Here is a 144,179-nt window from a genome sequence, read left to right on the forward strand (position 1 = left end):
AGAATGACCCTCACAAACAATGGACTTAGAGACCCTAGGAATGCTATGCTACATGATTCTGCTTTTTGTTTTGCCTGAAAACCTTAGGTAACAAGACTTGGCTGAAAAAATGCAGTTACTAACACACCTGTGCTGAGACTCCTGCCCCGCCTCCTCGGGCACCAGGTGCGGGTTTTGGAGTAACACCCCTACCCACCGCGGAGCCAAAGGGCTCCTCTCTCGGCCACCAGCCCCTTCGCCAGCTTCCTCCTCCTCACAAGCTCTTCTCAGCCACGACACCCTACAAACGGGAAAGGCAGACCAGCCCTGCTTCCACAAGAAGGGCGTCAAAGGGGAGAGCCGCATTGCACGAACCACCGTCTCTACCTTGCCGACCGCAGCATCAGCTGGGAGAGCAGGGGTTTTTTAGGGCAGGAGGTCTGGTGCGGAGGCAGCCATGGGCTGAGACTCCCCACGATGCCTGGTAGGTCTTTCATCACCTTTCATTTCTGCAGCAGCATTGCAGAACAAGAAGGCAGAGGAATGACTGTATGTGTTTGTCTTGGTCCATCTACAAGAAGCCCTCTAAGCCAGATTAAAACAGGCTGGGTTATAGAATAGAATGTCTCCCCTGCCAGGTAAGTATCACACGGGTCCCAGACCAAAAGCAGAATCAGACCACATAGGCACTTCAGACTCTACAGCCAAGAATGCGAAGCGGTAGCAGCCGCCCTTCCACAAACAAACCGCGTTGGGGCTCACAGCAGCCAAGACACAAATAAAATTCCATGTCCCTGCCAGCCCTTTCTCCTGGTCTTGCTCAAACTGCAAATTCTCAGACTCCTGAACAAGTATGGTAGGCTAGACCAGCATGCCTTCGGATTCGGTAACTGCAGGTGGTAGAGTATCAGATAAAAATAATGACCATACGTACTCCTACTCTAGGTCATAAGCACCATAAATGCCAAGAAGTGGACGTGACATGCTTTCTAGCTCTTAATAATGTGCTCCATAAGAAGATATGGCATAACTGTATTGCATTAAGTGTCTTGCTGTAGCATTTTATGTCAGAAATAATTTATTTTCAGTGTTCTAAACTAAGACACATATTGGAAAACAGAGCCTCGTATCCATCCAATTCCTACTCTATCACCTCTGTGTTTTATTCCATAATGACTCAATGTAACACAGTGTATTGGGTTTGCATGGCAAGGTTTTGGGAGCCGGGCGTCTACAGGGGTGCTTTCTGTGAAAAGCTGCTGGAAGCTTCCCCTACGTCCGACAGAGCCGATGCCAGCCGGCTCCAAGAGGAACCCACCGCTGGCCAAGGCCGGGCCCATCAGCGACGGTGGCAGCGCCTCTGGGATAACGTATTTAAGAAGGGGGAAGAAGCACCAAAGGGCCCAACTGCAGCCAGAACGAGGAACGAGAATGTGTGAGAGAAAGGACTCTGCAGATGCCAAGGTCAGTGCAGGAGGGCAGGAGGTGCTCCAGGCGCCGGAGCAGAGATTCCGCTGCAGCCGGGGTGTAGCCCATGGTGAGGCAGCTGTGCCCCTGCACCCATGGGGGCCCCCGGGGAGCAGAGATCCCCCTGCACCCGGGGAGGAGCCCACGCCGGAGCAGGGGATGTGCCCGAAGGAGGCGGTGACCCGCTGGGAAGCCCGCGCTGGAGCAGGCTCCTGGCAGGAGCTGTGGACCCACGGGGACCCACGCCGGAGCAGTTTGTGAAGAGCTGCAGCCCGTGGGAAGGACTCATGTTGGAGCAGTTTGTGAAGAGCTGTCTGCCGCGGGAGGGACCCAGGCTGGAGCAGGGGAAGAGCGCCGGGAGCCCTCCCCTGAGGAGGAAGGAGCGGCAGAGACGAACGTGCCATGAACCGACCGCCACCCCCACTCCCTGGTCCCCCTGCGCCGCTCGGCGGGAGCGGGTAGAGAAATTGGGAGTGAAGTTGAGCCCGGGAAGAAGGGAGGGGGTGGGGAGAAGGTGTTTTGAGATTTAGTTTTTATTTCTCATTATCCTGCTCTGATTTGACTGTGTTATTAAATTAAACTGTGTTTTGCCTGTGACGGTAATTGCTGAGCAATCTCTCCCTGTCCTTATCTCGACCCACGAGCCTTTCGTTATATTTTTTCTCCCCGCTGTCCAGCTGAAGAGGGGAGCGACAGAGCACCTTTGGTGGGCACCTGGCATCCAGCCAGGGTCAACCCACCACACACAGGGTGCCAAATACTTAGTTACACTTCTGTCCCCTCTACCAATACACGCTATGAACTGAATGATAAGCAACTTGAACAAAACAAATGGTTTAACTGGCAACACTTGACTCTGCTTAGCATTCTCCACAAGGAACTCTTAAGGAATTGCAGACTGTTTTTGAGACACATCTTGATAAACCTCCAGTTGCAGATTAGAAGTATGCAAACCTTTTTTTTTTTTTTTAATATCTGTATGGTATGCCAAGTATTTAGAGCCACAGGCAAGCCCTGCACAACCATGGAGCCTGCGATACACATGACCACAGAACCAGGTTTCCGTGTGTTGCTCCACGCTGTGCTTGGGGTCACTACATCTGGAAGGTAAGACCACAGTTTTGCTGTTGAGCCCCTTTCAGCCCCTGATCCAGAGCCCCTCAGTGATCCTACAGGGCTAATAAGCCGTGACTGTAGTTTGGTAATGTGTGTTAAGAAAAGGACTGAGACCGTATCTGCTTCATATAGTAGCCTATCAATTTTCTCCTGCTCATGGGAGAGGAATTACATTACTTATTGCAATGATGTGACAGCTACATTATTCTAGTAGATAACAGAAGCTCTCTAACTGCTATATTGACAGCACTGTTCGGCTTTTTTTTTTTTTTTTTTAAAAGCTGTAGCTCCCTTGTGAAAAATTCAGTCACCATACTATTTGGTCAGTGCCTCAGTAACTACTATGATCTATCTTTAGAAACAATCCAAAAATGCCCCCGAGCCTAAAGTAAAAGAGCGAGCTAGTCATCTTCTACATCAGACACACTTGAGAGCAGCAGGAGCCAACGTTCCTGGTCCTGTTAGCAACACAGCAAAACCCTCACGCAGCTGATCACACACTGCACACTTCGGCGAGCTAGGGAGGGGGACACTGGGGCAGAGTCTCACACCGAGCCCGCGACCACCCCTCCCAGCGGGGCCTCACAGCTGGAGCAAGGGACACCCAGTTGGCTGGGAGTGCAACAGGGCGATAGAGCAATCTGCCAAAATCAGCCACAAGAGCCTCCCGACACACCTTACCCAGCCGTGCCGGGAGCACGGGCTGCCAGCAGACCCCTGGCCGGCACAGCCTCATACAGCTCACACGGCACAGCCCTGACACAGGAGAGTTTGAACTTCTGGGTGGTGGTGGGGGCAGAAACCAACCCCAAAAAACCCAAACATCCACAGCTGGGCCACCTGTGCTGCCAATAGCCACAATTATGCATTCCTGGGTTTGCACCTTGTTCAGCACAAAAGTTTCTCAAGCCAACAGAAGTTTTTCAAGCAACCTCGAAATCCTGAGGCTTAACAGGATCAATTCCTCAGCACAGACTAATATTTACACTAGCTGTCCTTGTAAAGCCTTAGCCATTACAGCTGCGGCACAAACCAGTCTTCGCTGACCTACCAGGGATACCTTACCCTAGAAGCCCATTTCCAACAGTATTCTGATCCCAAACCTGGTGAGGGGCAAAACCAAACAAAAATTCCAAACATATACAAGTTTACCAAATATAAACAGACTGAAACCTACAGAAATCCCTTGAAGAGAAAGTGTCAGCCCCAAAATCCATTTGGTGAGTGCACTCCTAGCAACACACAGGAATCCTGTTCCATCAGCATTTTCAGAAGAGTCAGTATTGCTGATATTCTTGGTAATTATTACTTAGTTTATGTTTTTAATTAACACAAAGAATGAGGCAGTGGATTGAATACAAATCCTCTCAATGAAATTAAATGCCTCCTAGGATTACATATGGTAAAACACAGGTGACTCTCCCACATAAACGTCTTCAGAATCACAGCACAGTTTTCTCGCGTAGCTGCATGGTTACCACACAACTCTACTTACCATAGTCTTCCTGCTCATCTAATTAAATAGCCAGGTCCCAAGCAAGCTATCAACAATCAAATATTTTTAGAACTAAACAGATCTAAAACTAATGAAACATCGATCTGGCCTGAGGAAAGGCAAGATCGTAGTTCCATGGCTATACTAGTGTATTTTATTCCAGCAAAACACAGAATTACTCACAGAGTCAGCGCAGACATAGCTGAATTGAAGGTGGAGTTGGTGCAGGGTGGTAGAGTCTCCAGCTCCGAGGACCTGCCCTTTTAAGCACTGCCTCACCAGCCTTACAGCCCACACCTGGGCAAACACGCACTTCTGCAAATGCGGCTCACTCCAGCCATGGGACAAGGCCCTCAGCTGCTCCCCACCAAGCTACGCTCTGGGAGAAAGGGCACTCGCTCCCGCAAGCGCTGTCCTGCACAGAAAGACCAGGTGGAAATCATGTTTTGCTCAACCCTCATCAACACAGCTGTGCTGGCAAAGGCACATAAAGATGTTCCTTACTTAAAAGGGCTTAAGAGTTACACTTTAGGAAATAAGCAAATAAAGCAAATGAGAGCTGAGTAGCTTGGAAGGATGAGAAGACAAAGGAATCAAGCTAACAGAGGAATGTACACCTTCTGCTTTTCTGCATCTATCAAATCAGACCTGTGTGATTTAAAATAAAATTTTAATACAATATTTATAAAGAAACATTTAAGAGGAGGAGCTAGCAAGACATACATCGTATCCCTGTCTTTTGGGCCCCAGGAACCCCTATCCCATTCCGAAAAAGGATGCAGATGCCCAGACTGAGAACTCTTCCTTACGCCTGGCAAAACTACCGCTTACGGCGTGCGCTGCTGTAGTGCCTGCAGGCCCTGAGCTGGGCAGCACCGCACTGCAAAGGCGCACGAAGCTTCTCCTTCCAAGTCGCTATGACCTAGTTACACGGGAGGGAAGAGCAGCAGGAGGGAGGCTGGCTGGGCAGTGCAGCTGCTCCCCGGGCAGCCGGGCAGCGGGGTCCCCGGGCAGGCGGGTCCCCAGCCCAGCAGGCAGCAGGGTCCCCGGGCAGCCCACTGGGCAGGCAGGCGGCGGGCAGCGGGGTCCCCGGGCGGGCAGCGGGGTCCCCGGGCGGGTGGGAGGGCAGGCAGGTGGGCGGGCAGCGGGGTCCCCGGGCGGGCAGCGGGGTCCCCGGGCGGGCGGGAGGGCAGGCAGGTGGGCGGGCAGCGGGGTCCCCCGGGCGGGCGGGAGGGCAGGCAGGTGGGCGGGCAGCGGGGTCCCCGGGCGGGCGGGCAGCCCCGAGGCCCTGCGCAGAGGCCTGGCGCCGAGCAGCGGAGCCCCAGCCCGGGGTGCGCGGAGCCTGGAGCGGGTCCCCCGGGAACTGCCGGGGGCAGACGGGCCCGACCCGGCCTCCCCTTGGCCGCGGCCACCGCGGGAGGAGGCGGCGGCCCAGCTGGGGAAGGGGGCGCGGAGGAGAGCACCGGCTGCAGCCCGGCTCCTCACCTGGCCCGGCGGGGCTGACGGCGATGCCTCCCCGCGGCCCCGGCCCGCGGCCCTCCTTTCCCGCGGCCGGTTTTCGGGGAGGCGGTCTCTGAACGGCCGCCGCGGCCCCGGCCCCGCGGGCCCCCTCCGCCCGGGCGCTCCCCCGCTCGCTCCGTTCCGTTCCGCGCCCCCCGCCCCCGCCGGCCGCGACCCCCGCCGCCGCCCGCCCCTTACCTCGCACCGCCGGCCAGCAACGGGCAGCGCTGGCGGGGGCCGCCCCCGGCCGGCCGGGCCGGGCCGAAAGGCGGGGAGGGGCCGCGGCTTTGTGCCCGCCGCTCCGCTCCGCGCCGCTCCGCGCCGTTCGGGCCGCCCCTCCCCTCGCCCCGCAGCCGGCTCCCCCCTGGGGCCCGGCGCCTGCGCCATGCGCCCGCCGCCCGCTCCGCTCCGGCCCGGCCCTCCCCCTGCAGCCGGCGGGCCCGGGGCGCTCGGCAGGGCCGGGCTGGCGGCGCGATCCTCGCCCGGGCCGGGCCGCGGGGGGCCGGGGCTGCGGCGGGAGCTTCCCGGCGCCGCCCGCCCGCCGGCCCCGGCTCCCTCCTGGCCGCCCGCCCGGGAGGCACCGGCAGCGGCGCCGGGGCCGAGAGCCCGGGGGGGGGCTCCGGGGGCGCTCCCGGAGCCCGGCGGCCGCGCCCCGGCCGCTCTTGGGGCCGAGCGGGCCGCGCTGCCCCCGCCGCCCCCGCCCCGGGCAGCTCCTGCCCTCGCCGGGCCCCGCTGCCCTCTCGGGGCGCAGGGGTGTCCCCCTGTCCCTTCGCACGCTGCCAGCGGTAGCACTCGTCCCGCGCACCCCTTTCACTGACTTCAGCTGCGGAACCGGGCACAACATTGCAGCACGGATGCCATCAGGATGCGCGCGTTCTGCGGTTCGTTCCAGGATCCTAACGCGCAGTGTTTCACAAGTTTATTAGATTTATTTCAGTACAAGTTATTTCAATAACAAAACAACGAGAGCAAGATTTTCCTTCCAGTCTGTCAGCTGCTTGCTCCATAAATAGAGTAGCCATTAAAATGCTAGCAACCACGCTGAAGACAGCAGCTGACATGTCAAGCGTGATTAGGAACGTATTCAAAGACACACAGCAGTGGAAAAATCTGCTTAAAGGGGGTAGAGCAATGCCAAAATTCAGACCATTAAAACGAAAGGCGGATGCCTACTAGCTTTGAGGAAGTCGGACAAAGCAATGCTGTCTTATTTACAAGGTGGTGACATTTACATTAATGCACGGTTTCCGTGAAAGTGGCCGTTAATCTTCAGGCATAAGAGACCTGGCTGGCTCATGGATGCAACCGCTTAATGCGTCTGAGCCGCTTCTGTTGCTGCAGCTTTCATGTAATCTATAGCTGTCTTTTGATAGAGAGGTGTGAAACTCTTCTGGCGTGAGCTGGAGGCAGCTGAAGTAATCCTGCTTGCCGGTTGTGAAAGCGGTGAGTTCTGCAAGCTGCCTCAAGGGCCCCTGAAACCCCCGAAACCCTTCTGCTCCACCTGCCATGCACACCACACAGAACTTCGACATTAAACAGCATTTCTCACAAGGGATGCTGTGACTGACTTTTCAGTTCTGCTACCTCTGGGAGCTGCTGGCGTTTATTCAGGTAGCCTAGTAGATGATACTAAAGTCCAGTTCTGCAGTGTCTGGCTTGGCATAGCTGTCAGAGCCCTTGGCTACCCTTTTACAGAGAGGGGGGAGACACCACTGCCCCCCCCCCCCCAAAAAAAAGCATCTGGGAGCAGTTCAGTAAGGTGCCTGCCAGCCACAGAGGAAAACAAGAACAAACAAGAGGCAATAAATGAGAAGCAGGTTAGGACATAGCCAGCCCTGCCAAACTAGAGCAGAACTGGGCTCTGAGGACTGGACAAAATTTACTGGAAAAGACTTTGACGCATGCAGCCTTTCAAGTACCCGAGTTGTCGGGTGAAGTTTCATGGCTTGTGTTTCTCCTTTATCCCTGATTGACACTCCCCCTCAATCTGGCTGTGGGCATGGGTTTGGCGTGATTTTCTATACATACAGTAAGCCTGCAGAAAAGCAGATTTTTCCAAGCCCTGAAAGGCTGGGCTATATTTGTCATCCTGTGGGTGTGGGGCAGGGACCAGTGTGTAGGCAGAAGGCTTTAAGCATCGATGGGATGCCCTACGGGACTTGGCTAGTCTGGACAAGAAACAGCACTTTGCCTTCCCAAGCTGCTGCATCACGGCATTATGCACCCCGGTGAGGTGAGGGAGGGAGGCTTTCCCATGTAATTTGGTTTTTGACTGGGCCTGGGCAGTAGGTACTTCAGCTCTAAAAATCAAAACACCTGTTTCTTATTTCCATTGCAAGTACAGAGGAAAACAGTGTTACCAGGATCGCCGGTGTCTTGAGTAGATGCTGAGGGGATAGGAAACAGACTTGCTTATCTGTTGTCACACCCTGGCAACTGCAGCAAGGGGCAGCAACTATTAATTCCTTTGGGTAGCTTCTCTCAGGGTAGCCAAGATTCCTACGTCAAAGAGACTTTTCCACCGGCTCCTATCCTAGAAGCCTGCCACAGGGCCGTGAGCTCTGCAGGAGGGAGAAGAGAAACTGCGGCGCTTTTTTACAGGGAAGGCTGATGAGTCGCTGGGATCTGTCTCCTGTGTGCCGAGCACGTTGCTGCTGCACCACAGGAAGACCCGTGTGGTCTCCCAGCCGTGGAGGTGCATCCACTCCAGTCCTCCAGAGCCTGGTCATGTTCACTGATGACTTCAGAGTGATCTTTTCTCACCCTAAAACATGATGTGTGTTTCGGTTTATAGCACGTGACAGCGATTACTTCAGTACATTCAAAATCTTACCCCTCGGCAGGATTGTGCATATTCCACTTTGGGTTTTAAGTCAGATTTCCTGTTCTGATTTGCAAAACAACATTGGCACTCAGCTGTGCTTTATAACAAAGGAGGAGGGAGATGAGAATCAAACTGCACGAAGGAGGCACAAGCAAAAACTGCTCAAGAGCAAAAGACACCTAGTTGTTTTGTTTAGTTTTCCTAATGACTTTTTCATACAGCGAGCAGAGGGGACATATATACTTACACACATGGAAAGAAAAAAAAAAAAAAACCCCACCAAACAAACCCACAAACCAACAAGTGAATAAACCCCATAGAACTGAGCCAACTAGTTTTTCTGCAAGCTGTAGCAAGGCTGGTATTGGGATCCCGAGATGTTCTGGGCTCAGGCATGACCTGCCGTGAACGGTGAGGCAGAATCTCTCCTCGTTCCACCTCTTCATTTTCCAGATCCAGAGGATGTTCCATCTTCATCGAAATTTTGGTGTCACAGAGAGTATTTCCTCGTTCAGGATTCACTAGCGCCGAGGTAGACAGCTATGCTGACCCTGTAAGCCATATACTCCAAAACTTCATACAGTCAAAAGCTGCAAGAGAGACACCATGAACCTCAAAAAGCTGAGTGGAAGGAGGGTGCCAAGAGAAGTCCCAGGCAGCTGGGAGCTCCGGCTCCCCAGGGCTGCGAGGCAGAGCTGGTGCAGATGTGCAGCTGGATGCCAGGCCAGGGCAATCCACGCTTGCTCATTCCCACCTCTGGGGATTCCCCAAAAGCAGCCTCTCCGACGTAGCCTTGCTGGTGCTGTTCAGGCTGGCTATCTGTGAGCATCGCTTGCTCTACTGCTAACCCATGCCTGCCTGGTGCATGTGGCAGAGCCGTCTTGCTTCCTTTCTGTAAAAAAGTAACTTCCCCTTTGAGAGCAACCTCCTGGCCGCGTTACACTGCTCAGCGTGAATGAGGCAAACACCTAGTATCACTGTAGGCGAGGGTGTTCCCTGCACCTGGATAGGACAATGGTCCTGGTCCTTTCAGACAGCCTGGGCTGAGCGATCCTGCCAATATGAGAATAAAACAGGAGCTGATCGTTAATTTGCTGGGCCTGAAATTGGTGAGACAAGATGCTGACATCCTGCAAATGAGAAAGCGGTCAGTCTTGTTGCTGCCTGGCACTGTTTGAATTGTCGCACAGACAGAGCCACCCTTTGAACGAATGCAGCAGGCAAAGGGATGTGACTTAATCCCTGAGGGTGGGTTCTGAGAAGGCTGAACACTTTGTCTTCTGGCTGATGGCTGCCTCTTGCCATTTCCACGAGCCCAGACACCGATGTCAGGCAAAGACATAGCTTCAAAACTGGGACTTACGTCTTACTTGTCAGTTCTTCCTCCTGAGGCAATACAGTAGTTCCCCAGTACTGCACTTTGCTTCACATCCTCATGACCGTATTTTGATAAAGTTCTTACTGCATAAAAACTTGCCTTGGTACTCAGATGAGCTTAGCATGTTCACCCATGTCATGTTTGATTGCTACCTGCTTGCTCTCAGTGAAAAGCTTGACAGTGATATTGGAAATGTTTCTTGAAAGAGATGGTGTCTTGTGGATTAACCTGGTATTCAAGAGATTTTGGTTCCCTTCCCAGCTCTGCCTGCATGATTCTGAACAAGTAACTCTTTTTACTGGCCATCCCATTACCTGCAGGGCGTTAGCATGCATTTATTGAAGTATACAGTGCTCTTGTATTTAATGAACTACAAAGGCTACACAAAGGGATAAAAATCAGGCTAGACAAACGTTATGAAAAAAGCCCCAGGTAACTTCTGCTTCTTCATATGACCTTGCCAATATAGAAGGGGAAAATGTGCGTCTTCTGTTTCCTGTACTCATTGCAGAGCCACTCTTTTTGCTTCTTCAAATATTTTTTCCTTCTTTAAGGTTGAGAGCAAAGGACTGGAATCAAGTTGTTTATGATTGTTAGTCTCTACATCCATGGGAAGAAATTACTCTTTTATTATTTCATGGTGCTGTGCTCTTAAGTTCAACTCTCTCAGCCTTGTCCCATGAAGGGAGATCTGGCCAACAGCTTTTCAGCACTCTCCCACACCGAGACAGATTTCCATCGTGGGGTTCCGGTGAGAGATCCGACAGCGGCTAGGCTTCATGCGTCTTCCTGACAGCCAGGAAATTAGTAAGTGGAAATGCTGCATAACTGCATTTCCAGCTCGGTGGCACTTACTTTTTACCTTCCCTCTCTTTAATTTGAAGTATCTTTTTGAAAACAGTATTCAGATAAAATGTATATCCGTACAGGGATGTGGGAGTACTTTGATATCCCAGCTCTCAAACAGCACATGGACCAGAACCCCAAGTTTCTCAGAAAGCCCCTGCAGAGCCAGGCCAAGAGCAACCCAGGGGCACCACGCACGTCCTGCCCTCTCTGAGCACCGTGTAAGGAAGATGCGAGGGCCATGGCATCTGATCCCATCTCCTGACCAGCAGCCTCATTAGAGCAGGGAGCAAGAAGGGGAGGCGCAGTAACGAGCCTCCGGCTGCCAATGACAGCTCATTCCAGCTGTGTATGTGCCAAAAGCTATTCCTTTCTCTACAGCCTGATCCAAAGTGACATGAGAGTAGCGACGAGATCTCTGTCCAGAGAGACGATGACTGCCAGACACTGGCTGTGAGTAAACCTCAGGAACTTGGGAAGAATCAGAGCCATATTCTGATCTCACCGCTGAACGCGTATCTTTTTTACGTGACGCCGTGTGGGGAGGAGGGAAAGGGTGGTAGGACCTGTATTTGGGTAAGCACTTCCTCGCTCCGCCTGGATTCTGAATCACTGATGCTGTCTCAGAGCCACTGCTGAAGCACAGCGACTTGAGTTGATTCAAGTTTGGACATCTGTTTTAAAGCGCTCAGAAGTGCCAGCTACCAAGTAAACTAACCTCTGCCTTCATTACGGCGGTTGTGGTACTGGCAAACGAGAACACGCTCTCACTGTCTTCCAAAAAACACAGGCTGGCATTTCCAGTCCTTCTCTCGCAACTGTCTTAACTTGCAGGGAAGTAATGACTGTGAGTCATCCTTTGATCTTTACAACACTACTGAAGAAGAAAGACAGCGTTTGTAGCCTGGCCATAAAATTGTTTGCTAAATAAAGTCAACTGTGCTTCAAATCTCCAGTTAAAATGAGAAGCGACATACACCATACCAATTTATGAGAAAACAGATCACTAGAGAGAACTGTGACCAACTAATTATTTGTCACTTCAGCATGATGTTTAACAGTGGACTGTTTAACTAGACCCAACAAGAATGTAATTACTAATGTAATTTCTGCTTCTTAATTAATACTGTTAACATCTGCCCATCGATTCCCAAGACTTCCACTGCTTCACTACGCCTGCGTGTATGTGGATTTTCGTGCCCACAGGCAATGCCGTTCTAAGGCAGCAGCAGGCATTTGCTTTATTATCTCTTGGCAGCCAAACCAGACCACTACAAACCTGGAGGAGAACCAGGCCCTCTCTTTGCTGGGATAGCAGCAAGACTGCCGTTATTCAAGGGGAGGGGAAAAAATGCCTGTAGCTACGTTAAAAGCTCTTGTCTTTATTACTGGAAGTATTAACGTTTCCCAATGTGCTTTCAGGTGATAGTCAAGTGTTTTGCCTTCAGTTTGGAGCTGCTTGTAAAAACAGCTAAGTCATACCAGGCCAATAACCTGAGGACGATCCGCTCCGAGCGTACCTCCTACAGAAGCGGGCAGAAGCTGGCTGGTCCAGAAGCCGCTGCGTGGCCTCCTGAGGCTGATTTGAGAGTTAAAGGCCTTGTTCGTCTCCAGTGGGGAGCAAATTTCCGCGTGTAGAACAAGAAAACCCATTACAGAGATAAACAATATGGGTCTAAAGTGCCACTAAATATTGTTACCATTCCTTAGAAAGGCGAAGCATTATGAAGCCAAATGGTAGGAACCAAGAGGACAAGGTAGTATCTAGAATGTAATATACGTGAGCCCAGGTTCCTAAGTTGTTATTGCCATAGACCTCCACTGAACCTAGTAGATCGCTAGCTACTTATATTTGGCGCTTGATCTTCAGCCTGGAGAGAGCTGCAACAGCCAGGAGCGAGGACAGAGCTGCAGCTGGGCCAGGTTTTCAAGACATTTTCAGTTAACGCAGACCCATATTCTACAGGCAGCTTGGTTTGAACGGGAGGATCTCGGTAACAGAGTTAAGTAGCTTTTTGAATAAGGATGCCAAGATCCGGCCCGTTACGTTTAATATTTTAATCTGTTAAGTGTATCGCTGCTCTAATCACAGCCACAGTGGAGTCCTTGAGTAGCTGAAGATTAGAGAGACCATCGATAATCCCCGCTGTGCTGCACAGATGAAAGCTATCAAGTGTATTTATGGAGGAAATAAGGTATATACAGATACTAATTATTTTCCAGTTGAGACAAAACTATCGATTAATATCTGACACAGAGCATACTCTGGAAAACTGGAAGCAGATACTGACAATGAGAAAAATGCCAACAGACCTAATGCATATATGATGAACCGGTTATTAATATTCAATCCAGCAAGCTCTGTCACTAAGGGTGGATAGCATTCCTGTTGGCATTTGCAAGTCTATATGCCCTAGATGGCATTGCTCTGCAACATTAGAAAATACACTTCTAAAATCCAAGCTCTCACTGCAGTCAGCACAAAAGAATTTTAGGCAGGACAAGTGTTGATTTAAGTTCACACACACAAAGATAATAGCAGAGTTCTCTTTTTAATGTTACTTGTTTGAGACATTTCCACTGCAGCTGATACATTAATTATGCCACTTTTTTTTTTTAATTCATTCTTTAAAGGCTCACTTGTAAAATCTTCTTGTGCGAGCAGTTGCAGTAAGCAACTGCTCTGGTTTGAAGTGGTTTCATTGCACCTGCTCTCTCCAGGCTGTGGTATTTAATTGTTTTTGTTTATTTTGTGCTGCTCTTCTCCAGCGATTTGCTTGGCACTGTGAAGACGGCTCACACAAAGTACAGAGTGCCATTTGTTCCCGACAGTCAGAGGCTGAAGATGAGGCTCCTTCTCTCGGAATGCTAGCTGCAGCCCACTTGAAGCAGCTGGGGAGGAAGTGGGCAGATGCTCAGCTGTGCTAAGAGGGCTGATTACCACTGCAGCTATGAGGAAAAACACACACAAAATCAACATACCTGCAGTTTGTCCCAAGTCCTGTGTCTGCATACTTCCCTTTCAGAGGCACAGCCATACGTTGCCTCTGCTTCAGGAGCTTCCTAAAAAGCACGATGTGCTGGTAGTACCCGTGTGCGTCCACCTTCCAGCACCAAGGGTTAGGAGTTGCAGTTTCAAGGAGCTGTGCACCCCGCCAGCAACCTGAACGCTGCCTAATAAAGGATTTTGGCGCTGAAAGCCCTAACCATTAAGCTCTCATTCTCCAGGGTGTGGTTAACATGTCTAGGCACCCCATACAAAGACGGGGAGAAGCCTCAGGTGGGAAGTCTCACTAGCCAGCCCACTGAGCTGGGAGGCAACCGAGCCCCCGGGGCTGTGACAGAGTTGCATAGAAATGCCTCTGCCTTTCTGGGACGCATAACCTCATCGCTTCTCTTAAGAGCTGGCTCTGTCCATGGCTCTTTGCAACGGAATGGGCGCTGCACTTCTTTCGGGATGCCAAGCAGTGGCGGCGGTATGTCCTGCTCTGCAAGCACACGCTATTTCCCTCGCCTGTGTCCTGGGAGGCTGCAGCACCAAGAGGCTAAAAACCATTTTGGGTGGAGGCTTGTCTCCAAGCTCTCCCTCGTTCAGTAGGTTAACAGAAAGGAAGGCAAGTGCTTGGATTCCTCAGGCATGAGATGAAAGTCCGGGTTCCTCAGACGCCACCGTCCGCAGCGCTGATGCGGGCAGTTGTGCAGCGGGACCCTCAGCTGTGCCGTGGCAGGTAAAGATAGGCTTAGGGAGCAGGGCGTGGTGTCGGATTTTCCTTGGCTTTAAGAATGACATTTTGGAAGGAAGATTATTCTGATGCTCCAGTACAGGTTAGGGTATGTATTGTGGATGTACATATAGTATAATTTGTCTTGTGGTATAAAGGGAAGTAAAGACCAGCCACAAAACCCGCATCTTGGGTTTTTTGGGGTTTTTTTTGTTTGTTTGCTTTTTTAAGATGTTATTCCAAAGATTAAACCAAAGAAGAAAATAAATTTCTCTCAGCAGCAGAGACATTCATTAATCAGTCCTCTTGCAAACATGAAATTGCTACTCTGCCCTTAATTGGTTTAGCGGTGGACTTGGTAATGTTAGGTTAATGGTTGGACTGGATGATCTTAAAGGTCTTCCAGCCTAAATGATTCTATGATTCTATGATTTTGGGACGACTGAAGACTTCAGAGTTATCCATCAGAGCACATCATGCTGAGAACACAGGCAGATGCAGTTTTGTTCAAGCAGCAAAGGGTGTAATAAACAGGTCAAAATCAATTGGGCAGAGCCTGGAGAGAGATTGTTATCTGCAACTTACAGAGAAAAGACCTCTCATCTCTGGAAGTGGTATTTGAAAGCAAATAGCTTTTGGGGTGGCAAATATGCAAGCTGGGCGTCTTTTAAAGCAAGCTAGAAGTGACCTCCAAAGGGAAAATAAATAGGATTTGTGCCCTAGTTTTGCATCTTTATGATGGATAAAGGCTAGGTGTGAGAGGAGGGTTAGTTTTCCTTTCACCACTTTGTACTTCTGCTCTGATGTTTCATTTTTTGTTCTGCACTAAAAATTCACATCTTTGCTTAGGCAGGGTTTATGATGGCTGAAGAGTAACTGCAAAGACGACACAGCAACAGCTTCTAAAAAAGCAAAAGTGAATACATGAATATGAAATACACACTCTTCAATAAGTCCTCCAGCAAAAAGCAATGATGGCTTGCCTTCACACTCTGATTTTCCTAACTTTAATGAAAGCGGCTAGAAATTAAATTACTCCCTCTGACCTCTGAAAACCAATTTCTAACTTTCCAGGCTGTAAGTTACACAAAATTTTTCTAAAATGAAGTAATCACAAGGCTGAATCAAAAAAGATGCATATTTGGCATATCATCTTGGCAGGGGGTAGGGAGTGAAAGTCCAACAGCCAACTGGAACAGCTCCAAATTGTGACGAAAAGCAAGATTATCTTTGAACCAGAAAACTAGTCACGGGGAAGTCTCTACAGAGACGCAGCATCTGTATGGATTCCAACATACCTTTTGGGTTGCCAGCACACAGAGCTGGAAAGCAAACAATTGAGCCAATGGAAAATATTTTCAAGACAACTGCTGGGCTTGCACTGATGAAAGGCATTTTCTGCATTAACATCAAAGGCTGCACCTCATCTCTGTACTCACGGACAGAGACATGGGACCAGCATGTGTGCCTTTTCTGCACCGCACGACTCTTCTGCACCTGGGAACAGCTGCAGATGTGTAAATAAATAACCTCTTCTAAGACATACCACTGCTTCTTGTGGACACGGTGGGTACTTCAAAAGAAAGAGAATTTTGGCAGCGGCTGTTACAAAGACATAAGCAAAGGTATTTTAGGTGAGGTAGCCAGTCCCAGTTACATGCCTTTTCATTCAAGGATTTCAAGCCCCTCTTTCAGAGAAGGTATTATGGGAGGAGAGTTCAGCTGAAGTGTCCCAGCCTTCTCATGTGATGAGGTAGAAGCAAGGAGAGTCCTGTCACCAAGGCAGGCTCAGATTTAGTAGGGAAACTGCAGTCTCTGCTCAGCTGGTGCAGAGCATAAAAGCAGCGCAAGTATTTTACTACCCTAGAGTATGCCTTCTAACAAGCCCTTCCCACAGGTTGTCTGCAGCTTTCTGTGATGGAAACTGTCTGCATCAGAACCGTGACAACACCACCTCCTCCTCATTATTGTTCCAAGCATTACTGAAAATATTACTCCAGAAATAACTTCAGAGGGAGGAGTGGATCTCATAACCACGGCTGTCAATGGCTGAGTGGTCACAGGCACAGAATCTTTCCAGCTGGGAGAGTAACAGTCAACTCCCACTACCCCATGCCTGGAAGAGAATAACTAACTTCAGCGCAGTAATTTCAGATCTGTATTGTTGTAACAGAGCAGAATTTGTCTCATTACATAATAGCAAGTAAAATTCCCTCAGTGTTTTGTTTCTGTGTGGACCCCGACAGGTACAGGTCACCCGAGCCAGCCGACTTCTCCGTGAACTGCTGGGGTGCACACATCTTTACAGCAAATGCACATGAAGCGGTGGAGGAAATACAAAGTATAGAAACTCTCTTTTCTTCTTCCTCCCCTCCCTAATCCAATGCTCAGGTCAAATGAGTGGTACAAAGTGTTCTCAGAATTGTGCCAAAAATGAGTAAATCGTTGGGATTGTGACCCACAGGGGTGCCCCACTCCTATGTCCAAGCACACCCTGGAGTGTTAAGTTAGTACAAAGAGAGGATATTTTTATTGATAAACATTATATTGTCTTAGTGTAGATGCCTGACACATTATTAAATCAAATGACAAAACATTTAAAGTAATTCATTCTAATAAAACTTTCTGATATTCCATAGACAATAGTGCTGTGAATTTTGTTTATAGTATAACACATTAAAAACACAGAAATACAAGTTTCTATTTTCATAGGTTACCAGCAAACAGAGAAAAATGCATGCTTTCATTTCTGTTAAATTTGTAACTTACACAGGCAAGTGGAACAGCTATGCATAGAAGACTACTCTACAACAAGTTGTAAAGCAAACATACAGAAAGACTGACCTTATAGTACTTGTACAAGTATGACAAAACCATTGTAACTCATTTCAAAAGGTAACAAATGTTTTGTCTGTGGCTCCACCATTTTAACACTTCTAAGCTGACTTAATGAAAAGCTATTTTGAGTAGAATCGTATTACTAGAAACAACTGATTATTTTGTTTTCTGGCTGGCTGTAAATGAACATACATTATATGTGCATTTGCACTCAGTTCCACCTACATTTTCTTCCTTACGGTTAGAAGCATCACAGAATCTTCCCACTCGGTGAAAAGGAACCCAGACAGCGTCATTTGATCCCAAATCAAACAAAAGGTGCTCGTATCAGTCACTTTTATTGCTGTGCTTCCTGCAGCTTTGATGCCGTGACCGCACCACAAAGTAGAAAACACATCACGCACACAGTTCAAAGAAATCTGTATGGTTTCATCACAGTCTGTTTTAGAACAAGCCATTGTAGGGATTGCATTCAGCGGTCTAAGACTTTAGTAATGGTACAAAACCAAGGTTTCCATAATAGCTCCACAAAATATCAGATCTTGACTGGCTAACTGCTGGGCCATGAGATGATTTAAACACACACACCCCCTGCCCAGTTGCTGGCACTGGGGCTCTCTCCCTGCGTGCCTCGGTGCTGCAAAGCTGACTACAGGGCGCAGACCTAGGCTGGCTCTGGCGGGGCTTATCAGGTCAGGGACAGCGCCACGAGAATACGACAGTTTGGGCTTGGCTCTGGAAAAGGTTGGAAGGGGCCAAAAGCGGCCCCCACGTGCAAAGAAACCGGCTGTCCTTGCACCAGCTGACTGGCTCTCGCACAGGTACACACCTGCAAACTCGCCGCAACCGCAGGCGCACCGGTGGGCAAAGCCCTTGCAAAGAAAAGAAAGCAAAGGGAAATTTCTCAAGAGAGCCTGCACCCATCGGCACCCGTTGCCCTTTAGTGGCGAGCAGGGGCCCAACACCTCTGAGAATTCAGCCATGTTTTTTAGTGCATAAACGGGAGCTATCAAAAAGTGCTGAGCTAATGAAAGCCTGGTCCAAAAAACCGCTAGATGAGCCAGGGGAGGAGGAGGAGGCGTGGGGAAGTGCAGGGGCCCCTGAAACTTGTGCAACATACCTGAGGATTAACGGGTCTGTCTGCTCACCTTTTCGTTCTAGTGAAATCCTGATTTACCAGTGTAGGAATTCCCACTGCCACGCTTGTGCCAGGGTCGCAGGCAGAAGTCAGCTTCACCCTGCGGGGCTGCTCGCCGCACCCCCACGTCTGCGAGCAGGTGAAGCACGGACGGAAGAGAAGCACCAGCCCTGCCCTCCCGCGCGTCCCCGTCGGCTGAAGCTCTGACAAATGCACCAGCGACAGGAACACCTGAACCATTGCCAAACCTTACCGAGGGATTTCAGATTGCACAGGAGTCCGACAAACAGCAAAAACCCCTCCAAAATCCCCCAAACATCTTCCTAGTTTGGTTTCAGTCTTGAGAACAAGCACTCAATGTGAGGATGAACATAACCTATCATTCCTCTAGACATCTCTTACAAATACTGCCTGCACTAAGCGCCTAGTAATGATTTCAGCTTTATAAGGACAGACAGTGAAGTCAATCAAGCTGTTCCTCAGGGGAACATTAAGCAAAGTTTGTCCCTAAATCTTCAATGCATGGCAAAGTGCACTGCATACCAGCTCATCTCTTAGGTATGCAGATTGCTACTAGCATGTTTACGCAACCATTTATGTACCAGATAAAACACATACTTGCGAAGCTGGGATAAGAACCAAGTCAGAGACATTGTTTTTGGCATATCTCTCCCCCTCTCCCTGATAAAGGGATGCAGTACGTCTCACCAGGAAGAAATACCTTTCATCAGGAGGGCGAGAGCTGTAAAGATCAAATGAGTATTCAGGCAAACCTCCGCCTAAATGCAACCCCTGCAAAACTTGCAAGTATCCTAATTACACCATAACCAGCTTTTTGTGATGCCATATTACTCTCATTTGCACATGCTCTCCACGGGTGCTGAATAATTACAGAATCATACTTTGTGTCCTTCGCTCCTGTCATCCCTTTTAAAAAAAAATCCTTAAGAACAAAGTTATTCCGCAAACATCTTGCTTTGGCTTCTTTCAAGAACTTCTTGTAGTTCAAGTTCTGCGCTTGCTCATTTGACCTAAGTATTGTGCAATTTCACAATACAATTTTGAGATACAGAAATGTATGTTACACTCAGGGTTTGCCTCACCAGTGAGAATTACTGAAAGAGAAGGATTGTTTCTCAGAATCAAGGACAAGCAACTCGGCTGAGCTCTGTGCTTGACAGAATGTGGAAGCTCACTTTAAGCAAATCTTGAACATCATGCAAACCTTTTTGAAAGACTGATGCAGCACTTTATGCAATCAGCCTTTATCTTCCAATTTTTTCTTTTCTAATCTGAAAAATCCCCAAGTCTTTAACAGCTGATGAAATACAGGCTTCCAGCTTTTTTCCCCGCCAATACGTTGTCTGTAAAAATGACTCCATCGTTGCTGTTGTATTTCCCAACAACAAGCCCTACTGTAATTCACGCTGATAGCAATGATGTGACATATTCTCCTACAAGGGAGATCTACTGACCCACCTGAAACCAGAACAACGCAGTGGAAATAGGGAAGCATCGCATTTGCGAGTGGTGTGACCGTTTTTACTGCAGGATTTCAAGGTGGAGAACCTTGCCTGCTGTAAGCGGTAACCACCCTGTCGTAAAGCTGGGACAATAAATGTCAGCTTCACCCAAGCATCTGCTAGCACATGACATGCGTTTTAAAGAGAGATCTTCACATTTAACCAGAGCCATTTACTGTTAAAGGGAGCTGGGGAAAACTAGGCAAAGGAAGATGACTTCCTTCATAAAAGAAGATTACTAAAAAATAATAATAATAATAAAATCTACTTGTTGGTATCTTATGAAATGTGAATTTTAATTATTGCAAATGGTACCTTGCGACAGTGATATTACAAACATTAGAGTGCAACAAGTATTTGCTATTTATATATTCCTACTCTTATAGATTCAAGAGGTGAGCATTGCAGAAACATCTTTGGGTCTCTCAGCATTCCTCAGCTTCTCTACTAATGTAAGTTACGAGAAGCATCCAAGAAGGTCTCACCACTTCTTGTGACCACTCAAAAGGATGGTACAATGCTTTTAATGGCTTAGTCTGCTTGGTCCCTGATTCAGGAAAACCTGGCCTTAGCTTTAGGTGGGGACTGAAATTATGTTCCTAAATCTTCTGCCAGCATGGGAAAATGTTTTCTTGAACCAGGGGCTGAGCTCTTAGTGTACGATAAATAAATAAATAAAATGTATAAATACTTCAGTGCAGAATTTCCTCACCTCCTCAATGTCTCGTGCATGCTTTTTTTCCTTTTTCAAAGCTGTCTTTATGTTCAGAAAATGCAACTGGAATTTCAAATGACTAACAATAATTACAATTAGAAATATTACTGAATGCACAAAGATTAGCTGTTTAAGCTTTTGACCTGCTATATTATAGATATGCAACTGCCATGCACCACTCACAATACCTTGCTAATACAACATGGAAACAAATAAAAACGAGTAACCATCTCTTGTGTTTATAAATAGATGTGTGTAAGACTAGCTTAAATACTGATACACTTAGCATCTTAGCAGTTGCCATGATAGGGCTTTATTCCTATGCAGATGGCAGCTGGTTACCGCAGGGCTTCATTTTAACAGCAGTGGACGTACTAGGCAAAGTGTGTGTTTGTATATATATATATATATATATAAGTTGCTTGAATATAAATCTACATTCATACATTTTAAAAAAATAATGCCAAAAATCCACCAATGAATTATATGAAATTACGACCGAGTCCCTCAGTAGAAGTAGTGTAGTACAGTATAGCATAGCATAGTATAGTATAGTCTGGCTTCATAAAGCGTGAAAGGCCCAGGTCAGATCTATAATCACTTAATCAGATCAATTATGTTTATTGTATAATGAGTGTCTTTGCATAACCAGAACTGAGCAGGGTTGTATCCATTTCATTCATTTTGAGGCCACTTAAGATATAAACTATCCTCATATGTGCAAATTTCCCTTCGAAGACTCTTTGAAAGGACATCCTATGAAAAGTCTTCCCATGTACTGTGCAATGACTGGTTATTTCAGTGGTTTGGGGCATTTTAAAGACAGACAGTAGGCTTACACTGTTTTGCAAGGACCTCCTTGCATTTTCTCCCATCAATTTACTGGATCAAAACCTACATCCTATTTCTGCTAGCCCAGTGCATAAATTCTGTGTTAAGGAGGACACGGGTCAGCCTTCACATCCAGAGGGATTCAGCTTATGAGACAAAAAGTGGAAGCAAAATCCTGAATCCTTACAACACAAGGAGTAAGACAAAATCTTAAGGAAACAAGCAGGCAGCTATTGGGTGTACAGGGATGTCTGCTTTTGAAAAAGATTTCATGTCACGTCCCAACATTTATACAGGGTCTGCGTATCTCATCTCTATCGGAAGTCCTCCTGTACACAGCATCTTATGTCCCAGAGAGACGTGCCCTCCCAAAACAGCTGTGCTCCTACAAGTAGCTGTCCACTGAACTGCTTAAAGAAACTCCCATTGCCGTGACACTGATCAGCACGCAATCACACAAGCAGCAATGCCAGACGGCAAGCTGAGAAGAGGAGGTAAGGGTGTTTTTGCTGCAGCAGGTGGACAAGGGTCACCACCTCTTCACCTGGCACAGCTGCAGGGAGAGCACATCTGCCTACACACTTGTGCCCTCGACGGCGGGATGGGAGGGTGCGCTCTGTATTTGTAGATAGCATGAGGAAAACTCAAGCCCTCTTCATTCAAATGATCACAAACTACAGTATTGCACGGTTTATCTTCTCCCTTACCTTCCCCCAGCCTCACTCCCTTCTTCCCTTACCCAACAGCTTTGTTCTCATTATTTTAGCATTTGCTAAAAAAATTACAAGATGTAATTTTAAGGCTGTAACAGCCAGGAAGGAGGTTTGCCTTCTGCTAGGGACTGCATTTGGTTTCTATAGCCACAGTGAGGCATCCTACTTAGCCATCCTATAGAAAATTAACCCTTTCTCAACAAAGGCTGCCCTCAACAAAGTGAAGTCAAGAAGTGACATGGATGCCAATATAGGACCAGGTCCTGCAAACTGTCTTTCATCTCCATAGTCCTGCCAAGGGCAATTAATCCTATTTACACACACGTTGCACCAGGACTCAAAGTCAGGATGTAAAAGCATTTTTTGTAACATGACTTTCAACTTAATTTCAAGTGCTGGCTCAAGAGTAGTCAACAGCATCAGAGGGTCCTGGATGTCACCCTTCGTACTTCACCGTCTTTACACCTACAGATGCAGCTGCACGACCCTGGGACATGGGAGACAACTACTGCTGTGGTATCTTAGCCTAAAGTTTGCAATGCAAAATTCTTTTTCCATTTCCTCCAAAAGCAAACTGGATCCTCAAATTCAAAAGACCCCACCCAAGCCCTGCGCACGCTTCAGAAATGCAAGAGACCACCAAATGAATTCGCTAGCGTATGGCAGGCAGAGGAACTGCCCGGCTCTCCTTTTTGCACGAGCAGGAGCTGCTGAGAGAGCGCGGCGAGAGGGGCACCCTGCCACTGGCGTGCGTTGTTAGCAGACCAGCGGGACGTCGGCCTGCGGGGTGCAGCAGAAAGCACACTGCACAACCCCGCTGCCAGACTGCCCTGGGCTTGGGCTTGATCCAAAGCCCTTCTAGCTCAGTTAAAAAACCTTGCTTTTAACTTCAGGAAGCTCAGCATCAGGTCCTGTTTGCACAGGAGAGCTACTAACACGGGCTACTGCCTTCTCGAGAGGCATACAGGAAAGCGACAGACCACCTCAAGGCAAAAATCTATGAGGGAAAAATCTACTTTCCTAAAGAGCATCAGTAGTGAAAGCCTCAGTAGCTGACTCCCAGTGAACAGTTTATAAAACTTTTACAAAGTCTTCTAAAAGTCACTTCCCATATTTTAACCCAAGGCATGTTAGTTATGGGCTCTCATTAGAGTCATCTGCTCACTGGCTGCACAGAATTCTGCTCCCCGCCAAAATGGGAACATTTTGCTGCAGTTGCTCTCTACGGGAGCCCCCACTCTCAGACTGCATGTGCCACCTTTATTGGGCACTTCAATAAACCCTGCTGATGCCAAAGAGCTGGATTCACTAAACCAAATCTGTCAGCAAAACACCGAAGCATGCGCTTGGCTTTCGATACATGGACCTCTGCACAACAAGGAATGTGCTTCAAGTTAAGCGGGGGCTCGGGTACTTTCTGCACCTGCAACTTAGGAGCCTCCCTGAGCACAGCCTGCCCAAGCGTGCCAGGACTTGAATCAGGCCGGGGAAGAGGTGCAAATGCCCCCAGCCCCTTGCACTGGGGCGTGCATCCCCCCCGGAAGGGCAGGCAGCGTGCTCCCCCCACCCTCCCCGGGAGCAGCACTTCGGGGGGCCCCGAGACCCTGCGAGAGCTGGGCTCAGGCGTACGCCCCGCCTGCACAGCGCTGGCTGAGGGCAGCGCGGTCCCCGCATGCCCCGACAGCCTCTCCCACGATGCGCTGCCGGCCGGCGGGCACAGCTACGCCGGCTGGGACGGGCGCTGCCTGAGGCCTGGCTTTCTCGGGAACCGCACCACAGGAGCTGGAGGCTGCCCAGAACGGAGACAGGTCCCGGAGGACACGAAGGACATGGGTGCGCCTGCCGTCCCACGGCTCTTTCCCTTTTAAACCTCTGAAACTCCAACACTCACTAAGTGACAGTGACTGTATGGTAGCCATGTACCTGTACACTGATGATGGCAGCACTTTTTGATGGGAATTATTACAACAGATCTCCTTCAGAGATGTGGTGGTTTGCCACTGCTTTTTTTTTTTTTTGGACTGCTTTACTGAAATGACCCCACCAGTTGTATGTAGATCTCACTGCATGAGTGCAGAGGTCTTTATTTTTCATTGCTAATGGCAGAGTTACACATCCCTATGATTACTAAAACGGGCCTCTCTCTCCACAAGACATTTCTGCAGTTAACCCCTTCCGCAACCAAAGTCTGTTTCTACGTGCACAAAGTGAACGGAGCGCTTGTTCCCTCACCTACTCCAGCGCCTACTGGCAGGAGACAACACTGACCAGAATTAAGGTAAGATTTGGTCCTAAGGGAAATCTATGTTTGTACTATGAAAACGGAGCAAGTACCAGCCCAAGCTAGCAGGCAGTCACCAGCACCTAAGGGCAGGTGTGCGCCAGCAGCCCCCTCCTTTCATTACGGCACGAGAGACAAAACGTCCAGCGACAGGGATTACTGCTCCAGAAATCCAAGCTCCTCGCTTTGCTTGCCAGGCGTGGCAATGGAAAAATCTCAGAGGCAAATGCTCAGCGTTTGAGCAGATCTGTAATCAACTACAACCGTCCTCATAGGTTCAGGCATGCAATATTATGCTTTCCCTCAACTGGCAATAAAATGGTTATGTTAAATTGTTGCTGTAAAATTATCATGTTGACTTTTAGCACCATTCAAATCCTACCTGGCAGACAAAGATTATATTGACAAGATTTCTGTCAGGTTGTTTTGGTATGGAAGGTTTAAAACTCGTTCTGCAAGGCTATTAGAAAAAGTAAAATAAAAACCTATCTAAAATATACCCCGATAAAGTCATTTGAACTATATAAATACATTACAAAATCTGTTGCTTTAAATAAATTGTGCTTTTTTAGAAGCTTTCCTGAAATTAGATGCTTCTGCCCAAACTTGGATAACTTGACCTAGATCTCAGGCTGTTTCAGGGCGGTGAACAATAGATTTCACAGCCAAATTATATCCCCTGGTGCACAATGAAACAAACTGCCATTTCTTCCCCCATTGCTTTCCCGTGAAAAAAGAAAACTTTTCCAAAAGGCGTGGATTTGTCCACACTTGAGATTGACTCTGGAGATTCAGCCAAACAAGTCAGAGCAGTTTGGGTGGAAGTAGATGCATTTATGAAATATGCTTCAGATTTGAGGCCACTAAGTGCTAACAGCATATTCATGTAAATTCCCTTAAAGGTGCCTAGCTGTATTAAGCTATTCATTTGTCTATTCAGATAAGAAAAGAAAAAGTTCATTCTCCTTTAAAAAACAAAGCGCAACAGTCGTTTTCAGGACTTACTGCTGCAAACACGTATGCTGATCCTACAAAGCAATCATTGGGGTTTTGCTGCTGATTTCAGTAGAGGTCAACTTGCACTCAAGTTGGTGAATACTGAAAACTCTCTTCCTTTAACTTTAAGCCTTGCATTATACTTGGTACACCCATTCAGCATACTCGAACTCTGCAGTTCCTTAAATTTGTAGCGAAGTGGCTGAGGTCTTCCAAATATTCAAACTTCCACTGCCTTCCTTAAAAGCATGGCTTTAAGCTGATTCAGTTGAAGTTGTACAAACCTGATATGGACATTCTTACCTGGACTGAAGTCTATTTTAGACTAACTTACAGTGGCTGCTGATCAAGTGAAACTTCATGAGTACAGGGCAGATTTAATCCAGCTAAGCATGGTCCACTGAGATTGATTTTTGAAGTATATATTTAAACAATTTAAAGCTCCAGTGGTGCAACTTTGACATAGATAAACCTTGCATTATTGCATCTCTGTGAGCTTTATTTGAAAGGATTAGGGCTTCCAAAAAATCTTGATAAAAGAAACATTTGTCAATCAGCAGTAAGTTATGGTTTTCTAAAAAGTTATCCAACAATATTCAGTCTACATTTTATCTCACAGGTATTAATATGGTTATTTGGAAAAGGCATATAAAAATTCCTGTTCTGACAGCAGGATATTAAAATGTTACCCTCAGGTTGCTCCGCCTACATTGAACGTTGCTTTTCTAAAACTAGATTGCTGTTCTACCCGGTTCGTTTCATCAAGAAAAAAGCCAGTGATGCATCTATCTGAATGTTAAGAATGAGCATTCCTTTTCACAAGCACTAATATCACAAATCCAAAGCACGCTAATCAATGGATTTCAATGACACAGCTGAGGACAGAGAGCCGAAAACAAAGCAGGCAAGTAGCATCACAGGAAAAAACCCAAATTATACCAGTGAAAATCTCCTCTCATGCACCTATTTCAGGTTGGTGTTCCTATTGCAGACACAATCTATCAAAAAGTGCAGTAAATCAAAACAATAAAAAAAGGAAAAAAGAAAAAGAAAAAAAAAAAGGCAAGTATAAAATTCACCTTTGGTAGGGACAAAAGCAGTTTTTCCAGCGTGTCTTAAGACCTCCTCATATCATATCCTATCACTCTGCCTTTGAACTGCTGTCAAAGGAAGGCCAGCCACATGTTGAGCAGTGTTGAAACTAGCAAGGGATTGCATATTTAAATCAGGTCAAAGTCAGAGCTGCAGTGAAGTGCTCTCCACGGAGGAAAAGGCTCTTTAATCTCCCTTTGAAATACTCATTAAGAATTGTCTGGAACCACTAGGAATGGAAACAAAAACAGTCGACTGGTCCGAAGACCAGAGCAGCCTCAGACGTGAAGGTGACCCTTGCTTTCAGAAGAATAAAAATGCAAATGAATCACAGTCGTACTCAAAAAACCCAGCCCAACCTGGCTTCACCCTTGCTTTCCCCCAGCCCCCCAAACCCTGGGCCCCTCCACAGCCCCTTTGTGCCTCAGCTCCCCCCTTCCCCCCAGCCCCGTCCCACCCCACGCCTCCAGCGGCTCTGCCGGCCCAGCCGCCGCGCGGGGCAGCTGCCCTCGACGGGCTCCCGCGGCCCTGCATCCCAGCGATGGCCCGTGGGCTTGGGCAGCAACGGGCGCTGCAGAGCTGCTCACCGCGAAACCGGAGCCGGGTGCTGGCTGTCCCCCCGTGCACAGCAGGCAGCTTCCAGAATCTAACGGCGGGAGGAGAGAACCCCTCAGACTCTCAGTCCTCTGCTTGGCTCGGTAAAGTAAAGCTATTAATACGCACTGCATTTGAATATAACTGTCCATCTGAGTTTTGGTGATGTCGTACAGGAAGGATGCTAAAAATTGCTCAAGTTTTTTGCTTTGGGGGCTTTTCCACAGGCTTTGATTATGCTAACAAACTTGAGAAGCTCTCTCTTTTGGAGACAAAAACAAGAATGCACACATTCAGTTGGTCTGTCCTGTTCCAAACCAGGTCCGCACTGGTTGATTTGGTTGCAAATTGTAAGCACATCTCACTGAAACTGTCAATATAGGAAGTGCTTATCAATTCATATATGGCACAGATAATGGCAGTTCAATGTACCTTTTGCTTCTGCTTAGAACAAACAACTTGCAGAATATTCTTGCACAACACACAAGTGTCAAAACAAGGTATTTCAGGTTTTACACACAATGCAAAGCTATGATATACTACAGTATTTAATGCACACCGATAGGAAAAGTTCCTAAAAAATACTCATGCAGTTTTTGTGCCACGGGATAGGTAATGGCTATTTCGTAGAAATAGATCCAACTGGCTCCATTGGAGCAGCAGTATAAATATTCAAAATAGAAGTAATAATAGGCCCTGATGTGAAACTTCTCTTTTTTTTTTTTTTTCCTTCCCCAAATCCATCCCTTCTGTCAGCAAGGAAACACTCTGCTTAGGAGCAACTGCATCTTGCTACAAGAGTATAGCTGTGTGTTTGTGGGGTGGATTTTAGTGAAATGTGCCACGTTGTTGCTAACATCGTTTGATTTAAGGAAGTATTTTAGGCATTTTAGTGGTTATTATTATTATTAATCTCCTTAACAATAACAAAAAAAGAAACAACAGCAACAAAAAAACCAACAACGGGAAGGTACAGCGGGCTTCCTAACGCAAGAGGACTTCCAGCGGGCATAGTTACGAGAAGGCTGCTCAAACAACAGGCTGCATAGCTCAACAAGTAGCAACACAATTGTTTCCCAGAACGAAAAATGACGACGCAGGCATGTCATTGACTCTCTCTACCGCCTGTCCCTGGACCCTTCCTTCTTCTTGCCAGGGATCCACAAGCACACTTTGTTCACTGAGGCCAGCGGTACACGGCTTTTTCCACTGGACCCCCTCGCCACACACAGTGCAACGGCTGCCAGTGCCTCCACACATTTAGTGTAACAAAGAAAGAAAATCAGGTGCTGAGCTGAACAGAAACCACAGGGTGTAAATATTTTCATTTGCAACATTTTGCCCAAACAAAACTAAACTGAAAAAAATCACTTCCAAAAGTGCAAATGAAATAAAAATTGGCTTTCTGTCTGTTAAATGGGGCGCTCTCTTTTCTTTTTTTTTTTTTTAAATTGGAGGGGTTTTTTCCTGCTATAGTTTAGCGTTTGGTGTTTTGGGGTTTTTTTCCTTTCTTTCTTTTAGGTAGGGTTTGCTGTGCATTTACTACCAATATTTGCCACTGTTTGTACCATAGACAAAAACATTCACCTAGCTGGTAGTATCTTAATACATTTCATAGTAGAACATATACAAGAAAGAGGAAAAAACATACCAAATGAATCATAAGTGATCAGTGCAGAATCAGAAGTAAATACAAGAGCCAGCACTGGCAAGAATCCACAGTATCAATACATACAAATGAAGCTGTGATGGTGTTTCTCATGGGGTGGAATCTGCCTGCATGTTAATACAGAATTATACAAAATCTAGCAGGAATATTGGAACAATGAATAGCTAAACTTTCACAATAACTTAAGAACGGTGAACGAGTCTGCATTGAAGATATTCCACATTTTAAAAAGTGCCATCTCTCTCTCTGTGTCTTCCTCCCTCCCAAAGGAGGGGTGATGAATCCACATGATCTGTTATCAGGCAAGTTCAACTGCTTAAGACGACAAATATCTGGCCAGGTCCAGTGTATTCTTTAAAGAGTGGCAAATTATGACTTCAGTAACTATGTCTGTGCAAAATATGCCTCTTTCCTTTTAAAGAAACCAGTGTCTGTAACTCATTTAGAAAAGTTCCGATGTACGTCTGTCCTTCTCAGAACAAATAAGACATGAACTATTGAATCCCCCCAAAACAAGAAATCTGATGAAGCAGAGAAAGTTCTGACCTTCTATCTCCACATGCAGATCATTAAAAACCAGGATACTTCCGTGGTAGCCCTCCTGGGCTGGCGATCAAACTATTGCTTGGAAATACCATAAACACCCTAGTAATAAAACTCCAACATTAGTAGTAAAATGGTAGCAGTGTTTACCCTTTGAATCCACGTTTACCTTGCATTCCTCATCACCCCTGTACAAGATTCATTATTTATGGTAAAAAGTCATCATCTGTTTGCTTGATGATCTTCTTTTAATACGCAGTAAATCCATTCATACGCCAGGTACCTTGACTTGTATTCCCATATTACACCGCCCTGTGACCTTTGGATTGTTACAGGAGACCCAGCTCTCAGAAGGAGAAGCTGCAAGAGAGGATGTTGATCTCTGGCAATTAAAAAAAAAAAAAACAAAAAACCAAAAACACCCCCCTCCCCCAAAACCCAAAACTAAAAAAAAAAAAAAAAAAAAATAAATTCAAACAAAAAACCAACCAAAAAAAATCCCATGATTCTCCTTGAAAATCAGCCCCTGTATGATGTATCCTCTTCTGCATTGTAGCAATAGTCTTAAGTCATAAATTAGATTAGTCTTCCATCAAATAACTTAAAAAAAGAAGGAACTGTAGCAGACCAGTTTTGCCTGGCTTGACGCCAGTTAGCAGCCAGTTCATCTAGAGTCCCAGTCACACTGTTCAAAAACTGAGCTAGGAAATCACATGAATGTTGAAAAAAATAATCTTCACATCGATGCAGGATTTTTCCAGGTTGGGGCGGGGAGGGGGGTCAGGGAGAGGGCAGACCTAGATGGGGCCATGGGTCCTATGAACAGTGAACAGGATATACGTCACGACTTGGAGGTGCACCGCATTCAGAAGATGCCAGCCGTGGTTTGTATTGCACAGGTAAGAAGAAAGTTCCTTCCGACAGTCTGCCACCTGCGTTAGTGATCTCTGCACATTGGCAAGTTCACAAAAGTGAAAACATTGAATTCTGTCATGATGGAGAGACACAGGAAGATGCCGTAAAGGGAAAGGCACACACACCCTAGCTTCTTATCCAGTTTCCATTTGTTCATGTGGACGCCAAAAACCTACAATAAACACAGAGTAAGCCACCACAGCAAGAACATTTTGAATAAAGCGGTAAATCCCCTTCTCAATTACAGGAGCATGAAGGTGACACTCCCCTTACTAATCACGGTCACCTGGAAGCAATCACAATGCAAGTACTGCAACAAGTGAGCTGAAGACCACAGCTGAAGTAAATCAGAGTAGCCCCCTCACAGTCAGCGATGCCACACTGACTTACATCACCTCGAGTCCTGGCCCAAGGGCCTTTAGTTTCTGCAATGAATTTCATTTTGGTATGAACAATCCCATTTAATTCCATCAGAAATGTTTTCAAAGGCCAGATTCCTTTCTCTTCACTCAAAATACTTCATGTGCCCCTCTGCATCTCAATCTAGAGCCACACGGTCTAAGGCTGTGCTTGACTTTGCATAGTTTGCTCCCGCACAAACCTCTTAAAAGATTAAAGTCTTGCGTATGTGGGAATTGTGTTGGTGTGCAACGCACAGCAGGACTCCCTACAGCAGCTGGTCTCAAGATTTGGAAGATGTCACATAAATCCTCTTTGCTCTATCATTTCTAGTCTGCTATGCTGGACTCGGACAGGTCAGGGAACGCGAGGCACTGATTTCAATAGAAACATTGTCATGTCCAGGCACTATATGTTCTGGTCTGTGTTGTATTTCAGAAGGTTGCTACAGAGGGCCAAAGCAAACTGTATGGCATTTTGTCTACCTGTCCAACAGGAGAATGGATCTTGTCATACATCAAGGGATCTGCTTCAACTCCATCATGAAAAACAACTAATGATTACTAATGGATCTCCCGGGCTTCTCCCATGAAAAGATACAAATACGAGAGCCGTCTTGTGACAGTGATAGCTTCTGCAAAGCGCCAGGTTAAGGTCTTGGGAAGTTTACAATAGGAGTGACCACTCCTATCCCTTAACAGCAGACTTTGCAACCAGTATTACAGCTGGGGGTGAGAAAGGAACAGGTGAAGAAAATGTCTGTAAACATCACGCTTTAGGAAATGAAGAACAAAAGACAATATACATACTGTGACAAAAACAGATGCCAGCAGGAGACCAACAGAATAGATAAGTCCTCTGCTGTTTAACCGAATCTGTAAAAGAAGGAAGTTTACAATACCATGTCACAATTTCAAGCAACAATATTTCTCTCTGCTGCTAATTCTGTAATCCTAAACTGCTGAGTCGCTAAACACTGGCTTGCAAGCTGTAAATGCCAAGTCAGACCATTACATCACAGATTATTTTGCCTACTTCCTATTGCCAAAGAAGGAGGAGTATTATTAGAGTAGCGTCCTTAGGACCTGCCAGCATTTCAAACTGTTCCACCCCCACATAGGCTTTGTCATCCTTTATACTGTTATATCATGAAATTTTCTTTTTGGCAATTAACTCCTATGTGAGTCCTGTAAGAACGAATGGGGGAAAGGAAATTTTGCATTCAGTCACCAATTAATGCTTCACAGTGGGGGAAAATGAACAACGACACATAATTTCTTCCCTACTCTTACTCATCTCAGTGAAGGAAACAAGTCAGTAATCTCATGGCCGAACCTCAGCTGCTGAAAATCATCTATATCAAGGCATCATGGCACACTAGTAGCACAGGCTGAACATTATTTAGCAGCGAGGCAAATAAGGCAAAGAGATGACTTATTGCCTGCAGGGCTGTGCAGAGATATCATCACCATGGTACCCAGGCGCATCACAGGCTCTGGTATAGCTGTCTTCATGGCAGAGCCACAATTACTTCCAGTGTGCAAGTGGAGAACCAAGATACAGGTCCCCAAAGCTGGGGAGCTATTTAACTGCCATTTTTAGAGGCTCTGGAGTCTAACCAAAGGCACTCACCTGCATCTTTAAGCCCTAAATACATTTAAAAACATGAATTTATGTGACATGAACCTAAAGCTACACAGGATGGCTACAGGGAGTAAAGCCACCTCTCCAGTCCTGTTCCTCAGCTAGGGTTGTGCTTCTCCTCAGTTTCCCATTCTTCTCTTGGGGAGCTTAATCATCGTCCCTTTGGGCACTTTTATATTACCTTCTCAAACAGTATCACCTGTAGTATCATCAAGGGAGCACTCAGGTGTAGTATCTCAAGGCATTTCTGCAGGGGCTACTGTGTGAGGGAGACTTTCTCCTAGGGAAGGCCGGCTTCTCCAGGGAAGCAACAGGGCAGCTGGAAGCTGTGGGGTGAGTGCCATGGGTGACCAAATTGTAAATCTTTAGACCACCTCATATCAATTATTATCTTAAGGCCGCTATAAGGTAACACAGCCCCTTGTATTCCTCCCTGCACCTTCTGTGGAATGAAACCCTACACGAAGTTGAGTTTCAATTGACAGTCACCAAAACCGATTACTATTTAAAGTAGCAACCAACTATTTAAGTTTCCTGGCAGAGATCAATCTTAGCAAGAAATTATGTACGAGTATTTTTCAAGGATGCTTTAGAAAACGACGCTGCTATTGTTTGTCTAGTAGACTTCAATTTTGTGCGGCGCAGGTATATTTTCAGTCACACCACTCTGCTGCTGAGGTCAAACAGCAAAACTAAATGCAGTGATCTTCCTTAAATGGGCTGGTATCCAATTCTTGATTGCTCAGCTTGTTCTACATTTGTATACAAGGAAAAGGAAAAGCATTAGTCCATTCCTGCAAATAAATGATCTGCAGACAAGAATGTAGTTCCCAGAATGAAGGTTCATCTACCTCAACACATTTTTTTCTAACAGCGGGGTTTATTTCTTGCTTTTTAAACTGTTTTTAGTCCAATAAACGATGCAAACTGCACTTTTATGCTATGATATTATTTTCTCAACTGTCAACACAGAAAATAATGGTACATAGTGTATCACTGGCCACTTTTCAGTACTTGCATCCTTCCAGTTAGACTATAAAGGAGCCCATTTGCAAGAGAAGTGGGTATTGCTAATTTGATGATAAGCAGCACTGCAATTTCATGAATGCAAGACTGCTGAGGTACTTGTATCATTTTGCATCACAGTCAGGAAGAACTTCTCACTCAAATATTGCTCCCAAATCCAGAGTAATGATTTAGCTTCCTTCCTCAAGGACAACTGAGGGGAGACTCTGACTTCCAGAGTCAAGGAAAGGATTATCGGTTCTGACATTTTACAAACCTGAGCCTGCAATGAACTCCATACACCCAGGATCCTCTATGTAAATCCATGTTGGAGACAAGGGCAAGCATGCTGCAAAAAGACAGTCCTGGAAGGATTTCTCTCTTCTCCCATACCTGCTCAGGATTCAGCATGATGACGCATTGCTGTACTTCTAATAGACCTTAGTAAGCATGATTAAGTCTTGCACAGCTACTGCACACTGGAATTGTTAGAGCATTTGTACTCACAAGCATCCCACCGATTTGCAGAGCTCTGTTGCTGCCTGAGATCTGCTGTTATCTTCATGTATGTTAAAATACTGGCTTACATTAAGTGGCACGTTTTCCTTCTTTACTGATTTTTGCCGCCATAAAAAAAGCTACAGCCATGATGATCGTTTGTTCTTAAAGGTATTACAGGATTCCTTTAAGATGTAAGATGTAAGTGTATGTATGTACAGTGGGACCATTATATTCCTATGGCCATTACATGTAAAATACAATATTCTCACTAGACTGACTGTCCAAAGAAATGAAGGATTTGGATTGCTTCGGAGTGTGAAGGCCAATTTTGGGACTGTCTGCATAACTGAAGGTGAAAAAGGTAATGATCCCGCTGTTAACGTAAACTGCAGGCTGTAAGTGGCAGACAGGAGGAAGTGTATTTTTGCAGCTATGGACAAAGTCTCTAAGGCCACTGCAGCTTCTATCACCGGTCCCAAGCAAACCTCAAAGTTTTGCTGGAACAAGAGCTGCTCTTGGGATGACAGACAATGCCAGGTTCTGACCCAGAAGACCTTTTTCTTTGACACCCTACAGCATGTTTCCTGTTACACTAAGGAGCCAGGACAAGCTAATTTAGGGGCTCTGTGCACACATTACTGCTGCCTGTAGAGACGGGCTGGTCCCCTGCGCTTCATTCACTCCTCTTCTCCTGCTTCCACTAATCTGAACGGTTCATACGCGACAGCTAACCTGGATTTCCATTTTAGTTATTTGAAAATGCAAAAAACCCCCTAACCTAACTTTGTGTAACTAAAATACAAATTTAAAGCCACCTTTCCTGCTACCCCAAATGAGCAGCAGCTGGTGAGGAAAGACAGATACTATTTTACAATAAATTCCTGTCTGGATTTTGGTCAGGAATTCTGTTTGACCAGTGCCAGTATCTGTAAAAACTGTCAGTATGAAATACATCAATCAGAATGGAATCTACAGGAAAAGGAAGCAAATGAAACAGCTGGAATTATTTTAGCATGGAAAATGTCTGAATTCAACCTAAAGTGCAGACGCTGCTTCTCAGTTACATCATTAGCCTCCATAAAACCAGCAGACATTCGGAAAGACCACCATTCCAAAGGCCTCTGTGTCTAATTTGCTGAGGACAGTGCTTCCAAAGAGAGGTGTTTGGGCTGCTTTCTTTGGATTATCAGCAAAGCTCCTCTTTGGAGGTCATTCAGGGGAATGAAAGTTGCTATTAAGGATTATTCAAAAGTAGAAAGTGTACGCTAATTATTTATGACAGCTTTACAAATGTAACAGTAACATATGTCATGCTGATCCCACACGGGCAAAGCAAACGTGGCAACCCCTTCAGCAGCGTGAGCACCAACTTTCCCTTGCAGTGGTATTGCATTGAAACACTTGAGTTTCACTCCAGGTTAGCAACTCTCAACTTGGGCTTAAGTAGCCACGCTCCTGACTGGGATCTAGCCCAGCTCCCCACTGTTGAGCAAAGCAATTAGCTATTAATTAACCTAAATAACAAGAACTTTCCTTTACGAGGCTTGACTATTCCCATAGAAAGAAAGGGTTTCCTGGGAGAGGTGAAAGGGTGTTTTCTAATGCAGTTTTCACTTGCCAGGGCTTTTTGCTCCACAAAAAGTCAGACCATTTATTAGGGTCATGGCCTAATACCTCACTCCGCCACAGGACAGCAGGATTAAAAAAAACCCTTCCACGTACATAGCAAAGGGTGGTGTCCTTGGGTGAGCAAATGCTAGCTGTGGAACGCACTTTGTCAGGAAGCTCATTTGGCTGGACTGGATACATATCAAAGCTGGACTTACTGGAAGAAAAAGTGCAACTCTTTGGGTAAAAAACCTTGCTGGTGAGCTCAAAGCACTGTAAAAGCTGTGCAGAATTCCAGATGTTTCCACTGTGGCTCAGGAAGTGATGCATGCATGGCATCTCCCTGCCACGTGCCAGAGAGCAGGCAGGAAAGGGACGGAAGAGGACAAAGACAACAGGTGAGAGGGGCTATAAAACAATGAGAAGCGAATGAAAAACAACAGAAAGGCAGCTGGAACAACCGACATTGCTGTAAGCCTGTCCCCAAAGCAGATTTGCTCTGGGACGGCTGGGAGATGGATTCCATAGATGGGTGCTGGGTCTATTTCCAGACAAACTGGACTTGCAGTGTACATGCTGCGGAGTTTACTCTATGTGCACACAAATAGTCCAATTAATTTAGCTTGCTGCTAATGCACAGAGCAGCTCTGCATGGTGTGTGCAGGGAGTCCAGGCTGCATATGATGCATTGCTTTTCTGGCACATGCCATAAGTCCGACCTCACTAGACTGTCGCACGCATGGAGAACGGCATACGTTCAGCCATCGTGCCCAGGGTCTCTGGGTTAAGACAGCCCTGGAGAAAGCTGATTTACACCAGTAAGAAACATCCCTCATTGTAGATATAATTCCTGTTTAACCTGGTTGCCCTGATACCTCTTACTGTAAAGGTTTCTTGGACTAATACAGTGCTTTGAGATTCTTGCAGACTTTACAGCTCACATTGAGAAGAGAATGAAAGCTGTCTAGGTTTGTTCAGGTCCAAAATGCAATGGTAGTCTGGTCTTTGAGGGATGTTCTTTGCTAAATATTCTCACTCCAACAAAGAAAGGTCTCCCTGGAGCTAGATGAAACTCACTGCCAAGCACTGGGGGGGCTGCAGCCTGCGGATTTGGAGAGATGTTCTCCAGTAAAACTTGCACTGGTGGTATAAGGGGTTTCCAGTGTCAAATCACCCAGCAGCGACTTCCCTGACGCACAGGTCACATTGGAGCACTACCCATTTACCACAGCTGAAGGAGGCAGGCTTGAGCAAATAGCCCACACTACTTGGGGTATGAGCACATATTCCCTTCTACCAAATCTACGACCGGGCACTGAGGTATTTAATTCTTCCATTAAGAATAACCAGAAGACTGCTGCCAAAACTCTTGGCTAGCCTATGCCTAGCTTTGGAAAAGTCTCTGAAAATACAATGGAAACCCTCAAATATTAATGAAAACAAGAACATTTAAATCTAGCAAACACTGCTATTACTTATTTATCACCAACAAAGAGAACATATGGTTTCAAAGGAGACAGGTTCGGATTTGCTCCAAGTCTGCTGCAAAACTGCACAGTATTGCACTCACCGGTGCACAGCAGGGGTTGCTCATCAGATGAACAAAAAGGCAGGTATAACAACCTCCTGTTTTATCCTACCTGCTAATGCTAAAGGTTCTCCTACAATCCCCTCCTGTTTAGCAGAGCTACGTTACAGCCATTCTGTCTACAGCAATGGCTAGAATCACAAAAGCCACACAAGCAGGCATGCTGCTTTTTTAAACTTTCTCTCCAGCTCTGGTAGCCTTTCAACATTTTCTAATCTAATGCCCACCTATCTATTTCAAAAAGTAATCATACAGCACCATGAATTGTTTTATACAGTATTGCTCAGTGGTTCTGAGATAGTTAAATCTGAACTAGGCTGAATAGCCACCGTTCACTTATTTCTCATTTCTCTCATTTTAGTTCTCCACTTGCCTAAAGGATCCTTTCTTTTTCTGCATTTGATTTTGGACTACCTGCTGCTGTTTCACAAATTTACCGTAACTCTACAGCTCTGGAAATACAGTTTTAACTGATGAACTATTCTCACTTCTCTGATCACCACTGTAGCCTGCCCTATTTCTTATTGTGACTTCTAACTGTGAGCACAGGAGCTCAGAAGATTCTGACATTTGGTACAAAAGCTTAAGAAAAATGTGTCCTTGATCTGTCAAATTAGGGTAGAAATCAGTCAAGCAGCCTTCTCATGAGACAAGCGGCATTTCCTGCAAGAGGCAATGGAATAGGTTTTCTCAGGTTATGTGACAATGTTTCAGTTCAGGGAAAACAAGGCTCGCAAAACATTCAAAACTCAGAGTAAGGGAAGAGATAATTTCGGTTTTTAGCAAAGAGCAGAAAAAGGGCCTCAGTTGGAGTCGTCTTAATTATTGAAGGAAAAGCTCAGTTCTCTGTTCTTTTAAGAATAGGAAATGCTTCTTCCCCAGGAGAGAACTGTCTGTAGACAAAGCACTCCCTGGTACTGCAAGGAGGAAAAATCAACATTCCCAAACTCTCCTTTGAGATTTGGCTTGTATCTAGTGGCTAAAGCAAGCCAGAAGAATGCTCCGTTTTGACTGATCACGCATGAAAGGTTTGCAAGTTCAAAATCTACTCTGTCTGAATTTGAATGGAGGCTATCTCCCTGCTTTTGCTATAGCAAATACAGAGACGCTCCCATGAGCTCCAGCTATTCCCACGCAGCTCCTGCAGGCAATAAGTAACTGAGGCTGAAGCTAAACAGCAGAGGAAAAACAATGGCAGTAAAAGTGCTTCCATTCTTCAGTTCTTTTCTGGCAGTTGCTGAAGGGAAAAACAAGGAGCTATTGCCAAAACCCAAACTGGTTTTGCTCCAGGGTCCAGATATGAGAGCAATTACCTCATTCAGGAATATTAGAAGGACTCTGCTATGTCTCCAGTCCCTTGGCTGAAAAAGCTGCAGGTCCTCTGTCTGTTTGGGGTTCTGTTTCCTGCAGTGTCCCTGTCTGGCAGTGGAAATTCAGTGTAAATCCTGCATTCCCCGGGTCTTGCCATGAGACAGCGGTCTCAACAAACTGGAACTTCAGACATATGCTGCATCCCTGCATGTTTAATGGCATTTCCTTCTTGGACCTTTTTTGAGACTCCTAAGAAAACACCCTTGGTTTTCTCTGTATCACACAATTCACTTTGCGGAGGGTGCAACCCTGGCGTACACAACATGGAATGCTGCACATAGACACTCAAGGTATTAAGCAAGAAATGCAGGGGTTATGGTTGGAGAGAATTCCTGTATTGTTAAGAGCTTTGGAATGAACCAGACACTTTTGCTCTACCACAGTATAATCACGCCAGTCTCCCTGCCATGAAACCATAGAGCAAATGCACTCAATACACGCAAACTATTCCAGGAAGCTGGAGGAACTAGGTAGTAGCTTCAGCGTGCAGCTGCTGCTATGCCCATCCATAGGTTTTTGGGATCATCCAATAAATTAATCCATTAATACCTGCCAAGATGCATCCTGCTGCTGCAGTGATACCAGCACATCATGCTGCAGATGCTAATGTGACAGCTGGAAAGAGTCTGGCACCCCAGAGCAGGAGGAGGAGTAACATCTAAAGAAGTGAAGGGTGATGCTGTGGGAAGCAGGGACCCCTGCAGACACTCAGTCACCTCCCTGTTGCTATCCTAGACCTTCATGCTTGCCCGGATGACCGACAGTCCATTGAACCTATCCTCCCTCTTCCCTCAGAGGATTTAAGGTGGTCTATGCGCAGATACCAGGGAACAGATACCCAGATGTTGGCTGTGAGGAGATGAAGGTCAGCTTTGTCCTAATGTCCTAAGATTCATCGCAGTGTCTTGGAATTAAAGCAGCGAATAGCAAACTGGTCAGTGAGTAGCAAAGCAGTGATGCTTGCCGTCTTGAAGTGTGTTTTTCGAGTGTCCGCTTCCCTCTGGATTCTCTGGTGTCTAACAAGGGTCACGCTGGGGTTATTCCTTCTCTCTCTAGCTGCCTGTTTGCATGAAAGGAATGTAATGTCTCTGAGACTTCTAACTTACTGTCAAATTTTGCTGAAACTGGCTGAAGTTATTAGGCAGAGGAGTGAGGGGTAGACATATGATTATACTCCCAAATGCTGATGCGAACAAATGAACCTGACTGTTTATCCTGAGGCTAAAATTCTTGTTGTCTAAAATATTCCTGGCTGATGTCTGTTTCACAGCTTCACATCCAAAAAAAGATTCCAGAGGGAAGCAATTGGATGGAAGGCACAGAGCAAATGTCCTTCCACTCTGGACTTGCCAGGGCCACTGGGGAAGGATGCTTACAGGATTACAGAGTCAGCAACATGTCCAGGACTCAGCTGGAAGAGATGAGAAAGTGAACTCTTTCAAAGGTCTCTCTAGGTCCAGAGGGATGCTGCTTTTTCTCCGAAAGCCCTGCTGGCATGCTAGATTAGCTATGGTTGATAACAGAAGGCCAGAGCTCCAGCAGGAGGGTGGCCAAGTGACCTCTGAGTAGCGGAGAGGAAGCTCCAGTGGGAAGCACAGAGGAAGGTAGAGTTAGTGCCTGGACATTAATGGGTATCCAGAAATAGCAAGGACTCTTAAAATAATAAACATATAGTTGGGTTAGAGACTTGACATGGTAAAAGCAGAAGGGATCTGATGTGGAAGCTGTTTGATATTGACTAGATCTGCCTTTTAATGGGAAAAACATCAGTGGCCTGGCCCAAACCAAGAACTGTGGGACTGACAACTGAGTTGAGGGCAGAGGAGGACCTTTTCTTCTCTGCACCAACACTAACGTTTTCCTGTAGAAGCATGAGCTGGAGCACTCTCTGGCTTGGGTTTGGACTGACTCTAGTCAGCACTGGAAGGAAGAGAGTAAAAATCCAGTATTGCACATCGATGATCACACTGAGACAGAGCTGGCTTGTGATAACAGATACACACAGGCGAGGCAGAGTGAATGGTATCGGAGGCTGGTGCCCCGGAGCATACAGTGGTTTTGCAAAGCTCTGCCTCGTGTGCCAGCTTCCTACACCACACCACGTGGGTGCAACCCCCCTGGTCAGGCTGGGGCTGTGACTGCCCCGCAGTGTCCACTTGCAGTGTACCCACATCCTACAGGAAAATGTTTCATTTAAAGTAGGAAAACAGAAGAAGGGGAACTTCCTTCTCTAAAACAGGTGACAGATGCTTCCAAGATGAAGCCAGAGAAGCAAAAGATGGTTCTCCATTCCTTTCTTGTAACAAGAAAGGAAGAATAAAATAAATAAGCTGAAACATCCATCGACAATGGGCCTGGGAAAGGGGCAGTCAGAAGCGGAAGAGGCACTTAATCAAAACGATTGCGATTTAGCAACCCAGCACCAGGATGCGCCTCAAGAGATTCGCAGTCTGTTTCCAGTTCTGCCACTTACCTACTGTGTGGCCTCCACCAAGTCCATTAGTCTCTCTTTGACAGGTCCCCTCTCGCTCTTTCCCTGTCTTATCTATTAGATCACAAGCTGTATTTTTCCCCCCTCAGGTACTATCTCATAGAGTGAACTTGTTTAAACAAGAAGTCCTAATTCTGTGTGGGGCTTCTTCTGGTTGCTGCCAGGCATATGACAAAACTAGGCAGTAACGCTTTCAATATATCGATGTCTCACAACGAGCCACAAGCTTGCAGGCTGCATCTCATCCAAGGCTCTCGCCTCACCTCAAATCAAAATGCACCATCTGTAAAATGCGCTCTGAAACACCCACCTGCCCTTAGGGAGTTTAAGGAAGGCTCAAACACAAGCTCATCCTACAAAGGGTGCTACAGCAGCTGAAAGTGCCACTAGCAGTGACGCCGCTCTTCACATTCAGAATGAAACCCTGTAAATCTCCTTCTGGTTGGGAGCAGCTGGTTAGTGTGTGAAGCCACTTTACCGCACGTGGCTGAGAAAGTTCAGAATGTGCATAATCACAGGACACCACGCTGCCACATGCATGCACGCACTGCAGCACAGAGGCAGACAAAGGGAAAGAGAAAGGGAGCAGATCCTCTTCTCCACTTCTGTACAGTAACATACCAGAACTCTTTACACCAGCATTAACAGGGAGCAAAATTTGGCCACGGGGGATTCTGAGGCAGGTAGCCTGGAACAAGAGATACACAGGGATTTTGCAGCGTATGATATTAGAGAAATACCATACTCTGGAGAAAGCCCCGAGTGTTTAGACTTCCTGAAAAATAAGGCTGGAGGGGGCTTCTTGGAGGCTCTTCTGCATTAAAGCTTAACTTTCAAATCACACCATCTACCTTTTTTGGCTTCCACAAAAGCTATTACTGCCCCAACAGCCTGTTTATCAAAATACATTTACTCTCTATTTTCAACAAAAGCTTAACTTTGCCACAGTCCTCTTATATTAAACATTCTGTGGAGGCAATCATGGTTTTGGATGGCTACACAAAAGTAATCATGATCGAACAAGCCTTTTTTGTCTTTTACAAATCTCTGCTTCCCTTTGTACACAAGACAGGAGTATCACGATGGCTTTGAGGAGTTCCTCTTTTGGAGGAGATGCCACAAAAGCAGTTTTGGATCCTGCCAAATACCAAAGGAGCAGTACTAAATTGCGACTACTAGCTCAGAAATTACCTAGTGCTTCTGACTGACAGTCACATTTAGCGGACAAGCAGGGTGGCCTGAGCCTGTGAACCCCTGCCCAGTGCGCAGGCCTTGCTCGTGCCAGCAGCCCAAGGCTCAGCCCTGCAGACCTCAGGGAGCAGGAGCTCCCCGTCTTCTGCCCCTGCTGACCGCAGAGCCAGGCACATCAGCAGGGCTCCCTGAATAATAAACAGCACCCTGCAGCTCTTAATGCTGTCACCAGGCTACACCTAACCCAGCTAACTCTAGCCTTTTCTGGCAACTTAGTAATACTTAAATAATTAATTACTAATAACAGGGGGGATGGAGGAGGGGCTTGTTTTGTTTTGACGTCCAGTTATCCAAGGATTTGGAGAGAAATCCAGGAACTGCAAGTGCAAACTGAGGAAACTCTCTTTGCTAATTGTGGGGCTGTTTCCAAGGCTGCCTTTTCTAACCACGTGATCACACTGTACAATGAACATTTTGGGCGTGCAAAACAGTAGTGACATTGTTATGCCTCCATGAAAGCTGGCTGCTTCTGTTCAGCCACTTGTTTTCACCCTTTTCCACAAAAATATAGATGAGCTACGGACAAGCTGCCCATTAAAGAAAGTACTTTATTCCTACAGCATTGCTTCCTTTTGTCACTCCTATGTTCAAGAAGAGGGAAGATCCAAGGAACCACAGGCTCGTCAGCCTGATCTTGATCCCTGGGAAGGTGATGGACCAAATAATCCTGGGAACCACCTCTAAATATATGAAGGACAAGAAGGTGATTGCGAGTAGACATATAGGTTTATGAAGGGGAAAACACGTTTACCCAGCCTGATAGCCTTCTATGATGAGGTGGACTTGTTGGATGAGGGGAGAGCAAGGGATGTTGTTTATGTTGACTTCAGCAAGGCTTTTGACACTGTCTCTCAAATATCGTCACAGAAAAACAGAGGAAGAACAGACTAAATAAGTGGACGGTGGAGTGGACTGATAGCTGGCTGAACCGCTGTGCTCAAAGTCCAGCTGGAGACCTGTCACTAATGGCTTACCCCAGGAGTCAATACTGCTTAATATCTTTATTAATGAACCGGATGATGGAGCAGAGGGCACCCTCAGCAAGTTCGCAGCTGATACAAAACTGGGAGGGGTGGCTGGTGCACCAGAGGGTTGTGCTGCCATCCAGGGGGACCTGGACAGGCTGGAGAAATGCACAGGCAGGAAACTCATGAACATCAACAAAGGGACAAGTCCTGCACCTGGGAAGGAATAACCCCACGCGTCAGTACATGCTGGGGCTGACCAGCTGAAAAGCAGCTTGGCAGCGAAAGACCTGTTTGATCCTGGCAGACACCAGGCTGAAGTCCACAATGCACCCTTGCAGCACGGAGCACCAGCAGCAACCTGGGCTGCATTAGGAGAAGTGTTGCCAGCAGGTAGAGGGAGAAGATCCTTCTCTACTCAGCACTGATGAGACACATCTGGTGTGCTTGGTCCAGTTCTGGGCTCCCCAATACAAGGAAGATATGGTCTTACTGGAGCGAGTCCAGTGAAGGCCCACAAGGATGATTTATGGGACTGTAGCATCTGACATACAAAGAGAGGCTGAAAAGAGCTGGGACTGTTCAGCCTGGAGAAAAGAAGATTCAGGGGGATCGTACCGATATGTATGAATACCTAAAGGGAGAGGATAGAGAAGGTGCAGCTAGACTCTTCTGAGCGGTATCCATTGAAAGGACAAGAGGCAACGCACACAATTTTAAATACAGAAATTCCATTTAAACATAAGAACGCTTTTTTTACTTTGAGAGTACCTTTGGTCAAAGACTGGAACAGGCTGCTGAAAGCAGCTGTGCAGTCTCCATCCTTGGAGGTATTCAAGACCCAAGTGGACATGGTCCTAAGGACCCTGCTCTAGCTGACCCTGCTTTGAGCACAGGGTTGGGGACTAGATGATCTCCAGAGGTACTTGCCAACCTCAGCAATTCTGTGATTCTCCAGTCTTTTAACTTTGCATTCACCCAGTGACTGTAATCACGAATCTTTCCTCTGTCCTACACCGCTGTCTGAGTGTTGTCCAGCTAACAGCAGTAGCAACAGCAACTTCCCTCTGGGACTTCATGGCATCTCCTGCTCTTTATTCTCAGAAGAGAGCTTGCAACAAGTTTGAGGGCAGGGGAGGTGACTCTTTTGTCATTTGGGAAGCAAAGGATGATTTTGTTGGTGTTGGGTAGGTTTTCTCAAACAGGAAAGCTCTGCAGTGTTTCCTGATGATGGTCATGCTCTGAAATATCCCGTTATTTAACAGCTTCTTTCCTCTTCCACTTTGTTAAGTTTAGTAACACTAGAATTTTTCATACCAAAAGCAGGTGTGCCCTATCCTTTACTTTCCACCTATGTGTTTATCCCCGCTGTCTTATTAAAAACAGGATCATTCTCCTTATTTGGAATATATTCAAGTGCGTGAAAACACAGTACACTCTAGCGAGTTAGCTTATTTCAGCACACAGTGCTGCCTTTAAGGAGGAAATGGAAGTACTTGTGCTCCAAAGGATGAGGAATGTCCACTGACAATTAATTGCTACTTCTCCCAAATCGTAATAGAGCAAAGCTATTTGTTTCTTCAAACCCAATCCCCAGAATTTTAATTTTTTTTTCTTAAATAGATCTGGTTTATAAACTAACTAAATAAACAGATAAATAAAAAGAATCGTGTGAATGAATGTAGGACTTACATATGATCCATAATTCACTGCTAGGGTCTGCAAAGCCCACGGGAGGCCTAGGCCAATCAAAATATCGAAAACATTGCTTCCGATGGAGTTGGACACAGCCATATCCCCCATACCTGCAGGAATGGAAACCATGTACGATCAGACACATCTCAGAAAAGCCTTTTAAACAGAAATACATTAGTCTGAGCTAATCCAGACAATTTCCACAGATTAAGGCAAAGGGTTAACACAGATCCCCCTTACCCCGTGCCTTCCCGTTCCCCTTTGCCCTCCCCATCATACAAAGCCAGTAGGGTTGAATGGCTGAATCCACCCTCTAGGATCACCTGGGAACTTCCCTCAGCTAATCCTCCGCTGCTGTGGGGACCCAGGCCACCGGCTGTGACCTGCCAGCACTCTTGCGCCACGCTCAGTGGGGCTTTTGATGCTTTACTGTAACCATGACACATGAGTTTCTATCCTGGACCGATTAGATTAGGTCTTCATGTAGTCTATTAAGGAGCCAGTTGTTTCAGTGAAGAGCCACTGGGTTTGCTCCCCAAAGCAGTACTGACAACTTTATTCTTCTCTTAAAACACCTGTTGCTGGAGTCACAAGGGGGAAAAAACAAATGTTTTCCTTAAAACCAGTAGTATCTTCCCATCCTTATGACTGTGGAGAAAAGCTGGAAAGTGACCCGAAAGACCCTTGTGCCATGTTCTAAACAATTCCATACCACCAATATTTAAATTAAGAAAAAACGTTGTGGCTTTTGGGGAAGGCTTGAAGTTGACAATAGTGCCAAAAGTTGTTCCACACCGTCATTAAGAACCTGTTAGCTGCTTTGCAATAGCAACATAACTAATTTCCTTCTTTGTTCTTATTTTTAATTTCAGCCTCAGGAAAAGGGCTCTCTATGTTTTGCACATTCAGGACACATCTGTGCTACCTAAAGAGGAAGAGGACACAAGGAAACACTTCCATAGCATTATGACATCTCTGTGATGAACCTACCTTGCCTTACTACGATAAGGCTTGCCATGCAGTCCGGCACGCTGGTTCCAGCTGCCAAGAAAGTGATGCCCATGATCACATCTGGAATTCCCAGTGTGTAACCAATGATTGTCACCTAAGGAGAGGAAATAAACTGTCAAACCGCTTACAAGAATTGAAATCAGAGACTAGTTTGGCCCAATTTTGCAAGATGATGTGAGACAGAGTTTATTGCTCAGTGCAAACTCACACTTTCTTTAAAGAGAAGCAGTGACAGGCTTTTTTGGTATATTCATCACCTAGCAGAGGATAGCACTGACCTGCTATGTACCCTCTTTGGTTAGCTGCTTCATACCTTTCATCCACAATTTTCCTGACACTAACCTGGAAAAGAGACTATATGGTGGCCCACTACCCTGTGTAACAGTCTCCTGATCTTGGCTGAAGTTTGCAGACATTATCATATACAAATAACAGCTAAGCAGACGCTAAACCAACCCCATGGTTCATTAGACTATGAAAAAGCCACATGCAGGGACATACCCCCAAATGACTGCAAACAATTCCTATTGGCAGAGAGGAGATATCTTTAATTTCCTCTTTCCTTTTCTATGCAGTCTATGACAAATTAGTGCTCTTCAAAATGATTAATATTTCTGAATTTTGGATGCCTTTGTCTAATGATGCCCTTTTCCCAATAAGCCACATTTAATTGCTCTTCTGAACTCTCTGCAGCTTAGTCCAAGAAATGTGAACCGTATGTTAAAAGCAGCACAGTGACCCTGTGGGCTCTGGTATTTCAGCTATGGAAAGCTGGGATAGCTTTTTTCTTGAAAAACACTTTATCCTCGCAGATGAAAAGCAGAAGAAATCAAGTAACTTTCTATTCCCTGTTCAGGGTAACATGAGTTATTGAAAACAAAACAAAATAAAACCCCCTCTTCTGTAACTGCTTTGATTAGTTTGCAGGGAAAAGCCTGGCATTCATTTTGGCAATTTAGTAAAAGAATGAATTGTGAAGGCAGTGAAGACTTTTTGCTGCCTCCCCCTTCCCAGCAAGGAAGCAGTGGCCAGTGCTTTAGTGAGGTATCTCCATGCTCTTCGGGTCCCATGCCAAGACAGACCATGAATCGCCCACTCCATCACAAGTGCAGCAGCCCAAAACCAGGCTTCCCTTGTCAGACCCTCTCCTGATGCCAATGCCCCATCATTGTCTGATTCTGCTTAAGAGTACAGACCGCCACCCCAAAAGAAACACAATCCATGCTGCAGTATTACTGCAATCCTAATGAGGAAAACTTACACTTTTCACCTACACATACCATGTAATGAAGCCTGCAGCACGCTAACAGGCTCAATGATCCAGCCAGTGCACAAAACTTCTCCCCTGTGAACAGGCCAACTATGCTTGGATTTCCTTGTGTTCATTTTTATTTATCCCCTTCTATCGTTAGGATAATGAGGCAGAATTAAGTTCCTGTGGACTAGAGTAGTTGTGCAAGAATTTGGCTGAATGTCACGCTTTTATTCATGCTGAGTGCAGAGTGTTATCATTCACAACTCTGTCTCTCAAGCTTGCTTGCTCCAAGAAAAGGAAAAGCTATTGAGGCCAGATTCTTACTAGCATCAGGGCCTCTTTACACTGCCCTGCACAACTAGGAGGTTTTAAATTGCAAGTGTCATTTTTTCCCCATGTTAAAGAATCTGGGTGAAATGCCAGCTCTGAATCAAGTTCAAAGGCCATGGCTACTGGCTCCTAATTTTCTTCTCTCAGTGTGGACAGGTCTAATAGAAATGGAAGCAGACTTTAAGTTTCTTATCTAAAAAATTAGGTATGTAGAACTTTCTACACATTTCTCTAAGTTGACAAAACCCACTTCTGTTACCTCTCCTGGGCTGTGCTTTCTGCTTTAGTCGGTACGTACCATCCACACCATCATGTAGGAGAAAGCTGCGATCCAGAGGGTAGAAGAAACAAAGGTAACCATGAACCATTTTTCCAAGTGGGGTTTGTTACAGTTGGGCACTGTGAAGTACAGGACAAAACTCAATGGCCACGTGAAGAGCCACTTCAAGATTTCTGTCTTGCCAGCTGTAAAACAAAAAAAGGAAACAATCACAATTCTAGTCTGCTTTAGTCCAGAATGTTATTATTTTGTTAATATTAACAAGCAAGATGGCAGGGACACCTCAGCCTAACTGCTATTCAAACAGATAGTGACGAGACATTCCTTGTTCAGGAGATCACAGTATGATGGCAGAGATGGGAGGGCAGAGTGGGGCACAGGGAAGGGGTATGAAGTGCCTACTTGAGAGTTTGTTAAGTAATGGGTCAGAGCACACCTGCTACCCTCCCTGGGTGAAGTTCTTACAGGTACCACATAATAAGCAAGTTCTAGAAAGAGATCTGATCCATCTTCAACCACCTAATGGGAGCGTACAGAAAAGATGGAGCCAGGCCCTTCACAGAAATGCACAAGGAAATTATAAGAGCCAATGGTCTCAACTTGCAATAAGGGAAATTCAGAATAGATGCTACCATAAGGTGTGCATTTTCTTTTTTTCTTATCCCTACCATGAGGGTGGTCAAACACTGGAACAAGTACCCAAAAAGACTGTGGGATCTCCATCCTTATAGATAATCAAACTCAATTGGACGCAGCCCCTGGGCAACCTGCTCTGAGCAGGGGTTTGAAACAGAGATCTCCAGAGGTCCATGCCAATCTTTCCCATACTATGAATCTAGTGTCATGGTCCATAGGACATCTAAATTATTCTCTTCAGGCTCCCTTTTTTTCCTTACTCAAACTACAGCTATGCTGTTTGAGTGAGGAGATCTGAACAGGAGTTCCCCAAAATGTATCTCACCTGTGAAGGGCAGAACCGGTCCCTACAGCATTCTGGCTCATCTGCAACAGAGCAGATCTTGCCAGCAACGCAGCAGATCTTGCCAGCTTGGCAAGTGTGAGTCAAAGGTAGGGCAGCGACACATTATGTCCTGGGACTAGAGCCCTGACGGGGTAGGAGGGACTTGGCAAAAAGGAGATCTCCATCCTGCAGGCGCAGTGCTCCGCAACCCGAGGCACACGTGGTTTTCCACAAATCACATAGCTGTTCTGACTTTCTAAGCCCTCCAGGAAGAGCGAGAAGACGCTGTGGCCGTGCCTAGTTAACAGCAGGAAGCAGAGGTGCCCAGGACCTTCTTTTGTTGCCGGTCCACATCAGCACCACCACTAGCACTACACCTTACCACTGAGGTAAGAGCGCGCCTCATTTCCCAGCAAAGGTAAGGCCTAGACGCAGACACATCTGGCCTGCGTTCAGGCACCTCGCCAGTGGCCCCACCATCCTCAGCTTCCTCTGCAGTCAGCAGGGAGCGACGGGCCTCTCCAGAGGGCTATCTAGGTTTTGGGGGTAGAAACCACCCCATGGAGATTGCTGCCTCTCCCCTCGGACTGCAGCAGCAGCGCTGGGCCAAGGCACGAGCTGCAGCAGAGGTGCATCCAAGCCCAGCAGCCTGCATCCTGAGAAGTTCCTGCTGCTTCCCAGTTCCTCTCATCTTTTACCTGTGACCAGGAACTACACTGGGAGGTGCAGGCTAATGGGAGCTCTCACAGACACTTCCACCTCAACAGGCATCTGCAATGCTTTCTGGCACACCCAAACTGAGTTTTGCTTTCTGGAGCAACACAAACCCAGGAGCTTCTTACCGGGTAGGTCAAAAGGTGTGTATGGCCCTTCATGGTCATCATCGTCATCGTCTTCTTCCTCTTCCTCATCGTTTTCATTGTTCTCGTTATCCTCATTCTCATTCTCTGTCTCATTCCCAGCCTCAGCCATGTCTTCATCCCGCCGTGTGCCGTTCACGCCCCGCTCAGCAGAGTTGCTGGGGCCTGTTCCATTCTCAACCACGTGCTTGATTGGTATTTTGATTGCTACTTCTGACTCACCATTGGTGTAAGTCCTGCTGTTGATCAGCCTTTGCCTCTGTAAATACAGGCACAAATTCTTGCTGAAAGACAGCATTTTAATTTTTTTTTTTTTTTTTAAAGAGAAAGGGAGGAACAGAGAAAGAGAGATGTGCAGAGTTCTTTAAAAATTTGGCTTTAAAAGCAAAAGGGATGAATTTTGATCAGGCATTACGCGATGCTTGCTTGCAGATGACTAGATAAACCTCAAAGATAACTTTTATAAGAGAAGGACCAGTGGCTGTAGAATTGACTGCAGGAGTATTCCAAGACCAGGGACAGACTAAGTGCAGACTCAGTGGAGTACCAGATTATTAAGTAAGTGCAAGCGATCCAGCCATCAAGCCAGGAGGCATGGGGTTGCTACTCTACCCTTAATTAGTTTGGTGTGGACTTGGTAATGTTAGGTTAATGGTTGGACTGGATGATCTTAAAGGTCTTTTCCAACCCACACGATTCTATGATTCTATGATATTAATGTCAGGTCAATGCAGGGGTCACCTCCTGTGAGCAACAGCTACAGGTAACAAAACCAGATAATGACTTGAAACTTCCTCTGCTAAAATCTCCGTGGGGACAGATAGTAAGGGATGATTTAGCAAAGTCAGTACCAGAGGGATAAAATCTGGGAAAACGCTATCAGGGATCCAGAAAAAAAAAAATCCCACAAAGTTCCATTTCGATCCAAACACTGCTACAGGAAAAGGCAAATTCAGAAGGAGAACTGGAGGTGGGGGGAGATAAAAGACATACCTCATTGATTAACATGCGGCTGGCCATGGAGAGACGTGTTTTGGGAGGGAAGTGGCTGGTTATCATGATCCGGAGCCCAGCCTCAGAAAATGAAAGCTGGTGTGGGTAGGCAGACAGCAGCTCATCCACCATGATCACTGAGGCTTTACGGTGGAAATTTCCTGCAGCCAAGGAACAAAGAGAAATTGAGGACTTCTTCCAGCAGTCTCTCTCTCTCTCGCCCTGCATGGCTCTCAGAAGAATAAACCTGCGGGTTCCAGAAGTCCTTTGTAAGACCCATTCCTTCAGCTACCACCATTCAAAATATGCCTCCTCTGTCCTTAATTTCTGTCTTCACATGTCCCACATTTCTGTCTTTAAATAAATTGCCAGCATGGTATCTCCACTCACACTGATTACAGAGAACTAAATCTGCTCTGCACAGCTCATCACAGGCCTGCGTTAGGCAGATCACTGCTTCCACAGCAGCTATTCCACCAAGGTGGTGCTGCGGTAAAGCTGCATTAATTCCACTGTTAGAATCTGCACTTCTGTGAGGATATTGGCCTCACCCACCATTAACCGTACACAGGGGTGAGGAAATTGTGACTGTGTTCCTGCAGGGTACCAATGCAAATGAAAAGCCTGCATCCTGGGCTTGCAGCTCAGGGCTGGGAAGTGCCATCAAACCTGGCAGCAAGCGCACATGCCAGGCCATGGGGTGCGACCCACAATGTGGGAACAAAGGAGCAAGGAGACAGTGTCAGGTACCTAAACCGCGCTCCAGCTGGGGCACAGTGCCAGCGTCCATCATTCCTGTGCCTGGGTGCTACCTCGGCTGTGAAATCTGGGCCAGGACTGGGACTCAGCAACCTGAGGTCTTCCCTGACACATCTCTGTTTTGAGGGAACTGGGGTTGTTTAGTCTGGAGGAGAGGAGGCTGAGGGGAGACCTTATCGCTCTCTACAACTACCTGAAAGGAGGTTGTAGCGAGGTGGGTGTTGGTCTCTTCTCCAAAGTAGTTAGCAATAGGATGAGAGGAAATGGCCTCAAGCTGTGCCAGGGGAGGTTTAGATTGGATATTAGGAAAAATTTCTTCATGGAAAGAGTAGTCAAGCATTGGAACAGGCTGCCCAGAGAGGTGGTGGAGTCCCCATCCCTGGAAGTGTTCAAAAAATGGGCAGATGTGGCATTTTGGGACATGGTTTAGTCTGGTCTACCCTTGATTGGTTTAGTGTGGACTTGGTAGTGTAGGTTAATGGTTGGACTGGATGATCTTAAAGGGCTTTTCCAACCTAAACGATTCTATGATTAAAATCAGCACTGAACACTGGCAAATGTTTCATAGGATTACTATTCATTACCACCACTGTTATTCTTACAGAAGAGTATCTCCTCAGACTTAGCGTCTCTTTTTTTTCTGACTGAGAAGGTTTCCATGGATTGGGGTAGATAAGTGGGGTCATCATACTAAAAAAACCAAAACAGCCAGACAGCTTTTCCTTGCTACTTTTTCCACGTTGGCATTTCCTGCATGGCACTTGGGGGAACTGCCCCAAACACAGAAATCCTTCTGTTTGATTCTTTTTGGTCCTCTGTTCAGAAAAGGCCTCAGAAAACAAACGGTAGTGTCAGAAAACCTGTTGCAATGGGTGCTGTGTGCGACCCCATGCTACTGGCTGGTGTGCACAGCAGTGCGACTGGCCTGTCTGGGCCTCCAGTGGCCCACTGCCAAGTAAATACAGGAACAATCTGCAAGAAAATGAAGCAATCCTTTCGGCTTCCTTCCTCAGCCAGTTTGAGTAACCGCAAGTGTCCAAAACAAAAAATTACTAGCAGCTGAGCAGTGTCATGCAAAAAAGCATTCTGGGGAGATTTAAACCAAATCCCACAATCGGAACCGCCTCATTTGTGCATAACCCTGAGGTCACTGGGTAAACCTAGATGACTAAGGCCTAAGTTTATGCTTACTGAGTTTTACCAGTCTAGCTTTACTGGTACAGAGAGTAGTCATCTTGCCAGCACAATTTCACTGTGGAGAGCCCCGGCTGTTCCCATAAAAGCAGCTTCCCCAAACCAGAGCACACAGCACTCACAAAAGCCTTCCCTGAGCAATAGGGCAGTAACATGATAGCTGGCCTCTGGTAGACTCAAAGGGGTTGATGTCAGCAAATAAACCCCTCTACATTTCAGGTTTAGTTGCTTACTGTATACAGACTATGTCTTTCAATCACTGTTTGCAGGAAGAGAGACCTATTTTTTGTTAATTTTTTTGTAGCCCAGCAAAACAAAGAGGGCAGCCCATCAGTAGTCAGAGACCAGGACTGCTTGAGACAAGACAGAGCTGCTTCTCAGGTTAAACCAGTGACTGGAGGGGCGGGGGGGGTTATTCCTGAGGATAGGTGCATATAAATCCCAAGCAGTTACTGCACATGCTTGCTGACTGTTGCAAAGATAAAAGAATTATCCTCTGTAAATACAGTTTAGCACATGCTTGCAAATGCACGCATCGAACTACTGCTGCTGAGCTACGGAGCGGGTGAGTTTTTTTTAAAGCTGAAGAATACAATCATTTTTAGATGTGATCGTGACTAAAGTCAAATGGAAGCAGATTTCAGCCAAAGTGAAATCCACTCAAAGATCGTTTACATGGAAATGTTGTGCACATTCAAGATGGCACGTGCAGTAAGCGCACGCTACCTAGACCAACAGAGTCCCCACCCTCCCTTCACTAGGGGGGAGAGCGTACACTAGTATAAGCAGGGCATTTTTCCCTGCTCAGTTTGTGTTGCTTTGGAATGGAGTTAAATTTGACTGGAGGTACTAGATGTAAATGGACATCTTCAGTGCAGAATAACGGTGCCCACAGGAGGACTTACATTGGCATGGCCGTAACGGTCTAAATAAGGAGCTCCTGAGCAAGTCAGGCTTGAAGCTGGAGGAGTCCTTTGAGCCAGGCACTTGTGCAGAAGCAAGAACTACCCAGAGGAGGCCTGAGCTGCCTCCAGCAGCAAAGGATGCGGTGGCTGGTGTCGCCATGCCGTGCCCACAGGCACAGGAGCCATGGCCATCTGGCAGGGGGGTTACAAAAGGGCCACCTCCCCGCCCATTTCGTGACTGATAAGACAGAAGCAGACCACACCGCATGACTAGCGGACAAACTTGTAAACATTCAGAATGATGCAAGCAAGCAGGGTGACTTACTGGAACAGTTACCTTTCTTTAGTAATACCACTGTGGCATCGCAGTTGCTGTTATCATCCATTTCCGTGTTATTTGCTAAACCATTCACCATATTTGCAGAGTTTTTTGTCTTCCTTTCGAAGCAGTGATGTATGGTTGAGTTGTACCTGCACAAATGAAATAAACTCTAGATGTATCTTTGCCTCTTCTATGTGGATTTCTTCACAGTCTTCCTTTCCTAGATTCATATCCTGTGTGATCCAACTAAGGGAGGGAAGAAAACCCCTCTGGCTTTAAGGAAATCTAGCCACAGTATGCCAGAGCTCTAACTAAATTGTATACAATGCAATCTCTCCATACCCAGAAGGCTATGAAAGATACAAGACATGAATCTTGAATGACATGTACGCTTACGTATTATGTGTAATTAATATTCTGTATAGCAAATGATGATTACTTGTCATCATCCAAATTTATTTTTTATCACATAGTCACACCTGAGCATGACTGTTGTTCTACCTGTGAAGACCTACCACAGAAACACAAGACCATATGCTAAGTTCTGTCTCAACTTTGGGGGAAAAAAATAATCTTTGCTTCTTATTTTATTTAGAGTAGCTAGGAGCTGACACAAACATGAGCTGAGGATCTCACCATGATACTCAAAGGCAAGGGTAGATCACTGTGAACACCTGGCTGGGGTCCCTAACCAGGTCGACAACCTCCCCAGCTATATCCAAACAGGTCTGAAACATCTGTCCACACTACAGCAGTGCTTTCAGAAAAAAAAAAAAAATCCATTCTAGATTCAGGCATTAAAACAGTCTGTTTTGCTGGTCAGTTAATTGTTGCAAGGGTGAAGCTACCCTCCATGTTAAAGAAAAAGTTTCTAATTATTAGAAGCGAGATGAATTCTGACTTGTGTTCCCTTCAACCCAGCCTGAGTGTTTTGCTGTTCTCACTGAGAATTGCTCTCACAATATTTACTCTATTCATCATTTCGAAACAAATCTCTACTCTTACTTGCTGAGACAAGACCACTGGTGTGCTTGGCAGCTGGTAGGTTTTGTTGAATGTTCCAGTTGAAATCTGGGTTTCCTTTCCACTGGCTTTTAAAAACAAGGCAGGAGGAGGGGAACCAAGCAGCAGAACAGACTAACTTTGCTAGCATAAACTCGCGTGAAAGAAATTACACAGGTCAGATGCTCAGAAAATCAATGTTGATTGTGCCGTAGTTTTATCATGGGCCTCCAAGCAAGCAAGAACAAACTGCTGTGGATTTGTGCACCCATAAAAAGTAGACTGGAACCTCCCCCGTGTTTTGTTCTGAGTAGGGATGCTAAAGCGAAGTCAGAAAAGGCTGCTTTGGTGGGATTCGGTTCTCTGCTTGGCCACAGACTTGCTGCATTAGCCTTGGTCGGTTCACACAAGCTGAGATCCATAAAGCATCATCCACCTTTAGCTGTCTAATCCTCAGATCTGTACAATGGGGATAAGCAGCCCCTTCCCACCTCATCAGGATAAATTACAGATAAGTATATGACAGGGCAAGGTGCTTTAACCCCTGTTATTGGAGGTGCTGCTGGTGTGCAAGCTGGGTGATGCAATGGAAGCCCTGCCCACAGCTTGCGGCTCTCTCTAATCACCTTTGCAACCTCTGGAAAAGCACAGGAGCAGGGAGCCTCTTACAATCTAAACAAGCCGAGGGCATGCTTGACTTACTTCATGATAATGATGTAGATGGCATACATCAGCACTAAGACTAAAGACTCCCACCTGCAAACAAGAGCGAGACAGAAAACACATCAGAGCAGGGCATGGCAGTCAGCTGCCCGAGTTCAGACATTCCCCCATCTGTCACACCACAAACTTGCGGAAAGGCTTGACCCTCTTGCGTTGTCTTAACGCACATTTAGAAAAGGGGATGCGTAAAGAAATGGCTCACACACACCCATGTGCGATGCCTCCTTTGTTTTCTTGACTTCTGCTCTGGTTTTACTTGGTCAAAGCAACCCGTCAGCTAAGAACAAGCGACTAAACCCAGAAGTTCAGTGAACAGATCGCGCACCCAAGGAACACCGACGCTTCTGTACGGACAATACCTGCGGGAGCTGTGGCAGAGGGAGGGGAGCAGTCGTCCCGCTCTGCCTGCATGGGTGTAAAGCAGGTCGCTGGGCTTTTTGAGCATGCTAAAGCACACCGATCACGCCGAGACAACCTGAACAAGGGGCAGCTGCTCTTCCGCTACTGCTGCCACATAACCACTGAGAATGCAGCATGCAGCAGTTTAAACTGCTGATGAAATATTGTCAGGTTTTTTCCTCCACTGTTTCTGTGTCAAACTAGTGAAACTTGTATGGAAACAAAATAGAGTATGACTTTTAGAACTTGTTTCTAGGTAATCTTTTTCATTGACCAAAATGCTGTATTCTGCACAGTTCCCTTCAGCAAACTGCTAATCCTTGTGGAAATCATCCATTATCAGACTGCTATATACTAAAACTCATGGGCCATTTTCTCTTTAAGGATTTTGAGACATTGCACTAACCATATAAATATCTCATTCCCTGCTTCTGGCAGTTCAACACTTGGCTTCCGCATTGATGTGTTTTAGTTGAAGGGCACAGTCAAATACAATTGGGCCTCGAGTCAATTTTAGTTAACAAAACAAAACAAAACAAAGAAAAACAAGCCATTGCAAAACTCAGTGTTTCAGAAATCCTCCTCTGAAATTAAACATAAATCCCCCAGTGAGAACAAGTTTAAGAAAACATGCAACCCAAAAAGCCTGACTCCCCCTAGTGCTTGTAATCTAAATAATACTGGCTGAGAGTGAAATCAAAGCTACCACTGTCACTCTACAAGCCCTGAGAGGTGCTGAAAAAAAAACCATGAAAGCAAAACAGCTGAAAGTACACTTTTCAAAGTGTTTGAGGCCCTCCTAGCCTACCATACCTACTGCAGTACATTTAAGCACATTCATGGGGATATTAACATATATATATATTTTCTTTCTTTCTTTAAACCACTCATTTGCTCTTTAATATTGCCTTAGGAGCTTTTGGTTTTTAAATTATTAAGTTATTAAAAAATCCAAATATTGGAACACACTTATTTATGACTGCTTGGGTGGCCCTTTCTGTTCCCAGCTGGCTGACATCCCCGGCACACTGGCACCCAAGCAGCAGCCCCTGCCGAGCACGTCGCCATCCCAGGCTGCGGCAGGGTGGGCAGAGGGCACCGACTGCCGCTGCTGTATCGGGAAACAGTCTGAGTGACGCTCTCCTAGGGTTTCCTCTCTGGCTCAGAAAATGAGTTATTCCAGCCCACCTTGCGCTGAGGTTCCTCACGCAGCAGGAAATGCTGCCTGAATCGCCCTGCAGAACTTTCGAGCTTTTCCCTCCTCTCCTGATGAACCCTACTTATTGCAGCTTTTGTGGTACAACCAGAAAAAATGAAAAGGGATTCACTTACCAGGAAACTTTTTCGTCATAAATAAACTGTGGAGAAAAGGTTTAAAAACAGGCATGTTATACACGAAATCACAGCTGAAAACAGCTCATCACCTGAGCAGGCGACAGAGCAGGCAGAGCAACCCAGGGCTCAGGGCACTGCTATTAAGCTCTGGTCTATTTTGGCACTGCCCTCCTGCCCAGCCTTTGAACTTCCCAACACTTAGTTTCTCCCACCTAGTAAAGGCAGGCAGGTACTCCTTCCCAAATACCATGGGATCCTTGTGTAACCGGGGCTATTGCAGCAGCAAGCAGAAGCGGTTACCGGGAAAACAGAAGTGAGTTCAGAAGGGGCCGCGCCTGCCTCGGACCCGCATGGCTGGTCTCACCAGAGACACGGCCTCGTCCCCGACTTCTTCTTGGGCAGCAACTGGGCGACCAGCATGCAGATTTACAGCCAGCTCCACAGCTGCTGACAAATTTTGCTTGCTAAAAACTGGGCCCAAGGCATCATTTCCTTAAGATCTACAAGATCACCACACTAGTTGACTTTAACTACTGTTGACAGTCATTTTAGCACACCTGCAGACGGATGCCCAAGCTTTCATAACACCACTGCGCAAGCCTCCTTGGGAAAGAAATGTGCCTCTCCCTGCGCGTGTAAGACGCTCCGTGTTGGGGAAGAAACAACACCACGCCAGAGGGGTGAAGGTGTTTGCCCGTCGACGCCTGGTTTCGGGAGGGTGTGAAGAGGCAGATTTTGGGAGGTGGCCGGCAGATGGCTGCCGTGCTCCACAGCTAGGCCCTGCCCCAGCGCCCGCTCCTCCACCAGCACGGCGCTGGGAGCGGAGGGGGCTGCCACCCTCCCTTGCGGGCAACGCCCCTGTGTCTCCGCTTCTCCTTCCACCTCAGATGGGCATCCGAGGGCCGGAGCCCCTCTCCTCCGGGGCCATGCTGGGGGAGCTGGGGGTGCTCAGCCTGGAGAGGAGGGGGCTGCGGGGAGACCTGAGTGCGGCCTGGCAGTGCTGAGAGGGGCCTACAGGAAAGATGGGGGCAAGCTTTTTAGCAAGGCCTGTTGTGACAGGACAAGGAATAATGGTTTTAAAGTAAAGGAGGGTAGATTTAGACTGGATATAAGGAAGAAATTTTTTACAGTGAGGGTGGTGAGGCACTGGAAGGGGTTGCCCAGAGAGGCGGTGGAGGCCCCATCCCTGGGAACAGCTGCTGCAGCAGGAGGGCCGGAGGGCCAGTGCGCAGGGTGCCCGGAGGGCCAGCCAGGCCGCCTGGTCCTTGGTGCAGGGTGCCCGGGGGGCCAGCCAGGCCACCTGGCCTGCGTGCAGGGTGCCCAGAGGGCCAGCCAGGCCACCTGGCCTGCGTGCAGGGTGCCCAGAGGGCCAGCCAGGCCACCTGGCCTGCGTGCAGGGTGCCCAGAGGGCCAGCCAGGCCACTTGGCCTGCGTGCAGGGTGCCCAGAGGGCCAGCCAGGCCACTTGGCCTGTGTGCAGGGTGCCCAGAGGGCCAGCCAGGCCACTTGGCCTGCGTGCAGGGTGCCCAGAGGGCCAGCCCTTCATGGCAGCGTGGGGCCTCTCTGGGAGGCCGGAGCCAGGGTTGCGCGCAGCAACCTGCAGCCCCGCAGCCTGGGCAGTCGCTCGACCCTGTCGGCCTCGGTGAGGAGCCTGCCTTCCATTCAGTCCTTCCAAAGCACCTGCGCTGCTTTCAGCTCCATGCTGTGTGGAGCGGCGGGAATGCCCTGTTTGCACCAGGAAAACACATCCACGGCAGCGCACCAGAGAAAAGGGAGGGGAAGGGAACGAGCCTCCGAAAGCGCAGTGAAACGCTTCCCTTCAGCTATATAGCTTGTAAATAGCAACTCCTGTGTGACAGCCAGCACCAAGCAATAGTTACATTGGTTACTGGAAGAAAACATGACCACAAAACGTTATGCGGGTTATAAATTACAGGTCCCAGTCACCGTGATCTAATCTGACAAGGCCTGTTTTAGGTTACAATGTGTTGGTGTGATGGGACATGAAAGCGTGTGCATTGACCTTTGTGATTAAAAATAGCACCCATCCCACTTTTGTCACTAATGACTCTGACCACGTCCCTTCAAGTTAAGATACATAGGCATCTTTTTCCTTTCAAGGGAGATAAGGAGTAACAGTTTTGCCAAGCTCTACAAGAAGACAAGGTAGCTTTATAATACCATTTTAAGGTTAAAAAAAGAAAAAAAAAAATCACAGGGCTGAAACAAGGTGAGGTAAGTATGGTAAGTGCGGTTTATCCACTTCTAATCTCTGTGATTTAGAGTTCACTCATTCTTACCAAATAGCCTGGAGCACCAAACAGGTGAGTTTATACTGCTTTGCTATTTATTACTGCAACACTGCAATTCCTTTGCTAGTGGAAATGGAAGGAGACAAAGTCACATTGATTTACCCAGCAGAATATCAAGCTTTGTAAAGTTGCTGAATCTCAGCATTGGCAGGAACGTATTTATTTCCCCTCAGGTGTATTTACGATTAATAAAGACACCAGTGGAGTGCAACTTACAGTACAGCACCACAAGCTGCTGTTTAAAGTACTATGAGAGCAACCTTCTACAAGCAATATCATCGTTCAAGAAAGAGGACTGTACTTCAGCTGCAGTAGAGTCTCAACGCCCTGATATGGCAAATTATCCCTATATGGCAAAGCATTTAAGCGCCTTCTAAAATTTAAGGCGCACAGAAATGTAACAAATGGGGAACCGCATGCAGGTCGCGCTATGCTCTGCATGGAGCCCGTGGCTTGTCTCCCAGAAGAGACATCTGGGACTGGAGAGTCAGTATTTTAATAACAATGTGCTGCCACCTAAATTTGATTCTGCCTTAAAAGGATAGGAAAGATGCAAGCCTCTGTGAAGCCAGGGGTCCCTGGGTGAGTGAAGGGGAGGAGAAACTTCTTAAACTGAAGCAGTGTTTGGGTCCGAAAGGAAAAATCCTCATTTGCCATCAACTGGGGAGCAATATTGCGTATAAAAGGGTTGGTAAATCAGCTGGAAGCTAAATCTTTAACCATTTAAAATGTTTTCCATTCCTCCTATCTTTCTCCGTTTTTCTCTAGCAGGTGTTTAAAAGCCATTTGCAATGATTGCTGTGGAGTAACACTGAAGAGAAGTGGGACGCGCTCCACATCTCCCAAGCCACAATTAGCCATGTAGTGCTGTAACATGGGAGTAAGAGTTCTGGCGATGCCTTCGAGGCTCCACGAATGCCTGGAGTTGCACCATCCTGCTGCCCTGGCTGCGTGAAGGACCTTGAACCTCACAGCTGATAAGATGAGCACAAGAGTGGGCATACGTCTGGAGAGAAGCTAATCTGAGGCTTAGGAAGAAACCAACAGTATCCTCATACTATGGGGTACACTCCCAAAAGAAAAGGACTTCTGTAGTTCTGTAATTATGAAGAACAGCTTATACAGAAAAAAGGTATAGGAGAAAAGTCTTAAGGATAACTGAGATGTCTGGTCAGTGAGCCATACAACTCTCATTACATAGGATACGTAGCTGGGAATTTCAGGGGTACACCGGACACAATACAATAGAGAATGGTTCTCAACATCCCGAAGCAGCTGACAACCACAAGAACGAACCAACCATGAAAAAAACCTGCCTTGCTTTAAGAATTTAAAAACCGATGACAGACTGAACAGTTTTTTAACTTGTCTGTCACCATGCAATAAATGAAACACCCGATCCAAACAACAGGAGGCTAAATGCCAGGCAGCTGCCCACATCTGTGCTTCCCATGGAGTAAACTCAGAGAATGCCTGCTAGATGTCTTCAAGCTCGTGCAATGTAATTTATTACGATTAGTGAGTGTGGCCAAGTTTGTTGTTTAGGAACACTTTTTGGTATGAGGTTACTGTCAAGCTGTCAAAGCAAAAAAAAAAAGTTTTTGCTTTGCAGCTCATTAATAATAATTATGTAGAAAAGTTATCTTTATCAGGTGCAAAAAGGCTGACCTTGGAGTGTGGGGAATAAAAGTGCAAACAGTTTGAGGCAAACCCTCTGAGATTACACAGATATAGGCCTTCGCACCTACTGAATATGTATCGTATACAGGCATGTGCAGAATGAAGGCAAAACAAAACACACTACTGAAACTGCAACTAATAAAAGTAGTGCAAACTAAACACTCGTGCTAACATTTTTTCACTGTATAGCCCGATTTTGAGAGATTCAAAGTACTTACTGAGCTTGATGAAAGCTGGAATAGGAGCAGCACTAAGAATTACTGAAACCGTAGCCTCCATTAGAAGATTGGCTGCTAGCGTGCACTGAATAAGACCTGCCCCACTTACGTGTGAAAAAACTAACTTTCATGTTTTGTAGTTGTTGAGGATCTCTTTCCTCTGGGCACAAATGCTGCCTCCTTATGGGTCAGTTAGACTTTTTTTAGGAAGCCACGAGGGTTGCTGTCAGGAGAGGACTGAGCGACAACATCCACCCCAGAGCTGGCGGTGGGGCTGCAGCATGGGGCATCAGCTCGGCACCCTGTGGCTGCGCTGGCACGGGGGCACCGCGCTTCTCCCCAGCTATCGCTCTGGGCTCTCTGGACACTCCTCGATCTCCTACCCTTGGGACAGGCTTTTCTACAGAACCAGGGAGATCACAAGTACATATTTCTGCAAGCAGAAAACCATGTGACTCCTGGCGCTGGGATCTTAGCTACAAGACGATGATTTCTTAGCAGGCTCCCTTTACAGGTGGCAGTAGACGCATGGGCTCCCACAGAAGAATAACGTTCAAAAACTTACCACAATGAGTGCAACAACAGACAGTGTATAGTAGATTGAATCTCTCAAGAGACTCCACGACGACAGTGCAACGACCTGGGAAAACAGGCAAAGAGAGGATGTCAGCCAGGCTCCCACCAGCACGACTGCCACGCTAACAGCGTGTGCCAAAGTTAAGCCTGTCATTCTGCGTAAGCTGTCCCCATGTGTGCTAGAATACGAAGAGGAGACCCAAGCCAGGAAACGCACTGGCTTTCTGCGGCTGCTCGAGGAACAGCCACTAGGGAGATGGGGGGGGGATGGCCAAATCTGAAGAGTAAAAGGTATAAGGTCATGGGCAGCAGATGACTTCCACGCAAAGTCGCAGACACGCTAAATCACACCGGTGGTGTCAAATGCACGGAAAGCGGAATCAAGTCCCAAGTATTTAAGGATGGCAGAATAGTTTCCCACAAGGTCAGCAGACTATCTGATCTCCTTTTCCCCCAGAAATCCCTCCCGTACGCACACCGCAGAGCCTCGGTAGCCGTCCCTGCAGGCTGAGCTGCCCCTTGGTCTGGCTGCGTGCTGCAGCCGGCGGCGGCTGAACCGCAGGCAGGCGCGGGGCAGCCTGCCACAGAGGAGGTTGCGAGTGTTGCTGCTGTCAGCGCAGTGGGAAGGGGCTCAGCTTTACCAGCAGGACCCTTCTGAGCCAGCGCTGACGCTCAGCAACGAGTGTCCCGATGGAGAATGGTCACAGGAGATCAACAGCCCTGTCGAGTCTCTGGGACGGGACGGGACCGCTCCCTTCCACCCACCCCGCGGTTCACATGTGTTTCTTGCATTAATTTTCCCCAACCTGGGACTCCTGCCTTCCTTGAGAGAGGAAAACAGCCTGAAACACTGAGCAAGAGCGCAAGGTATGCAATGGTCCGGTAGGCAGGGGAGCACACCGGACATAGTCCCCAGCTCCTGCCTAGCAATGTGGGTCCTCCCCATCCTTGTCCTACCACCACGTGCCTACGCCCGCCGCGAGTCCAGCTGCTGGCATCTCATACACTGGGTTCCCAGGAGTTTTAGACTGCGGGATGATGGGCTTGTCCTTGCTGAAAATGTCACCTTGACCCATGCTGACTCATTCGGGGAGGATAACTTGGGCAACAGAAGTTACACTGCAAACCAAGCGTCTGACAGCACAGATCCCCAGCACACTGCTGGCCTGAACCTCAGCAGAGCCACGGCTTCACACACCACACTGATGGGTACCACTACAGCTCTGTGTGCATTTGCACAGGTTTGGGGACAAATACTCAAGTTAATACTCCAGCAAAGCGTTAAGAACAAGAAACAGACATTTATATGCAACAGAGGATAAAATGGGATCGCTGTGCAGTTCATTTCACTTGACACCTTCCAAAGCCAATGAAATGAGGAATTGCCATTGTAGGCTGAACAAACCTGCAATTCAGATCTTAGAAGAGAAAAATACCAGTGAATAAGTTAGCCTTTAACTTCATTAACAGTATTCAAAAGGGCAGATTAAAAGCAGCCATGTGGCGGTAACATCTTCAGCATGATTATATTTTTTGTAGCCCTAGGGAGTCTCCTCAGTAGAAGCTTCTCCTCAAATCTTTATTTCCCATTTCTGGAGTGCATTTCAATCACTGTTGGTCACATCCTTCACAGGTCTAAACCACAAGGAGACAGATGGAAGACGGCTAATTTACACTGATTTGGGTCTGGCCCCTGAATGTATAAATGAATTTTCTGACCACATCCTCCAGTCATGCTTGTGCATGAATTCAGTCAAACAAACAGTAACTTCATTTTCATTTCCATGTTATCGAAAAAAAGGGTCCTGTTTCAGGGTGCTAGCAAAACAGTTTCCCAGATTTCTCTGCATGTTAACTCTCACAATATTGGAATTTTCCAGAACTGCTAGCAATACAAATGCTGTAAAGAGATCCTGACCACTACACTTAAAAATCTCTGCAGCCTCTTAACACTATGGCTTTTTAAAGTGGATGTAATTTATGCCCAGTGTAAAGTCTCTTTACGCAACCACTGACATATAAGAAACTCCCATCTAAAATAAAAAAGCAGGCCTTTAAAGTCCTTGTGTCAGATTAGATTTATACCAGCTGACAATACATTTCAATGCCTGTAGGGATAAATGAATGGAGATGCTTTATGATGGAAATTTCCAAATGTAGAAACCTGGAGTTGGGTTCATAATTCTATTCAGAGATCCTTAATTAAATTTCACATCTTATAGATAGTGTGCCCCTTCATTTTGATTGAGCAATTTTCGTAAGAGAGTTTATAAAATGATTTGACATTATCCCACTCAGCTTTTACGATGCTGCTTAAGGTCCTATGCACTTTTCTCAGCATGGATGCTGGTGGGGATTTTATAGCTGTAAACTTAAGCTCTGCATAATAAAAGTTACAACATTTCTGAAACAAATGACAAACCCCATACGAACAGGTTTGCTGGCAACTGTCGCTATTCTATCTAATAAACTCTCTCCTGGGTATAAGGGGTGTCACCATGCAGCACAGCATACCTGTGGAAGCAAGATGTCCCCATTACTGTGAGTCAAGCTAGTATCCTTCCTGTTCTTTGATATTCTACAGTCATCTTGAAGGCAGTCTGCAATATTTTTCCAGGGAATTTTCCTCAGGCACCTGAATGAGCACTTAAAGATCCAGATATTTAAATGCAATTGTCTAGCAGGGACCTAGTGCACAAAAGTCATAGACCAAGATCCCATGGGAATCACAAGGACTCTTGCATTGATTTCAGACTGGATTGAAGGGAATGTGCTCGGGCCTAGGACTTGTACAGGCTGCTCGCATTTCACAGACATCCTAGTGGGTCTCTCTGATGCAGTAACTACGGGGCAATTAAATCTCAGCTCTCCTTAGGGCGTGAGTCATTTAACTGAAGTCTTTGAGCCATTTGATTACCGGGAAGAACAATCTGATATAGGAAAACCATGCACATAAGGTAACCGTGCACGGAGGGTAAAAGGAGCTAATTAGCACTGAGGGAAATGGCAGTACTTTCAGCCTGCTGACAAGAATTGTGTAGTCTAGTTATAACTGTCAAGACCTTGAATGCCTAAGTTGTGCCATACAGTCTTGCAGCAACCAAGGACTCCACATAAATCTTAACGCGCTGGAAACCACTTAAATTACAGTTTAGCAGACTGAGGCAGAAAGGAAATCAGGGAAGCAATCAGCTTGGGTAAAAACACGGATCAAATTTGAGTTTTAAATCAGCAATACTGTAACCCAGCAGAGAGCTGGTCCTTTGGGAGCTGAGCATAAGAAGGCAACTGTAAAACCACCCATTGCCAGGTTAAACGTTTCCTCTGTTTGAAAGAAGTACCCAAAATTCAAACCCCAGACAAGTGACCATTAGCCCTCTTTTGACTACTACACTGGGGACTGAATCTGGCATCCCCAGAGCTGAGAGGAAGAGCTCTTTAGGCCAGGCTTAAATGAGAGCAACCCCTGATGAGTCCGACACGGATGAGGATCCACAGTGCATGCTCACCTGCATGCTGCAGCATCATTCCTATCGGTAAAATGACCCTTATTAGATATTTGGGTTCTCATCGGTAAACTTTTGCCCTGAAAACTCTTATGTATAACATTTACCACCCAGAATACTTATTCCCCTTTTTGAAGGGCTGGAGAGCAGAGAAATCAAGACTTTAACAGTTCCAGTTTGATTTCTGCAGTTCTTGCTTCCTGAAGCAGAGGCCCCATGCAGCACGCACAATCTCCTCCATCTAGCCCACACATGGAGATAAGTCACCAGGAACAAAATCACTGAAAATCAGACAACGGCACCTGCTGCTCTTGACCCCTACATTAGCTCGGGGCACCCAAGGCCTCAGCGGCAACACAATCCATGCCCCATCCTAGGGCTTCACCATTTACCCTCCATAAAAGTGACCCTTCTCTCTTCTGCTCCTCCAAACTATTTCTCTCCCCTTAGCAGTGTGGAAGCTCTTCTCCCATCCAGAAGAGACCTGGCGACAGAGGCCATCCAGCTGGCTGTTTTAAAGCCTGCTACTCACCTGCTCTCCCCATGACGGTGATGGGCCCCAGAGGTGGAGCGTGTGATGCAGAACGTGGCTGCTGCTACCTTAGTAAGGTTGTTTGTGCTGCTGCCGCCATCAAAGGCAGCAAGGCAGTCCAGAAGTGTATGCACTGCTGGATATTTGTTCTGCTCGACTTTCCAGGGGAAGCATGTCGAACATTATCTAAGTACATCCACATTCTTCAGGGATCTTTTCACTCTGAATTGTTCCCGGGCTTTTCCTCCTCTCATGGCCTGTTCTTTGCTTGACATTCTTGGGCTGAATGATCAGCTACAAACACTGCCTGGAAACGCTAGGCTTTGGAAGCAATCCCCCTAATCTTGTTTCTCTGTTACCCTCTGGCACAGAAGGTCTAGATTTTCAGGTATTAAGAGCTAATAACTTAATTTGTTAATGTGAAGAGGCAGGAATGCTTGGGCGAGGGTGTCAAAAGATTAAAGACAATCCCCGTGGCAATTCGCCTTAAGACTCTACGGAGATCAGCAGAGACGCACCAACGGTGAATCCACCGCTCAGTGCCTCCCAGCTGGAAGCATCTCCTTCCTGGCTGATGTGCACATGGTGGTGTTGACTCCTCGTGCATAGTTTGGTTCATTGATGTTATATCTTGACAGAGAGATTGCCGTTCAGCAGAATGCGTTTTTGGGCAAAGATGAATGTTTTTCATGAGTTTTAAAGGGAAGTGGTAGAATGTCTCTAATTCATTAGACACGGCTTTAATACAAACTTACCTCCCACAGCACTGCACCACAAGCAAACGTTCCTTAGTGACTGACCGTGGTCGCTATTTTGGGTAGGCCTTCCATCGCAGCTCTGGGGTCCAAGAGTGCTTCCAAATTAATCACCGGTCTGGAATTTTACTCCACAAAGTTTGAATGAGGCTGTACTGAGAGCCACAAAGCTCTTTTCTGGAGAAGCAGCTTTTTCTTTTAACGGTCAGCTACAGTCTGAAAGATGACTGTAAACTGAGACAGCCTTACCTGGCAATGCTGCAGGACAGGTTAAGAAAACAGGCAGCAAACACAAGCCCCTTTTCCCTGCTGCTGTCTTTCCCCCTCTCGAAGACGGGAAGCCAAGGGAATACATCCCGCTGCCAGGCTCGCCTAGGCTGGGGATGAGAGGAGCGGGCAGGCAACTGGGTGGCTGCTCCCTCAAGTTTTGATTCAGTACATTTAAATTCTCACTAAGGGCTTGTCAAAAAGCATCCAGAAGCAGAGAATCTGGGTCAGTCTTCATGCTGCCCCTCTTTGATGCGCAGAAGCAATTAGGGAAGCTCTTACACTACCCTAACATAGGCTGGGATCTGGTTTTTGAATGCTCGTCTGTGCTGCCTGACAAAACTCTTGCTCACTGTGATACCTTGCAGGCACCCTGAAACATCACAACCAGCCGGCAGCACGCTGTGTCAGCCTCTTCGATCAGCTGCAGCAAGACACGCAGCGGGAACCTCCTCGCATGCTACCCCCAGTTTGCAGGAGCTACCCTCAGAGACGACGGGTGGCTCTTAAAGCCTGGTGGGGTCCCCTCCAGAAGGTGGTGGTGTTCTGACATTACCGTTCAGGAAATCCTTGACACAACTCCAAATCAGCCCTGTGATAATATAACAGGATCTCATGTCAGAGTAAGATAAATGACTAACTGTTGGCCAATGTTACAGTAAGTAGTGAACTCAGGTGGAGATCGGGGACAGATCTTCAGGGAAATCAGCCTGGCAGTAGTTTGTAGTTAATACCCATCTTACGCATTTGGAATGATACAAAAATAAAAAGGGCTCTACCTCAGGTACCAGCTCTCACCCATCTCCTGAAGACGATGGGAAGATGAAATCCAGCAGCACTGTACTTCCTCGTGGTTTGCAGAATTCAGTACCCAGCAAAGCCCTGGTTTTTACTTTGCAGCAACCAAACCCAAGCACTGCTGCAACCCACCGAAGAGAGACAAGTCACAGCAGGGCCTATCAGCTGAAGTATCTGAGCCACAGCTAAAGAGAACTAGGAAGGGAGAAGCTTCAGGGTGCATAAATATTTTGCTGTTCACCCACCCAGACGCAACACATGCATAGTTCCAGAATGCGGCAGCGATGCCGCTTAGTATTGCGTGGATCCCAGTCCCTCTGTGCAAACATGAACCCCAGTAAGAACCAAATGGGCGTTCATTTAAAGAGAGCCTGCTGCGCTCCCACAGCCTACCATCACTCCAGTGGGTCCAGAGTTTCAGGAAGAGAATTACCTACAGTCCACTGTGAAATCTTCACTTATCGATGGGTTTCATCGTCATTAACTGCATTGGTAATAATAGCGACATTAGTTGAGGTTTAATTTTACTTGCTCTGCATGAATATAAATGGCAGATGTCTTAGCAATAAACAGCATTACCGGATCTTAATGACCTTATGCAAATCCAACCAATCATCCTGAAGTCACAGCTGCTCAGCCAAGCCAAGCAGAAAATTAAAATATCTTCCATGAAACGACCGAGACATTTTCTCGACCAGGTACTCAGGAGAGAGGGAAATTACTTGATTGGACACAGCAAAACCTGCCTACAAGGATGGATCCTTGTATGCCAGACATTTATGTTAAAGATAGAACTGTGCTTCATTTGCAAAATTAAAGTCATAGGCAGTTTGTCATCTGTGTCAGTGCTGGGTAGAAATAAGAAGAAAATCTACTTCACCATGCTCAGGTATAATTTAATAGGTTCCACCGCCTTTTATTTGGTTAAACACAGTCTAAGGTTCGCTCAAATCTGAAAAGTCATAGCAGTTAAGGAGATATGTATGTGAATGAGACAGAAATACAGGGATTCTTACAGTTCCTACAAATGGCGGCACTTAAAAATCACGGAGCTTTTTCAGGATACAAACAAACCTCTGGGGCAGTTCCTTGAAGCCCTTACATCGTTTCAAAGACCGGCACCAATTAGCCAGGGCTGCCGTCCGCCGCAGAGATGGCGCCCAACCTCCCTCACCAGATAAGCCACGAAGCTTCCTCTGGTGCAAGCAGAGGACCACGACACGCCATGGCTCACCCCTGGTCCCGGTCCTTGGGCCCTGCGTGCACCAGCGTGTGAATATCTGTGCAGTTAATGAGTTGCTCCCACGTGTCGGGCGATGGCAGGCAAGCCTCTGAGCCTTTGGGAATTGGTCCAGGAGCTCGGGGTCAGCTCACGCTTCCAGGGACAACTTGCGAGTGGGCTGCGAGCCACATGAATCACTGGGCTGGTGGCCACAGCAGACTGCTCTGGATAGCCCACACCTTGAGGGACCCTCTCCTGTCCCATGAGCAATGCACCGAGCTGAAACACCCCTCCTAAGACAGCAGCTCAAACCAGAGAAGTTAAAAAGACCCCTCAGATTTTGTGCTGCTCCAGCATCTGTCAATCTGTACAGAAAAGCAAGAAAAGCCAAATTCTTGCTGCCTGTCCTGACAGCAGCCTGGGAAATCCTGACTTCTGAGAAGTCGAATATCCCTGACTGCCTTTGGTGAATCTGTCAAGGGCCTCACTCTCCAGGACAGCCCTGACAGGGACTGATCTCTCAGGGCTTCTCAATTTCCCTTGACAAGGCACAGGCTCCGCCTTTTAGCTTTGCCATTTATTATTTTAAGAACTCCTTGCTCAGCCCAGGTAATTACAAGGATCCTGCCACCTGCCTGTTCATCCTCGCTGGTCGTGATATCAATGAAGCATCATATATTAATGTGAGGGAGTGACACTGCCTTATTTGTATTCATCTCTATATTAAATTACGCTGTAGATCCATCTACGACTTTCAGCAAGAAGCCACTGCAGAGCCTCCGCACGTTTCCTGGGAGACATACCCACATACGTTATACTAAAGAAGAGAGCTAGCCTGGAGGGTGAGGTGTTCACCAGGCATTGAAGCAACGTGGTCCTTGTTCTGTCTCCAGCCCTATAGCCTGAGCTCGGGTGAGTTAATTAAGCACCCTCCCTTCCCTGCACAGGAAATAAAAGAATTTTTTTTACCCAGCAGCGGCACTGGAGAATAAATGCATCTGGACCCTTCAGAAATGGGGGACCCACAAATGTCACAGATACACACTTACTGAGCTGTCGCACCACGTTCGTTTCTCACTCATACCCACCTTGTTCACATGCAACTCTGTTTTGACAGATTTTCTGTTTCGCTCTTTTTTGCCCTAGCTTACCAGCATCCACCTGTTTTGTTTGCTGCTGCAAACCATTCATTAGCCTGCCCAGAAGTACTTGGAGGCCTCATTTTCACCAGCATCATTCCCACAGCAAAACACGGGGTTGTGCCTGAGCTGAGAGGCGTGGGCTAGAAATCCCGTATCCAGGACTTGGTACGGTTTAGAGGGCGGTGAGTTCCCGGTGGCACTTTGACCCACTCTGTAATTCAGACACAGAATCAGCCAAGCAGGATCTCAGAAGCTGCCCATCAGTCCTGAAGCATCGGAGGCTCCCAGCCCTCACCAGTGGGACGCTTTTCCTGGCGTCTCAAGTGCATCTTCCTGGCTGCAGCCTTCATCCACCTCTGAAGCCTGCCATGTGACTTATGGCCACATCCTTCCACACCACTGGCCTTTTGGGATACTCTTCCAACGCATTTCGCACCTTCTCTGGGGTCATTTCACCTCAACCAAATCTCCTTCACCTGCTCAGTAAAATGTCCCACGAACCAGGCTCACAATCCTTCCTTCTCACTGAAGACGACAAATCCTGCCAGAAAAGATGGCAGGGTTTCTGCCGGCTCCAGCGGCAGCCCCTCGGGGATGCAGGCAGGGTGCAGGCAGGTACTCCCTGTAGCAAGGCAGCCCGCAGCACCTGGCAGTGTTTGGCTGCCAGGAAAAACAGCAAAGGGAGAGCTAAAGGTGATGTCTGTGATTCAGAGGCTGCAGACCTTGTGCTGTTGGAAAGGTCATGACCAAACAGAAGGTAGGAAATAGCAACTGCGTGTTTAATATTCTGCACACACTTTGTCGCTCGCTCGCTGTTAAGTGTATCAGGTCTATAGCAATTGTAATGAAGATATGAGGCAGGAAGGAATTTCTTAAGATAATTACTGCCATCTTCCAGCAGTGTTTACAAAGAGAGGAACTGCCTGACCACCAGGATCTGCAAGTTAATTTTCACAAAACTTCCCTTGTTTTAGGCACTATTACATCCTACCTGCAAGGAGCAAATCAGTCAGTCAAAAGCTAATAATCATCAGCTGCAAATCAAATACAGCAGAGATCACAGGGTATGCTTTTCCCCCTTGCTGCTCCTCCAGCGATCATCTGCCAGACTCAGACACGACCCTGCGAGTCAATCACGCTTATTCCCACATCACGGTCCCTGGAGGGAACAGAAACGCCGGTGAGAGCAGGGTCCTCTGGACGTTTTGCGAGGAGCTGGGGTCGAGAGGCATGAGACACAGCAGCAAAGGGAAAGCTCTCTGCCCTGACTGGAGCAGCCTCCTGCTCCAGCTGAGACAGCCCCATGGTGCAGGTGAAGGATAGGCGATGCTGGCTGCCAAACCGCCGGGCAAATGCACGAGGGACTATCTCATGACAGCACAGCAGGAGCCCCTGATCCCATGTCCTCTCCTAGCATGCTGAACCACTCTGCAACAGCTCAAATTTTAGACAGATTCCTGCATGGAAAGCCGCTGCTGCTTGTGCAGCCTTCCTGGGAAGCCAGCAGGCAGTCAACATCAGCCAAAGGCTCCTGTGCTGGGACTAACAGCGCAGCAGGATGTCCTGGACTGAATGCTAGGGAGCAGACGGAGACGCTCCCTTCTACACCCCACGGCGATGTCTCCCTGCTGTCGACATGCTGGGGTCACAGCTGTCCCAACATCCCAGGACACTACGAGCATCCAGCTGAGTCCCCTGACCACAATCTTTACTGAGTACCTCCCGGCAAAGACACCAGAGTCCCGCAATGTAGCATTTGGGCTCGCTCGGGGCTTTGGCCAATACTACACACCCCTCCCAACGGAACTTCAGTGAAACATAAAATATGAACACGGGTCAGGCCAGAAAAAAAAAAAAAAAAAAATCCAGGCCTTAAAATACATGTCCCTCTAAGCCAGTAACTGCCAAGCACCTCTGATCTAATGGACTCACTGGGAGGAAAGCTTCCTTCCAATTACCAGCCCCCTAATTTTACCACTGGTTAGCCATTCTCTGCAGAGTTCAACTGTCACTCCGGCTCCCGGTTCGTACATTGCGGACCAGCTCAATTTATTCTCATTATTTCCCCGAGAATATTTGCTTTTTTAAGCAGCTCTTGATATTTTCATTACTGCGGCAGCAATCCGTCTCTGTGACATTCTCAGAATGGAAACAGCGGACACTCTCCAAACCTCAGAACAAAGCCAAAAATATTTCCTTGCTCAATTGGTACTCATAATCGTCCATGAGTTATTCAGATCAGCGTGTCTTTTTAGCTCAGATTCCCGCAGAGCCAAGGCAGCAGGACCCCAAAAGACCTGCATTTGCAGACAACTCCTGGACCACAGGCAATTCTGTGCAGGATTCACAGCAGAATTCAAGGACAGCTGTAGACATGGTACAGAAAGGCACGCACAGGGCAAACATCTCCCAGTCTCCTCAGACTGGCCAGTCCTTGTCAAGCATAAAACCAGATTTTCCGATTTCCCTTGCTTTTACACTACAAAGGATATAAGAAAAAGTCCTACCAAAGGTAAGTCCACAGTATGTATGTGAATTTGGACAGAGGAAAACTTGGCCTCAAACGGTGATGGTATTTAGTGGCGATTAGGAACTAGACTTGTTCTGATGCTGATAGGAATCCATTTTCAACTCTTCTAATTGCCTCCCCTACTTGTATCCTACTGTTGAATGGAACTCTGTGAAGAAGGTTTTGAAATGCTAACATAAAAAACAATCACAGCAACTTCTACGATGGCCAGACCAGTCCTGGATCATTCCCCATCCGGACAGCAATCCTGGCACCCGATCCGCCCATTACATCGGTCCCCATCACATCTTCCTGAAGCAAAAGACAGTCTTCTATCAATACCATCATGCTGTCCCTGGGCCTGAGAGGAGCTTCCTAGAAAGACCTCACCGATGGCAAACCCTTCCTGTGCCCCCACAGCCCATAAATCACTCATTACGTGTTAAGCAGCTGGCTTGCTGCATCCACGTTGCTGCTCCATCACGGTTTCCTTGTACCTTCCCGTCTGCCCGCTCAGTCCCTCCTGTCGTCTCCCGTCACACACTCTGATCACCACCTTTCAGGCTCAAGAGCCATGTTCCGGCTCTGTATTTGCACAACGCACAGTACCGTGGAGTTTTAATCCACGACTGAGACTACTAGGTGCTATCGCAACAGCAACAAGGACCTTACGAGGGGGAAAAAAAAAAAAAAATCATCAGTAAGTCCAATCTCACTGACCTCATTGTGCAGTTTCTGGTTCGACTTAGATGCAGATGCCAGGCCCTGACACCACGAAGTCTAGGCTTGTGTACCTCACCGGACAGAAATGATGCAAGCAGCCCGGCTTCGAGCGAAGCATTTATTAGCCACTTTGCTAAACTGGTGCCCAGTGCCGGAATACTGATTTCATGCATGCTCCCGTCCTAATTCTGGGAAATAAAGCTACTTTGGGAATGACAAAATGCTTGCAGAGCTCGTCAGACCTCTCTAAAAGGAGACCAAAAGGGTTATGGCGTAACAGGTACCTCTGACAGAGCTTATTCACCACGTGCAGGTTGATGCTACGTAGCAGCATCATGGAGACAAGGCATGACGCTCACATAAAACAGGACAAAGTCACCTTCAGTGTTTTCTGGTTGACAAACAGACTGCATGGTTAACACAAACCACGTCTGCTCACACAACGGCTACAAATGTGCTATAAATCTACAAGTCCCTGATTCCCAAGATAACACCACTTGTATTAAAGGGCGAGCTGGAAAGGAATCTAACTTGCTTCATCACTCAGAGTTGCTCTGCTGTCTGCCAGCGCCAAGCATCCCAGCAGGAAAACCCCAGGGAAAAGGAGCACCTTGTTGCGTTTACGGTGGGCGAACATCCTCCCCGACTGCTCTGATAAAACGCAAAGAAGGATGAGAAGCCCGTTCAGCTGCCTGCCCAGACAGCAGCAGGGAAGGGAGCCGAGGCATCAGGTAACTCCTGCTGCTGGCCCAGCGGCCGGGAGCACGCTCTTCATTCCGGGGGCGCGCAAGGACTTTACTAGGGCATGCAGAAAGGCTGCAGCCTCTCAACTTTGAGGACGCTTGGGTGGCATCTCTGTATTAACTGATGCCCCTCTGCCCTGAAACTCCATCGACACCTTTCTGCCCTGTCTGCAGTCTAAGCTGCTGACTGATCGCCCAACTCTCTGTAGGGCAGCGGGAACGACACCACCATCCTCCCTCCGCTCTTCCGATACTTGGGCTCTCACGTACGCACGGCCACGCCAGCAGCAGTGTGTTCCCATCAGGACCACAGCTCTGACTTCTGGGACAAATTCTGTCTTCAGTGGCAGTCTCAGTGCTGGATCCTTGTCTGGCTTATTACTCTGTCCCTTGCTTGCTTTCAAGTCTGCAACAGACTTCTATCAGTGAAAGTGCAGGCCCACAGTCACTAGAAAACATTGCCAGCACAAAAAAACATTGTGTCCCGGACTACCAGAGCAGTGTGCAGTCCCAACAGTTGGCACCAAGCTCTCCTTAAACTACTTCTCCACAATTCTGCATGTTTTCCACTGATGGTCACAGAGCAACGAAGAAAAAAAAGACAGCATTCCAACTCTCCCCTCCCAAAACTCCTCCACAATCCAGGAGAAGAAGAAGGGGGGAAAAAAAAAAAAAAAAAGTCATGAACACAGTTATAAAGGCAAAGGTCAGTAACGATTCAGTCTGAATTACTTGTCAGTGAAATTAAAGCTTAAAAGATTAAGATGCATGCAAGCTAACTGTAAGGACAGAACTAGGTTAAAAATAGATTACAAAAGTCCTGGTCCCTTCAATAAACAATGTTCTACCTGGTTTTTAAATCTGTTTGGCTTCCTTGTCTCAGCTCTTCACTATTTGTAACACCTATTTCTTAGGCTCATTTTCACACCGAGATAAAACTGAGCGCATGTCAGCTGATGATTCTGAGAGGCATCCCCAGCCTACACAAGGGTTTATGTGACTTGGACAGAGGAGAGCCTTCTGAGTTTAGTTTATTTCCTCAGGTAAAAGAATACCGCTGGGGCAGAAGGGGGCAGGTCAGATGGTCAAGGTACTACTTTTGTACTCCAGTATATTGGGGAATGACACCTGGCCTCCAACTAGACTCCTTGTCAGAAGAAATAACTGGAAGAGCCTCTAAAAAGCCAAGAACATCTCTGGCACAACCCAGCATCCAGAGTCCCCTGGCTCCACCCAGAGCAGCCTGTCCTGTTCTGGGGAAAGCTGAAACACAGAAACTAGAACTCAAATGAAAAACACAGGCGTTAAATGGTAATTAAGAAATCAAGCTATGCAGATTAAAAAATTACTGTATAATACTGGAATGACTTGCAACTCACGGTTATACTGCTTTCACTTAAGCACTTTTCACTAACCTCTTCTCATCCTCCATCCTCTTTGCAACACTGCCAAAGGCTGCAGTTTAGTGCTGGATAAGGACAGAGGGGGACTGGATGACATGCAGGAGAGAGCAGCAGAGCTGCAAAAAAGAGATTAATCTGGATGGGAGAATTTTCAAAACTGAACAAACTCTGCTTGTGCTGGCTTGAATGAGAGCTGAATTAAGCAAGCATTGACTGCTTCCGAGAATCCCACATTCCTGCCGCCAAGGATGACGAGAGGGCAGTGGAAGGAGGGGAGAATTTGTGAAGCACAAACACGAGAGTGAGAGAAGACAGGACAGAGAGGCTTGGAGGGGACCCTGGGCTAAGGTCAATCTGCCCGTAGACAGCTGGTTTGCAGTCATGGAAAAAGCCTAGTGCAATCCATCACAACGCAGATGGCAGACTCCATGCCTGTATCTATTCCCTGCTACCTAGCATGCATCCCCATGAAACGTTGCTGAACTTATGTTTGAAGGGCTGCATCTGCTACCATTTCACCTCTTGCAGCATTCTCTTACTTTCTTGCACCCTTTCTTTGCCAGCAGAAAGCAAAACAGACACAGCAGCTAAATAAACATTGTTTGGGTTATGTGACTTAGCGGCACAATTGAAAGAATATGCGTCAGTGTCACAGGCATATGGACAACTGAGGTAACGGCTACAGACACGTCCAACCTGCACTACATCAGCATTTGGGAAATGCAGACCGTTCTTAATGTATTTCCATATATTAAAACCATCTACAGCTTAAAAATTGCACCTCCTGCCTAGATGAAATAAGGCAAATCTTCCTTGGTGCGCGTGTGCATGTAAGACATCAGCAGAATATTGCAACGGGATGCAAGAAGAAAGAAGGAAAAACTTCTAAGGCTCACTGCCACAGTCAAGGGGGCTGCACTCAGCCACCCACAAGGGTAAACTTTACCTATCTCTCTAAACATGCCTTGGTCAGAGATTTCAAAACACATCAGAGGCTGAGTTCTTCAGCTTCCAGAGGCCCAGTTTAAGGTATTTTAAAAAGAGATCATCAGTGTGTGGATGATAAGTTTAGAAAATCCAGCCTTTGCAGGTGGTTTTGGTTTGGCCATCAAAAACGCAGGCAGCCTGCATTGATTGTCACTTTTTGAAAACTGGTCCTCCTGTGCCAAGGATAAAGACCTCAGGAGATTTCATTGCTTGAAGCAGTGAGGAGAGACAGAAATAAAAAAAAACCCAAACCCCTCCAGTCCAGAATCCTCACGGGTGATCCACAAAGCATCATCAACGCTAATTGGAAGAGAAAATCAAGTCACTTTTCAGGCTCCTGAAACACACATTTCTAAGTTTCAGTAACAAACCATGGCACAAATATTTTTTATATAATCTAGAACCACCTTGGTTGTGAAATTAGTAAGAAGCCCACTAACTCTTAAGGGCCTGGTGGGTAGAGGTGTCTCCGACTTATACTGGATTTGAAACTTTTTTCAAATTTTCAGCACTGTTTAAAAACAAACAAGGGAGACAAGGGGTTTATAATACTTAACACTAACAGAAATGTCTTTACGGTTGTTTGAAGCAATTTTGCTTGCTTGCATTCGTTAATCCTTCCCTAGAGTTTGTAACACACACACAACTTCAGCTCTGGGCTGACGCACGACAGCCACATGGTTAATCTCCCCAGTCTGTTGACATAATTCAAACCAATTCATTTTCCAGCCCAACTTTGTCCTTTCTGCCCAGGCCACAAAGGAAAAAGGAGCACAACGATACATTAAAGATGATTTGCATCTACATCAATTCATTTTTAGCATCAGAGCGGCTCTTCAGGAGCGTTACAGCACTACCACAGTTATTTGGAAACCCTAAAGTGAGGCATAACAGCAGACGGTATAAACAAGTTGTGAGGCTTTTAGATATCCATCCTGCAAGCAGCTCAGTCTGCAGAAATGAGTTTGGCTGCAATTGCTTGCAGAACTGGGGTTCTAGCTACCAAGGTGATAAATTCCTTGAAATTTCAAAATTAAATACATAAATAAAGAAACCAAGTGGAAGCTCCTCTAATTACTGCCTTGCTGGAGGGCTTCTGGCAGCCTGCTCCCAAGCTATTTCGACCGACTGCTAAGCATTAAGCACTTTTCCCCCTCACACTGCACCAGCTCCCAGCAGCATCTTCCCACGTGAGCCAGGGCAAGAGACAGGCAGGGCTCAGCTGCGGACAGCAAGACCTGAGCAGATGCCTGCAGGCAGAGTGGCCGAGATCTCCATGGCTCTTAACACCTATTTCCAGACGCTCTGAGCGTGGCTGGGGAAGCCTCCTACTCCGAAGGCAGAGGTGACAAGCAGCGTAGGAGCGTGTCAAATCGAGATGCAGCGCAGCCTGAGACCTGCTGGGCGTTTGGAGCAAGAAGAGCGCGCAGGCATGGCAGGGGGGGGCCTCCCATTTTGGGCTTGCTGTGCTGGGTAAGGGAGCCTTGTTACGGGCCTTTTAATGACTTCAGAGATGCGTCGAGAAGGAAGCTTCTCAGGGTGGCTGTGTCTCTGCTGGGATTACAGAGCAGGGGTGGTGTGGTCCTCTGGCCATGGGCAGAGCAAGGGCAGATGTGTCACAAGAGCTCCAGCAGGAACTGCCCGCGGGGTACGCCAAGTCTGCAGCTGGCAGAGGAGATGAAAACAGTGGAAAATGGGATTGCCCTGGCTCTGGATTTCTCCTGTACCTCTAAAGGTGCCTCCCCGGCATGGATCAAGTTAGCCAGGAGAAGTCAGGTCAAGCAGCTGCAGAGCAGAGGAGTAGGGAGAGGAGAAGGGATCTAGACCACTATGGGACTGGGGGAAAGCTGGACATTTGAGAGGCAGCTATGGGGTGGATCCATGGTCTGGGGGGGAAAATCTGTCTGCAGAAAGTTTTTCTCTCAAGCCTCAAGAAGGGGGGGGGGGGGGGGCTGGGAGACGGATCAAATGGAAAGAAACCTGGAGTGCCTGGGTGCTTAGAAGGAACATCATCATGCTAGCAAAAGCGTAGGGTAGGAGATGAGGTAGTTAAGTCACTTGCTTAATTCAGGTCAAGAACGGTCCTGGGGATGAAGCCAGGGCTCATGACGACAGAGGTGTTCTCTGTGTCCCCTCGCAGGAGGCGGGACATGAGCTGGGACCCAGGAGAAGAGAAGGGGCTCATACGGCTACAGCAGCTGAATGCTCCCAGGGAGAGCTGGGCCGTATGGACACCGAGATGGCCACTTAAACACAGGTCAGCCCAGCAAGGAAACCCTTGTGCAGTGCTGAGGTGGAGCAGCAGGAGCAGTGGGAGCAGCATCTGGAGCCCTCTGAACAAAGAACATGCCACAGGATGCTATAGGCTCAGGGGGAAAAAACGGGCCCGTGCCAGCTCTAATTGGCCCCTAAAATGACAAGCTGTTCTTTTGCATTTAATCTCTCTGTGCTTTGTTTCCCCATCTTTAAAACATCCCTTCACCTCACAGAGGTTTGGGGAAAATTAATTAATTGTTCATCAACTGCTCAGATACAATAGCAATGAGATCAGCAGAAGTTCAAGAGGAAATTAATAATTCTGCCTCTGGAACAGGGCTTGAATAGAGCCTGGTAAATAAGGCAGAAGGGCACACACTGAACAACGAAGAAAAAACAAAATAATGAATAGCTGCTCATTAAGTGAGCAAAGTCCATTCTGCACACTCAGGGAGGGAAGGACCCTGTGGAGAAACCAGCATGGGATCCTGTAATTAAAGACTGTATAATAATGCTTGCACACCAGGGGGGCAAATTAAGGTTGCACAAGGAACCTTAACGTTGCTGTTTTCTAACTTTTCAGTGTTTGACTTTCAACCTTAACAATGCTCTTTTAACGCAGTTTCTAGGTGTGTAGTGTCATATAGAGGTGTGGGCATCATACTTTCCTTCTCCAGTTCCAGCAGTGGGATGTCTATTCTGATTTATTCTGAGAAGTGTGCATTTACCAGCCATTAAAGGCTTAGAAACATAATCAGAGTTGGTGTTCAAGTAAATTCATACCAGCTTTTTGGGGCTGTGGGTTTGTTTCTTTTTTTAAACAAAGCGCATGTAGCCAAACCCAGTATTTTCTTAAGCCAAAGAATAATACATCCAACATAGCACGAACATACTACAACCTAAGTTAAAAATAAAACATATCCTGGAGAGAGCTGGTCAGTATTTTTTAATTCAACCTTTTACCAGTAAAAAAAAAAAAAAAAACACCACCAAACAAAAAAGGGGCTTTCTCATGATACCGAACAGTTCTGCAAAAATAAAGAGTGCTCATGCAAATGCTGCAGAAGTCCCCTGCAGGTTTTAGTTCTGGGTTTCCCAACCCGCGGGCAGTACAGGAGCCCCAGCTCGGAGCCGAGCACCCCAGGAGGGGACGAAGCAGCCCTGCCACAGAGCTGTGACTTCCTGAGCGCTGCTGCCCACGCTGCTCTCCCCGTCCACCCCCTGGATTGCCAGTATCTACAAGCAACCCAGCACCCGAACAGCAGCTGCTGCTGACAGGTACGGACCGGCTAGCAGGATCCCAACATGCTACCACAACGGCAGCTGCAAACTGCCCGCATCAACACATAGAAGTTCCCGCTGGAACACTGCTGCTACTGCTGGCAGGTGTTAAAAGAAAGCAAGGGCGAGGTTACCGTCACCCCCTCTGCGATTCCCCTTGCGGAAATCGGTGATCGTCCTGAAATCGTCCCTCCCCTGCCAGAGGCATCCCACGAGTAAAACAGACAGAGGGGAAACACAGCATCAACCCTTCTTGTCCACCCTGGCAATCTGCAGCAGCCACCTCCCAACAGCAGAGCATTTAATGACGGGTTTTGATGAACACGAAGGCCACACGAGCATCACTGGGTTGAGACTGCCACAGGCGCAGGCTTAATTCTCTGCTTCTCTCCTCCCACCTGACAAACCCAAAAGCCTTCCACAGCCTCAAACCAAGATGCCCGAACATCCCTTTCCAGGGCAGGAGTCCCAGAAAACAGGTCTGTGTGCTGAGCAGCCTCGGGGGAGGCTCACAAGACAGCAAAGTGTGGCTGGTAAATCCCTGCCCACTGACTCGCTGGTCTCATCTGAAAATCAGAGGACTCCAGCGGCTGACTCCACAGGTCTGAGCTCAAGAGAGAAAACCCTGCTCTAACTCAGCTGGAGCACGGCAAGCAGCTTAGACCGATGGCCTATGTTACGGCATCTACAGAGACATTATTGATAATAAAACCAAATTTCTATTAATACTAACACAAAACAAAAGATGAAACACACCAGAAAAAGTGAATGACTTCTTGGTAAAGGGCTGGGAGTGGGAAAAAATGAAGAACACAAACCAAAACAGAGTTTTATCGAGAATATTAGAATTATTTAAACTGAGGTTTCCTACTTGCTCGTTCAAACCATGATTCCACGCAGCAACGTCAATCATTCCATTCCATAACCCCACCCTCTGCGGGTTAAACTGCGGCAAATAGAGGTTAGTTAAGTGACTTGACAAAACCACGCGCAAATCGCTAGCAGCGTCAGGGAAAACAAAGTGGGGACAAATCAGTCCAAATCTCAGTTCTTGGCTTGAAAGAGACTCGCAGATCATGCTTAGGATGACTTACAGCAGCCAATCCCCCCTTTCAATTTCTGAAAGCTACCACGCCTGGAAGGCTGAAGGCATTTACAGGAGCATTTCGGCTGCGTTATATCCTTCAGAAACAAACATCTCCCACCTGTAAACGGTCTCTTCAGAGGACTGACATTGTCCGTCAATGCCCAAACTCCAGCAAACCTTTTCCACCGAAAGCTGTGATTTGTAACTAGTTTTTTAGCAGGTTTGAGATGTGTAATCAATACCGCGGAGAGTAAAAATCAGAAGAATTAGCTTCTCTGCCATCGTGCTAAACAGTTAATCACCTTCATTTGCTTGAAAAAAGCAACCTGAGCAAAAACTCCTACTGATTACAGGAGAACACCTCTGGGGAACACAGCTTCATGCCCTGGGAAAGCTTTGGTCATTAAAAATTGGCCTGAATCAATTGGGCTTTCACAGTAAGAGTTACAGCAGAACCGCTAACATATTGAGCACGTGTAGCTTCCAGCTGCATGTTCCCATGCAAATCAAGGGCGATCAGGTGGCTAAGAAGTACCGCTGTGAGCTTTTCCTGAAGCCTCCCCATAGTGAAAATGTTCACCTTCATCCTGAAAAAGTTCATTGCTAATGCAAATAAAATTGGATTAGAAACTTTTCCAGGAAAGGCCAATCTCTCTGCATCCTTTCTCATACTGACCAAGTTATACAGGCCCCTTCTCTTAAGTTCTTCTGGACCTAGTTATCCTATTGCCCTGTATGATAATGTTATCCTGCTTCTCCTCTTTACAAATAAGTCTGCACAGTAACATTTCAAAGAACATGTTATGAGACTGTAAAAATACCGGGCAGGTTGGCAAGTGCTAAGGTGAATGCAGATTCAGATATTTAATTATACAGTCAATCATGTCTGCAATTCAGACAGCAGCTCAGATCTCACAACTTAATTACTTTAATTTCAGATGTTGTCATAAGTAGTTTGACACACTGAAAAACAGTCAGAAATTATACGAGGAATGGAGAGCCTTACCGCTAGCGAGGAAAACAGTCGGGGCATCCTTGGAAGTACTCAAAACCTGACCGGACAAGGCCCTGAGCAACCTGATCCAATTTTGAAATTAGCCCTGCTTTGAGTTGGGGGGGTCAGGGTGGTGAGGGCTTTGGATCAGAGACCTCCAGAGGTCCCTTCCCACACAAACCATTCTGTGATTCTTCATGTAAATACTGCGCTAAACTACAAGCAAAGACTGTGTCTTTCTCATACAACTGCACAAGTCATGCCAGGCACCAACAACACTGTGCCAGCTCAGCACATTTATCTGAAACTATCTTGCGCGAAGGCAGCATCTTTTGTGATGCTCCAGAAGTGTCATCATCCTTTCAGAGGCATCTTGCGTGGCTCACCAAAGTGCTTTTTCACCAGCCAGAGGCACAGACATTTCCTGGCTCCTTTGGTCTAAGAGAACCAGATACAAACGTCACAACGCATTTTTCAATAGCTACTGAGAGGAGGTGTTGAATAACCAACTGTTATTCCTTTGACCACCCACATATCTTGGGCAGCTTAAAATGCCCGAGCTGACATTTGCTGTTCTGCATTTCGTTTCAAAAATGCAAAAGGAATAGCGTAGGGACCTATTAAAAAGAACAAAGCCAGAGAAATTTGTGGCAAGGTTGTGAACCTAGCAGCCGATTTCACAGTACAGCCAAGGCACAGGATGAAGCGAGAACTGTTAGGAATCATTAAAAGCTCTTACCTGTCCTGCAAAAAGCCCACACACGCCAATAATACAGAGAATGTTAAATACAGCCGAGCCTACGATGGTTCCAACGCCTACGTCTCCTTTTGTGATAAAAACACCTGAAAAACAAGTTCAAGGCAAGCTGTGTAAATTGGAAAAAGCAGATTTTTTTCCACAAAAAATTGCAGACCTCACACCCCATTCATGAAGCTAAAGGCGTGTACCAGTTCTGTCCCTGTTTCTCATATTTAATAGGGCAACTTTCAGAGAAAGGTACTAGGGTGAATAAAGGTGGCAGAACTTGCTTTCTGAGGGGACCTGGATGGATCATCTAATGAAAATCAAGTACATGTCTAAGTCACCAACCTCCTGGTCTTGTGACCCAACATTATGGCAATACACATCATAAAAGGCAGTAAGCTCTGTGGGAGCAGCTGATCGGACACGAATCTGCAGGAAACTATCTCCCGTCAGACATCCCCTCACCAGTACTCTGCTTTTCCCCTCATCCCCATCCCTACTGCCTTCAATAGGCGAGCAGAAGCTTGAGCTGGAGCTGATTCAGGGCCGCCTGGCTGCTAGCTACTTGCAAGCTGAATGATGCCTCTCAGGATGAGTTATGTGGCTACATTACAAGCTCCTTTCAGAGCTCTTCTGTCAAATTTGGTTAAAATTGGCCAATGAGGTTAATGGTGAGGGAGATGAACTGACAGACACATGCATCATGGTACTGCACAAAATTCTTTCCTTAGGAAGTCAGCCTAAAAATAACACTCCATCTCTTGCTAGCTGTCAGTCTGTTTAAATTCACCACTTGCTTTTAAGATTCCAACAGTATTTATCCAGCCAGTGTAGTCTGGATGGTTTTTTTCCACTTTATCCTTTTCTCAGAAACACGTTACACAGAAGCAGTCACCTGCCAAATGACACTCAGTATCTGGTGGATTACACCACAGCAAGATAACGATCTGGCCATTAGGGCTTCTCTAGGCTGCCTGAAGGAATCTGGTTTTATTTTCACCCTGCTACTGCACTGTTCTTAACTGGAATACAATCCCAACTTGGTCCAATGTAAGTTTCTACATTTTGCGGCTTTGCTTGTGTAATTGGTGCAGAGTATGCAGCTTTGCGTGAATTAATTTGTGCTCTGGATCTGATAGCTGTGACTGAAACGTAAGTGTCTTCTAGAGAAAGATAAGCTGAGAATAATTCTCCTTGGTGATGGAAAGCCCACCTTAACCTCCCAACCGCTGCTCTGATATCACCTACCAGTAGAGATGTGGATGAGTAAACCTGCAAGAACACTTTCCCCTTGTGCCAGGTAGTACACACACAGAGCATCATTTTGGAAGAGCTGACTGCAGTCCCCTCTTAGCTCAAGGCTGGTGAAGGACCACACAAATTTCCCGAGTTTCACACACTTAAGGGCTGCTGAATCCCTTTGATCACACTTCCCATAAGCGGAGAGTTGCTTTGGTAGTGTGATGCTCTGACCAACTTGTTGCTGTGAGAAAGCATTTAAAATCCTCCTCTCCTCCCTACTCTGGCTTTCCCAGAGGGAAGTGGCGTTAGAAGATTAACCAGAGTGGAGGTGATGGCAGAGAACCTGCAGCTGAGGACACAGAGTTTGCCTGGGCACCGAGGTCCAGGAGGCTGGAGGTGCATCCTTTCACACCACGTCCTGGAGACGGTGCGGCAGGTAGCGTAGGAGGGCGGGTAGGAGGGGAGAGGGCTGCATGTGCAGAGCTCAGCGCCGTGCTACAGCGAGGCAGATTAAAAGACAGCCAAGGTGAACTGCCCACCGGCCCTGGTTTGATGGCGTCAGGTCAAACCACTTCCAAGGCAGTCCCGCTGTAGGGTCACGGCACTTTTTCAGAGCCGCTTCATCTCGTGAGGATTCCCCACAACTGGTCCTATGCGTGCACACGAGGGAAGAGCCAGGTATCATAACGAACGTTACGGGTCCTTGGCAATCCCATTTCAACTCTGAAAAACAGCCAGGGAAACGCGGAGGTTTCAAGAAGCGGCAGCAGGTTAGTTACCTATGACAGATGTAAACAACTCAGGAGCTGAGCTTCCCGCTGCCATGAAAGTTGCCCCAGCCACATCTTCGCTAAGATGCAAGCGCTGCAGAAAAACACATCAGAGTCATTGATTACAACATTGAGAGGCTGAAGGAATTCAACTAGAAATGTTAAACTGTCCACCAAGAGTGGGGAAACTGCCAATACGTATAAAGTTTTACGTTAATAAAGTTTAAGTATAGGGGGAAAAAGTCATCACGGGCACTGGCTACTTCAGTTCGCATCTCCTTGTAGAGAGGGCAGGTTGTGGCTGCGATAGCCTTTACAGAGCAGAGGAAGAGCAGTGCTCTGGGTAACAGTGAGGCAGTTTCACCAGTCACGGCTCTTTGTCTCCTCCATGACCCTGACGATACACAGATAACTCTCATCCACCTTGGTCTGTAAAGGGCAGGGCTGGAGCTCAGGCTTGGTTCACCCCCAGCCACCTTCCCTGGTATCATTTCAGCTTTAGACATTTAACCTCTCCTCACCCCCTTTCACTTGGATCACCATTAAAGATACTTACCTCCTACAGCCTTCCCCTAGCAGTGCCCAGAGACTATCTAAATCGGGGGGTTCTGGAAGGGAGAAGACCCACTACTCTATGAAAACTTCATCGGCATACGCCATTTCCAAACATTTACTCGGTAAATTACTTCCTTTATGTTTTCTGCATTCCCACTGCTCCATCTGCACAAGTCACTGTTCAGCAAATGCGACAAGGCTGTTAGAGACCACATGCCTTGCTGGCACCTTCCATGGTTTAATGAGTAGCTAAAAGAAGCCACCCCCCGCCATACGGTCATAAACTGCTGAGCTGTTACTACACAAAGCTGGCTGGCTCGCACGCGCGCGAGTCAGCGGCTGCCATTCTACGAGCGAGGGGAAACAGCTGAGGGCAGTGGGGATGTTTCCCTAGCAGAACCGGCTGTTTGAAGGAGCACACCCAGCCTGGCAGGGTGGAGGAAGCCTTCCTCTGCCCTCTGCACCGGTGCAGGGTTTCTCTGCAACTTTATCGTTACCAAAGTACATTTACACGGAGACAAGGATTGCAGAAATCCTCCCACCAACCTTATCTGGATTGAGGATCCCACAAAGGATATTCTAGGCCCATAAGAGAAGGTAACTCCATCCATTGACCACACACATATAACAAAAAAATTTGTACATAGGTTATGGGGGCAAGGAAAAAGGAAAAGATGTGCCCTCGCGAGGAATGCTTTGTAAGCAGGAGACCACGGTATCGTTGTACTGCTATAAAAGCTTGTGGAACTTGATTAAACACAGCTTTGCGGAAAATGATTTTAAATAGGATTAAAACTATTGTAGAAGTTGTTCATAGGAGCAGAAGTAGATCCCCAAAGGCCAGTTTCTTCTGCAGGATTCTCTATGGAAATATAGAGACAGTCATCCCACAATAGTCGGTCTGCAACTTGACGGTGTCTTTTGAAAGAAAAGACCGTCAGCCAAGGAAACAAGCTGCGCTGGACTTGCTGTGGGGATGGTTTAATTTAAAGCTACAGTAGGTTCCCTCGAGGACAGTTCCTGGGTAATTTATTGCAATGCATATGATGATTAAGTTAATACAATAGAGCAGAAAACACAGCGCGCTATGTAGGAGGCAAAAATGTAATCTCTGGTATTTGCAGACAAATGTTTGCAATTGACATATGACGTTAGCTGCGTCATGTAAACACTCTGTAAAACCAGTAACAGAGTAGCTGGGCAAATGCAAGTACAAGCTGTTTTAGAAAACAAATGAAAATCAGGGCTTTATTGTAAATACATCTGAACCAAGACAGAATGTGAATGTCTACCATATCAAGTGTTCTGGAACAAATTCTCATCTCAACACACCCATTAGGGAGCACAAATGCCTTGTTGGTTTAGGTCAACAACCGCTTTCCAAACTAGATGAAGCTAAGCCAGAAAAAGGGCATTTATTTTAGAATTAGTACATCTAAACTGTGAGCAACTGTAGAATAACTATTGGTTGTTCTGTAAGACCAAAAAAACCTTCAGGCAGGAGGTTTGAATTCTTTTGCACTGGATACAAAAGTAGGTGGTAGCTGGATTACTGATGATAGATCTTAGGTCAGCAGCAAGTCATTACCATTTAAAGCACTCGCGTGCTAAGTGCATTACATGTACTGCCATACCCAGTACAACCTCTCCGACGGGAGCTCCTGCAAGGGGCTCTCTCCCCACTCCCGCTCTCGATTGTTTTCTGTGCATTAACAAACACCCTTAAAAACATCACGGGTCTTATCTCATCAGGTGATGGAGGAAGACTCAGGTGGTCTTCTCCCTCACAAAGCAGCCCTGGCTCTCCAAGTCAGCCTACTCATTTCACAGGGTCTTTATGCGGGGAGAGCACTGGTGGTAGCATGTGCTGTCATCTTGCAGGCATAAAACCTTCCCTTTCCTAGAAAAATAGGCAAGAGGGGATATTACCAAAGGCTGCAGAGACCGTGGCGAAATGACCCAAGCCCTTTCCCATGCATTCTTGAGTGCTAACATCAAGGACAAACCATGAAAAGCTGGATGTTTTGAAGACAAGCCATTCTGGACTGATAAAATCAAAAGTAGTTGGATCAGGAAACAGGAATGCGTACTTCTTTTGCTATCATGTAATTACAGAACTGCTTAATTATGCATAAAATACATAAATAAAAGGACTTGAATGCCCCCAAAGGTCACCTGTGGGGTGAGAAAAACCTTTTTTGGGAGAGAATGAAGTAGGAGCAACAGGAATAGTAAAATCCTGATCCATTTACATGACCCATTTTGGTAACTGCTAATGACACAGTATCTTTCTTCTGGACAGTAACTTCTTAAAACAAATATGCTAGATCTAGGGTTCTACCGCTAAGTTTTCTCTTTCACACACAACTGAATAAAGCTTGTTACTATCATCTTATTTTATTGGTGGTGTTGGGTAACACAATGGTTCAGAAGCATTAAAGCACATGAGGGGGTGTTACGTACCATTGAGAAGACAACAAATAACCAAAAAGTAAAGATCTGGTGAAGTGAAAGTAGCCTTCCAGGACCCAGGGACTTGTAAATACCGTGTTAAAGTCACGGGGGGAGGGTGTTTGCTTTTTAGACATCAGATGTCTGTACAAACCCAAACACACCTGAGAATTTCAGAAGAACAAATGGCACCATAATTCGGACACTCATACCTTGATAACCAACCTTCTGGGGCAGGTGGAGAGATGCACAGATCCTGCACCTGTAGAAAGCTAATGACAGCAGAAGGAGAGGGACTTCTCCAGTCTGTGAGCCTCTCGTTTACGATAACTAAGGTTACCACCAGCAAAGTTAGAAACTGTTACTGCCGTGCATGGCGTTTCCTATCACGATTTGTAAGCCCAGTCGAGGACCAACACTTCTGCTGACCAGTGCAGGAAAAGAGGTGCAGAGAAGCGATGGAGCCTGTCCGAGGTCACTCAGAGAGCCCATGGCAGAGCTGTAACAGCAGCTAGCGCTCCACAGACCCAGATCAGACCTCTGAGCCATAAGCAAGGCCACTAATCAAAATACACTCGTAGATGGCATTTAACGAGTGCTCAGTCAAGAGAATTAATAATCTCTCTCAATCTGCTGGCTCCACCTGTGTCCCTCTGGGTGGCAGGCCTGCCCTTGGGCATATCGATGGCACTCCGAAATACAAGCCTGTCCTGGACACTGCTTAGCTCAGGACTTGTTCATCTACACTGACCCGAGCTGGCCTCCTAGACCCACGTTTCCCAGCAGTGTCCCCTTGCTCGGGAGAGGGGAGGTTAAATAACTCAGCGCGTCTACATCTCCAGCATCTCCCATCCCCTCTTCCACATCAACGTCTCCGCTCGCTCCCCCTGAACCTCGCAGTGCCTTTCCCTAGATTCAGCCCTAGAGAGTGCAGCAACTTTGCAGGACAAAAGCTCGCACCTTGTGTTGTCACCCTTCAGTTACCTGAATACTTATGCGCTGCAATAGTGGGATTTCCTGGGGACTTTTTTTTTTTGGTGATGCAAAAAAAAGGACGTGTGTGGCAGGGTGCTGAACTACAAATATCAGGTTAGTTTAGAGACAACTTCCATCAGAGCTGTCAACACAAATGCTTTCTCCTGCAGTCTCCCACACCTCCTCCCAGGGCCAGGCACAGCCCGTGCGCTGATGAGTGACACTTATTGCCAGGCAGATCGGCAGGCGTCTCCTCCAGCTGACAGAGACGTCTAACTGGCAAGACCAAACCATATTTTCTACACGCAAAGATTTCATTGCCCGAGACTGACATTGGATAAGTCTCGCAGTCACTTCAGGCACACGGTCTGTGTTCACCCTGCAGCTGTCCAAGCTGATTTAGGCTAAAATGTACTCCTTGTCTTCCAAAATTTCAACATGCCAACCCTAGCAAAAAGGGACAGAGTCCCCTATAATTACTGGAAGCATTCAAGAGCTTCTTTACAGCTGACCTAGCTGTCCCTGCTGCTTTACAGGTTATACCAACGCAGCGCAACGTATGAAACCCATTACTTTGAAGGCAAGGTACAAGATCCCTGACTTTTACTGGAGTAAATCTCCAGAGGTTTTAATTTATATCAACTAAGGGTAGGGTCTAGCATTTTTGAAGAGACATCTGCAAAGACACACAAACGCAAAGCAACAGCAGCTATCACAGCATGAACTGGAGAGCACCTGGAGAGCCGTCAGCCTGTGAACTCTTGCGCTGGGCACCGCACAAGCAAAGCCGAAAGGCCCCGGGAAGCAAGCGTGCTGCACATCTGCAGCATCCTGAACCTAAGCCAAGACTTCACTTCTAACCAAAGTCCAAGCAGCCAAACCCAGCTCTGGCGTGGGTCTGCTCAGGGCAGCCCTACCCCGGCTAGGCAGCACTCCCTGTCCGTGGCCGCTCCGGGAGCCGGTAAGCCCTGGTGCGAATGCACCGACGGCGTGCCGGTCCTCAGCAGCCGGGCAGCGGGAGCAGGTTGAGGCACAGACCCCTGGTCGCACGGGGCAGGACCACACGCAGGGGCAGGACCCAGCGCTCAGGCAGCCGGCTGAGCGCTCAGCATCTCTCCCTCCCCTGGGTGTTTTTTTGGTTTTGTATTTAAATACCAACGCATCTACACTCTCTTGTGCATTGCTTCTTCTCCAGCCTGACGCTTGGGAGGTTTCTAAGTTTTGAGTTAATGGTTGTCGTGGTTTAGCCCCGGCCAGCAACTCAGCACCACGCAGCCGCTCACTCAAACCCCCTACCCCAATGGGATGGGGGGAGAAAATTGGAGGAGTAAGAGTGAGGAAAACTCCTGGGTTGAGATAAGGACAGTTTAATAATTGAAATAAAGTAAAATATACTAAATCCAAAGCACAGCTCTATGCCTGCTACTAGGAAGAAAATTAACTCTATCCTAGCCAAAACCAGGACAATGGTATATGAAACTCAGAAACACTCCAATATTTCCATGCTAAAGCCAAGAAATAAAAGGTTATCATCTTCCAAGTCCCAGGAGAACCAAGTGACATGCCCAAAGTCTACATGGGCAAAGAACAACGTCCCCAGCCTTCTCACAGTCTCCGACGGCTGGATCCTACCTCAAGGGTTTCTCAGCCGGAGAGGCGGGAGCATGTCAGCGGCGAGCGGCAGAGCACAGGACAAGCTACCAAACTCTGCCGGGCTTGTTACCTGGAAACCCGTGCTGCAGCTCGCACCGCCGGGGAGCCCGTGGCGTGGGGCTGAGTTTGGGAATTGCTGCTCTAGAGAACGTGTTTTTCACTACGCTATAACCTGCCTCCATTTTTAAGAAGTGGTATAATGCTGATATATGAATTGTTATTGGAGAGGCGACTGCTAGCTTTAAGAGGGAGTGTCAGCCAAGTTTACCCACCAGCAGACTCCCAGCCCATCTCCTGCAAGCGAGAACACAGAGCTGAGCCAATGCACACACGCAGCGGTGAGCAACTAAACAAGAAGCACAGGGAACACTCCGAGACAACAGTAAATACACTATCGTCACGTTCTGAGGCTCTCAAGCACTGCTGCTAAAGCAGCACACAAGCTTAAGTAACGTCTTCTAATACTTACTTCGCAAATCTTTTCCAATGAAGGGACAAAGAAATCATCGCAGACAATTGCCAAAGCGTAAAACATATACACGGCCTGCAAAATAAAAGAGAAAATGTTGAGTCTGGAGATTGTCAAGTAGAAAGGAACAGCAGCATCCCAAATCATCTTGTTTTGGTACATACTTTTTAAAATAATAAAATGCTCTTGCAAGAATTATTCATGGGGCTCTCCGGGATTTAATAGAAAGATCATGAAGTATTTATCCAAAAGTTGTTATAAGCTATCAAAAGCTGCCAACATTTTATCATCATCCTAAAGACTTTTTTTTTTTTTTTTAAAATTCTCTGGATATTGCTAAGCCACACTTAAATATTTTTGCCTTCTTTTCCCCCCCGCCGTTGCACAGAGCAAGGCTTTTTTATGATTGCGTTCTGTGAAAATCTAAACCCTAGAGGAGTAATTTTTGAAACGCTAATGTTCCAAAAAAGGGGAAAGGAGCCTGTTTTCTGTGACTGAAGTGCCCTGCCATGTCATGGGGCATCCCAGCTAAACTCCAAATAGGAACAACTTCCAAACGACTGAAACCCAAGGGGAAACACGAGACTTGAAAGGACACCTAGTGAATCAACTCTTCAGTTTCATGCAAGAAGCATTTAATCTGTATTTCTGTATTATTAAACAGAAAGTCATTTCTGTATTGTAAAACAGAAGGTGCTAGGGCCTGGTCTCTGCCCCGGCAGGCAAGTGGCACGGCACGGCATGGCGTACATCCCCGCAGCTGAGCTCTCGTCCTCCCCGAGGAGGGCAGCCTGGGCCATACTGCCCAGGAGGACGAAGCTCTATCCCCGTCTCGACTCACGCCCTGGCACTGGGTCGGAAAATGCTCGTTGGCGTAGGGGAAAACTAGGTGAAAGCGTGCCAGCTGCCTAGCAGAGCACGCCATCACAGCCAGGCTGGCAGCCGTGTCCCGGCCCGCTCTAGTTCACCGGCACCGCCATACCCAAGGCCGCGCGGGCTACTCTTGTACCACCTTACACAAACTCAGACCTGCGGTAAAGGAACAGAACACAAGAAGGACATCGGGGTGCTGGAGCGTGTCCAGAGAAGGGCAGCGGAGCTGGGGCAGGGTCTGGAGCACAGGGCTGGTGGGGAGCGGCTGGGGGAGCTGGGGGTGTTCAGCCTGGAGAAGAAGAGGCTGAGGGGAGACCTGATCGCTCTCTACAACTCCCTGAAAGGAGGGGGCAGGGAGGGGGTGTTGGGCTCTTCTCCCATGGAGTCAGTGATAGGACGAGAGGAAATGGGCTCAAGCTGCGCCAGGGGAGGTTTAGGTTGGATATTAGGAAAAATTTCTTCACGGAAAGGGCGGTCAAGCATTGGAACAGGCTGCCCAGAGAGGTGGGGGAGTCCCCATCCCTGGAGGGGTTCAGAAAACAGCTAGACATGGCACTGGGGGACATGGTTCAGTCTGTTCTACCCTTAATTGGTTTAGTGTGGACTTGGTAGCGTAGGTTAATGGTTGGACTGGATGATCTTAAAGGTCTTTTCCAACCTAAACGATTCTATGATTCTATGAACAGCGCCAGACATACAGAGAGCCAGAGGAATAAGGGCATCACCCGAAGAGGGCGGCCCTGCCCACGGTGCCCAGAGGACGCGGAGCGGAGAGCCGCCCCCGGAGCGCCGTAGCAAAGTTTTAAAGCCAAGCGTCCTACGCAGTGCGGGGAGGCGGGAGAGAAGAGAGGACAACTGCATCCTCTGGAGACCTGCAAGACAGGCCAGCCCTCATCCCTCGCAGCACTCCTCGGTGCGAGGTACGCGGCGTATCCATTACAGCTGGCATCCCCGTAGGAACTAGAAAACAATCTATCTGCAAGTGCTACCAAAAACCTGCCGCAGAGAGAGTCTATGTTACCATCTTGGATCTCGTTCCCAGCAGGCTACGGCATCAGCCCAGGGTTATTTATTGCTATGTACTTGTGAAAGCACGTACACTCAAGAGAGATACTTAAATTTTGGGCATGTAAACAGAGAGGCGATGCTCGGGGCATAAGCCTGGAACAAACTGCACTGCAGCAGCTGTGCACAAACCAGCTGTGTCCAGAAAAGAGGGGACGTGAAAGGCTGCACACGGTGAGGCAAGAGAGACAAACACCTGAGCTCTCCCTCTCCAATTCCCGCCCTGGGAGCTCCCTGGCCGCCACCTCGGCAGAGGTGGGACCCTGAGAGCGGCTGCACCATGCAGGACCCTGAGCAGGCTCCCCGCTCCCGTGCGTCAAAGGGAACGATGCGATGTCCCCCCCACATCACCGTGCAGCACGAGGTCACCACAGATGGAGACGTGCGCGCTACTGTGGAGCAGCGGTATCATTAACCACAGCGGCAAACTCGGCATCACCGCCAGGTTTGCACGGCGCACAGCACGGCCCGGGGGCTGGCTTACAGCACCCCAGTCCCGCAGCGGCACCTGTATTCCCGTCCTGCCCTGAGTTTACACCCCTTGTCTGACTTGATCGTGTAAATCCCCCTTGCACTGGAAATGTACATCTCCATAATATTTTGCTAGGTTTTCAGTGCATGTAGTTGGTTTTAATTTTGCGCTTTTTTTTTTTGCTTTTTTTTTTTAAAAATAGAGCTTCTCACCCGTAGAGCTACCTGCACTGTGCCTGAAAGCAGACGGCCCAAGAAAGAAGTAATTTTGGCATCTGGTCCAACAAAGCAGGTGAGCAAGCATCAATCCCTTTCTTTTTCACAGTATCACTCACAGGCATTACAACATTATTCATCTTTCCACTCCCAAAGTGAGACAAAACCAAAATTCAAAGACGGCTCCATCTTTTTGTAACACCTGCCATGTACCACTATAGAATTATTTTTACAAGCATTGTAGCTCCAGTGAATAACTAGAGCAAAGTGGCCAATATTTGTAGAAAAACAGCATCTTAATCCTATCAAAGCACAGAGTTATTATCATATCACCAACAGATCCTCCTGCTTTGCTCGTCTTTGAAGTTTACTGTTGAAGTTCGGGTGATGGGAGAAGACCAGAGTGTTTTTTTTTCTGGAGGGAAAGCAGCAATAAAAATGGCCTCTGGGTTTTCATTCTTGTTTTCATTTTCCAGGAACAGGTTTAAATCCCCCAAACCCCCAAAAAACCCAGATTCTAACTTGCCAGAATTTGCTTACAATTTTGCTGCAAAAAGCCAGTGAAAATCTCAGCCATGTAAACTTTTTAAGCTCAAAAACAATTCAGGTATATTTTTTTCAGGATTAGAGATGGCAATTTCATCATAATGGATTATTTTGACGCCATCTTGAAGATTCAGTGCTAGACTGTCACTTAGGACAGTTTCTGTGCTCCTCTGTCGCTACTCATAAACATAAATAAAGGTAACTTACATTTTATGAAACTCTTACACTGCAAAATGGCCCAGAGGACCATGAAAGTAAGCAAAAATTCCAGGTCTACAACTCTGCTAGGCGCAGCAGAAACCTTGGTCTTGTAGAGGGAGCACTAGAGCGCTAGCTGCTGACACGATACCAACAGAGAACTGTATGAATAGAGACAAGGGAAGCAAATGGCTCACAGAATTGTGAAGGAAGAAGGAATCAGAAACAGTCCCAGAGAGTTATGTGGCCAAATCCCATTGAAATACAATGGCTAGTGGGTGCCCAACCTCAGCCTAGGTTCGTTCATCTGCTAATCACATTAATCTGCAGTGGTTCATGTCATCATTACCCTTCCCAAATACACAGTAATGCCTTTCACGAACACTAATCTGTGCATCATCATCCCTATAAATTGTGCGCATCCCCTACGTTTGACATAATCTACAGCCACAGAGTGCAGGGCATCATATGGTTGCTTGGGCTTCCTGCAATCTGCTGCTGCTGTGGTAGCCAAGTTCTCCCTGAGTGGGGCAAGGCAATGGGGACAGAGAGAAGACAACAAACCAAAAAAGCACATGCTCAAAAGCCAAACCAGGTCACTTCAGCATCTGCCTCCACACGTGGCACACGCGCACAGCCTTGTCTCCTGTATGTTCTCACCGCTTTTTCAGATCATGCAAAGTTACTGTATCGTATGCGGTGCTCACCAGAAATACGATCAGTCCAGATGGACATCAGGTGCAAGACGTCCATCAGTTTAAGTGTAGGAAAATCCGAGAGTTTCTAAATGAGCATTCAGATGATGCGAGGGCTGGGTTTGCACTGTCTCGGGTGCAAACAAGAATGGCAAGGCATATCTGTGTCCCAGTAACCATCGGCAGGTACAAAAGCTACATTTCATTGTGTTCTGATTTTTAGAGGGCACAACCAGAAACCAAAAAGGCGACAAGGGATTTTTCTTTTGTCCACCCGTGATTATACACGTGTAGGATCAGGTACAAGAGAAAAGGCAAAAAGGGGACTGAAATGAGCAAGGAGTAGAAAAGCGAATGTGAAGAACCTGCCATCACACTTTCTCTAACCCTCCTGGAGGTAGTGCGGAATGCCATGCTGCTGTGCCTGCCGAAAGCACGGAGCCAAAGCCTGCTGGAGTCACTAAGATTATGGGGGGTGACTTCAGCAAATTTTAACAGGGGGCTGATAGAACAGATCAGGCTGAACCCACACTGACTTACATGCTTTAGCATTTATTTTTAATGACCTCATTGTTGTCACAATTCTGGTTTTGGCTGGGAGTCTCCCCTAATTTTATTTAGCTGGCTTAAGTGCAATACAGTATAAAGTGTCAAAAATCTAAGGAGTGTCTAGCTAGAAAACAGCTTGGTTCACAAACTAAAACCCTGGCAACTGCCCTTGATAAGTGAACACATGAGGACAATAACTGTTACTTCCTTGAAAGTTGTTTGGGGTCTTCTTTAGTGTTTTTGTTGTTGTTTGTTTTTTAAACAAACAAAACAGAATAGGGTTTAGAGTTTGGGCCAGCAGGAACACAACCAAAATATTTAATTTTACGTCAAGTCAGACTTGTAAAGATGAAGCCAACACCAGTCCAGGCTATTTTATGTGGAAAGAAGGAAGACAGCCAGCGTCAGGGCAAACAAGTCTGTTCTGTATGTCAAATGTGGAGAACGCAAACAGCATGGCTTGAAGATTTTGCAGCTGATTTGGTGGTATCAGCTTCCGTCCCAGTTAACTTGAGAATCCAACAGTGCCCCGTTGCTTCCTCCGTCACCACACGCAAGCGTCCCCGCAGGCACCGTGGGGGCAGCTGGTTTGGCACAGGCAAGGAAGCCGCAGGGCAGCACTTGCCGAAGCTGCTCCACCTGAACACAGCCGTCGGGGATCAAGGCAGCGGCTGGGGCAGAGCTGCAGCGTGACGCGGGTAACGGCAACAGGGGACAACGTGAGGGACAGAACCCAAAAAACGTGTCTCAGCCCCAGCATCACTGAGTTGAGTTTGGCTCAAAGTGAAGACATGGAAGTCTTTAAACAGGCAACCTACTTAGAAGATACTCTTCCTCCCCAGAGGGACATTAAAAAATTATGAAAATATAATGGCCCTGCATAAATGGATTATAAATACCAGATTAAGTATTACATTAGGATTGATTTTAAAATGATTATTCTAACAAACAAACACTAGAGAAGTAATTGCAATCTCTGCAAAGGAGATTAAATATCTTACTTGAAATACATGTTCCGTTGCACAGCACATATATGATAATTTTTCATGTTTGTCCAGCGGTCCTTGGAGTTTCCTGTGCCAGTCTTCATACTCAGATTAAAACTTGCTTTACTGAGCTAAAGCAAGAAGTTTTTCATAAGAAAGCTTAAATGCTGCAGGAGCCAGCAATTCCCACAGCCCTGCCTTCCTCCCAAGAGAGCTGGGAAAGGAAGAGGTGACGGTCCCTGGCTGCTCCCGTGCAGACCTCCCGCCTCGGGCACGCGGGCACAGCCAAGGGCCATCACTGAAACCACTGTAACCAAGCACAGGGCTTTCCTCAGTTCCGACTGCATTACAAAACCATCTAAAACTCCATTACTGAAGAGAAATTAAAGGAAAAAAAAGAACCAAACAAGGAACCCATAGAGTCCAAGTTTACTCAGAGCAGCAGCCCACGGTATTCGCAATGTGCTCAGCAGCAAGCTGTGTTGTGCAGCATCGCTAAAACAAGCACGTCCAGGGCACTGGAAAATCATCACCCTAACGAGACAGCTCTGTGCTGCAGAACTGACATCCGGCTGTTTTTTGACTCAGTGCAGAAATAGGTAAATCAGGACACATCCAGAGTGACCAACATTTTCTGAGCGGCTCGCACAAGGGAGGCAGGTGTCCCGTTGGTGCACCCCGCTCCCATGGCTAAACTGAACGATGGCAAACAAGAAGCACGAGGGACCTCTAAGACATTCAAAAAACGTGTAGACATGGCACTTCAGGACACCGTTTAGTGGGCATGGGGGTGTTGGGTTGATGGTTGGACTGATGATCTTAGAGGGCCTTTCCAACCTTAGTGATTCCTAGTTTTATTTTCATTAAAAAATAATCCACCAAGCCAGGAAACATGAAATTAATTATTCCTCTCCCCTTAATTGGTTTAGTGGTGGACTTGGTAGTGTTAGGTTAATGGTTGGACTTGATCTTAAAGGCCTTTTCCAACCTAAATGATTCTATGACACCACCCCTTCACCCCTGCCCCACGTGCGCTGTCCTAGCTCTGCCCAGAGAGGAGCTCGACCTCGACCGCGCTCTTCATGCCAGCAGCACAACATGTCCTGGTACCACATTCCAGATGTTCCCGGAGAAAGCTGGGGAAAGGGGAACCAACACTGTACTGTCAAAAAGACCGGGATAACACAGGCATCAGGGCAGAGCCTGCAGCTGGGCAGACGAAGGCTGAGCAGCGACGGGACAGGGAGGAAAGATAGCACCCATCCCATTGGACTCTTCCAGGGAAACCCGTGGCGATACCCAAACCCTCCTTCCTCTGCTGTCAGCAAAAACCTTACAAATTACTCGGTGAAGCGATTTCCCTCCCCTGTCTTGTGGAGATAACGGGTGCCTACCACCCAGGGTCCATGGGTGCAGTACGCTGGGGTCTGCACAGGTATCAGTACACATATGCTGGAACAAACTAAAAACCCATAAAATGCTACAAGAACGCCTAGACACCTGCACACCGTCAGGAACAACATTAAGATTGCAAAATGAAGCTGAAGCTCTCAAGTGCCAGGGAGCTCCCGGACTGCAGGCTGCACCCTTGATCCTTTAGCAGCGAACAGCACCAGACTCTCAAAATCCAGACCCTGGTTCCCTCCAAACTGAACATCCCAAACCAGTGACTTAGTGGGGGTGTTACTGTCATAGCAGCATGCCTTCTTCTCAGAGAGGTCAGGAAAATAATTAATAGCAGTGAAGCAATCAGTTGATGAGCTCCAAAGAAGTATCTAGAAGGAAATTATGCATTATGCATCCAAACTGCAATATGTTTTTAGTGGCCCACTTTTCCTTTAAATGGAAGTGTTTTCAGCTCAGACCTAAAACTATTGCTAAACTGTTCCTGCCCAGATTTCCTAGGTATTTGAAGTGTTTAGGGATTTACTTTCATCTTCATGAAGCATCAGACTATGTTAAGTACTTCTGCACAGCCCCACCGTGGGATCTGCTGGGGTCTTTGTGTTTTCCCTTTTATTAAACAACAGGGAGAAGATGCCTTGGGAATCCCCGAGAGGGCATCTACTGCATTTCCCAGGGCCCTGGTTTATAGCATTTGCCCCCGGGTTCTCCGGCTTCTGTTACAGCAGCTTTACCTTGATGTCTTTCAGAAATAAACATGGAAGTATGGGCAAAGGGGGAGAGGAGAAAGAAGTTTTCACTGAAATGAACAAAAACAGTTTAAGGGGAGGTCAATGAACATGAGAAGCATGATGATGACCTGCTAATCATCGCTCCATTGTTCTCCCTACCATTACAAAGCCCCTTTTAGAGTCCGGTTTCCCCAAACCAGCAAAGAACTTTCAATGGAGACAATGCCACTCTGCGTCTATATCCTTTTTTCCCCACAAAGTGCATCTCTGCACATGCTCCGATTCGATCACGTTTGGTAAGTGTATTGCTGGAAGGTAAAAAACAGAACTAGAGGTTTATCACCCCCATACGATGACAACCCCTTTCAACCCAGAGAGGCAGGTTGCTAAATGCTGACAGTTGTCTGTTTTCTCTCAGTATGAGCTTTTTCTTTGACAACAGGTTACAGTTACTCCACTATAGCAGGCAAAGCATTTCATTGCTGCTTCTGCTTCCCACTCCACCCGAGGGGCTGGACCGGGGCCACAGATGGTGAAGCTTGGGGAACTTTCCTTGGGATTCAGGGAGCTGGCAGCTCAGGGTAGAAAGACACTGGGAAACTTCTCAGCTGATGCCCGCAGTCTTGGACCCGTACACCTTGTGACAGCCTCTGACGGCCGAGGGGTTGCCCCCAAGTACCACGGTGCTAGAAAGGGCGAACTCAGCTGAGCCCTGCACCTGGGCGATGCATGAGCTGGAGCATGGTTAATAAATTTTCTTAGTCATTAAAACTGCTATGGAGAATGATGGAGCACCAGTGGACCCAGGTATCTGTCTTGCTGCTTGCTAGAGGGGAAGAAACTGGATGTGTTTCTGTTGGGATAGCAGATGCTTACATCCAGTTCTCACTGAAAACAGATTTTTCTTTTTATTCTGAAGTAGACAGTTCATCTTGAAATTTCAGTCCTCCAAACCGCATTTTGATGCATGTGAAAAGTATGTTCAGCTTATTCAGAACTGACAAAAAAGCCTGTGGAAAAATAAACTATCTTGAGAGCAATTATGAAGCCCACAGCTAATTTAAAGTAGACTGGAAAATAACCCAACTCATAGTTTAGGTAGTCAACTGTATGAGAATACTGTGTGATTTCATTGTTACTAATAATGAAAAAACACAGTCCAGGTCTCATCTCTTTTAAATAGCCTGGAAAAACACATTCAGAGGTATGGATCACACAGAGAATAAAAATTATTTTAGCAACTCCTATTTTTAATGGTCTCATTATAAACTTATTTCGGTAACTCAAGAGATGTTTAAAAAATAATTTTTGTGTTAAAATCTAAGAAATGTGAGGTTGCAAGTTAGCAACGTGCTACTATAATCATCTTTTGCCTAGAGTGGCTTCGCAGGAGTCTGCTAGTTGTGTTTCAAGTAGACAGATTAATTTAACTGCAGAGAGTTAATCCCTTTCTTAAACAACTCTCATAACACTTTTTTGTATTACCCACAGTATAGTTACATGGGTGCCAACAGCCTACCAGTATTTTTCAAGACCACGTTACAATGTTTGCACACTTGCTGTATGGATTAAGAGCAGTTAATATAGCTCCTTGAATTAAGAGAGGATTAACAGTGTCCTTTTCCCGTCAAAACACAAAAACTGCTGGAGGTGCAGAGCGCCGACTGCCAGGAAAACAAACGATCGGCACGTGGGATGCAAACACGCGCGGGCCCAGATGCGCATCAAGGTAGCTGTGAAACCCCACAGACGGCACTACGCGACACGCTGACCGTGGCTGAGACGGACCCTGAGGCCATTAAATCAAGCATCCAAAAGTCAGGAAAGAGCAGACCAAAGGCTGCCTGGGATGCGCGGACGGGTCTCCAGGACAGCATTCCTTGGCACCACCTCTCAGTTCCGCCAGCGCCGGTGACTGTTTCAAGCCCAGCCCCAGCCCCGCATTTGGGCATTCCAAAGAGGGCACCACGCGAGGCACCAGCGCCAGGGATGCACAGGAGCCCCCACGTGCAGTGCCGACCCTGCGGTGCGGCGCGCAGGGGCTGCAGCGCTTTAAGACAATCCCGCTCCGCTGCTGGGCAGAAGCGGCTCACGCTCCGCGGGGGGAACCAGCGGATTTGACCAGAGCCAGGCAGGTGAAAACCAGCCTGCAGCTTCACCCCATACCTACAGTGCAGGAGCTGAAGATCCTCTGAAAGTCTCTCTCTCCACCAACTGCAGAGAGACTCTGGGTGGCTAGCTGCTGCAAGACGCTACTTTGGGAGAGGGTTTGTATGAATTTTTGGGAGTATTCTTGTGGGCGCTAAAAAACCCAGCTCGGGCCCAGTGCTCGCTTTCCAAAACGTCTCAAAGCTCAATGTTCCCATGGAAACTTGGAAGCCTTGAGCTTGCCAGACAGTCAATAGTGATGTTACTCCACAAATTTTTGCAGCCATTTAGCTGCAATACAATCATAACACAGAGCACTCACGTTACAACATGTAATACAATCTAATTTATACTTAAAAAGAAATCATGAATCATTGCACATAGCTAACGGTGACTGCTCATTTAAGCCAACTAAAAATTATTAAAGGCCTTTAAACATTCATTAGAAGCAGGTATTTTCTTGGCTGCTCAAGAATGCCTCTTCCCCCCAGGAAGTACCAACTCGCCAGTTCTTCTTAAATGAAGACGACATTAAAAAAGAAAAGAATTGTCTTCATCTACCTAACCAAAGTCAAGGAACGGATTTGGACGGACAGTGCTTCCCTCTGTGAGAGTACTGCTGCTGCTGAATGCCAGGTCCTCTAACACCAGCTAAGTGTCTAGTGGACTGACAGACCAGGTTTATTTAAATAAATACATGTTGAGTATCTTTAATTTTGGCCTTACCCATGCACACCGCTTACACTGACTTGTTTGGGGCAGAGATCACAAAACTCCAAGCCCCAAATTGCACAGATTTCTGATTTTAGTAAGGTCTTCAAAATAGCATCTATTAAAGTCTTCTCGGCACATTTCTGAACTTTGAGGCAAATACCTCACCCTCCCAACATCCTCTAGAATTCCCAGGAGGATCCAGGACACCCTGCAGCTGACAAATGAGAAGTTACATTCTTTTCTTTAATATATTCAGAAAGAAAAACTCACTTTAGCAACTTTACTACTCAGGGGAATTCTGGAGACCCAAACTTTTTTTTTTAAATTAACCCGTTTGATAATATTTTTTTAAATAGAAAATCCTCTCTAATTTCCTTCTCCTAGAACTATGTCATAAGGGATGCCACAGGGATTTCTGGGGGAAATTTCTGGGGATAAGCCTTCACTTATTTTTGAAGGCAATTACATGAATGTCCTCCCTCGACCTGCCAACCCCGCAGCATCCTCGTGCTCGGGGGCGGAGGGCAGGGGACCACAGCTGCCTGGCAGCCTCAGCAAAGCCGGTCTGGCTGGAGGAAAGCAGCTCACAGGAGTTCATTCCCACGACAGCGTGCGCCTGTGCTCATGGGCTACACCGGGGCTTTTAGAAGGGGTTCATGAAAAACTGAAGCGTGTTACATTCAGCGTAGCTACCGAAACACACTCTCAACCACGACTGAGAGCAGAAGTCGCTGTGGGCACGTGGCGGCATCAGCCTGCGGTGAGCGCACCGAGCCCTGTCCACACCGGCAGCAGAAGAAACGCAAAAATCACAAAACTTACACAAAGGACGTGCAGGACCACAGCTCCATGCCTCCTGTCCTCGTTTGTGAAGATGTCGTTGGGGAATTCATGGAGAGCTGCAAAAAAGGGGGGAAAAAAAGAAAGCTCAGATTTTTAATCGGCTACTCAAAACCCACCACACGTGCTGTTAAATAACATAATGAAAAGTTGCTCGAGCCCTTCTACCAGGCAGTAGTCCTACAATTACCACGCCAGAGGCTCTTTATTTCACCTCCCTGTTAGTTTAGCTTAACTTGTCGTCTGGCAATCACAGCCTTTCCCCAAATGTTTGCTGTGTAATCTGCTTCTGTGGCAACCACAACCGTTGTGTACCCAAAGACGCCTTGGGGAGGGCAGACGAATCCCAAGAGCACAGCACTACTCTCTCCTGAAAACGTTCAGGGGAAAGAGTGTTGTACAGAGTAGGTGGTGATGGGTCACTCTCATCAAGCATTTCTGACTCATGGTTTTGTACCCAAAATGGATGGGTAAGAGCCTCCCCCGAGCCCCCGGCACCGCCTCCCCGTCAGTAGGCTGCAGGTAACACATACTCATCTCCGGCAGGACCTAATGCTCTCCAGATAGACGACGACTTCCCCCGAGTGCCCTTCCCAACAGCAGGCACAGGGGAGGCCTTGCCACCTCTCAGCGGTTTTTGTTCTTTACCCTGCCCTGGTGTCCCTCACTGAACTAGGAACAGCATCGAGATACCGGATCAACCCGTACAGCAAACGCTCAAGGATAACCTGCTGCGTTAGATAGCCAGCCAGCGGCTGAAAGGGGACGCAGCCCAGGACAAGGGGCAGATTTAGAAATTTCAGATCAAAGTGAATCCTTTCTCTGCCTCCAGACTTCACTCTGCCTCCTCAGAGATGTGCCCAACACAAACAAGGCATCTGATGTATGGCGCTAGTGATGCAAAGGTTTTGGCAAAGCCATATCAAATAACTTGGGAAAAAAAAAAAGCAAGGGCACAACTCTTTGGAGTTGCAAAGATTTTCATTACTGCAAAGCCCCGTGAGCTGTAACCCTATGTGCAAAGGCAAGCTGAAGTCCCTCCCGAAGACAACAGTTCAACAGGGCGATGCGTGTCTGGAAGCAAGTTTTCTGTGAACGTGCCACGATGTGCCCTGCGCCATGAGAGCAGGTGAGAACTCCCACCCTCCCCGCACGCTCTTGCTCTGCCCAGCCAAAGGCCGTCAGGCAGTCTGTGTGAAATGGCCAAGCCTGGGGGCCAGGCTTCAGCCACAGATCCACGGCAAGGCAACAGCTACTGCCCACATAAACACAAGGACGGCGTTCCAGGACTCCCTCGGCACGGCCTGTTCCCAACAGCAGCTTTTTACGTGCAGCAAATCCAAAGGCAAAGCCATCATTGCTCCCAACGAAGGATACAGAATCATAGAATCATTTAGGTTGGAAAAGACCTTTAAGATCATCAAGTCCAACCGTTAACCTAGCACTGCCAAGTCCACCACTAAACCATGTCCCTAAGCACCACATCTACACCTCTTTTAGATACCTCCAGGGATGGGGACTCCATCACTTCCCTGGGCAGCCCAGTCCAATGCTTGATGACCCTTTCGGTGAGAAATTTTTCCTAATATCCAATATAAACCTTCCCTGGCGCAACTTGAGGCCACCTCCTCTCATCCTATCACTTGTTACTCATGTACGCCTTTAATCTGCAGTAAGGCTGTAGGTCTCAGGCAGACTCCATGGTCTAATTACCTTCAGAAAGAGCATCTGTTGGTAGAAGTGAACCATGAAGAGACTTCATGCAGAAACATAATTATTTCAAATAATGATATGATAGAGCAGGGAAAAAAACAGCAACCCAAATCAGATGCTGTTTCTCTCAGTGAAGCTGCCCACTGGCAGGGTAAGTGGATCCCATTTCTGACCTCACTGATCTCCCCATGACCATGATCTCCTCAGTGCTCTACAACACCTTGCTGCAGCCCAGCTCACGCAAAGGAAAAACAGAAGGCATTCTACATAGTCAGAAGGTGATGTGCTAAAGATGGTAACCCCAGTGGTAACCCCAACTGCAATTCCTCCCACCTTCTGAAATTACAAGGCAGCACATTTTGCAAACAGGCAGAAGTATTTCTACCACACAGCATGTTATAAAATGGTGGATTTCATTCCCCAAGGATGCTGTGACAGGCAACAGAGTAGGAAAGGCCCAAAAGGAGATCCTCCATGGACTGTCTGTCAGTGACATTAAGTATGGCAATCTGAGTGCAAACTCCAGTCGCTGTACGCCCTGTCTTGAGCAGTCAGCAAGGGTATGCATGGGGAGAAGAACTGATCTTTACGTGCTCCATTGCTTACACTTCTCCCTAAGCATCACCCACCAACTGCTTCCAGAAGCAGGATGCTGGGCGAGGTGGCCATTATGTCAACTTCCCAACTTGGGCAGTTTTCTGAACAATCAGGAGAGAAGAAAGGGACATTTTGAAATCTGCAGTGAGAGGTGATGGAAGCAGAGCTGTGACCTGGTTGCTCAAGCATTCATGCTTTTGCTCCCTTCCTCCTTACAGCAGAGAGAAGCACCAGCTCCAAAGTAATGAGCTTACACCTAGACGAGGGTTTGCACTTCACCTTGGCTGTATCACCCAGTTTAAGTCCAACAGATTCATAAAGTCTTAGAAATGACACACTAACAAGCATCTGGGACAGATGACGACCCACTATGCTAACCCAGAAAACAGCTCAGCAATTTAGTTTGTTCAATGTGCCTTCATTAAGAGCAATATATTCTTGTTAGATTAGCAGTTCTCTTTCCAAAGTCAAGTAATCAGCATAACAGTTGAAAAGAGCACGCAATACAGTCAGATAACCTTTGTTGCAAATATGGTGTTACAAGTAATTTAAAGACAGATTACTTCCATTTACTCAAATGCTTTATTACTGTTCTGGATGTTAATTGGATTATAAAGCACTTAAAGACAGTCTGCCAATTAGGTTGCAGGAATGGCTGTTGGTTATGAACTAAAAAGCAAGTGTGAAGATGACGTTCTGGCATTCCAAGTGCTTCTCAGTAATTCCAGATCTGAATTGCTCAATAATAACTAAAATAATGGCTTTCTTCTCATGGTCAGTTCCGCACATTCAGCCTTGAGTTGGAAAAAATCAAGCTGCATTTTTCCTGGCTTTCACACCATTATCATTAATAAAGCTCCAGCAACTGGAATTTAATTAGCAATACCATAGATGATTAAATGGACAAACAACCCAGCTCACTCTCACAGCTTTGCTGCCTGCAAAGCAATAACTGAGCAAAAGGTAGCTCTGTCTTAAATTTTGTTACTAATGCAAGCAAGGGATCTACCCAGGCACTGTATCTGAGGAGGAGAACATTCTTCTTTACATAAGTGGTCTTTTGACCAAAGACGTAGGTTAATACTGTTAATTGTATTCCTATGCATTAGTAAGCGTTATAATGAGTCCTAACAAACTAGGGGGAGCTACCGGAGCAGTACAGACAGCACCTTTAAAATTCATCTTACAACGGAGTAACACCAGCAATACCCTTGACCGCGTGATAACGTCGCAGAGATACGGCCACGGGAACACCGCTTCGCGCCGGATGAGAGGGCTGTGCGCCACAGCTTGCCGAGAAGCCCGGCGCGGTAACCCGCCACGGGCTCACGGTTTGCGTCGCTCAGCTGGGACCACGCGCACCGAGGGACCGGGACCTGCCCCTGCCTAAGCTCCTGCTCCGGGCGGGTGGGAAGTCCGGAGAGGGCAGGCTGAGCGGGGGCTGCCAGCACCTCCCAAGAGAAATGCCAGGCGCGGGGGCCAGCCCAAAATGCACAGGGGGCAGAAGGTTTTGGCCTTTTTATGAGCAGCAGCAATACTGGTGACTCTTCATAACAAATCAGGGATTCACCTGCCAGGAGTTGTAACTATTTGCTTCCGAAGCAGAGCTAGTACTGCCAGGATGCCGTTCGCCCTCCCACCTCCAACGCATGTACTGTGCCAGATATGCACAAAGCTGCCAAAAACACATTTAGGTGTGCAACCTAAAGAAACTAGTCAGACAGATACCAGCACAAAGAGAGGAGTTAAAAAAACCAAACAAAAAACGCCCAAACCAACACAAAACACTATAGAAGATGCAAGACAATGAAGTTAAAATAGCTGGAAGGGATTCATCTTTCCTCAGCAAAATATCATTATGTGAAAACCAAATGTTTTCATCACAGCGTTGTTTAAGAAATGTTCCTGACCATTCACCAGACCGTAAGACATTGTAAAGGAAACACGGGGAGCTATGTTTTTAGCAATACGCAAAACAGTTTGCTAACACACACACACGCATGCGCTTCCCACTCCCTCCTGCCACTGCCTAGGAGATTTTTACCAGGACAATTCATAACAGAGATGATGAAAAACCAGTCCCTTTATCAAGTGTCTCTAGGAGGTTCAAGGAGACTGAAGTGCACCTAAGGTAAAAGCATACAGAAAAAATACAGTATAAAAATAGAACAAGCTTGTGGCTGCTGGCAGCGGTGGGGAATCCCAGCCGTCCTTCCTGTGCACAGCAGAAACATCCAATCCTCCCTCAGGTGCAGGTTCCCACCCCCAGCCTGCAATGAAATGCACCTTCTTCTCTGACAAAGTCTAAGATGTCCGTCCCTGCATTCTCTGCAACACTGTCCGAACACCAATGCTTTTAGTGGCTTACACTCGAATGTCTGCAATTATAAAATAATGTATGCAAATTTGAAAGCTGCTGCATTTTTATTAGACGCATCAGGTGCAGATGAGTACAGATAAGAGGAGAGCTTTGCAAAACACAGGAGCTCCTTTCTAAGAAGAAATAAAGGGTGTTGCTGGAACACCACTCCAACAACAGCTGCCCTATTTAGCTAGTATAAAAGCTCATACAATTTGTTATTTTGCTTAAAAGAGTCCTCAGCTTTTATACAGAAAATAGGGGCAGACTTTGCCAGGCTTATTTTGATTGCACCAGGATAAAACCAACCACCCTGTCAATGAACCTAAACTCAAAGAATTAAAGATTTCTGCCTAATTGATCCACTCTCGTCCTGCAGGCTTTGTAGGTGTTGGGCTTGCAAACTGCAGAAGGGCAGGATCTTCACGCCAACTCAGCAACCCCACGGACGTTTTCTGTGTGGGCATTAGGTACAATGCCAAGTACCAAACCTGTACCCTTGCAGTGGCACTGCAGCATCCAGCACTGACAGCGTTTCCACCGCAGGCATGTGAATGCCAGCCTTCAGACGCGTGCAACTCATTTTTAGTTCTCAGTTAAGGAGCGGTACGTCCTCAGAAAACAAAGCGCAGGAGTGTGCAGCTCAACGCAATGCTTTTTTTAGGGTGCAGTTCAATCTTGTATTGGCAACTTGTAAAATTACTAGTAAACATTAGGGTTATTAGAATTTGAAAGTAAATGGAACTAAATTACTGTTAGCAAGGTATGGGTTAGCTTTGTAAAGGAGACTAAATAATAAAGGAGCAGGTCAGCAGTAGGTGTAAAAAGCTGCATGCTCTTGCGTTAGCCGAGGACCTGCAGCAAGACTGGAGATGTTCAGACAGGCAGCAGCTGCTGTGCGGAACGGAGAGCCCAGAGCTTTCGCGAGCGGGGCGTATGGCACCCACCGCAGCCACGGCACAACCCCAGCAAGTACAGAGCAGCAGCAGACCTGCTGCCGCTCCCTCGCACGGGAGCCTTCACAAGGGTATCTGCCCTGGTTTCGGCTGGGATAGAGTTAATTTTCTCCCTAGTAGCAGGCACAGTGCTGTGTTTTGGATTTAGGATGAGAAGAACGCTGATAACACCCTGATGGTTTAGTTGTTGCTCAGCACTGCTTATGCCAGGCAAGGACTTCCCAGCTTCCCATGCTCTGCCAGGGGCACAAGAAGCTGGGAGGGGGCACAGCCAGGAGAGTTGATCCCAACTGCCCCAAGGGCTGTTCCATACCATACGGCGTCATGGGCAGTATGGAAACTGGGGGGGTTGGCCGGGGAGCAGCGATCGCTGCTCGGGGACTGGCTGGGCATCGGTCGGCGGGTGGTGAGCAATTGCATTGGGCATCACTTGCTCTGTATATTATTACTATTATTATCATTATTACATTGTTATTATTATCATTACTATTTTACTTTATCTCAATTATTAAACTGTTCTTATCTCAGCCCAGGAGTGTTTCTCACTCTCACTCCTCCGATTCTCTCCCCCATCCCACCGGGGCAGGGGCAGTGAGCGAGCGGCTGCGTGGTGCTGAGCTGCTGGCTGGGGCTGAACCACGACAGTATCGCAGTACATGCTCCCCTCGCCAGACTTGGAGGAAAATTTTGTATCCATGCTTGACAGGGAAAAGTTATTTTAGTCATAATACAATGAATTGGAATAAATTCTTGTCCTTTTATTCTCAATCAGCATGCGATTCATTAAAATTGGAACCCTGTTCAGCCTTGGCTTTAGCTGACTTACAAAATGATCTGCATTACCACTCTGTTCAGAGGGTTTGCCGGCGCAATACAAATTTGCCTCTGTTCTGCACAGTCAAGCTACTCCAGGCAGCTCGCACACCGTGCCAAGGACATATGTGCAGAGAAGATGCTGCTGTACCATTCTTCTGGACGGCACCAGAGAGTGTTACCCTTTCAAAACCCTTTTCCCCGCCACTCCTTTCCTTCTCCTATTTAATGTTTCCACCTTTCCAAAAGGATTCTTTTTAAAAAAAAACAACCCAAAACAACACTGTACTGGATGAATAGTTCTCAAAGCTGCAACAAATGGGCTCAAGCTGCGCCAGGGGAGGTTTAGGTTGGATATTAGGAAAAATTTCTTCACGGAAAGGGTAGTCAAGCATTGGAACAGGCTGCCCAGAGAGGTGGGGGAGTCCCCATCCCTGGAGGGGTTCAAAAAATAGGCAGACGTGGCACTTGGGGACATGGTTCAGTCTGGTCTACCCTGGATTGGTTTAGTGTGGACTTGGTAGTGTAGGTTAATGATTGGACTGGATGATCTTAAAGGCCTTTTCCAACCTAAACAATTCTATATACTTTTTTTTTAAAATAAGTCTTTAGGTTACTAGCCAGTGTACGTACTCTAGGGACAAGAAAACCCTTGGGAAATCTGCCGTAGCTTTCATAGACAAAGGAAGAACTGAGGGTGTTCAGCCTAGGCAATGGATTATCAGGAAAGAAAACTGTCAGAAATTTAAAAACCCCATTCATTTTCTCACCCTATTCTCTCAATTCTTTCATGACCAGAGGGTAAGTCACATCAGTGCTAGGCACTGCAATCCCTGTGCAGCCAAATACCTAGTGGGGAGAAGCCCAGCCTGTATTTGGATACTGCTTTCCAGGAGAATTACCCTGCCCGGTGGCCCCTGTTTCGCTGCTTCTTTCCAAAGAGCTCTTCAGAAGCGGGCTGCACATCCCATCACAGGGTAGAAGATAAGGCTACAGAAAGGCACGACTTGAAAAAAATTACGAGTGGGCTGGATTAGAAGCCAGGATTTAGATACACAACTCCAACATTTAGGGACCATCGGTATTCACAATATCAACGCTACTTCAGCTGTTGTTAAAAGTCCCAGGGACAACTATACTTCTGCAGCTGGAAAAACACACAGACACGTAGCTGTGCCAAGCAGCTGGGTGCGAGCTCTTGCCTAAGCCCAGATGACAGATCGTTTGCTCCTGTGCCCAGCTCAAGGTGCTCAGAGCGTGCCAGCTCGCAACAGGAAAGCAAATACATCATTAGCAACAACCACAACCAGGAACAGAGAACTCGAGGGAGCATCGTTATGCCACTGCATAAACGCGTGCAGTGCTGTATCTTAGGCAGCGCCGGTCGTGCTGGCCTTCCTGTCTTGGGAGGGATGCAGCACAGCTGCAAATGGCTCAGCAGCATCGGGATCAGCCAGGAGGGTGGACAAGCCGCCAAGCATGAAATGCTGCAATAGAGACCACCTCTTCAACCTGAAAAAGGCGGGGTGGAGCAGGGTTTCTGAAATTTGAGTGGCAAGGAGAGAGCAGAAAAGGGACCACCTGCTCACTGTCCTGGTTTTGGCTGGGATAGAGTTAATTTTCTCCCTAGTAGCAGGCACAAGTGCTGTGTTTTGGATTTAGTAGGATAAGAATGCTGATAACACGCTGATGGTTTAGTTGTTGCTCAGTGCTGCTTATGCCAGTCAAGACTTTTCAGCTTCCCCTGCTCTGCCAGGGGCACAAGGCGCTGGGAGGGGGCACAGCCAGGAGAGTTGATCCCAACTGCCCCAAGGGCCATTCCATACCATACGGCGTCATGGGCAGTATAGAAACTGGGGGGGTTGGCCGGGGAGCAGCGATCGCTGCTCAGGAACTGGCTGGGCATCGGTCAGCGGGTGGTGAGCAATTGCACTGTGCATCACTTGCTTTGGATACTATTATTACTGTTATTATTATATTGTTATTATTAATACTACTATTTTACTTTATTTTGTTTCAATTATTAACCTGTTCTTATCTCAGCCCAGGAGTGTTTCTCACTCTCACTCCTCCGATTCTCTCCCCCATCCCACCGGGGCAGGGGCAGTGAGCGATGGCTGCGTGGGGCTGAGCCGCTGGCTGAACCACGCCGCTCACCAGCTCTCCCAGTGCATAAATGAGAGGGGCCAGCAGGAAGCAGGTCCACAGCGCATGCAGGCAAGCTCAGCTTGTTGTCACAGGGTGCTGCAAATCTGAATTTTCTGTGGCTTCACAAAGCAAACTGACGAGCCAATGGGAGAAAAAAAGTCCATCAGACTAGTAACGTAAAGACTGTTCCTGTGGCTCGAGAAGTCCCCGTACAGCAAACAGCTGCAGCCAGGGAAAGCGCGTCAGGAAGCGTCCCCGCGAGATTACTCAATAGGTTTCTTTCACTTCTACTATTGTCGTCTATGAGGGAAAGATGTTAGCGGAGCAGACCTTGTGATGTGACCTGAGACAACATTTTCTGAACTGATGCCAACAGCTTTTTACACAGGGAAATAAAAATGTACTTTTAAAGAGTTAGTTATCCCTTTTTTCCCCCCCATCCTCAAATTCATGATTTTAAACTCAAGCTCGAAATTTTTGACTGCTTCAGGGTTAGCAGTAATATTACATTCACCACCTGCCTGCACACCGTCTAGCCCAATTCCCTAACCTCCAACAGCACCCCCTGAACGGCATCGACTGACGGAGCTGCCGGCCCTACCAACTATACAGGAGAGTAAGCGCTACATCCCCGCAGTCTGCCCCTCACGCGGAGCAGCGACCCACCGGGGTGAGCCTGCAGACACGGGGAGGCGAGGGGGCTCAGGCACCGCTGGATGCGTTCAGCTTCACAGCTACCACCACCTGGGGACTGGCTAGCATGCGGACGGCCCCACGCTCCGCAGCACGCCAGTCCCTGCAGCCAAACCCCATGGGAACAGCTTTAAATCACACGGTACGGGAGAGCAAGGGACTGTAAAAGTCTATAGTTGTCTTCAAAAGCAATAAGGATCGGTCAAATTCTCTCTGAGGGGAGGGCAGAGGACTTTTTTTTTATATATATATACACATAAATGTTTTACTTTCTGCCAACTAAAAATGGTGTTTGCATTACAGTGGCACGATCTAAAATTCAAAAGAGCCAAACTATGCTGATGTATCAATAATAAATCATTTTGCTGATGTTTTACCTGTGTTACCACTTATCTGCTGAAAACAAGCGGCTGAAACAGCGTGGGGGTACAGCACACCATTATAAATCACGCAGCATCCCCGCCAGGGCCGACGGCAGTGTCCCACACCTTGCGACAGCTTTACAAGGGTCGGCTCTTACCAAGCAATGGATATTCAGACAGCATTCTCTGTACCTTTGCAGCCATGGATTTCTAATGACCAAAAATTAAACGTTTGTGGTGGATGTTCGGGCAGCGATGAGCTCATGCACACTTCCACTGCTTCGGGTCGCTGCACGCTGATTTGCTCACGCAGAGGAGCCAGGCTTACGCCCAGCACAAAGGATGCTGACAGCAAACACGCTGAATAAAAGCGTTTTTACATTTTTCCAGGCTGGCTCTTCAGCAGTCGTCAACAACGCACCCAGAGCATTACTGTCACGACAGGGAGCCTTGCTACAAGCCAACGTCAGCGAGGTCATTGCAGACCAGCTCTGACCGACAGCCAAAATCTCCCCTGCAAGCGCATCGGGGTGGGCGCCGGGTCACCTTCTAAAGGCAGAGAGCACGCAGGGGGAGGCCTGGGGCCACCCAGGGTTTCCCGGAGGAGGGGAAGCAGGGTGAAGCGATGCTGCTTCGCGTGGCTGGATGAGGGCATTCCTGTGGTGAAGTCTGCAGGCGCGGGAGGGAGCTCCCCCGACTCCGGCCGCCACGCGTGGCCCGGGGCTCTTAGCAGTGGCCCTGACTCACAGGCCAGTCCTTGACACCGGCACCGCGTCCCCACCCTGGCCCCCCCTCCATTACCAGCGGCCTTTGGAAACTAGGCTTTACGGAGCAAAGGACGACCTGCCAGAGCAGCCGTAACATGAAGCAGAGCAGCCTTAGACAGAGATGTGGACGAGAGACCAGCTGCTTTGGTCTGCATACAATCAGCAAACGTTTTCACCTCAACTTTCTGGGAGCTCTCTGGGAAGGTGCTGCCCTTGCAGCTGGGGGGGCATGTGACACTGGCAGCAGCGCTCCGGAGCTGCAGAAAGACCCCGAGCCCCACCTGAGGAATGCAAACCAGATGTCAGCCACACAGAAACGTCCCGTCACAAACTGCTCATTCCATGAACTTCTCCTCTGAAAGCATTTTGGTTGATTTGCTATGTTGTCTTATCAGAAAGCAGCCCTTTAACTAAATAAGGCAAGAGGGGAACATTGTGGGATCCTGCCAGGATATAAATCCCATCATAACTTCACTCTCTGAGTCACCCAGGGCCATTTATTCAGTCTGGGTGATTTTTTTTTTAGATATTAAGACTAGATACAGCTGTGTCAAAAGCTCTTACCGGAAGACGCCCATCCTGGCTGCAGCGTGCCGCTGAGGCCAATGCTGGCACTGCCAAAGGATGCTGAACCGCCTGGCCGGGAGATGGGGCGAAGCAGCCGAGGACACTGCCGAATCTGGCTGGTAGGTCAGCAACACCCCCAGGCCGTGAGATGTCGCGTACCCCCCTCTGGAGGGGGTTCACAGCGGAGGGGTGCGGGACCCCGCTGTGCCCCCTTTTGGAAACCGCTGCTGGGATAGCAAATGGCTCCCCCGGCGGCTGTGGGAGCGTGCGGGCAGCGCCCTGGGGAGCGGAGCTCGCGTCCGCATGGGAGCAGCGATACGGAGCCGAGACAGCCATGCGTGCCCGAGAGACCCTGAACCCGCAGGCGGCCGCTCCGGGGTGCCCCGTGGCTCCCCGCTCTTCCCCTCCAAGCTAGCACGTGCGATATGCTCAGAACGGGCAGCGTGCCGGGCTGTTTTCTGAAACAAAGATGCAGTGGCTGTGTGCCTTCCGCTGAGCTGATGAGTTTTTGTCCCTGCACCCCTGAGCGCCTGTGGAGCCCGGCTGGCCCAGCACCCCGTGCAGCACCGGAGCGGGGGGGGAGCCGAGCAAGAGCCGAGTGTGACCAGAGGGTTCCATCCGCTCCGCCAGCCCGCCGCAGCACCGCAAGGCAGTAAAGCATTTGTTTAAAGGATTTATGTACTTTACTCACCAGGAACACAAGACAAGCCTGCCCGACCGGCCTCCTAAACCCCCTCCCTTCTCGCCCCCCGACCGCAGGGGTCTGTTTCTGCTCCACCGAGAGCAGATGCTGCGGAGGCCGCAGCTCATCGGCCGGCCGAGATGCAAAGCCTGGCCACGGGGAGATGGCCACGCAAAGCCACACTGAGATGCCTGTGGGCTCGGGGGCTTTGGGTGACAGCACTGGCAGGTTAAACACAATCAGGGTTATCACCTTACACCATGCCAGGTGGTTTTTTTTCCTCTCACTGATCTTTAGCTTCCCTTACCCATGGGACAGTCTAACAGCCCAGTCAAACAGTCAAAACACAAGTTTCAATTACAGATAGCTGTTATCTTATCAGCTCCTCTGTCAGAGATTGCGGCAAGAGGCAACGCGATGGGAGCATCGCAAGTGAAGCTGCTGAGCCTGTCAAGTACCTGTTTACAGGTGCCTCTTGGTGGGATGAGCCCAACAAAACAGACACAGTACGAATAAAATGGGAGAGGTCTGCATTTTTTTTTCGAGTATGGTAAGTTATGTATGGGCTGGAGGAAAGAAAGGAGGGAGGAGACGGAGGAATGGGAACATGAGATGATGAGCCACGTGCACCATGGGGAATTCAGAACCGGCAGCTCATTTGCATGGGAAGTGAGAACAAACATCGTTCCTTCCTATTCTGGAGGAAGCACTCATGAGAAATCACTGATTGAAACCACCAGGCATAGCAAGCTTCCCCATCTACCCACCTATGCAAACACCCTTCAACTACATCTCCTGGGAAGCCCCATTTCTGCCCGGTAGCACCAATTCTAGGAAGGGAAGCTCAGGCCAGGCTTGCAATTTTAGGCTGTAGTGATGTTTTATCTACGTGTAAAACACATACACGTATAAAACGTGCATGGCTTTGACAGCGTACCTAATGGCTTAGCTGCTTTTAATTCCCTGCACATCCGATTTTCCTATGTTCAACATCTAAGATGTTCAGAAATTGCGAAGTCCATTTCCTTTGAAATGAGGCACATGTGAAGCGCTCAACCCTATGCACCCCACATTCTGTCGTCCCCCCCTTTCTTTAGACTCTCTTGGTAGTGTGTTGCATTGCAGTGTGCCTCCAGGCTTGAATCCTGCTCCATCGTGTGGCCGCTCCATTATGCCAAGCACACACACACAAAGCGAGTCAGATCCAGAAGAGGTTTCCCTGAAACAGATGCTTTCCCCAGGTGCAGAAAGTAAAGCCGTGAAGGAACAAACCTCTACATATAAGCAGACCCTTGTGCAGTCAAAAATGTTCTGCCTTGGCCTCAGTGCAAATGAATAGCTTGCAAGGTCAGAGGTGCATCTGAGATCTGAGGACAACAAGCAAATACATCTAAACACAAACGGGGAAGAAATCAGAAATAATAAATAATATGCAATGGCATATGGTTCAGAGAGAGTTTAAGTCAAATAACAACAGCAAGTGACCTTTAAAGAGAAGGTTATATTTTCTTTTGTTCAGTAGAAGGCTTATTTCTGTCACAGCAAGATTCTGGCAACGGTCTTCCAGGATCTCTTAGCTTTCGTATTTCTGCGTTCCATTTGAACATGCTATAGGTTTTGTTTTGCTTTGTTTGTGTCCCCCCGTCCCCCACCACCAGCAGCACTTACCGCTTCTAGAAGGAAACGCACGGAGACATGAGCAGAATTGCCCACAGTTATAACTTCTACAGACCTAAGCACAGCTGGCCTGGGATCAAGACGTCTCCCTTGACAAATGCAGTACTTGTGCAAAGTGATCCATTATCAGCCACACACGCTGGTCAGAAATAACTGGCACAAGGAAGGTTCTTCGCGAAACCACAGCAAGAAAAGAACAAATCTCTGGCTAGCTCCTGTCCTCACATGAACTGCCAGAAATTCCTAATCACTTACTGGCTTAATTACAGCTATTCTGGACTTCCTGGACTACTTTTGATTGGGAACAGAATACAGTCCCTCTTTCAAGAGCTTTATTTTGGGGAACAAATGTTTACATTATGTTCATATTGATGGGCATGCTAACCAAAAAAGGCAATTTCTTTGCAAGAAGCACTTTTATAAAGCCACCTGGAAAGGAACAGATGCTGCTGTCACATCTCTTCTTATCTTGGGAAGAAAAGGGAGGGACTTTTTCATCTCTCAAGATCCCAAGCGCTGGATGCAGAGATGACATGAGTTTAAAGGAGGGGAGCAAACTCCCCCCGGTACGCTTCAGCCATATCCCCATTGTAGGGGTGGCTGGGAACCTGGATTAGCACAAACGAAAAAAAACCTCCTACAATCAAACCGACTTTTGGAACTTTGCTCAAAACATGTCAAAGTTGTAGCTTAAACATGTGGTCCAGGAATGTTTTCTGCTGCAGGTGCTCCTTCCCGCCTGGACATCACCTTTGCCAGGTGCAGGATGCTGGTCATGTAGTGGCCATATCAAAGCTCAGGCTACCTGCAGATGTATCTGTTCATGTCATTAGACACCAGGGCTCTCCCCTCCCTTTATTTACTTATTTTGAAAAATCAATCCGCCTGCTAAGTATCAGCTACACAATGGTGCTTGCAGGACAGAGGGGATACACGTTAGCCAGCACCAGCGTACCCACCGCTGCGCCCAGCGCCACGAAGCCTGTTCTGCCTGAGCGCAGACATGCACACAAATTCTTGGATACGCAACAAGCAGAAGCTCGGGCACACAGCTGAAACACGAGACAGATGGAGCCAACTTTTTGCCAAACAAGCAGAGAACGTACTGCCACCGCCGTGGGCGGCTGCGGCTTTCCCCTCCCGATTTGCTAGGATCGAAACCAGCTCCTGGTGACTTTCAAACGCCAGAGCTGGCCGACTCCTGGGACTCGGACGCACAGAGAACGGGCAATGCATCGCAAGAGAGCACCTCTGCAATCTGCCAGGGGACCCATGGGCCCTTTTAGGGGATTTGCCTACGCCCTGGCAGCAAGCGGCAAGACGCACGCCTCTGTCCAGCTCCTCTTAGCCTAAAGCCAGCCACTCGCTGCCTACAGCCTTCCGGCTCTCCCGCAGCCGTGGCGACTCGTGGAGCAGGATCCCTACAGAAAGGCCCAGACCACTGCTGTCGTTTAGCAGAGGTATGCTCCACACCCCGACGCCAGGTCGGGGGACAGATTGGACCGATGGTCGACAGAGGAGCCCTTATCGAGGGGAGGGCAGCGGCTCAGAATGCCCGCTCTGATGTGTCTCGTGAAACAGGGAAAATAACTTTTTATTAGAACTAGCTTCAAATAGCCTATCCTTTCACAGACAGCAATCATAGAGAAAGCCAAAGGGATGTAAGTTGGCATCAAAACCAACACTCCCCATTTTGCTATTGATCCTGCCTTCAGGAGTCCCTAGTTACCGTTTCCTTGCTCCACATTTCAAGCATGGAATTGCAGCTGACGGACATTCCCACAACCCCAAGCAGGATGCTTCATCTGCCCCGGCCCCTCCCAGACCTCCCCTTCTCCTTCACCCAAGAGAAACAACTTCAATTTTACATTTCAAGATGCACGGAAGAAAACATGTCCTTCCTAATAACAAGCACCTTGATTTTGCTTCTGGTATAAAGTAATTCTGTAATCCCTCACTGGTTTAGCTGAAGAAGTACAAATCCCAGTGCAGTCCCAAACTGATTTTTCAAATGCTAGCAGTTTAGTTACTTTTACAAAGGATCAACGCTCGATAGCATTTTTAAAGAAGTTTCGAAGGGCGCGCACAGGGGCTTGCAGTGCTTTAAACAAAATGATTCCAGTTTGTGCACAACTGGTCTGCATAGGCACGAGCAATTCCAAAACACTCGGTGCTTCCAGTTTGCTGCGCTAGTGGGCATAATGAAGTTTAATAATAGGTTGCATGATAGAAAAATGTCCAGTTTAAGCCAATTTATTTTACACTGTGACACAGCCAAAACCTCAGTCACTAGCTCTGCTCGGCTCCTGACAGTCGTCCATGTCCCCGGCGTGAAGCACCATGTCGTGTTGGGGATGAACCTCGCCCCTGCAGGGCTCCTCACCTGGGCTTTGGTTCTAACCCCTCTTTCAAGAAGTCGTGAGCTTCACATGGACAGCAGAAGCAACTAACTGAAGAGCTGTCTTGCTCGCCTGCGGAGTACAAGACCATAGATGCTGTCTTGCAGCCCTATCCTCATCGACGAGGGATAGCATTTTTAGAGAGGCTCTTCTGCCTCCCACCTTCTTGCCCCGCAAGAGTTTACCCCAAGATGGGTGCAAGTGACCTGCACCACTTCAGAGCAGCAGCGTAACGTTCGGAGGTGTTCAGACTTTAGTGTCTAAGGTCTTCAGCGAACAAGCAGCCCTGGTATTTGACATTTAACCTCCCAGGAATGACAGCTTCAGCTTTGCCTATTTATTCGTGCACCCTTCACCAAAAGCTGACAGTCTCCCGTTTAAGCAGGAAAGACAGAAAGCAAGGAAGAAATGAAACAGCTTTCAACTCTTTCCTTGCTACTAGTTCAGATGTCTTCAGAAGAAACCTCGAGTGCTCAAGTCCCAGCCTTGTCCTTCCTCTTTTGCACCCAAGTAGGGGACAGGCCCAGCAACAGCCTACAGCCAAAAATGCCTCTGGACAACTTTGAAATGTTTCTTTCCATCTTTCCACTTGTTTACTCCTCTTCCAAGGAGGTAGCTTCAGCTTGGGTCAGTCAAAGCCAGTACTGCCAGGTAAGAAGTACGGCAATGCTATGGCAAGCAAGAGGACGGAGAGCGCCCGCGGTCGGAGGGGTGCGGGAGGGGACGGCGAGATCCCACCAGGGGAGGACGCCAAGCGAAGCCTGGCCAAAGCGCTTCTCCAGGCCAAGGACGCCGGGATTATTTCAGCCGAGAGCTGGGACAAAGCACGGTGCGAGCGGCCGCTGCGGCTACAGGCAGCTCCGATGGGCCAGCCCCAGCGCCCCGGCCCCGGGAGCGGGTGCTGCTCCGGGCTCCCCGGGGAGCAGAGCCGAGGCACGCGGCTGCCGCAGGCTCTGCCGCTCACCTGCCGTCACTGCAGGGATTTGCTGCCCACAAATGAATCTGAACGTTAAAACTGTCCAGGCTCATCTGCGTAGCAACTCTAATACTCTCTAAGCTCCCTCAAATTTCTAAATGCTTAAAGCTATTACAATCTCTTTGTTATTTTACATTAGGCATCCCATTAACTATTTTCTTTCTTTGATGTAATCAGTGCTTTACAGTATTTGGAGATTAATTCTGGGCAATGAGGCCACATGGCCTGTCTTTTCTACCAGCAGACTGGCCTAGAAAAGAGGAGCCGTGCCTGCGAGGCAGGGCAGCCCTGTGTTTGTCGAGAGCCGCCGTCCCCGCCGCCCGGGAGCACACCCCGCTCCACCGTCAGCGGGGTGCAGGGCAGTCCCCGCAGCCCGGCACAGCACGCAGCCCCATGGGCAAGGCGGCTCTCAGCACCATCCCGGCACAGTCCTGCTTGGACGTACCCGTGCCTGGGGTCTACTCCGCCAGCGTTTAAGCCCATTCCTCTGCAGCGGTAATGGTTGCAAAGTTGAGGTACGAGACCACCTTATGCAACAACCTTTCAAAGGTGCTTCCTTCTGTTTCAGCTACTTTCTTGCAACACACAATATGCACAGGATGAATGATTATTTCTTTTTCCAAGTATAGGACCCCAAAACCTGTTAAGAGTTTTCCTTTAAGCTTACATTCCAGACGCGCAAAGGATCTGTTCCCTTCTCCTCTCAGTCAAAACAGAAGCAAAGCTACCCTTTCACTTTTCCATCCCAACACTATCATCGGCAAGGTGCTTGAAGTGCTTAGGCACTTATATTTCAAGTAAATATATTTAGCAAATCAGAGTGAGTTGCATACTTCAGACATCCATCTTTTTTTTCTTTGCATATAAAAGTGACAGGAAAAATTTCCATTCCAAGATTGCAAAGTGAAACTGATATACGTAACTAATATATCCATAAGAGGGAAAATAGAGTCATCCTTTACTTTGATAGATTAATGAATGTATATTAAAAGGAGATTCTTGAGGATGTAAACAAGTAGCATTCACTCAAATGAAAAAGATGATTGCTGCAATCAGTCTTGCAACCCATGCCCAGTATTGGCAATACTGCTGAAATAAACCACCACTGAAATTAGCCAAAGAAAACCTATCTGAAGAGGGCCAGATTCCCACAAACACATTCACTAACATATGAACAAGCATTCTCGTCATCCAGATGGCCATTTTCATGTGTGCACCCAAGGGAAAATCCTTATTTGCACATACTGCATAAAAGTTTGTGGCCTTTGCCTTTAATGAAAAAGCACGTTGGGAGGGATGTTGAGGCGACAAAGGAGCGCAGCTCCCCCATGTTCTTGCTGTGCTTTTACACCCGGGGGCAGTTTTTTACAGGTATCTGCAGGAATAAGCACAGACCCTTTGCAAATCAGAGTAGCATAGGAAAGAGTGCTACAGCGGGCTGATGTCACCCGAGACAGAGTGAACTCTGCCTATGCAAAATATAAACCCTATCTACAGCAAAAACAGAACTGTTTTTGCTGTTCTCCTAAGCTATACTTCCCTTTTCCAAGGCATCACAACATTGCTGGCTTGAACTCGGCGTGTGATCAGCCCCAGCTCCCTCCGGGACAGAGCCGCAGGCAGCTCTCTGCCTGGCTGGTTATCCCACAGGACACTGCGCTAACTTGTGCTCTTCGAACGCCATCACGGCTTCTCCAGACCCTTTTTCAGCTTATCAGGATTTCTGAGTACCAGTCTGCTCCTCCAAATGTACCCCAGGACCTTCAATGCTTCACGTCACCTGCACATCCAACAGATCCTCAGTGTTATCTGCTAATGGTTTGGGGAATCTTCAATCCAATTCTTCAGCTACCGCACCGTGAAGTTCTTCATGTCCAGGCTCAACTAGGAGGCTTCTCAGCTAACTGATTACCCTGTCACTAGTTCTTCCCTTACTTCAGGCTGAGATTTCGCCATTTTTCTTAGTGTTATACGCATTAATCATGTGCTTGCCAATGACCGTTTCAGTGAAGACTGATACACATGCTGTCCCAAGAAGCTTGATAAATCACTTACTTTCTAAAAACAGTCAGGGCTCCCATTCACGGAGATGAAGTAAACGCCCAGAGCCTCCCCACCGAGCCCTCACATCACTTCTACTTTGCTTCTGGTGAGCAGATGAACCCAGACTAGTTTCGGGGCCAAGCACCGACATTTCATTTTTGGCCCCCAACTGCACAACGCAAAGCACTGCTTCTGCCCAGCCACGTGGACATCGCGTCCCCAGTCCTCCTAGCACCTTCTGACCCAAGGGAGGGGCAGGCCGTCAAACCTGGGGGGTCACCACATGAACGCTATTTATAGCTTGCTCATTGTCGCTGGTTACAGCGTGAAAACATTCTGATGGTCTCCAACAATTGCAAACCATCCTCTGAGCCAGCTGAAAACTGGAGATGTCCGTAGACAGAACTGGATGCAGCAAGCTAGATCCTCCACTGACAGAAACCAGCATGGCTCTGTCTAAACCGAGGGTGCTCCAGCAATTTGCAGTAACTCAGGATCTCCAGTTGCCCTCAGTGGTCTGCTACAAACTGACTCCAGCAGAAAGCCTGGCACAACGCCCCTCTGAAATTAAATGCCGAGTGCTGAGATCAGCTAAACTGAAATTTCTCGCTCTCCAGCACAGGCCAGGCAGAGCACACACTTTTTGTTCCCCACATCTCAACTTCTGAATTTCACAGGAAGAAGCTCAGGAGATTTTTGTCTCTCTTTTAATGACCTATATAGTGCTGTTCTTCTGTCCTTCTCTCGTTTTGTCCAGAAGAGCATCCCTGATGGAGGAGCTCAGTTCTGTTTAGGGGATTCAGCCAGAAAGTGAGAGCTGTCAGGGTCCAGATCCTTGGGAAATCCATGCACAAGCTTTGCTCTGAGCCCCTGGTAGCCCTGGCAGGGCGGAGGGCCGAGGGTTGTCCTTTGACGTGCAGCAGAGCTGGGTCACGCTGGGCTGCGGGCTGCCCCTTCTTCTGGGGGGTCACTTACGGACTTCAGTTTTGCTTTTCCATTTTTGTTCTAGCTCGTTTCTACCCAAAAAAAAAAAGAGACTTTAAAACTTGTGTGGTTTTACCACTGGTTAACTATTATTTATTCCCTGATGAACTACCCCGAGCTGGAGGAGCACCACAAACCCTGCAACCCTGCTAGCTGGCAGGAGAGGAGACAGCCCTGCCGCAGCGAGCGAGTCCACCTCGCGCACGCTCGCTCTGCCCGTCTGCGCGCGGTTCACTTTCCTGGCTGGCACCGAAATACAAACTGGCACCAGTTTCGTTTATGTGCCTATATAAAGGTCTTACAGAGGCTACGCGCGTGTATGTATGCACACACTTATCTACGCACGCACATATATACCCTACGCATGCAATATTACATATATAAGATTTGTCTGAAGTAGGGAAGGCTCATGATAAAGGGAAATCAGTGCATTTGGGTTTATACTACAATTATTGGGGGAAAGTGAACAAGCATCACATGCAGATGAAGAAAAGTACATGGCAGGTTCCTCTGCAGTTACACGTTTTGCTTTATGGTGACAGGCAGGCTTAGAGCCTAATCTGCGGCATAAAAATCGTATCAATCAATGTCAGCATAATATTCATACATCAGAAAGACCACACTGGCTTTAAATAGGTACCAGCAGTTGCAGAAGACAAGGCGCTTCCAGAACTCCATCTCTGAAGAGCCTTTTATCTCTCTCAGAAACTGAAAGCCCCTAAATATAGGACTACTATTAAAAATTCATGAGCTTCAGCAGCTATTTATCAAAGTCATAGAAATAGGATATTTCCATGATGGTGAATGGCTTGATATTCATTACTAATAAGCAAATGCGCACTTTATTACCATTTTAGAACAGAACATTGCTACCGATACCCAAGGAACATCGCATTATCACTAGGAGTTAGCATTAGGCTTTGCTACAATACACGCATTATTTCTGCCATCTGGATGCCTCACGCTTATTAGTTCACAAATGACGATGCTGATGCCAGCTTTGCGGAGGATGTCCGTGCAAGGCTGCTAAGAAGGTCCGGGCGCTGCTTCCTGGAGATGGGGCGGTGCTTTGGTGCTCCTCTCGACTAACCATGTCCCAGACCACACTTACAAGACACCTTCCTCCAATCTACTGAATGCTCTCCCCAGAGCAAAGCCATGTTGCAGAATGGCAAAGACTGCTGCAGAGTCCCAGCTTCTCAGCGGCAGAAGCCACTGCAAACATGCAGCATCACCCTGCTAACTGCACGGTGACAAATCCGCAGGCAATGATTGCATCACGAGTGCTGCTACAGTCCCATGGCAGATGATGATGCTGATTGGGATGCCGCCTTCGTTATCAAAGGCAGCTCCTTTTACCCCCCACTTGCCATCTCCTACTGCAATGACTTGACCTTAAAGGTTTAATCAGAATACAGCCTTACGTTCATACAGAAGAGGTGAAAGAACTGTTCCTCTCCGTGATGGTTTATATGTTTTACTTCTTTTATATACACAAACTTTTACACACCTTCTAAGTCAACACGGAAGAAGCATTTGCTGCTGTCTGCTGGGATGGCAGAAAGGAGAAGAAGAAAGGAAGGAGTAACACCTTCACCTCCCTCACACGTCAAGAGAAAACTGGACACAAAAATTAGGTGGTTTGATTTCAGTGGATGCCTGAGAATTTGCTCTTCCAAAGGCGTTCTTGAGATAACTTGACCAACAGCTGTCACCCTGAGGGGTACACGTGCCTGTATCTGTCACTAAGCCTTTTGGACAAAAGTCAGGAAGCTTTGACTAAAATGATGTAGGATTACATCCCCCGGGGCCAGACTGGCCTTAAAAGTTGTGGAAATCTGTGGAATTCAGGAAAACTCATGACTGCCCTATTGTAGTGAAAGAAGAAAGCATAAGGGGAAGAATGGTTTCCAGCAGCACCAGCTGCTGCCCTGAAGCCACTCTCGTGAGAAGGTAATTACTGTGTCAAGACTGTGAGGGACTTGGGCAACAAGTGCGTTATAGGATTGCTATTGATGCCCCGGCAGAAACACGTGGGAAACGCAGCTGTAGCTCAGGAGCTACATTTGGTGCCTGCACACCGCCCAGTAAGACCAGGAGATCCCAGCGTGGTCGAGGTGGGCAGCGACCTCGGAGACGGGCTGGTCCAGCCCCTGCCCGAGCAGGGTCACCCAGGGCAGCCTGCCCAGGGCTGGGCCCACGCAGGTTTTGGATCTCCCCAAGGATGGAGACTCCACAACCTCCCTGGAAAATGCCAGCGGAACTATTTTGCTGAAGACTGATATAACAGTTTTCAGCCTTCTAAAGTTCATCCTAGCAAACTGGGGAAAGCCGAACATGATTTCCTGCTTGTTTCTAAGTTTGATAAAGAAACAAAGAAAAACTCCTTTCTTATTCATAAATAAATGAATCATTCCCTCAACACCGTTTCCCCCTTTCTTTAATTTTTACACCCTTTGCAGCTCACACCTTTGATATCATTCCAAAACAACATTGTAACAACATTACTAAGAAGCTTTATGTTCTGGCAGCTATGGTTGTCATTTGAGAGACATTATTTAATATGTTTTATCCTTTTCCCTTCTACGTATTTTTGAAGCATCCAAGGAAAAGCTTTTCAGAACTGGTGACAGCAACGGCATACTCTTATTCACAGAAGTATTTTATTTCTGGTATTATTCCCTCCAGGCACCTACTTCCTTCCAAACAAGATACAGCTACAGGGCAGAATCTCAGCTGGTGTAAACGAGTCCCTTGGCACAGACTACAGGAGGCTGAGCAGAGGAGTCCTGGCCCATCGGATGTGTGCCCCCCTCCCACGTAATTAATCTTTGACTAAATTGTACGACTCCAGCAGTGAAACCCTACGTGAGATTGTGAAATCAGAGTTAGGGATTTGAAAGGTTGCTCCATCAACTCACCCGTCCTGCAAGCCCCACAGCTGCCAAAAGACTACACACCTTGGCAGCGAAGGACAACATAAACCATAATTTACAGTCAGCAAGAGGAGAAGGGAAAGAAAACTCTGCACTAGCGCCAAGCTGACGCTGCAAGAGCAACCGACTTTGCAAAGCCCCTTGTTCCAGCTCTTTAAAGTTTGGTACAATTTGGAAACTTTGCACACGCACTGTCTGCATTCAAAAGCTTAGATGATGAGAAATGCCGAACCCGACGAGAACCAAGGCAGCCTGGGATAGGTATCCCCTTGAAAGGCCTTTCAGTTCACAGGACACCACTGAGAGCTGCTCCTCCACTGCTGTTTCTCAATCAGTCACGCACCTGCTCCAGCGTTTCCCCAAACCACTTACGAGAGCGTCATGCGGGGGGGAATCCAGACACACAGTCTCTGCTCCTTCCCTCCTCATCCCCGCGAGGCCAGGAACCCTGTCCAAAAGGACATTAGACTGCTACAATGCGATGTGTGCTTGGTAAGTCCACATTGGCTGTTGTAATTACCCTTTAAGAGCTTACAGATTGATTGTTTAATAATTTGTTCTGATATCTCCTCGGTGGTCTGAGTTAGGCTGTCTGGCTGCTTAACTCACTTCACCCTCATTTTCCCCATCGTGTTTGCCCTCCTCCAGCCTCAAGAGGTGGCCTGTCCTCCACAAATTCTTCGCAATAACTGCAGACACATTTAGAGGTAACGCTGACTAGGTCATTAAGTGTTTCAAGGTGAATTTCATCACATCTGTTGGATAGCATACATCCAACTTACCTAAATCATCTTTAGCAATGATGCTACCAGCGAACTGCCAGTACGCCTTTTCCCCGAAAGTGTCCTTCCAGTACATCCCATTGGAAGCCCGGGCACACGAAGGTGGGGAGAGCACCCTACCCGATCTCCTAGCAGTCTCCTCTGACATAACACCATCACAAGCTCGAGGCCAAAGATCTCCTTGGCCCCCTCAGCGGTGCACCCCCGGGGCAGGGCGCTGCTGGAGAGGACTGCTAAGGGCAGGGCCCTTTGGGTGGCTCGCTATTTGAGAAGAGGGTGGCAACCTCAGTCAGACATCAGGGCAGCCGGGAGGCACGGTCCTGGGGCACTGAGGCATCCAGCTGTGCACGCGGGACCCGCGACCCCGGACGGACTGGCCGGAGAGGCGGTGGGAGGCACGGGCCGTTTCGAAGCGGTCCTTGGGAAGCAGCTTCAGACTTCCACGTACGCGAGCTCCCACGCGTTCTCCAGTGGTTCCCGGCACAGCCCAAGCTACGGCCTGAGCAAAGGGGCTTTGCTCAGTTTGGCGACGTTGCGGGGACCTGGGCACCAGGCTCCAAGCCCACAGCGGGGTTCCAGCCAGGTGCTGCTGTGCACATCCAGGCAGGGGTTTTCCTCCTCGGCGCATTTTCCTGGCTGAACGTCAGTCAGAGCACAAGAAATCCCAGGAGACCAACGCATGCAGTCAGAGCACTCTGCACGCCACGAGGCCTTCAGGCCTTTAATGCCCGAGAGGAACCACGGCGCGCACACGACTCGCTTCCTCCTTCTTTAGAGAAAAAAGGAAAGAAACAAAGAGGGAACTACAAGGGCAGCTGTAATTACATGTAAATCCCCACACGGGCAGGACTCTATTTTACATGTGGCTAGCAAAAGGACCATCTGTTTTACGAAGATACTAGGCTCTTTTCTTTTCTCTTTTTTTTTTTTATTTTTAATCCCAATTATATTCTTTCCCTCCCCCTCCTCCCTAAATGGAAGCATTGCCATGGTAATATCAAGAGTCTTAAAATAAGATTATGTTTTTAAATGAGAGAGTCTTTAAAGTGGGATTATACCTTACAACAGCCAACTAGGCTTTCAATCAGTTTCCGAGGATATAGTTACAGCTTCATTACCCTGGAAGAGGCTGCGTTTACAGAGCAACAAACGAGAAGCATTCACATGATGGCAGATGAGTTCGAAGAAAGCCTTCTCCTCTGGCTTCTGCCCCGCGCACGCTCCTGCGGAGCTTTGTCCACTGCCAGCTTTAAGGACACCAGCGATACTGGCCCTTCAACAATTATCCCTAGCATTTTCCCAAAATGAGGGAAAAGCTGTGCAGAGAGAGGGAGCTGCTCAGGCACGCCTTGGTTTCAGAAGCACCCCCAGCCAGACACGCAGCTGAGGAAGGAAAAGCCACCCGGCAGGAAGGGGACCTCGGCACAGCACAGCAATCTGTATGGGGGTTTTAAACTATTTCTCCTCTTGCAGCCCTCCCACCTCTGTTTTCTACAGCAAAATCCGATGTCATCAAACGGTCTGCTTGTCAGGGAGGTGCCTGCATTACTTACAAGTTACGGCTACAGCTGGAGATAGAACAGCATCACAGAGGTGTTTTCCTATCAAAGCCTTATTTAATACCTTCCGCTTTCACGTCAAACATCACACGCCTCCTCACCCTATCCCCCCTTCTGCTGTCCTGCCTTCTAAAATGAAAAAACAAAGAAGCGGCATTCCCATCCTCAAGGACAGTTTCTTTGCTTGAAGGGCTTCTTCGGGTACCCCCGAAGAAAGAAGACATGAAACACACGTTTTGTACGGAGCCTGCCTGCTGTTCGGCAGGGCTGGTGAAGGGATGCGTGAATCAAGAGCCTCCCCTTACGCATTGCTTTTCACTAAGGAAGTGCCAGAGGCTCCCTAAGCAGCGCACGGTGCAGACCGGCAGCGAGGGCTCTTGGCTCCCATCCTGCGCCGCCGGCTGCGGATGCTCTCTGGGATGACAGACCCACCTCCTCCACCTGCGCCCCGCCGAGTTCGGGAGAAACTCCCACACAGGGGTCTCAGCTACCTGCGGCTGCTGCGCCCAAGTATTTGCTATCTAGAAAGTGAAAACTCCGCGGCTGTTGCCTGCACCCCGGTTTACACGAAATCCATCTATTCCATCTTAAGCATTTGCAAACACCATTAAGAGGGCACTTTGTGAAACCTTGTTGCCTGCTGTACAGGCACCTGTGGAGGACGGTGCTGATTCCTATCATCCGCTCTGGAAATTTGCAGCAGCACTGTTCCTAAATTACGTTTGGGACCTTCCTGATCCATGGTAAAAAGGCAAGGGTTTTAAACTTCAAGCCCTTCATATTGCAAATTGACTGAATCCCACAAGTGCAACTCTGTTTCTTTATAATGTACGCACATGCCATAAGCCGTAGTGGACTGGGGCTCCTGAAAGCATTAATACAGGGAAAATCCACTTGCATAACATGTGGCGTTTCGTTTTAATGGCCATAAGGAGATAAAACACATTAAAGCAAAGCCAAGAAGGACGCTAAGCATCTCCCTCCATTTTACCAGGCTAGAGACAACGCACTGCATCGCTAGGGATGCTGGGCTGGAGGCCTTGCAACACGCTGGCTTGCAAAGGCGCAGGGAGGAAAAACGGCTGAGGCAGTCCAGGGAAGGAGACAAACAGGCTTGGGAGGCGAGGGGGTATTTAAAGGTAATACGCCACCCACAGCTGGGGCAAACAAGCCAGGCTTTGAGTTGTTTCTGGTGATTCAGCGTGTGAGAAAGAGGATTTCCTCAGCCCTACAATGATACAGGCACCGAAGAGGCGACTGCACAGGCTAATTTCCTCTTCTGACCTATGCCTGTGTGTCACACTCAAGGAACAAATGCTAGGCACTTCCAAAACGCTTCAGGGAGGTTTAGCTAGAAGGGCAATGGATTTCAGTGGCAATCACACAGCTAAATACCACGTACCCCTTGGTGGCATAACCTTTGCATAACTGTTACACTTCTCTGCAGCGAATAATCTGCAAACAGCCTTACAAAGGCCCTCTCACCCTCTCCTGCACAAACATTCCCATTTCACGGGTGCACCCGCTAAGAGACACCATGGACCCCAAAGCAGCCTCCGACAGCGCGTTTCCAGGTGTCATTCTAGCAACGCAGAAGCCCAAGCACAGCATCTATTTCTGCTGGCTTGCCAGTCAAAGCCAAGGCAGGGAGCCGGAGGGGATTAGGAGCCTGTCCCCCACCGCTTGCCTCCCGCTTGTCACCAGCGACCGCCTCCCCTCAGGGAATGAGGCGTGTAAGGCAGCCTTCTCCGCAGGCTGTCATTCATGTGGGGAGGGCTTACGGAGATGTGCGTGCAGCGACTGGAAGTCCTGCCAGCAGCGGAAACTCCGGGTGTTTGTGAAAGACAGAGGGCATGACGCAACGCTAAACACTGCCAAGCTTCACGGCGCAGGGCCGCCGAGCGCTCGGCTGTCACCAAGATCTCCAGGAAATGGGCACGGAACAGTGAAGAACACTGTGGCTGAAACGGTCTTGGAAAACGGGATCGCTTACAGCCAGGCAAGGCACTCCTGTGCATGCTAACAACCCGCTTTAGGGCAGGATCCTCCAAAATGCCCAGATGGCTTCAAAGGAAAAGCATTACTGAAAGGCAAGGGTTTCTTGGGAGGTTGGAGCAGACTCATCTCCCCGACCCGCAGGTGGCCGAAAGCCAGCCTCCGCTCGCCAGCCAGGCAATGCCTGCAGAGGCGGCCAGCGAGGGCGTGCGGCACACGGGCGTACGGCACACGGGCGAGGTGCTCAGCTCCTGGACCAGCTCTGCTCTCGCTTGAGTCAACGGCAAGACTTGAAGCGACGTCGGCAGCATACTTCCGAACACCTACAGCACGCATACGGACACGTACGTCAGCAGCACTGCCGCACCCTTCCTAGTCCCAAGTATTTCGGATGACTCTTCGTAGCAGTAAGCTCTGTAATCGTACAGTCAGCTTCGGAGCCAAGGTTCTTCCTTGAACCTTACACGCCTCTCACCCCTCCTGCCAAAGAAAGCGGAGGACAAAACACACCAAGCGCAGCTGTGTTATCAAAGATGAGAATGAGATCGTAACCAAACAGGTCCCGACTCAGACAGATTTTGTTGGCGAAGGAAGAAGAAAGAAAAAAAAAAAAAATCTACAACATTCTATATAGAGTACTGCCATCGGCATCTCTGGGGCTAAACTGGATTTCCTAAAGCACAATGGGGTAGCAAGAGAGTTCACTGTCGCATAGGTGAGACGCAGGGATGTTTAAGAGGAAACGAGAAGATGACACCACGTTGCTTGGCAGAGTCTCCTGCCATGTCTCAGAATTTTTAGAGGCTTAAAAAGCCAGCGAGCTAACGAACATTATATGCCCAATCAGCCGTTCGACTGGCAGGGGACCAGAGCGGATGCAAACAGGAGGAAGAAGCAGTGAATCGTGAGCGGTGAGGCAGCTCTTCCCTTTTGTAAGCAGACTGAGGCACCAGTGCACGAATCGGGCCTGGCTGGAATCAGTGCATGCATTAGCATCTTCCAGTGCCGCCTCCTGCAAGCTGCGAGCCATTTCGAATTCTGTCAGATCCCTCCTAGGTTGAAAGTTAGACATCCCTTTCCAGCTGAAGGCACAAAACCTGGACGCACGAGACATTCAAAATGCAACCCATTTCCTTCCCCCTCTTACCATTTCACATCAGTCAGAAGGAAACAATTATTACAAGGTAATAGGGTTGAAAACAGAGTTGCTGAGAAGGGGTCTAGTAAACTAATCCCATTGTTCTGCATGAACTAGCAGCACAGTTTGCTCCTGCATTTCTGCAGACAGCTCGTTGCGTCTGGGAGGGGGGGTCTGCTCAGGTTAGGGCAGTCTGTGTAATCCTAACGCCGAGACACGCTGGGAGGGCATGTCAGGTCTTTTTTTTGTACCCCATAACCCTGCCGCCCTCTGTGCATCACAAGGCTTGCCTTTCTGCAACCCAGGCAGGAAACAAAATTTAAAAAAAAAAAAAAACAAACAACTTCTTCCTTCCTGCCTCCTGACACTTTCTTTCCTCTTTCTCCCAGCTCCAGGATGCCGATTCCCTCCACCGAGTTCCCTCTGCTGACGGCCTGGGGAAGGGGAGCATCCCCTCCACCTCCCTCCTGCCCAGCGGCTGCCCCCCGCCAGCTGCGCAGCCACCGCTGCCCACGTTACGGCAGATCGAGAAGGGGAAAAAACCCAAACACCAGGCAACACGACAGCAGGCATGCGGTGTGGAAATCAGCCCCCCCTCAGTCCAGATTGGGATAATGACCGGACAACCGGCCCTTTGCACAGCAGAAGACTTTTCCATGACTCCCTGACCCCCTCCCCCTTTGTTCAGGGCCACCTCTGGAAAGTTGACACGGTGAGAAACTCTCGTCATCCCAAATAAACCAAAAATTGCATTTGCAATGGAAGGGTTTGATTAAAATTGGCATCTCTGAGTCTCCTGCTGCCAGCAACCGCGCTACTTCAAGGAGATATGCTTTATGGCAAGCACAATATGGAAACCTCACCAAGGAGACTGAATTGCATCCATGCTGCTATAATCCAAGATGAATGCAGAACTACTTACAGAGAGGACTGTTACAGAAATAATTATCGAAAAGAGTTGGGGACAAAATCTGCAGGAAAGCTTTTCTGCGGTGATGCAAGACTACATTTTTCAACGCGCATGGAAGGTCTCACATCTTCTCCCTAGATTCCTTCAGTAACAGCTTTTGGAGGAAAAAAAAGCAAACACCGCAAAATCAGGAACACCATCTTCAGAAGAGCAACACCCTTACCAGGGCACACACATCAACAACAGTGTAACAAGGCTGTTAAAACAAACACAGCCTAATGACAACAAGATTTCATCAAGGCCCTTGAAACAGCCCCAGCCCGCTGCGCTTGCTATGGCTGGCAATCCCTTCGGCTTGCCTGCCAGCCGAAACCATCAGCGCTGTAAGAGGAGAGATTCATCGCGGGCATGAACTCCTCTTCAGGGTGACACAACCCTCAATCAGATGCACGCCCGATCAACATCTGATAATCAGCCAAAGAGAAAGTGTTTTTTATGGCCTGGTTGAAAAGTAAAATATCGCACAGATACTGTCAGTCACCTAATACTAGAGATTTACGGTATTTCTGCTACGGACCCTGCTAGAAGAATCAGCAATATTTCTAAGGCAGGTCTCAATGAAGCAAAATATCACCAAAGAGCAGCTGAATATTAATGAGACCAAAAGCCACAGCTCTTCACCCAGGAAAATCCTCCTGGCTATTTTGCGGAACAAGATAAATATGGCCAGATATAGTATCTGCTTTATTTATCTGCATTTTTAGTTATCAGCAGAAAACAGGAGAGGAAGGCAGTCATCAGGAGAGGAGCTGGCCGGCTCTGCCGTCCGTGCTGCCCCAGCCGTACCGCGCTGGACCCTCCTGTCCCTTGCTGAAGGACGCACAGCAGCTCCCGAGCAGGGAAACCAGAAGTGCCTCAGTCACGGACCCAAACATCTCCTTTCAAGAGGCAGCGCAGCCGGAGGAAGCCAAGCATCTCCTTGCCCTCGCTCCAGGCAGTTCACCCCATTTCTCTCAGCCCCGGGCACCCTTCAAGCCGGACCGTCCGAGTCCCATCTGCCCTTGCCAGCCACCCACCAGCTTGGGCAGCGAGGTCGGCTCAGGTCATGGTGGGATCCAGGTCCTGCTGCTGCTGGCTGGGACGGCATGAAACAACACCGTATTGCACCTGAAGAAAGGTCGGTGACCAGGCAGAGATCAAAGATAGGCCATTAACAGCGCCCAGAAGGACAATATATGTTGTTATTTAAAGCAAAGAAGAAGAAAGTTCCGAAACATGCTTGGCGGTAAGAAAGCCACCGCCTTAAACTCCAGCAACTCCATCCTCAGTACAGGAGATGATACTGGGCCAAAGGAGCAAGACCTGAGCTCTGCCTTCAACCCCGCTTTCCAATATATTTAATATGTCCCTCAGTAACGGTATTACCCCACCGCGATGCCGGGAGAACAGGAAGAGGACAAAAGTACCACTGCATCGATGGTCTTGGTCACGAGCATCGACTGCTGTTCACGAGACTTGGCTCCCACCACAGCGCTGGAACACCAATTTAAGCATGGGAAGAGACGTCACGTAATTAACACAACAAAACAGAAAAGCACTACGTAACAGCAGCGACCAGAGCGAACAGCACATCCCTACCGACAATCAGGACAGACAGCACAACAAGGAGACCTGGGGTCACAAAACAAGGTCACACCTGGGGGTGGTATTTTAGAGGGGGTAACCTTGAGAGGGAGCAGCCCCCGAAAGCTGCAGCGCTAGCCAGGATTAGCGCACCTCCAAATTCTTTAACAGAAACAATTCCAAAACGACTGCTGTGCCACATGCTGGGGCACACAGCAATCACAGGCAGGATGCGAATTCGGAATCAGCCAAGAAGGTACAAAGTATTTGGATCACAAATACTAATTTCTTCCACTTCCAAGGCTCCTTTCCACTGAGATTTCCGAAAAGTACTGCAAAGGAGTGGCTAATCCCCACAGCACCCTCACAAAACAGGCATTATTCTTCTCACTTTACTGAGCAGTACAGCGAGATAGAGAGGTTAGAGTAACTCGCCAGATATCACAACAGCGGGGAACAGCGAACTTGGAAATACAGTTTGAAGAGTTTTCCCATTCCCTTGTTCTTACCACCGCGTTTAAACAAACACTCCTTTCTTAGCCTGCCATTTCCAATTAACTTCCGCTAATTATTAGTCATCCGATAGAAGACTGAACAAACACCCTTTCAAGCTGCCGAGCTGACACGAGGAGCCCACAAACGCTGGCTCGCAGCGGACGCGGGGGCAGCCCAGCCCTTTCAGCACATCCCTGCTTCCCCAGCAGCGGCACCTCTCACCGCTGAAGCACGAGGGCAAGGCTGTGCCTCCCCGCAGCAGCCTCTCGCCCTCCCCTCCACGCTCTCCGCTCCCCGCCGCCTCGCCAGCGGCGCAGCCGGCACCGGCGGCTCCCGGGCACGTGCCGAACACCACTGGATCAGCCGGGGGAGCAGCACCAGGCTGCAGCTTGCCTTTTGGCTCCCGACAGCCCAACGCACTAGTATCACGTAGCGACACCAAAACCAGACAAAACCAGGAGGCTGAAAGCTTCATGGATGGAGGCCGGGGTTGGAAGAGTCCCCGCAAACCTGGATGGGGCGGGAGGGCTGCGACGGCACAGGTTTGCCTTGGCGGCAGCGCCGGCTGCCAAGCCTTTACGAGCCTGAAGGCAGGTGACGGCAGGCAGCGCGTCCCAAATAACCCCACTCTGTCCCCCAAAACGGCCCGATTCCCATCGGTCGCCACATGTCACCAGGGTCCTGCCCCCTCGCCTCCCGGCAGCAGTGGGCACGGCACGGCCGGCAAACCCGTGGCGGCTGCGGGCAGAGCAGGCGGCCGGCAGCACCGCAGGCAGGGCACGGGGCAAGGCTGGCGTTTCAGGCTCACAGGCTGAAATATCTTCCCATGTTTCCACCGGGCTCAGCGTCACACCAGAAACCACCCCACCCCTTCCAAACCCCAATAAAAACCCTCAAACCCTGATTTTATGGGACTCAGACCACACCGCTTTTATGGAAAAGTAGACGAATTTGTTAAATGCCTCCCTCCCCCCTCTGAAAGCCTTGAATTTATTCAGCCTTTGAATTTCCCTCCCGTAATTCAGCTTGGCCAGAGCTGACCGAAACCAAGGAAAGTTTTTCCACTTGGCTGCAGTGGGGTTTGGAGCAGGCCCTGTGCAAACTCGGGATGTTTGCTCTCTGCTCGCTCGGAGCTGGGAGCGGGTTCGCACCAGCTCGTCCTGGCTGCCCTCCATCACCGCCTCCGCTGCTGCCGGTCACCCCAGCCGGCCGGCGCGGCTGCAGCTGGGATGCACCAGCCACCCGAGGAACCCTCATCAGACGTGGAGCCTGTGGAAGGGCTGGGGGGAATGGAGAAGACCTGAAATCTTACAGGGGCTGGGGCTTCCAGCTGGGAAACTCGCAAAAATAGCTCCCTGTGAACAGGGAGGATTCAATATGCCTGAAGCCCTGAATATAAATCTTCTGCAGCCACTCGTGACCACGTTAGCGCTCCCAGGTATTCACTCCCTGGAAGAGGTGACCACCAGCATATTGACATCAGAGAGCGTCTCCTCATCAGATGACCTGTTTTTTGAAAAAAATCTAGCAAAACCAGTAATTTATGCCAGACAGCTGTCTGCCGGAGGGCACGAATAAGGGAATGAGTAGCTGGGAATGGTGTTCTCTCCCTTCGGACCAGTCGCAGCCACAGCAATGAGGATGTTGTCAGACATGGCAAAACAAGGCTGGTCTCTCGGGTGACCACACAAGCTGGGAACATCGCAGCTTCAGAGCTCCGTACCCCTTTGAGATGACCTGGGACAAGGAATCCAAGTCACACAGTCAGAGGAGGGAGGATACACCCCCACCATTCCAGTTCTCAGTTACTTCGATGGAAATCTGGGACCAATACCTTGGCTTGCTGTCAATACTGTAATTTGGTGTCGAGACTGAGAGCAAGATTTGGCCCCCTCTAACTACCGAAAGTCATCTCAATTTGTATGCTTTGACTGGATTGAGAGAAGTTCCCTGCCATATTTTTAACCAAACCAGAACAAGAACACATCCTGGTGCAAGGAATTAATCCTAGCTGGCGCCCGTGCACATGCTGGAGGGAAGGCAAGCTGCAGCACTATCACAGATGCCAAACAGAAAATGTACAGAATTAAAGGCCAGCCCACTTGAGAAGTTAAGAACGCATGTGTTTCAAAATATTACTGACTTCACAGACTGTCTTTAACTCAAGTCTCCTTAGAAGCTTTCTGGAGGAAAGGTCTCCCCTCTTTGAGGGTGCTCTACAGTTACACCAAAGTAGCTGTCAGTGTTTTGTCCGTCGAGACAGCCATGGCTCCTTTAATCACATCCTGACCCATTTCTCCTTCAGAGATAAAACCCAGTACTGTCAAGCACGATACAAAGCACAGGCTGCTCCTTCAAAATGTCCATCGCTCCACTTTCTATTTCAGTTGCCACCAGGCAATTCCCCCACCACTTGTGCAAGGTAGCGTGGTTTTTTTTTCTCCTTTATCGTACCAGATTTTTCTTCTCCTGGCCCACTGTGCAGTTTCCCCAGGTGGCTGCGGTGGAGCAACGCCAGCGTGCGCTAGCGTGGATCGCACACCACAGCAAACGCTCTTTCCAAAGCACATTACGACACTGTGTCACAGGCCATGAAAACACCGTTTTCCCACAGCAAGGCTGGACTGATAGGTAAAGCAGAATATTCTCGCAAGTGCCGTAGGGAAAGCATTAATCTGTAAAGCAGAACGTCCTTGCAAGATACATGGGGAAAGTATTACTATCCCCACCTAATGCATTTTCCTATTAGTTTCCTGAAAGGCTTCCTGACTCGTGACTGGGTCAGCCCAACGCAGCGGTGGCTTTTCCTGCGCTGGATGCACTCCACCGCAGCCTGCTTTCCTTCCATCCGAGAGCTACAGTGGCCAAGTTTTCCTTTTTGAACTGTTTGATATATGCAGTTGGAGCTCTCTAATATGTGGATAGGAACCCCAGGGAGGGTTTGTGGTTGTTTGGGAACATTTCCTAAGGTGTTTTTGAAATCTCTTTTAACTCTCAGATTTTTTCCTTCTTCCCCATCGCTCCTCTTATTGCTGCCAAGCTGAAACATAATGAGTTCATTTAAACTGGGACTGGAAACACTTTCAAGGGATCCATGAAGTTTTAGCCATTCCCATTTCAGGGACTTCAGCGAGCAGATCTGGCTGAAACTTCTCTAACAACAGAGCTGTTTAAAACAGGATTAAAAAAAAACTAGCCAAACCCCGATGTTAGCGTTGAAATTTGCATTTAAGCAGTATTTCAATGTTTGTCAAGCTGTCTAATGAGGCAATACATGAGCTGACATCCAATGAACTCCCTGACACCAGGCCACGGCAGGAATCCCCAAACTCTTTGCTAAGGTCCCGTCACCCAAAGCAAAAAAGCAACGACTCTTAAAAACCAGGAAACCCCCAGTAATATAAAAGCACTTACAAATCACACCCCTGCTTCTGGTCATTTCCTGCCGACTGTGCAATTTACAGTTTTATATTGTCATGTCGTGCCCACCCTCACCTGCCATGGGAGCGCATAAGCAGTTAGCAATACCAACCCGCCGTTTTCTTTCAACTCCCAGACATTGCACTTATTTGCTAACAACCCTCCATTCCCTCAGAGATAGCCAGGCTTTGTCTTTTAAAGCGTAGACCCTCCTGCATCCAGGACAGACCGCGATGCTCCACGAGGACCAAAAAGCTGCATGGTCAATGACTTGTTCCTCAGGGAAGAATCAAGAGGCTTCACCCAAGATCTGGACCTCACTGCGCTGGCTCCTGCACAGACAGCAAGATCAGCTTGTGTTTTTTTAGCGAACAAAATAGCTGTGCAAAAGGGTTCTCCCAGTTTTACCCTGCTGGCTGGTGGCAGAGCTGGGATGATAAACTGCAAAATTAATGCTCTGCTCGTTGATTTCAACAGCTATCCTATAGCTAACGTACCCTATGTGACATGCAAAGCCATCCAAGCTCCCTGCTATTCAGGCTTTTATAGATTGTTAACACTGATTATGTTGTTACTTAACTTCAGTGGACTGTGGAGATCAAGAAGTTTAAATTCATTTAAAAAGCGGATTAGACTAATTAACGTGAGAGAGGTCCTGTCAGTGCCTATTAAACACAACAATCCGGATGCAACTGCTGAAGAGCTATTCGTGCTGGAGCTGGGACAGCAGGCAAAATAAATCTTTGGTCTGGCCCACTGCAGAAGCTCTCCATACCTCCTAAATATACTAATTATGAATATGGCACAGACTTCATAGTAAACTCTGCTGCTGTGACTCATGCCTTAATCCTGAAGGAAATGTCAGACATCCGTGTTCATGAGTCAGTGGGACAGTATGGGAGAAGACAGTAGTGGGAAGAGCTGGAGGACACCTGTGGTTTTACAGCCTGCGACGCTCACCTGCAGCACTCGCTCTGCGGGGCAGGAAACAAAAATAGCTGGATTCTGCACACAATGCCTTTTAAGCTGGCATCAAGGGATGGCAAAGGTCAAGCGTGCTTCGTTTTGGCACTGCTCACTGCTCAAACATGCCTGCCCCTTTCCAGAGAGGGCAGCCAGACCAAAGATCCTATTTCCAAAACCAGTCACAAAGTTTATGTTTCACCTCCATCCTTGGCGGTTGTTTTCAGTTTTTATTGTTTACCCTCATATTTATTCCGAAAACAATACAACATGCTCAACAGAGATACGTCAGGAGAACGCAGCACACAAAATAATATCAGCAGGCAGGTCACTGGAAGTTTAATGGCTAGATGCCAATCAGATAATGATTTGCAAGCTGTTACTCAACACGTGGGTGAGCACATGGGACCCTAAACTGCAAGCAAAAAGAATGTTTTTTCTTGGAGATTAAGCATAAGCAGCATATGAAGTGACTACCCTACAGAGCGATGGGGGTTCCTTGAAGCTGCACTCATCTTTGTTGCCTTATGGTACTTTAGAAAACGGAAGAGAAAACGCCTTCCCACCCGAGTACCAAGATCCCAGTGCTCTCCCTGCTGCCCCGGGAATGCCATACAGCTCAGACACGGAACGTGACAGGAAATCCATATGGTCATTGAGACCCCTCAGCTTGTGAGTCAGGGACTCTTCCAGCCACGCGCCCATGCGGGCTGCTCCACACCGGGGCTCTAGTCTCTCGGTACCAATACAAACATCATTCTTCAATATTGCTCTGCAGTCCTGCAGAGCCTTCCTGCACATCACTGGATTTGAGCTGGGACCTCACTGGTCCCAGTTTGGGACTGGTCTGGTTTCCCCTCACAACTCTTTCTGGGAAGCTCTTCCAGAACGCCCATTGCATGGCTAGAAACTTCTGGTTTCCAGGCTGTATTTATTCATCGCCAATTTATATCCACTGGTTCTTGTGCCAACCCTGTCCACCAGTTTAGTGTTTAGCCCTACATATTTAAAAATAGCACTTATTTTACTAGGCTGAACCAAACAGGACCAAGGTGGTGTCTTCTTGTTTTGAGCCTTCACAGTCCCCTGACGATCCCAGTATTTTCCCATTTACCTGCTCCAGTCTGGATTGCTCTCTGTTAATATGATGACACCATTGCATAGAGCAGTCCTAACGAGGTCTCACTGGAGTTGTGGGCTGGAGCACAAACACCTTCTGATCTCTGCTGGAAACGCTTCATGTTACACAGCTCAAGAACTCACTTCCCTCTGCGCAGAAGCTCTGCGCTGAATCTCATCTTGGAGCTAAGGCTGTTGTGCTCGTCCTTACGATAGCCCAGCCCTCCTCCAAGTTCATGACACCTCCCAACTGTGTGCCTTCTAACTTCTGTACAAAAGCCACTAACAAATGCATGAAAAAAGACCATTCCCAAGACCCAAAACTTGATGAACTCCTCTAGGAAATTGTTTCTAGCCTGCCTGCTTCTGCAGGCGGATAAAATTTTAGGGCCACACAGTTAGGCACTGCAGATCCTACCAGTGGGATTCATTTATTCCCTTCGGGCTTTACCACAGAACTTAGAAACAGCATAAAACCACCCTATGTCCACAAACCTTTGGATGAGTGGTGTGCTAGCAGCACGCAGACACTCTGGCTGGGCTACGCTCCCCTCACCTGCTCACCTTTACACAAGCATTGTGGTGGGGACAGTCCCAGCCCTGAGAAGAGCACGGAAGAAGCACACGGTGCATTTTGAGGAGCTGCCTTCCAGACCTCACCCCACTTTCTGGAGAGCAAAGCAAGACACCCAGCCTCACTGTCCAGCTTGAGCCACTCTGACCACGTGTGTTGCTTGCATCCATGGGTGAATGCTAGCTCTGAGACAAGGGCACCAAGACCTAACCCCATGGCTGCTCAACTGTGATTTCTTTGCCTTTATCCCTCCTGTAAAAAAGCCACCTACTTCATATGTCCTTAAGGCCTCGTGCTGCATTTTATCCAACAACATCCACTTCACGAAGGCACTGCATGGTGATCCTCCTCTCCATTCAGTGGAAAGAGAAGAGGAGAGCTGAATCGCCCTCCGGAACCACCCAAAGCTTGGTGACACAGACGCTGGCCCAAAAGCCAACACTGTGGATTGGGCGTTTATTCCTTTTGGCTATCCAACGTGTTCAGCTTATGTGTAAAACCAAGACTGATGTCCGCATGCCAGAAGAACTAGCTCAGACCATGTCTCAAAGTCAAGCTGTCTTCTCTCTGCTCCATCGCTAACAAAACTGTGAGGATTGGGAAATCACCAGAGACCAGACAATATTGTCGAGGATGTCCAGACTGTAATAAAATCCATCTGGCTCTTTCCCAAGTTACTCCTTCTTATGTTCCTGTCAGGATTGAAAAAAACTGTTGCTGATGTCAGTAAAAGCAAGCAGACAGACTCTACGAACAAAACAGAAGATCAGATAAAAGCTGTAAGTGAACCATACTGAAGCGCTGATTTCTGGCATTGCCCGCCCGCTGAAGTTCAGGGCAGTTTGAGAAAGAAGCACCGTACCACACCGCAGGACCAGCCCACCTCGTCCTGGCAGAATGAGCAAGTATTTGCCACCTTTAGCAGAGATTGCAGAGAGGTCCCTTGCTTCAGGCTTAGGGTCTGCTAACGTGGCTCCTGCTCATCTTCTACTCCAGCTTCCTTGCAAGAGAAGGAACTACTTTTGACTAACTCTCCCACCCCTAACAGCCCCTGAAACCCAACAGCAAAAAAAGAGACCCTGACCGCATCTCACACTACAGCTCTGTCGGTAGGAAAAGGCCGGGCAGGATGAAAACGGAGCGATTCCAGCGCGCCGGTTTTACCCCGGTCTGCAGCGCTACAAAGCGGAGGATGCGCAAGCAGGCGGGACGCAAGGCAGGACGGAGAGCCTCCAGCCCCGCCGGGACCTGCCCCGACACGGGCAGCTCTCCGCGCTGCAGGAGGGTGCTGGCACGGATGAAGGGCGATGCTGGCTCCTAAAGGGGTGGCCTTGAAAGGTGAAAACTGACACGGGTGTTGGTGAACATATATGCCCGTACGTTAGAATCATAGAACTGTTTAGGTTGGAAAAGCCCTTTAAGATCATCCAGTCCAACCATTAACCTACACTGCCAAGTCCACACTAAACCAATCAAGGGTAGACTAGACTGAACCATGTCCCAAAGTGCCACCTCTGCCCGTTTTTTGAACTCTTCCAGGGATAAACATTCAAACCAAGGCAGATGCAATCATCAAACTGCAACGTTTTTCACTCCTTAAAAAAAGTAGAGGTTTTTCAGCCTGATCTTCCATAACCATAATCTTTTCTTAGAGAGAAGAAAGTTTGCAGCTTTTTTTGTTATCTGCATGGACAACTTTCTAAACAGGGGTGTCAGAGGCAGTTACAGGAATTTCTTGTTTAGCAAATCAAAATTTTATATGTGGACTCTAATGATATTAGTTAAGTAAAAACGTGGTGAGGGAGTTTAATCATTTTTCCTTAAAATAACAGTTGGCTCATACGCAATTACAGGTAAAAGACAAACAGATTAGGAGATTAACTCTCCATAGGCAGCAAAATGCCATCTGGTTTATGAATCATTTTAGGTACGACACTCTTCTTCCAGATGATACATCTTTTGATGTACACAAATAAATGTGCTTTGCTAAAAGGAAAAAAAAAAAAAAAAAAAAAAAGCTTAAAAGCCGCCTTCTCTCAGGTAACACTCCATAAACTCCCAAAGCTGCAATGCTACCCTTCATTCCTCTTTGACAAAGGACAAATGCTTTTGTACTTATTACCCCAATCATTTTGGTAACAATTCTCTTTAAACCAAGTTGTTTATGACACATCCTTCAAAAGCTAACACTATAATAAATCGTAATTAAAGCATCAGCAAGCACGACACGCCAGAAAACAGGGGACCAGGCTCAGTAACAGTCTCTCTGAAGAGGTTTTCACAGCCTGCAGGGACAGCGGCACGGCAATGCTGGAGAGAGCGGATACACCCCACCACGCCAGAGGCCACGGCCGGAGGCGAGAGCGGGACCGGTTCGGAGACGGGCACTGCCGGGAGGAAGAGACCTGCAGCAAAGCACGAGGGATCCGAGACAGTGCCTGAAAGATGACGGCAATCTGGGGCGGGGGCACGGCGGGGAGCCGTGGTGAGTGGGATCTGCATGCGAAGAGCGCTCAGCAAGGTCTCCAGGAAGGTTTTGCGACGGTAGGGAGGAGGAGGAGCGCGAAGCACGACACATGCCGAGATGAACGGCCTCACACCCCCAGGCCTTGCCCTCCCCTGGTGAGGAGGGCAGCAGGGGAAGCCAAGGGATGCTGACAGCCCGTCCATCACGGCGAGTCAGGGGGAGGACATGGCACACCAGTGGATGCTGATGGGAGAAGCAACCATCAGGGTCCAACCCCCTCAGCTCACTTCTGACTCACATCAGCAGGGAAATGCAACGTAGGCATCCAACCCATCTTGTGTGGATGAAAATGCTCTAGTTAAGTGAATACCAACATTTTGTTGGGTCCCAGGACCCATCTGCAAGGCAAGAAGCTCGGCCAAACTCCCACTACAAGGAAAAGAGACATCCCTGCCAGATTTCACATTTATTGACGGGTTTTGCTGGACAGACACAACCCAGCGCTCAGACCACAGCCACATCCCTCCATGCAGCTGAACAGTTTGTGAACACAACAGCGTAGAAACAAAGTGGCTTGCTTTGCTAGGGCTTTCTGTGCTGGCTCCTGTTGAAACAACCCAAAATACGTAGGGCAGGAGAAACAACCGTTCCAGCTGCCAGAAGCCCTGGCAAACGCTGGCCCCACTTCTGTGGCTCGGAGGCAGAGCTGGCCCTGATTCACTTGCCCAGCTCAGATGCAGGTGGAAGAGCTTACGGACCCAGCTGGGAGAAACTACTCCAGGAGAGGTCTTTAGCATCCTACTCTCTCCAGCTGAGCGAGCAGTTCCTTACAGACTTGGTGTTGCACACTGATACCAAGAGACTGTCATGCACCTGCTGCAGGGATGCTGAGATGTAGGTGATCTTAGCATACAGTTTCCACCAAAAACAAGGAGAAGAGTGAAATCAGAACCAGGGTTTGGGCAGAAAGCAACCACGCAGGGTAGGCACGCTTCTCCCTGCGCATCGTCAGGAAATCACTCAACTAGCCCGATGGCTATCTGTATTATTCCAGAGTGTGGCTGCAAAAGTACGAGCAAACGCATATCCACGTACTGCAAGACAGACTGACACGCGCCGTTTGCTTTCTGCTGGCAACGGCTCTGCCTCCTCTTGGGAGCTGGGCAGCCATCAGACGCTAGCAGAGACCATTAGAAACTGCTTAGGTGCAGGGTAAAGCGAAGCATAAATTAGCAGAGAGCTCCCGAACGCCTCTTTCAAGCAGTCTTACGCAGAGACGCAGTGAAAGCCTCCAGAATCAGGTGGGGTTGGGCGCCCAGCTCCCATGGCTGAGTCTGGGGCTCGCCGGTGCCTGGGGAAACGTGGCTGTGCCGGGCAGGGGTGCCCCTGCGACAGCCCCCGAAGGCGCCTGGCAAGCAGGAGACTCTGGAGCAAGCCCACGCAGCCTGGGCAGCCAAGCGCTCCCCTGGAGATGGCAGGAAGGTTTCCTTCACGCCGCGGGGCTCGCCGCGGTCGAGCCTTGTGCAGCCCCGCACACAGACCTCGTGTGCCGAAGCACATCCCGCGCCACACAGAAAGTGGATCGCCGCATGGCTTTTCCGGGGCTGCGGCTGGATTTTGCTGCCTTTGCACCCAAAAGCATTTAGCCATGTCAGCTGAGGACTGTCAAGCCAAGAAAACCTTCCAGCCCCTGCAAAGGATTCGACATACTGGTTTACACTGGATTTCAGTTTTTCCCCTCATTTCCATGCTGTACCTCCACTCAGTCAGATTTCAAGATAAGTCACTCGTTTTAGACCAAGGCAATCTTTTGTTCCAGAGAAACCTAGTACTAACTTGCCATTCATTGCTGTAAATCATTAACATCAAGAATGCTGAATCATGAACCCCAAGTTTGGAGCACTTATACTGCATTTAAAACCAAATCCAGCATCTTTCCAAGACTTTCTCTGCATTATCGATAGGGTTTATCACCTCACTAGATGTTATTACATTATTTCAAAATCTCCTGCAAGACATTTTCAGTCTTGAAAAAAATAAGTTGCATTTAACAGAAAACCACAGTGTATTTTCCTTAAGAACACACATATGAAAAATTATTTGGCAGAACAGTGAATACAAACTACAAAGTATTACAGAAAGCTAGAAACAAGA

At 47.8% G+C, this 144,179-nt stretch overlaps 1 protein-coding gene across 1 annotated transcript; it reads right to left on the bottom strand.

Annotated features, from left to right (window-relative positions):
* Positions 1-30,197: 30,197 nt before the first annotated feature.
* On the bottom strand, positions 30,198-90,938 carry SLC24A3 (solute carrier family 24 member 3). The gene is made up of 14 exons (XM_075707337.1): positions 90,873-90,938; positions 84,779-84,863; positions 82,752-82,855; positions 61,797-61,871; positions 57,020-57,045; positions 55,268-55,321; positions 53,567-53,712; positions 50,384-50,544; positions 49,373-49,649; positions 47,588-47,754; positions 45,684-45,798; positions 44,691-44,803; positions 31,384-31,449; positions 30,198-30,347 (listed from the first exon to the last, which is right to left on the bottom strand). The coding sequence occupies exons 1-14, from the start codon at positions 90,936-90,938 to the stop codon at positions 30,198-30,200; spliced, it is 1,605 nt and encodes a 534-aa protein (XP_075563452.1).
* Positions 90,939-144,179: the final 53,241 nt, after the last annotated feature.

This window comes from Pelecanus crispus, chromosome 3, assembly GCF_030463565.1.
Source record: "Pelecanus crispus isolate bPelCri1 chromosome 3, bPelCri1.pri, whole genome shotgun sequence".
Lineage (NCBI taxonomy): Eukaryota > Metazoa > Chordata > Aves > Pelecaniformes > Pelecanidae > Pelecanus > Pelecanus crispus.

Coding starts and splice junctions, on each gene's coding strand:
- SLC24A3 (XM_075707337.1), bottom strand. CDS start 90,938: ATGTTTTACGCTTTGGCAATTGTCTGCGATGATTTCTTTGTCCCTTCA. Junction 61,872..82,751: donor GTGGGCTTTTTGCAGGACAG/GTAAGAGCTTTT, acceptor CTGTTTTCCCAG/GTCGTTGCACTGTCGTCGTG. Junction 55,322..57,019: donor TATGACGAAAAAGTTTCCTG/GTAAGTGAATCC, acceptor TCTTGTTTGCAG/GTGGGAGTCTTTAGTCTTAG.